Source organism: Larus michahellis, chromosome 3, assembly GCF_964199755.1.
Source record: "Larus michahellis chromosome 3, bLarMic1.1, whole genome shotgun sequence".
NCBI classification, from domain to species: domain Eukaryota; kingdom Metazoa; phylum Chordata; class Aves; order Charadriiformes; family Laridae; genus Larus; species Larus michahellis.
In genome coordinates this window covers 27,141,697-27,285,875 of record NC_133898.1, presented here as the reverse complement: position 1 = coordinate 27,285,875, position 144,179 = coordinate 27,141,697, and the positions used below count along the sequence as shown (strand labels likewise).

The 144,179-nt window shown below is 41.3% G+C and overlaps 2 protein-coding genes across 6 annotated transcripts; both read left to right on the top strand.

Moving 5' to 3' along the window:
• The first annotated feature begins 37,491 nt into the window (after nt 1-37,491).
• RRP15 (ribosomal RNA processing 15 homolog) lies at nt 37,492-74,660 on the top strand. Of its 3 annotated transcripts, none has more exons than XM_074579316.1 (6): nt 37,492-37,670; nt 41,332-41,606; nt 43,508-43,605; nt 44,414-44,615; nt 61,726-61,927; nt 72,371-74,660. In XM_074579316.1, exons 1-5 carry the CDS (start codon nt 37,595-37,597, stop codon nt 61,876-61,878), a joined length of 804 nt encoding a protein of 267 aa, XP_074435417.1. In that variant the 5' UTR covers nt 37,492-37,594; the 3' UTR covers nt 61,879-61,927; nt 72,371-74,660. The 3 variants fall into 3 exon arrangements, with proteins under 3 accessions (XP_074435417.1, XP_074435415.1, XP_074435414.1); XM_074579314.1 differs by lacking the exon at nt 72,371-74,660 and adding an exon at nt 63,724-64,019; XM_074579313.1 differs by lacking the exon at nt 72,371-74,660 and adding an exon at nt 71,955-72,041 and having other exon boundaries at nt 37,592-37,670.
• Nucleotides 74,661-75,066: 406 nt separating this feature from the next.
• On the top strand, nt 75,067-139,548 carry TGFB2 (transforming growth factor beta 2). Of its 3 annotated transcripts, XM_074579311.1 has the most exons (9): nt 75,067-75,231; nt 75,592-75,645; nt 76,030-76,313; nt 117,802-117,965; nt 132,275-132,407; nt 132,522-132,632; nt 134,651-134,825; nt 135,394-135,547; nt 137,450-139,548. In XM_074579311.1, exons 3-9 carry the CDS (start codon nt 76,055-76,057, stop codon nt 137,606-137,608), a joined length of 1,155 nt encoding a protein of 384 aa, XP_074435412.1. In that variant the 5' UTR covers nt 75,067-75,231; nt 75,592-75,645; nt 76,030-76,054; the 3' UTR covers nt 137,609-139,548. The 3 variants fall into 3 exon arrangements, with proteins under 3 accessions (XP_074435412.1, XP_074435411.1, XP_074435413.1); XM_074579310.1 differs by lacking the exons at nt 75,067-75,231; nt 75,592-75,645 and having other exon boundaries at nt 75,806-76,313; XM_074579312.1 differs by lacking the exons at nt 75,067-75,231; nt 75,592-75,645; nt 132,522-132,632 and having other exon boundaries at nt 75,818-76,313.
• The last annotated feature ends 4,631 nt before the right edge of the window (nt 139,549-144,179 follow it).

Below are 144,179 nucleotides of genomic sequence, written 5' to 3'. Positions count from 1 at the left end.
GTAATAAACAGAGCGGATTTAAGATGTGAGCCCCCTCCCCATCACGCTACTGCAGCCCATCTGTGTGCCAATTTGTAACTAAAGACATCAAGAAATGTGTTCTTCATGCTCAGATGCCCTTGGTAGTTGAAAATAGTTCTGAGAGCTCAATATGCAAACTGGGTTCAGAGTCTGAAAGACTTCAGAGTGAAAGATTTGACCTTCCATAGCAAAGGCTGTAGCTTGGCTAAATCCATTACTGAGAGGAGAGATTTTACACACTTCACAATGCAATCTGGATTTTAAATTTTGCCTGGCGAGAAAAAAACCCCACAACTTTCTCCCTACCTTTCAGCAAAGGGTAAATGTCTTCCCACCATCCTAGAATTTACATCAACTGGCAAAGTTTCCATGATAATATATAGCCATATTTGGGGGGTGAGGTGTGGGGAGGTGATTGAAGGTTTTGGCAAAAGAAAATGGAAACTTTGACTTCTCACTCTCTGGTTTCAAATAGTATTAAGTCATGAGAGAACAAAAATTTCCCCCCTCCAAAAGCCGGTTTTGTCTTCTATGAAGATATTTGATGGTGTCACCGTCACTCCCCATCCGCAAGAGCTCTGATCAGATACACACCATCTCAACAAATACAGTCCAGAGCAGTCCCTTCACAGGAATGCTGGGCTGGCTTGGGACAGAGGGCAGCCTGCTAAAATCGCACATGAGAAATATCACTCTTGCACATTGTGATCTGTGTGTTGTAACTGCATGATGGGACATTTTGGCATCTCCTCTGTCTGTCCTCATCCTGCCCATCTGCTCTGTTAATTATTTATTTGTCAAAAATGTAAACAATGGGACAAGATAATACATAATTCTTAGTCTTGTAATGCTGCAAAATCAGTATGGCAATTGGATTTGAGACCTAGGTAAATACCCTAAGAGCAAGGTGACTTAACACAGACTTTCTATGCTGGCACGTATCACTGACAATGGTTTTTCTCATGCTAAATTTCAAGTAACTTTGAATTTTTAAGTGTGTATTAGCAATCATATTTATGTCTGACTATTAAATCTACCTCTTCGATCACCGTCTCAAGGGTATTTCCGAGACTTAACAATTATAGACTACCTATACTAGAGATTTACAGTTGTAGAACTTGGTGCTCTTAGATTTCATTTTGTTGCTTGTTTGCTTGCAACTCACTGAAGACACATCTCAAAACATAATTTTAAGCATGGAGATATGCAGATAGGTGTCCAGTGTGATTTTTCATACACGCTCAGTGTCTGACTCCCATAAAAACAGTAACTTTATAAAGCTAGCTCAGAATCAGAGCCTCCATCACAGACATTTCAACATCTGTATTTCTTTGCATGACTTCAGAATTATTAAATTCTCTGAGCAAAACCCGGCCACATTCAAGATATTGCCGTTAACGCCTATAAACAAAGATTTCACTTTATTCTTATCTACTACTGTCACATTTTAAAAATTAAAAAAAAAAGGGGGGGGGGGAAATCCCAAACAAAAATGCAAGTAACTGAAAAAGCTAATAATAGGCAACAACGGAGAGGTTTTCTTGCAATATGTTTTGCCCAATGTGCTGCTGTGCAGCAGCTTTATGGACCAATGTTCCTAAATACGAGTTGCTTTTTCCCCTATTTGTGCAAGTCTGGCTGTCCTTTCGACTTCCCTAATTGCATGCATTCTTTTAGCAATATGATTGAGTTGATCAATGTATAGCTTTATTATGTTGTTCTTTTTCTTAAAGCAAGTCTTATGAATTGCTGGAGATGAAAACAGATTTATTTTCCAATGAACGTAAGTCTATGTGTCTGGTCTTCAAGAAGGACCGTACTCTCTGATCTTTCATTGTGTTGCTCAGTACAAATAAATACGTTGATTTTTAGTAGAGGGTTTTATATAATAATCAAATTTAACTCATAAGAAAAACATGGATAAATACTATAAAGAATTATAACAATGAATTCCCCTCCAAATTAAAGAAAATGTCTAATCCAGGTGAGTAGAAAAAAGGGTTAAAAAAAATTGCAAGAATTCAAGAAGCTTAGATGACTTTGGAAACACAGATCAAAAACAAAGAGACTGGAAGTATAATTAACTCCATTACTGCTCAGTCAAATGAAAACAGCTGTGACACCCCGTCTTATTTATGACAGCAGCAAATAGCTCTATTCCCTTGCTGGTTATTGCTGTAGGACAGCAGTGGTTCTACAGCAGGTGAAATAGAAACAAGCTGATAATATTTATGTCACTAGATCAGGTTATGGATACAAGATTTATGCAAAAGTTCTATAAAAATATCTAAGTAGCTGTTATATCTTCCTGCAGTAATCCTTTTCCAACAGCAAACTAAATATCTCTTTATTAAATACGATTCTACGGTCTGAGTAGTACTGTGGCACAAAGGCAGCTCCCCCACCGCTAAAGATGAGAATGTGTTCTCACTGCAAACCCAGTTTTGTTCACTCTCTAAAACATAAATAAAAAGCCATTTAGGTCTCAAAACCACTCTCATTTATTTGCAGATTCAGGCTAGACTTTGTCAATGTGGAATGGGATATACAGTAGCTTGATAAAGAACTATTTTCTGTATTTCAAAGAGCCCAGGTTTGCTTTTAGAAGTATGAAAAGCAAGGAAGAAAAATAGTATTCAGGTTAAAGCCCTTATTTTATTAGTAAGTGTCATTAAAACAGATGCTAGCTACTTTGATATAAAAAATGTGAGTGGGCAGAAGATTTCCTAAAGCGTTTTTTTTTATCCTGCAGCTTTAATCACTTTGCTTTGCTTCCTACACCTAATCAGTCTTACTTCTTACTCAGACAAACTGCCCATTAAATGATGACTGAGAAATAAGATTGTCAATAACAGGACAGAAAATAAAGCAAGTAGGATGTTGCACACTTCACTGCTAACCTTTTTGCGCTCTCCCCTGCTCATCAACCTCCCTCCTCTCATTCCCCTCCAGTTTCGATGCTGCCTGTGCTCCCCAGCTCCACAGTGCACTGACACTTGCTCCCCACCGCAGCCCCTACCTGCGCCCCCAGAGATCCAGAACCCTTTTATCTCTCCATACCTCTTCCATTTTGCAGACCCCCCCCTCAGCAGCCACTGCCTTCCAGGGGTTTTGAGTAACCTTGCCATCCCTCCCAGGAGAGGTCACCTCCTCCATCTACCCCACAGATTCCATGCAAGGGACCCGAGTACCACACGAGGCTCCTGATCCCCCTCCTACTGCAACAGCATATGCCTAGGTCCTCCTTCCCACTCCTCACAACATGACTCTTCTTCCTCTCTTGATGGGTGATCAATATAAAGAGTAACATCAGGAACCAGCCTCTGGGGTATGGCTACGCCGGAATACCTCTGTGGTGCTGTGCCACCATCCCTGAATAACACAGGAATAACGGAGTAGCTGAAGTTGGGGCTCAGACAGACAGACACCACGTGTCTATGTATCCCCCATCTGGTTCTTGATTATTTTTTTTAAGTATTTCTCCAAAATCAACAATGTTGATAATATTCCCCGTGATCTCTTGGACCCACCAACTGCATATCTGAACATATACGCCATCAGGATGACCACAAGGGTTTCAGATGCAGGTAGAAACAAATTTGCCCTTTTTTTACCACACAAATAGGTGGATCTAGAAGGTCTAAAACTCCCTCCCCGTTTCACTCTCACTGAAAATAATGAGCAGAGACTACGTATGTATTTAGATATTTAGCTACATACAAGCACGGCACAGACCATGGTGAGCTTTCCCTGTGGTCTCACCATTATACCTTTACGCAGACTTTTTGTACTTGTCCACAACAAACCAAAGGCCTGTGCTGGCCTTTAACATCTTGTTACTGACTAGTTTTGAGGATATTTTTTCGTCCTGACTCTCACAATGATTTATGAGAGAGGACACAGGAGTGAAACTCAGGGTCTGACAAAGCTATGAGCAAAACTCAAGACAACCTCGCATTGTCACACTACCACCAAGTCGCTGCTCTCAGCTCTTCCATGATGCAAATGGTTTGCCTCTATCAGGCAAACAATTTTTCTAAGTTTTGAGTAACACTGGGAATATTTGTAGTTTTTACCTTGCAAATGGATGAATTCCCCCTATATTTGCTTCCTGCACCATAGAAATAAGGATATAGCAACCAAATTTTCGAGGTCTTTTCTTGCTCTTTCCTACCTAGTACAAAGACCCAGATCAAAAAGATAATTTGTACCAGCAATGTAAAGAAAATGGTACTAAAATCGTGAAAAAGTTAAATGTTTCCCTGGACATCACTGACTTCCCAGATGACTTCCCTGCCTCCTCTTGGAAGAAGGGAAAGACTCCTGGCTCTCTCAGTCTCCCCCGCAGCTGCAGCACAGCATCGCCACGGCAGCTGTGAAGGCAACATGCAGTGTACAGCTGTGCTGGCAAGGGCTGGGCTTCCTGCAGAGCCGTCCCTGTGAACACCACTCAGAGAGCTCCAGGACTGAGCTGAGCATCCCTGGCAGCCAGAGCCATCTGGGGCCCTTCTAGCACAGCGTCACTCTGAGGAGACTCAAAAGTAGGGTTTTTCATTTGGGCTTTGTGGAGAGGGTCAGATTCTAAGAATTATTATGGAATTCCATTTTTGCTTCTTCTGGACGAGTTATTTTGTTGATGGAAAACTGCAATCAGCTCTAGGTAGCTGTTCCTTCTGCAAGAGCCCCCCAAGCAAAGAGAAGCATGGAAGACCCAGAGCACAACAAAAGACTGAAGCAGCCAAAAGAAGGGCAGATACAAGGGATGCTGCAAAGGGCATGAGCTGGCAAGACCAAATACCTTCAAATCTTTGGCCAGCAGCTTGACTGTAAGGTACCTGAGGCACCTGCACAGAAAGGGCTGATATCCCTCAGAAACTGGAGAGCCTTGCACTGTGTTGACCAACAGCTGGAGGAGCACGGGACAGCCACGTGTTGGCTCAAAGGGCGCCATGAAACCAGGTTTGGGCTGATGAATAAAGCTCCAAGAGCCGACAATGAGCCCTGGACCACCTTCTCCAGAAAATGTCCTTCTCTTGCCTTCTGCAAAAGGTTGGGGCCAAACCAAAGAATATGGTTGACATGATAATATATGTGTTGTTAGAGCAGACGTCTTCACCACATCATTCTCGCTATTTTGTAGCTTGCCAACACCAGAACTATAAATTTTCCTATATTCTAATAGCAAGATTAGATGATTCTAACAGACACTTGTGAAGAAGCACATGAGGCTACCAAAAATCCACACAGGAATAAGTTACTTTGTAACCATAATGTCAGATCCCCACAGAAAGCAGATTCACTGCTTCTGGCATATCTTCCCAAATTTGGCCTATAACCTAAAGACAGGCAACATTTGAAAATCAGAAACAAGAAATACAGACTGCTCTGGTACAATTCTGTTGATCTTTCAGCAACATAATCAAGAGAAGAATGCAGACTATGAGGCACTTATGTTTTTAGAACTTAAATAGTTTTTCTCTTAAAATAAATATGATGCCATTTAATATAATTTATCCAGTGAGTAGAAATATAATAGTACTCCAAATCAAAACACAGGAGCTAAAAATAAAATTTAAAAACACATTTGAGTAAGATATACTGTACTTAGTTAAAATAACAGCTAAATGTCAGCTTATATTTCTGTATAGGAACATCTTTGACCTGCAAAAGGCCACAAAAAGTATTTGGTCTTTAATACGGGGGAGCCATGTTAACTCCATTTAGTGACAGAAAAGAAAAAAGAACCTTTAATCAACATCTGTAAATTTCATATTAACCTCAAAATAAATAAATTTCTTTATCAGTTTCTAGCCCATATCACTGAGATGGCAATAGTAATTAGAAAACAGATAAACTGTTAAAAACTCCATAATTTAATACATTTAGGCAACCTGAATTCTTAAGTGTGCAATAGAGATATTAAAAACCACCACCCTGATAAGCTTCTGCTTTAAAGATGAGACCTCATATGCCAACTTTCAACAGAGAGTGATTTCTTAAAGTAAAGTCATAAACCCTAAAACTGGGATTTCATGGAGACACTATAATTTATAATACTTCTGTGGTTTTCAATTATTCAGATGCTCATGGCCCAACAAATTGAATAATGAATGGAGTAATGAATTGAACCCTGACAAGACGATAACAGAAAATATTATGAGTAGTCAATACACAGCGGAACTCACTTACAGAAAGATCCCTCAAAGAAATAACTTGTTTGAAGGACACATTTTCTCCTGAAATCCAAAAGACTTGCAGGAAAATGTGTGCAGGAGTTGCCATTAACAAATAACCGCTAAAGGCATAAACTTGCAGAACAGTATATTTCTAGTGACCGAACTGTGAATCATAATCATAAATAGGCCAGTTATATTTTGTGTGGATGTAGGTTATGCATTTCATTATTGCTTTTTTTTCCTCCCTCTAACGCCACAGAGAGAGAAAAAGAATGGCCATATAAATTCTTAAACACTTTAGCTGCAGGCTTAGCCTTGGAGGTGTGATGATATTCCACAGATGCTAAAGCACACAGGTCTTAACAGTATTTAATACATTTGCATCGACACTGCAAGCCAGAAACATAAATAATAAAAATGATAAATATACTATTCAAAAATGGTGATGGGTAATGCACGTTTGTGTCTCCCTGCTAGTATTTAAAGGAGCAGTGCAGGCAGCTAGCAAATGCCATGTTTAAAAAAAAATAAAAATACAGAGGTTAAAAAACCCCCATGGATTAAAACAAAACACTGTTCTGCATTAAAGAGATAGGTAAGTTATCCTACATATTGAAATTTCGATCAGACAATGACCATTGCTTCAAACTAAGGTAAACAACACTGCATTCCAAAAACTGACCCTGAACTTTCTGACAAAATCAAAATAAGCTTTTTATGGATGTTTGGAAAATACTGGACTAACTACAAGAGCAAAAAAAAAAAATAATATCCTGTCTCCTGTTGGAAGTGATCCAAACCCCAAGCCAGTTATTTGTGGCATGTTTTGCGTGAATCCAGGGTTGGTCTTCAGTGCTGGGTCAACACTTTTATTGGGTTCACCCTGAAGACCCATATAGCTGTAAACACTGGAAAAGCTGGAAATAAACTTAACAGCTCAAGATTATTTGTGACTGTACTTTTGCATTATCTGCTTTGGCTGAGCAAAGAAAACTGGATGGTTTCAGAAGCCCCCAAGCTTAGTTACATTGGATTTCCCACAAGCTAGGGCAAAACCCAAGAAGTTGGGACATCTGAGTAACTATTAAAATTCTTGGACATTCTTGAGCACAGCAGACTTCTCACCCTCTCCTTCTGCTGAATAACTCCACTTCGTGGGACTCCTGGGAAAATGTGCTTATTTCAGTGAAATAGTGAAAGAAACTGCCCCTTTCCATAATTCGGAAGAAAAAACTCCAGTAACACAGTAACCAGCAGCCGGCTGGCACAGCCCACATTTCAGTAGCATCTCTAGGTGCTCCGTTCCTATACGGGCACTTCTAATGAGCAATGACAGCTCATCAAAAAGCTGCATCAATTGGGAAAATAGATCTGCACTTTGGAAGTCTCCAGTATTGGCACAACTCCTACCACACGCAGTGCTCAGCTCACCACCCTTTCAGAAGCTCCCATGGTCTCACATTTGTATGAACTCTCCCTGGACCACGTCCGTAAAAATCCATGAGCGGGGTTACAGCAGTGTGCCTAGACCACACATGCACATGCACACCCATCCCTTCTTATAAACTTAAAGGGATTTGGTCAGCTCTCAGCACCTAGAAGACCTTTTCTTATGCCACGGATAAATTCAGATCTCTGCTGTAATACTGTAAATCCATAATTAACTACATGGATGGAAGAAATAAAAACATACAAATATCTAAACTGCATGTATATGATTTTTTCGATTTCCTCTTTATTGATTTCCTCTACAACAGAGAAGAAAACAGGCACTTGTGGAAGTTTGGACTGGCACTAGCAAGTCTGCCTTAACAATGCATTGGCTTTGAAAATGAGATGCTCTAATAGAAAACATTTTTATTTCAGCATTTTCAGTACCCTGCTGGTAGTAAGCGATCTCCAGTCATATCCTAAACATTAAATTGCACCCTTTGTCTTTCCATTTTTCTTCCAAAATTGTTTTTTTAGCAAGTCTGTCACTGTTCTCTTTCCAAGAACAATTTTTTCTAGTATTTAATTCATCAGTTGTGGCAGCTTGCATTGCTTATCAAATCCAATATCCCATTATTGAAATAATGATCTAGCAGTAAAAACACATTGATTTGTGTTTACTGTTAATATTTAACAGCTTAAAGCACATTTTCCTAGCCAGAATAACGATTTGCTGCTCAATTCTGTCATCTTATCTCACACTGAGTAGCTCCAACGAAGTCAATGGGATGGTTTACTTAGTATGGCAAGACTCAGTGTAGCACAGGGATACGATTTTTAACTAAACAGAGAACCTTTTGAAGAATTTTGAATACATTATCAATATCATCCTTAAGCTCAACTGCTATTGAGGGCAATGGGAACTGCCCCAGAGAAAGCCCAGTAACAAGTTTTATACAGGCTGAAACTGTGCTCACCTTCCTGTATTTTTCTTCCCCACAAAATAGCTATGAACTGGGGCACTAAAGGGAAAGACACGCAGGGCTCTTGCAAAGGATACAGGAAAGCTCTTTGCTAAAGGCTGGCCTGGAAATAGTCTATGCCCGACTTGAAGATGAGCCTCCTGAACACGGATTCAGCTGTTCTCAAAGAGATGCTTCACCAAAGCGATCTCAATTTCAGTGTTGTGCCACCAGTATAATTTTGGTACGGTGAAGCCCTGTCCCTGCAAAGTGGAGACTTTAAGGGAGGGAGGATTTAAAGTCTTTTTAAGGAACACAGCATATGGAAAATGTCAGTCAGCTTGTGTTAGAGAAAAATCACTTAAAATATGTATTTCTCAAGCACTGGCACTGCTAAAACTTTTTTCCAATGGTATTTTCTTCAGCTGAGACCTGTGTTTGATATTCTTCAAAATTTTTTTTACTAGACTGCTCTTCTCCCATAGGTTTCTTAACAGGAAAAGCACTGCTGTATATTCATCACTGCTTTATATTGCTCATCCTTTGTCTGGTATCTTTCTGAGAAATGCATTTCCTTCATGAAAAAAATCAGTGATACGTGGATGGTGAAGAGTCCTGGGCAAGGCTGTTGTCTTTACTTGCTTGATCTGTATAGCCTGTACTGTCTGAATCTCCATTAAATTGTTTGGGTTAAAAATGACTCAGAATTTTAATAAAAATGGTCATTTGTTTCTATGCCTTAGTTCACACGTTAGCTATAATAGGCAAGGCACTAAAACACGGCTAATATTTAAATTCTGTTAGGATTAGTGCTCCAATATTCCCCAAACATTTGGGCTCTCCAGATGAAAGACATCATGCCAGTATAAAACTGCTATTTTACAACTGTCTCACTTACCTCTGTACAGTCTGTACAATAAACCTGCATCACACAAACTTATCTCAGCGTCTCTTCGGGCTAGCACAGCTTGCTGCTGATGTTTCAGGGTTTGCCTCCTGCAGCAGCATCTGAGCAGTTCAATGGTTCTTATCTCCCTGCATGCCACAGAGCAACATTTACACAAGCAGTTCATGCTGATACTAATATATGGATTATCAGCATATATTTGCTGCCCAATATGGGGATAACTTCACGTATCAGGCTTCTAAAGCTCAAAATAGAGGCTTTTCTGAAAATTCTACCCTATCCAGCAGCTTCGTCTTCTCTAAGACCTAAAAAAATTAGATGAACCCCACTTCAAATCAGACTGGGTCAGAGCCTCTGCTAAATCCCAGCTATGTGAATTACATGCTGCCCACTTAAAACCGTTGCCTGAGTGCCCATCCCAGCCATTCCAGGCAGACACTGCGCCTCTCTTCACACTCGTCCCCAGGAGGCTGCACCACAGGGCCGGGCATGGCCAGATGGCCCTTGTGTCCCCTAATAGTGCTGGGGAAATTCCTGCTTTGCTCGTTTGATAGGGAAATGCTGCAAAGCACGTAGGGATGCCCATGAAAATAAAAGGCCTGTTAAAGTGTCAGATGTTATTTAGCATCCCCTTCAATGTGTTGATTTTTATATTTCTGTAAGGAGAGGTAAAAACACAGCGGTACTGAGAGCCGAGGGGTTATGTTGCAAGTACCAAAGAAGGATGCACGTCCTTACTCAGAATCAAACACTGAGGCAATGCCTGCAGGGGACTCCGGAGATGTACTGGGGAGGACTCTCTAAGGAGCTCACGAGCTCACTTTCTTTGGTGGAGCTCACCCTTGCTTTGGACAGTTTAATCATCCCTATCAAAAATAATTTTTACTCCAAGGACTCCTAAAGATAATCCAAAGGGTATGGCTCATGTTATTATTCAGTAAAACACACACACATCGATACTCACACTTACACAAAAGAAAAAAAAATACAGTGGCAGCAACAAATCTTTGGTGCAAGGCAAATTGAAACAAGGGATGACAGTTTAAGATGAAGTATTTCAAATGAAAGATTCACTCTTTCTTCTACAGATCCACTCTCAATCCAAGTTTTTTACTTATCTTACGCCTCTCTTCCAAGAACCATCCCCATTTACTGCATGGCAGTTCCAGTAGACTTCAAAACCATAGAATTTGTACGGCAAGCCAAATTCACTTAAGAAAAACTATTGGGATTTTGGGGTCTTTTTGGGTTGGTTTTTGTTTTCTGAGGATAGATACAAAAAGACAGTTTCTGTAAATACTGAGAGTGCCTCTATGTAGATATTTTTAACTGTGTACAGTCCTAATATGATTCAGCACACCAACGAGAGTCCACTTCTTGACCAGACCAGATTTTGTTGTCCTTGCCCTACAACGGTGATGAGACATGCCACTGATTCAAAAGCAGCGTACTCTCCAGGAAGTCCCTAAACTCCATTCAAGCTTAAATGGCAAATACACTTGGTGCTCGTATTTTGCACAATTATTAGTATTATCACATGAGCATCTAACAACACGATGCATGTAATTTATCACAAAGGTAAAACATTTCTGTAGGAACTGCTTTTTTGTGTTATTGACACATCACTGGTAAAACCAGTTGCTTACACACCAGAGTTAAAAAATGAAAACTCCACAAACAAAAATGCAAGTGTCATTTAAAACTGCAAGAATGGTTATAAATATTGTGTTACTGCCTTTCTAATTGTTACAGAAAAATGAAATGCTAACTCATCTTTTATTAAACCATAGCTTCTACGAGAGCTTCTCTTCCATGAGATTGTCTCATGTTTCATTTTACTGACTCTGAAAACACTGCTGGAGTTAAATATAAAATAGGAAACAGTTTGGCTTTTTTAAATCATGCTTCACAGTTAGATTTACTAATGCAGTTAAAACTGTATGACTTCAAAGCCTAATGTATAAAACAGTTTTATCTAATGTGCTAGGAAAGAACGGGTCGATGAATGCTTTTGACTTACAGAATGTACGGACTTGATCTATTAAACAGACAGCTCCACTCACTTAGAGTCTGGTTTTGAATGGATTCCTTTATTTTTGGATACAAAAATCTATAATGCCACTCAGAAAAGTGTTTAATAATGTGTACATACAAATTCAAATGTGTATATATAGTCCTGCTGGACTCAATGGGAGTCAATGTATTTAAACACCTGCACCTATGGAGTGTTTGCTGGATGAGGGCCGTACAAAATATTGACATCTGGATTAAAGCATAAGCATCCATAAAATGCATATCTAAATCAAAACTGTTAGCACAGTTCTAACTGCAATAAGCACTTGGATAACACTATGTACTTGGAAAATCCCATATGGTAACAACATACCTGGCATATAGCAGTAGATCATCCAGGATTAGGTGTCTTACCTATCTACAGATCTGATACTGAAATGAAGTCCTATTTGGAAAGTGAAAACTCAGAGAAGTACAATAGTTCCAACATTAAGAAAGGCAGCTTTATAAAATAATGACACATGGTTCTTAATATAGAATTTCTCATTTGTGGAACTGCTTATGTTGGGCTTTCTGCAGGTGGGACAGATATTACCTACACTATGGCTTGTGGGATCCATCGGAGACTGAGGCATTGCAGTGCTAAACACTATACTGCAAAAACAGTTCCTGCCATGAAGAACGTATTGCATAAATAAGCAAGAGAAAGATGGTAAGAATGGATATAGAGACAAAGACAGATAAGCAGACTTGCCCAAGATCTCAGAGGAGATCAGTGCCACAGATGTGGTTGGAATCTGCCCAACTGGGAGAAGGACATGGAAATCTGACAGACAACAAACAATATTAGTTTTGGAAAGAGGGATCAAATGGAAGGGCAAGTGCTTCCAGCCTCACTGAACACTGTCCCCAAAGTCTGGCTCACGATGTGAAGGTGTGTCCCAGCTCTCCCACCCAACTTCCCCTAGTAACACAGCAAAACCATTCCTATAGTAAACTATACTTCCTAGGGGAAAAAAAGAAAAAGGCAAGGAAGATCAGTCCCAAGCACCCCAGAGATGAATTCATAGACGTCACAGCAGTCTTCCCATTGGAGTATGAATAGCCATGCTCATTTTACAGATGGGTATACATCTGTTCAGGTGCTTTCTGCAGGCCAGATCCTGAGGATACTAAGGCTGCTTAGCACTTTCAAGGATGCAGAACCACAGCTACAATTTATTGGTATAATAGCAGAGCTTGGTCTAGTCCACAGGAGTTCCCACCACATGCTCTAGTTACTATTCCTCTAAACCAAATTTGCACATAAATAAGCAGAGAAAACCGCTTCCTACTGCACACAAAAAAAGCCATCTGCAACTAACTAGGTTGTAAAATTTTAAGATACCACCCAGCCCTTATCAAAAATGTATATGCTTCCATTTTCTTCTTTTTTTTACGCTTTCTCTCTCCCCTAAGCAGAATATTGAGACAGGAGGAATACCTTGTCTAGAGACTTAAAAGTCACTCTCCTATAGTTGACAGCACTCCATCTGGCACAGTAAGCACATACATCGTGCTCTTCACCTGTCATTTCACCTACCTGTGCTGGACAAGGCCTCCTCTTGTCATGGAGACCAAGTCCAATGCTGAAGGACTTCAGTGGGAATGGAGAAGACCATGGTGACTTCTGTGGAATTTTGTCTGAACATTTAATGTCCTTCATCACAGGTCTCCCAGGAGGTCAAGAGAAGTCAACACAGCACAACACACAAATGCACTTGCACATTTGAGATATGTTTAACACGCGCGCGCACAAGTCCCTGGGATTTTTTAATAGTAAAATAAACAAGAAAGGTGGGGGAAAGCAGAGAAAAACTCTCTATCTGATCATTAGTGTAAACCTAGTTCTTGGCACATTACAGAAAATTAGTAGCTTTTAAGAAAGGGCTTTTAATTGCTTAATCTAAGTAATGTGGACAATGGCATACGTGTTTTATTTTAGGGTCTATCTAGCCCACTCAGAAAATGTAATGGACCTAATTTTCATTTAGTATAGGTCTGTGCAGTTCCTAAAACATCTAAATGGCTATTAATTTAATCAGGTAATTTAACTATAGCTCTAGAAAAGGCCACCAGCTAGTTGTCACGCAATGATTATGAGGATGACATTTCTATCCCATGATGCCAGAGGCAGACTTTGATACATCATTTTCTTTTTGAAGGTTAAACTCAGATAACCTGCCTTTGGCATTTAATTAGCTACATATTAAACACTCTTTTAATAATAAAATGATTAAAAATTTTATTGCTTCTCAAATGAGGCCCTTTTAGATAGATTTAATGACTTGGTTAGAGCACTGTAGTTTGTGAACCAAACCTTAGTTAGACCAGTATATAGTATAATGATATGCTTTACAGCTTGCAAAATCTGTATTTTATTCAAATGACTGCCATAATCATTTTGGGTAAAACTTATAATGCATTCTTCTGTATTTTTAAGTCTAACTGTTAAATGTCATTGAAAAGTAACCAAGAACTAACTGATTTCAGAATTTAAAGAAATGATCAAATTCAGGTATAGTTACATTAAGCTGCAGTAGGATTAATGTACTGTATTTTATACAGAAATTGTTTATCCTTTAAAAAAGAATATCATTTTTCACAGTTCAGTGTCTGTAAAGAAAAAAACAAACCACCCATGTTCACCTAGCAATGATAAAAAAGCATGAAGTGTCTGACAGTCTCCACTCTTTATTTGGTATAAGAATGTTCACAATTTAATGAAAACTGACACAAAAAAAGATAATATTTTCCCATTGCAGCATGGTAATAACAGTGCCATGACTGCAAAATAGCTGTAAAGATAATAATTCCATGGGCTGTGCCCACAGAGCGAACAGTACTATAAGGCAAAGCAAGTACATGGCATTTAAGAATATATATATTTTATGTCTGTGTGCATATAGATTTCTCTCTATACTTAAACCAAACAAGCACCTTATCTACAGATTAAGGTAATTATTAAAAGCTCAACTTCTTGCAGCCAGGAGTTTGGCCCACCAAAATCCCATCACCTTCACAGCCAGAACTAGGTCACCTCCTCACAGGCAGTTAGTTACTGACAGAGACACATAATGTAGGAATCAACCTACCATCCAGTCCCCTTAAAAGTGGTCCCTTAGGGAAGAAGTACATTGTCAGGACAGCTGGATAAAGAGGGAAGTTCATTGCCAGGTCTGTCAACCTAGCACTTTTCATGAGCATAAAAATGAAGGAGAAAAAACAAGAGCAAACCAAATGAAGAAATGAAGAGTAATATCTTTTAAACCATACAGCTTTGTTCCCAAGTCTTTGAAGGATTCCTCATCGACTTAGACCCTGCTAGAAAGAAAAGTCTTTCCTCGACATCTACTCAACCCAGTCATGCCAAAGTAAAAGCCAGAGCCTTCTTAAACACTCCATTTTCAGGCAGGTAGGAGAGATTTGCCAAGATCTATTTGATAAAGGAAAAGGGGGAGGCTATCGGGATTATGGTTATGCCCTTTTAATTTTCAAACTGTTTTAGTCCCTGTCCAGACATAAATTAAGACAATCTAGAAGTTACTCTGCTTACAGTCTCAGCCTAGCACACCACAGGGAGTAGAGCTCTACTGTTCTCTGCTCTTCCCATGTCTCCTGTGCCAGGGTAGGCATGCAGCAGTAAAGCGTGCACCAGTGTCCTTCTCACCACTGACACCCACACAATTTTATACCTCACGTTTGAGGCAAGAAACCATACATCTAAAGAGTCAGGGCCAGATGGTTGTGTCAGGGGCTTGAGTGTGCCAACAGGCTAATTGCCCTGCCCAGCCTCTCACGCACAGTATACCTGCCTTTGTGCCATGATGCCATGTTGGCCTGGCTTGTCCTTGGGCTTTGTAACCGCAGGCTTGCCTGGACCCAGGTTGACCCTGGTTGCTGTTGTTGGACCCAGTCTGCTCCTCTTGTTTAGGTACTATGATGCTGAGAAATCCCTGCCTGGACTTCCCTCTTTGTTACCTTTGCCTCCTGTCGCATCTGCCCTTGGGAAGCAGCCTGCTCTTGCTGCTCCCTGACAGGTTGCTTGTAAACACCAAATGATTTTTTTACTGGGTACATCTGTACAACATAACATGTGGAAATAACTAAGCTAGACTGGACTAAAACAAGTTAGGTAATGAAGCAAACACAGCTGTATTGGAATGATGCTTTCCAGGGGCTAACACATGCCTGTGAGAAGCCTTGGCAATGCGGCTCCTGCTAGCTGTTGAGAGTTACTGTAGATGGCTTCATGGAGTATTATGCTGGTGTATGGACATTCCTAACATGCTCTCTTTCAGCTTTTTTAGGCCACGCCTCCTTTCAACTAATTAAGACTTCTTCATGTCTCATTATATGACACACCTAAAAGGGTAAGAGCTGCTTCGTACCTCATTTGATGCTTGCAGCACCTAATCCATGAGATGAGAGAAAACTTTAGAAGTGCTGCCACCCCAAAGGTGGTACCCTATAGCATATTTACATTTTGTAGCCTATACAAAAGGCTTGACAGAGCAGACTACCACAGAAATGTTTCTAGAAGAAACTGTAGGAGATACATCAACAGAAAAAGATGAGATTATCTGTTCTTGGGCAGTTCTTCCAAAGGCAAATGGAGAGCGTGTAAAAGACTACCATTCCAGTATGCCTCCATTTTACTAAAATGCCGTTAAGCCACAGGCAAACAGAACCATGTACCAAGAACTGAAGGTTTTGGAGACATTTCTGCTCATACTGAGAGGACAGGATGCTTGAAGAGACAGTTTATCACTGGGTGATAACACTCATATTGCTGCCTTTGCACTGCCCTTTTGTGAGGGGTGGGGGAAAAATAATCTCTTTAAGTTTGTCTTTAAGCATGTACAGATTTCAACATGAACTCAAGAAGAGAGATGGTAGGAAAGAAGACAGGTCAAGGTTTTCCTAAGTACTAGACCTACAAGCATGCCACTTCCAAGAAAGAAAAAAAAATAAAAATCAGTCTTACTAGATTTCTTTTTCAGTAGCATCCATTTTAAGCATGCCTTCCAACACTGCTGCCCTTTCCATGGTGGCTTTTGTTTTCTGTTTTGTTTTTTCTTTCTTGGAAGTAGAATCTTCCCTTTCAAACCATGTAATTCTGCAAGCTATTGTTACTTGAAAGCATAGGAATAAAACAAGCAGTAAATTTGTCTTAAAATGCAAATACATTCTTCCAGTCATGCGTATGTCTGCTCTGGGAGCATGCCCACCCTCTGCAAAAACTCCTAGGCATACCAGCTTTCATATTCTCATTTTTCTTTGTGAGTAATGACTATCCCTTTTTCTTATGTTACACTTCTGTGCCCAACTATTCAGTTTCTCCTTTTTCACAGGGGAAAAAGCTATGATCTTAATATCACAGGATGATATTGCAGTATGTTATTTTACTATGCATCTATGCTGCAGGTGAATTACTGAATGAAGAAGGTTCAGGCAACACCCTCTCTTTATTCCTGTTTTGAAAGTATGCAGATTTTTTGCTCCTTGAATTCTATGACAGGGCTTCCTCGTGTGGTGCATTACATGGCCGAGGACTAAATCTATACTCAAATACAAATTATTAGCCCTTTCGTGCCTCTTACAGTGCCCATCAGGACTAGCTAATGTGAATATAGGTCCAGAAACCGTGCTCCAGCAATGCCACCAAGCAGATACTTGGGTAAAAGCCTGACTTCAGGAAAGACAACGGGAAAATTCTGAGTGCCTGCAGTGATGCTCATGTTTCACCCAACTTATTCAATATATCAGATATAGTTAACTCCAGCTGGATGCTAAAGGTATTGTACTAAGGGTGCTGTATTAATGGCTAAGCCAACGCAGTCACTTGTTGCAATGAAATAAAGCAATGAAATAAAGAGGCATGTGATCCTACACTCCCCAATCCTTTCTCCGAGGCATGTGATCCTACACTCCCCAATACCTTTTGGAGTCAGCTCATCACACCAATACACAACTAACTTGGCAAGGAGAAAGCTTTCTGGTGGCACAGTCAGCTGAGCTGGCTCACTAAGGTATCTCACAAGCCACAGACCTGGCTTAAGGGGACAAAATTGTGACTGGGACCAGGATGGTCCCTTTCAACAGCAGCGAGCCTTTTGATGTCATCATATTATCCCCTAAATAGGAATCAAAACATAAAAAAAGCTCTCTAGCACTCCTCCAGTAGAAAGATGAAACCCAGTTTTACTTTGCTGAGAAACGGCAGTGATCCAACTTTGTACAAATTAAAGGGTAATCACATAACAAAACTTGTAGTTATCTGGTATCATCACATGCTACAGGAGGTATCAGATAACACTTGCAATATGCTTTGGATCTACACCTTATACTTCAGCCAACATGATTTGGACCTACACTTTATACTTGAGATCCAAGCCATCTGCAAAGAGCAGCAAGTATGAAGCAGAGCTGGAAATAAAGCACACTGCACTCAGAAGCCATAGAAATTCCAGATATTCAAATACGTTATTTCCAGTTAGTTTTAAAAACCACAAACACAAAGCTCTGTACGTTATAAGCTTATCCCATGATAATAACTAGGAAACTGCTTGCAAAATATAGGACACTAATAGCACTGTTACTAGCAACAATCAGATACAGCAATTGAAAAAAAAAAAAAAAAAAAAGGAAGATGAGATGCTCCCATAGAAAATTTTGATGCAAAATTTGTTGGGGTAAATGGAATCTTTCCTTTGACTACAATGGGCTTTCTGTTAGGAGTCAAGTGACTGAATGCAACAGGTAGTTTTGTGCAAATGTGACTGGAAAAAGAAAATAGAGTGACTGGGCTAGAGCTGTTGGCACTGAACTTTTGAACTTTCAACCAGGATTTTGTATATGGTATTTTTTTTAGACTGTTCAAAATATTCCGGAAACATAATAAAAATCTAAGCAGTTCAATCATTTAGCTAGTGCACTGAATGGTAACTGGTGAAAGAAAATGCAGTAATTCTGGGAATTACCTATGAACTTACTGTGCACCTAATCATTGGGAGGGATTCCAAATTTACCCCCAGAAAACATATAAATTAAAAAAAATAATAAAAGATCTTTGAAACCTGATATCCCATGAAGAAAAGATAAATAGAGAAACAGGCATGCATTTTTACACTTCAGTATTCTTTAGATCTGAAGCAAATAATTAGGTTTAGTGGGTTTTAATTTCTAGACTTTTCTACATACGTTTTCACAAGTTGTTATGCAAATTTTTTTTGCTTTTCTTTTAGAGAATGTCTTTACGGCCAGAGCTAGAAAGAAGTTTACTGCTAGTTCCATGCTCAGAAGAGAAATACTGGTTTGGAGTTCACTTTACTTACAGCATGTAATGCTTCTGACAGAATGAAAACTAAACCAAGAAACCATCACATTATTCAGCTTTTTACTTTCATGAACATGGAATGAACATCACAAAAAAAAAGCAAAACAAAAGCCAGCAAACAAATGACAACCCAAAACTTCTTGCTTCTCCCAAAGCAAAAGAGAGCATCCCTTTTGTATGAACCTGAACTTCAGGCCTTGGTGGCATAGGAGCTTCCATGAGTTAGAGGATTACCATAGGAAAAGCAATCCGGGTGTGATATCTTGGCACTACTCCATTTAACCCTAAAATTACTTCAAATTGACTGGAGAGTTCCTACTGAAAACTAATTAGAGCAGTTGCATACTTCCTATCAATGGTCCATAAGGATCCATATTTAACTTCATGTTATTTTTCCTACTATTCTGGGTATCAATTCAGAATTATGTGTGCAGTTTTTTCCTGAACCCAAAGTAGTAATCATGATCAGAGACAACGGAGTAATATACTCTCTTTCAGCATATACCTTGGCCTATGCCAGAAAGCATGTGATCCTCTTGTTTTATTCCCGGCTTAGCATTCAGAAAAGTAAAGAAGTGTTCACCTGGAAGCAAGTGTTTCAAATTATTAGGCATACTTTGATCAGACAATTGCCTCGTACAGAGCGATGAAAGATCAAAGTTGGCTGCCTTTTTGGCAATAATGTCTTAGGAGTGGCAAGGAAGCGATTAGTTTTCCGCTGATAACCACATCCACCAGTCTTAATATCTCTTTACCTTCAATACAGTAACTCTGAAAGGAAAACCTTTCCATACAGATTACACATTCTCAGCAGTAATCTATTGATCTCAGCTGCTATGTTCAGCCACATGTACAAGATATAACACTGCATTTTCATCACTGAAAATGCTTTTGCCTGTAGCAGCCTCTGTTGCAGAAGAAAAGTTTGATATGCTCAGTGAAAGGGAGCGCTTGCTCCACTGAGGAATAAATTAGAGGTTTAGAAATCCAAAAGAGAAATTGCTGCAACTTTGATGTGGTGGTTTTTTTTTTTTATATATATATACAAACTTCCCACAGACATGTATAACTTCCCCTGTGTAGGATGACAGCAAGGATTCTTAGTTTTACAAGACTATAAAATCCAGCTTTGCCTAATGATTGCTACCTGCAAAGCGCAGGATCCTTCCTTTCCTTATGAAAAGTACATGAAATGTTGTTCCCTGCCCACCCAAACCCAAAGCTGTTGTTTCTCTGCACACTTCCTGCTTTGCTGTCTCTCCTCAAGGACAGAATCTTGGGGGTTTCATGTAATTTGTATGAAAATGTAATGCTTCCCGGCTCTTTCATTTACGTTATGCAAAGTCAGTATTCTCCTCTACAGAATTTAAAGCATACCCAGTGAAACTTGACAGGTAAGGGAGGGTAGGTGGAGGAAGGTCTTAGAGGTCTGAGAAAGCAAATATAATTTATAATGCCTAAAACCATAAAATCTCATTAAATATGTAAAGCCAGCAGAGCTACCAGGAAAGGAAACTAGGTAGGGCTGGCCCCAAGCACAGAGGACACACTCCACAGAGACGCCATGGTGACCTTCAGTGGGCAGAGGACTGCACATAGGCGAGCTTTCCCGCTCTACAGTAGGAGTCCTGTGGGATGTCCTCCAGCCAGGTGAGCTGCTGGGACACCGCTCCGTTTCCCCTCCCTCTTTGTCAATAGTGGGCAAATATACAAACGGACACCACACTTCATCCATCACGCCACCTCTTTGCTTGGGAGTGGTTGCTGGGGTGAACGAGAAACCATTATTGTGTTACACAAGGTTTAGTGACCATTCCTGTTCTGTACTGTAAAATATCCATGATTTCTTTGCAGTTTCTCCTAATAATCTAATCATCTGGTGGTTTGAGCATATATGTAGGAAATGAAGCTGGCCTCTGAACCATGATCTGCCACAGCCCAGGAAAGCCCATCATTGGACAGATTTTACTCTTGTCTCTCCTTCTGGTTTGAAAGTCATTCCCAAGTCCTCCCAAACCAATTCTGAGAAAAGCATTATTAAAATGGTAAGCCAGGGAAGTGCTCAATTTCAATAAACAGATTTTTCAGAAAAATGTTGGTTTTGAGCTTTCCCAAGCACATCATGCTCAGTCTGCAGACAGAGCCCATTTCTGTGATTTCAGTAGGTGCAGAGCGTGCTTAAAGACCACAGGCAGCCACACGGACAGGCACAGAACCAGATCCTAGACTTCATGGATTAAATCATACATGCATTGTTCAAACAACACAGAACTGATTCCGAAGATTCCAAAATGCCCAATATTCTGTGAAAGGAGAACTAAATGCATATGGTTTACTACGCTACTAATTGAAATCCATCCTTATGCTTTTAGTTCCTTACTATCCCCGCCTCCCGCAGCTTTCTGTTTGGGTGAAAAAAAATTAATGTTCCATCTTAAGCATGGCATTCAGCCTCCCAGCTTTGTTATTGATATGAAAAATAAGTGTTCAAAAGAAATGCACCTGGCTCTATGCAGTTCTCTAAAATACAAGATGCAGTGAAAGAACTGTCACAAGTCTTACTGCAAGTATGAAAAAAACTCTGGGGTTTTTCCTTTGCATGCTTCACAGCTAATCAATTTACGATGTGACAGTATTCCTAGAAAACCTTCTTTCTCACTGTATCAAGGCCTGTTTTTCAAGCATTTTTGAGTGATAATTCAATAGGATTAAATTACACTCATGTGACAGCTCAACCTCACTAATGAGGTACATTTCAGTAAATTGTTGACAGAACTGTCTGGAAGGCTTCTTTAATTTACCAACATGTAACAACATGGGAAAAGCATTAGTCAACTAGATGAAGATGAATAAGTATTGGGGTCTGGGGGCATTTTACATTAACACATGACAACCTAAAAGTGTTTTTGTCACTTGCGCTATTTAGCCCAAGGCAGTCACTGAATAACTGGTACCTGTTAGCGTGATTGACTTACCAAAGCAACAGAAGGGATTATATTTACGAATGTCTGTATGGAAAACATGCCAGGGAAATGTGTTTCTTTTTTCTTAAAAGATAACAGTTGTTTTGTGGAAACATGTCTTACAGCTACAGCCAGGCTGAAAGAACTTTTAAATCTCTTCAAACAGCCTGCCAGAGTGCTACATCGATTATTTCATTTCAGAAATTCTTTGACTAGATATTTTTTTAAGCTTGTTTAAAACATATAATTCCATACAGCTGTTGCCTAGCAAGAGTACATACAACCTCTTACTAAGCAGAAAATGTAAGAGGAAGAGAGAAGGACTCAGAGGCAGACTCAATGGCTTCCAGTAACACTAAACAACTCTTCATGTACATCAGTTTCTGCATATATACTGCTATTAGCATGCTTAAATAGAAGCCGAGGGATATTTAAGGAACTGATGGTATCATTAAACAGGGAAACTAAAAAGCATGCAAAAGAGAAGACAAAGCAATGCCAGTAACTTTAAACGTGCAGCTTCCTGTAGGTGTAAATCAGTGCAGGCAATTTTAAAGGTGTGATGAAAAGTCTCTTGCCTGATGCACTCAACTGATGTATCTATCTGCTGCATTTTTAGAACTAGAAAAATTAAATACTGGCAAATAGCTTAAGACTTAAGCAAAACAGGTTGCAGCATAACTTATGGGAAGTGGTCCACTGAAGGAAAAGCCTGTCTTTCTATTTAATCAGGTTGCATGTTTAATGGGGGGAAAAGGGTATTTATTCTATCTCAGTATCACCTGGTGCAATGCTCATGGCTCTGTGTGAGTTTACTTCCCTAAGAGTACCTGCTTCAGAAGAATTAAAACATTCCCTGATGGAGGGGAGAAAAAAGACAACTGAACCAGAACACACATTTTCCAATGTAGTGGAAACAAGACAAACATCCTAAAATAAGACTGTGGTTGAGAACTAAGGGGAAGCAGGAGATTTTGTAGGCTTACTAGAGGAGAAAAATTGAAAGTCTAAATTCACTTGGATGGAAATCAGACCCCAAAACCACATAGCTGTCTGATTACATTGAATTTGAACAATGTGAAAAGAAGAGAAACAAAAGAGCTGTAAATTAATCTTGCCATGAGTAAAGCTGAAGAAGTTAAGTGATAGATACCCACTGAGTCTTTTAAAAGATCCATCTTTTCCCATTTGGATTTGTGCTGGTCTGCTGCTATCTGTGGGCTACCAGCACCTTAATTTTTTCTATCTGTACTGGCTAAACTGCCTGAACTCACCACTTCTTTCATCTGTTCCTAATTCAAATGACTTAATCTCACCAGTGTAATCTTATTGTCTGCGATCATAAACTTAAAAATCCTAGTTTTAATACCAGTGAACAGCCCCCACCAGTCTCCTTAGCATTTCAGACTGGTAAATATGACTGATGAACAGAAAAAGAGCTATGGGGGCAACACCTGGGGAGTAATACAACTGCCATAGTCTCGTGCTCAGTGCCTCCCTTTCACTTCCTCCCTGGCACTTACACCTTGTACAACTGCAGATCCATGGAGCAGCACAAACACAATATTAAGGACAACCTGAGCGCAGAGTAACCCACATTCTTGTCCCTTCACACCTATTGCAAATAACTTCCTACAAGAATAAAAACACTGAAGGTCTGGTGCTGGCTGGCACTTTCTTCAAACCTCTGTCCTCTTCCATCATCTCTCCCTTTTCACTGCCCCCTGCAACTCCTCTCTGTATGGCTGCAGCTTTGGTGCTTTGGATGGGCTGTGCTCTCCTTTACAGAGAGTAATGGGACACCAAGAACTTTGACTGCATTTGTAAAACTGTGTTGAAAATGTATAGAGAAATGTCTCAAATGACAAATATCCAGAAGGAGAAACAGGGGAGGGGAAAGGTGATTGTCATCTATAGAAGAGCTCATTTAAAATTGTTTCTGAAGACCCTTGCAACCTGTAATCCCAGCGATGGCTGATTGAAAGCACTGATGCCACAAAAATGGAGTAGAAAAATAGATGCATGCTGTGCCGATAATGTATCTTTTTTAACAGTTTGAGTCTCTGGGGCTAAAAAGGGCTGGTGCGTGACTTTGTCTCTCTTCCTTTTTTCCTCTCAACTCAGATGCAAGTATATTTATTAAGCAGCAGGCTGAAACCTCTTCATCACAAAAGTTAACTTTTTTCCATTTAGTTTTACAATTTACTGGAAAGGATAATTACTTATACAGCTTTCATTACTGCAGCACCAGAGCAGCTCACAGTCGTGGTGCATTCATCCTCACAGAATTATTTGAAGGAGGAGTGACACTCTTATCGACATTTTGCATACAGCAGGACTTGAGCTCAGACGCTGACACATTCAAACTCAGTGACTTGCCCAACAGCACATGAACATCTCTGCCAAAACAAGGCCTTGGACTCCGGTTGCCCAAGTTTGTCTATATGGAAAAATAAGCAAATGAAAGAGCTTTTTTTCCAGACAAACCTGCTTCTGAAAATACATGATTTCCTTCTGAAGTGGTTCTTAGGTTTACTAAATGTCTACAGCTGCCAGATGACAACTTGAATAATCCTCAAGACGGTATGATGAAGCATATTAATAAGTCTATTGATGGCTTTACTTTTTTTCCTGTTCAGCTCTTGGTATTAATAGTTTCTAACTACAGTGTAATCAGCAAGTGAGACTGAAAAGGTTGGCATGCACCAGCTACCCAGGAAAGGGCTAGGAGCCCTAGCATCCAAAATACCAATAAGAGAAATTGGTCTAGCCTGTTGAAAACACAAGGGTTTGTTTTTTTTATTAATCAGTCACAAGCTTCCTAGTATGTCTGATTTATTCTTCTTTGAATCAAGATGTATTTGCAAATTCAAGATAAATATCAAGGGCAGGATTGTATCCTTAGGAATTATTTCAGCTGGTTTCCAGGGGAAACATGCAGGAATTTTGTAAAGTTGTTCCTGCCCATGAATACTTGACCACTTAGAGAAACCAAAACTACTTTTGTAAGGAGAGGTGCTCTTTCAGAGTCCAGAGCTTATAGGTTTCCTCCCTTTTACCTTCTACCAAAAATACTTGGAACAGGTAGAACTTAAGAAACCAGACTGATCTTCTGTTTAATGAAAAGCAGTTTTTTTCGTGTTCATCCCATGCATTGCCAGAAAGACATAACGGAGGGAAAGTTAAGATGCTGACTGCAGCTCATTTACTTCTGGATGACACAATGCAACTTCAGAGCAATCATGAACCCGAGCCACTTCTCTTCCTTAATGAGACAGTATCTAGGAACATCCATGGAGCATGATCTATACCCTGTCTTTCTCACATATCATGACTTTCTCGTGAACAACAAATGATGCTAGGGAAGTGAGTGTAGCCGAATGACCACGAAGGCCTAATCTATTCTGTGATGCGAGTACATCACAGCCATCCAGCAGTAAATTCACCCGTGGGTTATATTTACATTCCTCTGGCACATGAACAGAATGATTACATTCATACTCAGTACTATTATCCTTTCTCTACAGATGAAGAAACTGGTTAGTGCAGAATTTGAAGCAGGACACTGGAATGCCAGAAAATCACAGATTTTGAGTGCTTCTTCCCCAACACCACCACCACACGCACACAGCCTGGGCTTGCTGGTAACGCTCAGCCTCTCCAGCACCCTCAGCAAAGTCCACAGGGCACAGAGTGGAGCTCAGCAGCCTCCCCTTCTCCATCCCTTAAGTGAAGGACAGCAATGCCATCCCATCTTCCTGACAGCATTGTTATGCAATTCCAGAGATGGATCTTGCAGCTATTCTCTCTCTGTGTTGAAACATCCATGCATTATTAATTTACTATATGCCTATCACTATCCCAAGTCTTTTGTTCAGTGAAGAGTCCCCCTAAGTCACTATTCTTTTTTATAAGACCGTAACCCAAGTACTTTACCAGTGGCAATGCCTTTGGGTAGCAATATCTGCAAAAATTGCACTTTCCCAGCCTACCGGCAGTACAGGCTGCTCATAAACGGCAGACAGCTCCATCCTCTCCTGTTTGGTTCCAGCTCCCTGAGTACAAAACCCATTCCTATCATGGCTGACTGAAGGTAACCTCCCCTGTGGAGGTGCTGCGCTGGGGCGGAGGTGCAGCACTTGCACATGAGGCAGCCACCTGCCGGTGGAGCTCTTGACTCATCACCTGTGGAGCCATGACCACAGGTACCATCCACGTGAAGGCATCTCACTGCCAATGCAAGCACCTGAACAAAAGCAACTGGGTGCTTCCTTGGCATCCTCCTTGGGAAATGGCTCAGGTCCTAACTTGTCCTTCAAAACATGTCCTTATTCACGTTTGTGCAGCACCTAAGATGGACAAGAGGCACCATCCCAGAATAAACTGTGATTGTCCTAACAAGTACAGCACATACCCTGAAAAATCTACTTTGCTTGCTTGCAATATATGGCCTTGACTTGCCCCAAGAAAATAGTTGGGTGGGCAGAGCGAGGATATTGTGCTCTATCTTTCAATGCAGGGAGAAAAGGGTACCCTGAGCTGTTATTACTCTGCTCCTCCAGCTCAGAGCACTGACAATTCCATGTCTGCTGCCCTCATCTGCTACAAGATCTGCCAGCCAAAGGATGACACACATGCCTTGTTATGACAAATTGCTTAATTACAAGTTTGGCAATATGTAATACTTTGTATTTGCTATTATCATCAAAGCAGAAGAAAACGAAAAAACATCCATTACCCTGAGAAAAAAAGTCTACTGTTACCATAAATTTCTGATAAAGAAATGAAGTAGGTTCAAGTTTAATCACACCAGCAGTAAATCAAATATCAAATTTAAAACAACGAATTACAAAGAGCCTCCTCACAGTCACTTAGCATTGATAAATTAGTAATGTAATATTAAATTATTCATATCTTTTTTTTTCCTTAGGACTATAATGATATACTGTACACAGCACTGATAATTTACTTAGGCTGAGTCCATTCATTTAATTATGCTGCTAAACTTGGTAGGCCAATTGGTCATCATGAGAGTTTCCAGGCAAGCTAATCACAAATATATAGAACATGTCCCTTATTGTCCCCAGCGGCTAAGTGCTAAAATGCTATTTAGTGCTCAGAAGGTTAATGTCCTGCTTATGTAAATTGTCCAATTTAACATTCAGCAGCAGTATCATAAATTCTGGCTCCAGGATTTCATTAAACGTATGTTCAAACTAGTTGACCTTAAAGGTTAACAAGCACAAGTTAAACAGGACAATTATTTAACTCGCTTCTTATCAAGAGACTGAAGCGCTCTAGCCATTTAATAGTTATGCATACTTCACAATTAGAATTCTTAAAAGGTCTCTGATAAAGCAGCAGGTCATGAATTTTCATAAGGATGTCAGATAATAACTATTTATCTGCACTTGTTTTTCTTTCTTATAAACTTAAACTTTGATCTTAACATTCAATTAGAAATGATTCCACAGAGAAAGGCTAGGTGACTCAAGGAGCTTGTCTTCACATTAATTTGAATCTAAATTAAGCTTTAAAAACATTGCATCCATATTGTCTCCTACAGAAATTAATTCAGAAGTTAGCGACCTATTCTTCATACAAGAAAACACTTCAGCCTTTCAGCATTAGCCGATCGAAAAACGCTGAATGCCAAATGATTACATCAGGCTAACAATTGCATTTTTATGCAAATCATAGGAAAAAAGTCTCCCTATATGTCATGAAATAATTTGTATCATATACAATCAACTTGCCTCTTAATATGTTAACCAAAGACGAAAACAGACTAGCTGAGACCATTTCTTTTTTACACTGCCCTATTTCTCACACAGCCTCTCTTCCTGAGGCTCGTGTGAAATACGAACAACAGTAGCCCCTGAAAGCGGCTGCCACAGCCACAGCCACCGCTACCTACGGCAGCAGTGATGCATTGAGAGCAGCCCCTCTGCTGACATTTCAAATCCCAAACTCACAACTTCTAAATGCAACAGGATCAAGTCGTAGCTTCAGGATACACTAAAACAGTAAACATACACAAGAAATCTCAGGAGCTGCCAGTAACGACATTCCAAGGAAGTCGTAAGAAGCATTGTTTTTTTTTCCAAGCTCAGCTGTATGAGGTGATTTTATTTTCAGATAAAATAGCAACTACAAGCAGTTTTATATTTATAAATCATGCAAATCCCACACTATTTTAGAGGCGGGAAAAAAATGGGAGAGAAATCGAGTTGTTATTTGAGAGAGAAAAAGCCTTTTCCTTTCTGAATATGATGATGCTTTCATCCAGCTCATAATATGAGGATTTTTGCCGTGCAAAATTTTACTCCTGAGGGTGTCTTCTGAAAAATGGGGCCAAAGGAGACTTTGGAGCTAGGGTCTAATTTTTTTCAGTAATACCTGAAAAAAATGCAGATCAGTTGGAATAAGTACCATGAAAATGGGAAGTTGACTGCATGTTTTTCAGTATTTCATTTTAAAAGTTTTCTATCCTAAAAGGGATCAGAGAACTATACATTTTGGCAGTCAGGAAAAAAGTGTTGTAATTTAATTATGGCAGAGCAGCAGAAGATGAATACTCATTCCTCTTCCTAAAGGTTATTGAAAACCTTGAAGAAAGAAAAGAATTTTCTAGCATCCTGAATGTGACAGCATTTTATGACCTCATGAATGGCTCTTTTTCCAAACTTCATCTTTTGAATTCTGGCTTCAAATTCTCCCTGAAAGAGGACATAAATAAAGCTGAATTGCTAATGGACTAAAAACACTTATGATCAGGTTTTCATAACGAACATTATTAATGGCTTCCTTTGCACATGCACTGACATATAGTGCAATACTCATTTCTAAAGTAAGATTTAGAGCCCTATTTGCAATAAAAAGCTAACAGATGCAAATAAAAAATGAGAGATTCCATTACATAGCTACACGCAATGGATTTCTATTAAGGATAAACAGAAACATTTTCTTCTAGAGGCAGAAGGAGCTTCCATAGAGCTTCATTAGAAACTCACACGTTTGTAAGATCCGCATTTGTCTTCTCAGACAGATGTGGGTATATTTCTTTTATTGCTATCAACAGTACTAAAAACCTTGGGTCTGCTTTTTAGTAGTAATGCACACACACGTCCTACTTTAAGTCTTCCTAGAATTGTGAAACTTCCCACCCGAAAAATCAGGTTGAGAGAGTCAAGGATTATCTCCAAACAATGAAAAAACCCGCCAAGAAAAAAAAAAACAACAAACCAGGATGAGTGTATATCCGTCTGTCAGGCTTCTAATCTTTCTCTAGCTCCCCCCCGTCTTTTTCTTCTTAAAGGACAGTAACGAGACATTTAAATCCAGACAGAAATGAAGACAGACAACTTGAGAAATGACTCTCTCTACAAGATAATCATAAACCCTCTACTCTGTCTCTTCACCAGTCTCAGGCTAGCCAAATGTTTTTGAGAGACAAGTTGTTTTTCCTGCTGCCACCATAGTATACCCCAGCAGCCGCGTTCCTGCAGAGCAAATGAAGAACCTGGCAGTACGGGGAGGCTCACTCAAGCGGGAGGCTGAACAGCCCCACCAGCCTGATTTACTCAATAGGACTCACACTCAAAACAAAACCAAGAAAAGTTACGGAACTAACTGCTTTCAAAATAAAGCTTATTTCTCTGACTCTGCATTCTTTCAATAATTTCCTTAGATCCGTTCCAAACATCCAAACTCATTGCAACAAAAGAAAACAACACTAAATCAAGAAATCCAGCTCCTCTGTAGATTCAGATGAAGATCTATAATGTTATTCTTTTCTCAAATACTTCATAAATAACGTGGTGATTAGGCTCAGATGAAACCTTGGGAAATGATCAAAAGACCACACAACCCTAAGTTGAAGATTTTATAGAAGTCAAGTGTTCCCACTATCCCGAGACACATGCACTGTTGGGACTGCGTGGTTGCTTGCAGAGAAGGTGAAGGTAGGAAAGCCTATCCTATAAAAGATGGGCCAGAGAAATGCAAAGTAGACCCAAGCACCATTTGCTCTGAAACATGACAAACAGCTACAAAGGTACAGCCAAGTCCCTTGTTCCAGTCAGTAACTGAATTTACAGGAAAGTTGCTCAGTGAAATCGGGGAGTTCATTTGCAATAATAATTTCTGTTGGGGTTGGAGAAGAAAAAAAAAAAAAAAGTGATTCAAGTTTAGCTAACACTAGCATTCATACAAAAGCTGAAAGAGTAATTTTACCATAACAGTAATTCCGTCATGAAGGTAAATCACTAGAGGCATACAGGCAAGAAAATGAACTTAATTATTGGTAGTTATGGTTTTGCACAGGGAATAAAAATACACTATGAAATTCTGTTTTCCCTGAACATAGAAAGAGATCCGCTACTGATTTCAGGGGAACCAGGAATTTACCCATTTGTCTTTTATTAAAGATTAAAGTCTCCTAAAACACTTCAAAAAATAATCCCAATGTTACTTGTGAAGCTGCCCGATGTAAGAACATGGAGAGAAGAAAACTTGTTGAAGACAGACTGGATAATCAATTTCTCCAGCACCCATCTGTCCTAGTTTCAGCTGAGATAGAGTTAATTAGAGAGATTAGATGATTAGAGAAAATTAACTCTATCCCAGCTGAAATCAGGACACCGTCTTAACAGTATGTGTGTCTTGCTTGATAGAGCTACCTCTTCTTCCCCTTTACTTCTCCATCTCTAAACAGATGTAATACATTTCTCACTGGAGAGTTTAGGTCCCTCTAAATATGTTCCGGGCATGGTAAGACTCTTGATAGATCTCACCTTGCTTAAATGAGTTTTAATGATGGTTGTTACCCAAGTTCTCATTCAGCTGAAGGAGAATTAGCTGGATTCACTGATTTATAGATGATCTCCACTGTGAGGAGGAGGGAGTAGAGGAGGAGGAATTGATTTTTAGAAATAAATTACTTTGCAGCAATACATCTGAATGCAAAGTTTAGTTTCCTATATTTAAAGTGTTCTTGTGACCTTACTACTAGCAAATGTCAGGTTCTTAAAAACCTACTATTACTTGAAAATCTGAGAGTATGATAGAAGACCAGTTGTAAACCAAAAAGGCCAGGTGTAAACCAATTCCCATTACACTTCAGCTGTCAGGACAAAAAAATTAAAACTTGATCATTTTACAGAAGATTTGCTGATATGAGAATCATGGCTTTTCATCAGCGTTCAGGTGCAAATGGCACATCCCAGTTACAGCTCACATGCCCACAATCTCATGTATTCAGGCTTCATCAAGGTAATCACATACATGCTTAGTAAGCACATGTTTCAAGCTCACAAGTACTCACGGAGAGGTTTTGTGTGCTGAGAGTTCGCAGGTATGCAAGAACCTTGCTGAAAAGGGATTTAGAAGCTTTTTGAAGTCAGATTTATTTATTTATTTATTTATTTTACTGGTTGGAGTAGAGTAACTTATGCAATCAGGTGCTACTGAAGGCAGGTGTATCAAAATCTGGTATTAAATGAAGTGTAAAAATAGTTGCTGATCGTGTATAAACAAGTGTGAAAGTAAAGGTCAAGTCCAGCTACAAAACAGAACTTCCGTGTCTTATAGTTAGGTAAAATATATTATGAAACTCTTAAGCTAGTTTAGCATGAAATCTTTCTTGAGCTCTTACACCATCGTATAAGGGTATTATCTCATCCTCAATTATCTCAATACAGTATTTGCTTTGTAGCTACAATACTGTTTTTGGCTAACCCTTCTGTGTCTGTATTTTATAATGACTTTCATGGACGATGTGAAATCGCCGCAGTGAAGCTTCATAATCATTAACAAAGTAGATCCAGGAAGATTTTACAATTTGAGATAATAATTAGGCATAATTTAAAAAGGTATTCAGGTAACAAATAGATAAACCTTTTAAATAAAGATGTATATAAGCTTCCCTGAGACTATTCTGTAGCAATAAATTACTCATCTTTTAGTTAATCAGCAGAGAATTATCTTTCTCTGCAGTTTGTTGCTTTATAACTGGTGAGACATTCACACTGCCAGAATTCACAGGAACTGTCCCTGCACAACCCTCAGTGCACACAAGCTAAGTGACTATTCTGGCACTTTTAGCACAACTGGAGGCTTTTATTCTGATTTGGGTATGAAACATTTGGATCACCTTCTACTACAGACAGGCTCAAGCTAGTCTTCTCTCTGATTTCCAGAGTGGGAGGCAACCTTTGGAGCTTATCTAAGCTTTTCTGCTTTTTCGTATTTACTAGTTTGTTTTTCTTCTCTTGTCTAACCATTACTGACAATTCTTTAAAAATGATCAGAAGTGATGAATATGGCTGACATAAATGAAAAAAGAAACGCCCAAATCCTTAAAGATTTGGATAAAATATTCATTAACTGTTTTGTTCTCCAACCTGCCCTCCTTGACACGTCCTTAAACATTTAAAATCTACTCAGGACATAAAACTACATTTTTGGGGACAAGCTCTTTTTCTCATTTGTTCATTGTAACTCAAGCTAACCCCTGTGATTCAGATACTGATAAAATGGAGAAAATCTGACATGAATTCCTAAAATTCCAGTTACTAGCTTGTGTTTTGAACTCGATTGTGTCAGGTAATATATCACTACCATAATTCATTCCTATGAAATATAGGAATAAGAATGGTTATTGCACATGAATGAATGAATGGAATTAGTGAATAAGAAACAGACAGGAATTTAACATTTAGCTTTCGGGTACATTAGGTCCTTTTATCTCTCTTTTATTTTCTCATATTGGTGTGGCAGAAAATAATAACTACTCCTCAACATGACATATAAACTTACATATCTCTTAAACCAAGAAGCTGTATTTCAAATGGCACCATGGTATTGGTTGAAAGCTAATATATAACAACCAATAACTACACGCTGAATAAATTGTGTCAAATAATATGGATAGTTGCAAACTCAAGCACTTACAGTTAGGAAAACACAGATTTAAGACTACTCAGCATTACTCCACACATATTCAATGTGATAACGTGCCGCATTCAACGGGCAAGATTTCACAGTTTCTTTTTAGAACTGTTTTTCAGTCCATGGCTCCAAGCATCAGAACAAAATCCCTTTTTTACATAAATGAGAGTTGTTCTTCTTGGCTTTTCTATGGTTCTCATTGTTTAGGTAGCAAACAGTTGTACAGGTGTTCATCTCAGTCTAAAAACATGCATTTATGTTCACAAATACAGGCATAAAGGTTTGAAAATGTTGTATTTACCCCCCTGTGACTCCATCCTAAAAACATTAAGATTTACTTCACTGTGTGGTTGAGTGGCTCAGGTGCCAAACGCATTCCCAAGGAAAGAAACAGGAAGTTTCCACTTGACCTTGCCGGGACCTGGACTCAAACTTTCATGAGGCAAAACATTTGCAGAGAAACGGGTAGTATTTTACTATGATTCATTAAATGTCAGTTTATATGAGTTTTATTGAATACGAGATAAGAGCAGTAGTTATTATATGACAGCACAGTATTCTGTGATTTACTCATGAATTGCTCTTCTTTCTTCATCTGCAAATACCCTGCAGTCAAGGGGAAAACATGGCATCAGCTAAACCAAAGAAATGGAAATGAGGATAAACATGTTTAAATCTTGGGGCACTGGAAAGCTTTATCATGCTCATCTTCTATCTGTTGTTATTGATCTCTTTAAGTGCGGGAATCAAGTTGTGAATACGACTACAAAAGTGGCAAAGATTTTGAACTTTATTTCTCTGGCTTGGGATTCAGCCTTCACTGTAACCGAAAGGGCAATTGTTTGGGGGATATGTGTGAGTCAAGGCAATTTGTTCACAAAGCAAAGAGGAGGAGAGCAGCATCAGCCATAGGGGACAGCCGGGAAAGAAAACACAGCCAGATAGATTGGGAACACCGAGCTGTTTAGTTGGGATAATAAGGGCTCAATACTTGGGAAGCTGAAGATAATGCCACAGAAATGTCTGAGAGAGGCAACAACGCTCAGTCCTCATGGATGGCAGTAACAATTTCTAACACTGAGTAAGGGGTTATATTAAAAATTATCATAATTGTATTATTTTTTCATTTCTATTCTATTGAAATTTTAGCATAAAGATCTTGATCTAAAGGCCAGTGGAGGCAGCACATCTCTGCATTCACTTCCACAGGTATTCAATTAAGTCAAAGCTGAACTCCTAATTTTAATGCTCTTGGTGGCCTGTGCCCAGGATATCTGAGAGGCTGCACTCTGGGATGAAGACCACAGCTGGTAACTACAGCCTCAATGAACATTTTAGAGTAAGGGCAATTCTGTCTGCATAAACAAGAGCACCTTTGCATAGAATGAGACAACTCTGTGGAGCACTTTCCCACAAGAACTAAGGATTAATACAAAACTTTTTACTACCTTGTTTAAGCACAAGGTATGTTTCTCTGACCTCATTTTCTTTTACGTAAACCCACTGCACTTTTGGTCATGTGTCTGCATGTTGAAATGCATCATGCAAGCTTCTTTCCTAGAGACAAACTGACAACAGGCTTTGGACAGCCCACCGCCGTGATGTATGAATTCATTGTATGTCTAGAACAGAAGAGGAGAGAAAGGAGCTCCACCGCTCCAGAAAAAACAAAGTCTTCATTTTGTTACTGCTATTTTTGTCATGAGGAATAAAAAATAACCACTTCAATTGAGCTCTATGCCAGTATTGTTGATATTTAAACTTTAAGCAAAACCAAAAAATTAACATATTTAAAATCTTAGATAAAAATGTTAGGATTGCAAATCCCTGTGCCATCCTTTTTACAGCTTTTTTTCAGACATTGGCTCTGCTGCATCCACAGATCAAACTTTCATGCACTGTCTCATTAGCCATGGTTTTACTACAGACCTGCACATGCAGAATGCCAGCTTGTGCCTTTGCTTCTCTTCAGACAACGTTGCTGACATTGATAAACTGGGAGGTAACTGCTGTTTTGTCTGGGTTGGAAAGACTTTGTAGGCTGGCTATCTCTCCAGCATTCCTCAGACCACAATTTCAATTCAGAAGAACATTCAGGCCAGAGTGATGGGAGACAATGACAGTCATTTGAAATGAGGTTTGGCAACACATTTTCTGAGAAATGCTTTGGGATAATGCTTGTGGAGAGAAGTATGCTATTGGAGATGTGACTTGTTAATTCAGTCTGAGGGAAGAAGGTTCAGACCTTCTTTACTGGAACCCATTACAGGACTTAATCTGAAGATTTTTACATACTTCCAAGCCAAATACGCTACCATGTGCAAGACATGTTCAATAAGGTGTGTGTACCAGGAAATGAGGATGGTAATCGCTATACTGGAAGAGCTTTTTGCCTATGCAGTTTAATAACCTGCTCCTAGCAGTGTCCCTTCTGACACAACATGATTCAGAGATGAATCAGGCCAAGCAAATGCTAGGTGTCTTTATCATTGCATAGCAGACTTAACTAAATGATTAGTGATTATTATTGGCAAACACCCTAGGATTTGAGCCCTACAGAGTAAAACATTAGAAATTATGTCTCCTGTAAAGCTTGGGCCTCTTCATGACACATCCTGGGGATGTTTACGGTTTCCTTCTTACTCCGCAGAGGCACAAATTCTTCAGCACAGTGTTTCTCTTTGCTTGTAACAATGAATTACACTGATATTCTTTCCAGGTAGTTCTGCTCTGCAGGACAGTTTATGATAGAAACAGTGAGTCCAATACTGTTTGTACTTAGCTGGCACTTAACCAAGATGTACATACTTAGCCTTTATAATCTTTACTTGTGAAAGTTTCCCTAGCCACGTAGTAATTTCTGTCACTCTATCTGACCTTTCTCCAACTTCTAATTTTTCCACCTGATACTGAGGTAGCAAAAGGAATTTGCTATCTTGGCTGCCACCCGCATCATTCGGAAAAGAACATGGAATAATAGAAGTACAAAGACGCAAGACTGACTGCACAGGGTAGCAACAACAAATGAAATATTTATTTACAAAAATACAGAGTGTAGAAATTAAACAGCATGTTACTCAGGTAATAAATTCTCAAACCTAAGGTAAGAGGGATGTATTTCTTTTTCTACAGATGGTGGATAGTCTGCTCTTCTGAACACCCAGTGCTAAAACCAAATACTACCATTAAGAAGAAGGGATTTCAGTACATCAACTGAACAGGAGTTTGCAAAAATTTCTAGCATACTAAACTATTAATTTGAAAAATTTGTAAAAGAATGTAAACCATAGTTAGTGATCTATTCATGCTAAGCATTAGATCGGTTAGTTTGGGTAGATACAGTAACTGTCATGTGGAGGTTAACATGCCAGCCCACCCCAGAGGAGACTTGTGGTGGAACGTGTCATTTCAGACATGCAGAGGGTCCGTGGCTCACCCACCTATCTGGGGCCTATGTGCCTTTGGGTGTCTGAGGTGGTCTGAGCACATCTACCCCACAGATAACAGCTAGCGCAGGGTAACTTTAAAGATTGAGAGCACCCTCCCGTGAGTATCCTCAGAGGACATCTCTAGTGTAGAAAAAATATATTCAAAATAATATGTGGAAGCATCAGTGTGCAAATGGTATATCTTTAAAGAGGATGTAATATGAGGACAGGCTGAGAGAGCTGGGATTGTTCAGCCTGGAGAAGAGAAGGCTCTGGGGAGACCTTATAGCGGCCTTCCAGTACCTAAATGGGGCCTACAGGAAGGATGGGGAGGGACTCTTTATCAGGGAGCATAGTGAGGGGTCGAGGGGTAACGGTTTTAAACTGAAAGAGGGGAGATTTAGACGAGACATTAGGAAGAACTTCTTTCCTGTGAGGGTGGTGAGGCACTGGAACAGGTTGCCCAGGGATGCTGTGGCTGCCCCATCCCTGGAGGTGTTCAAGGCCAGGCTGGATGGGGCTTTGAGCAGCCTGGTCTGGTGGGAGGTGTCCCTGCCCATGTCAGGGGGGTTGGAACTAGATGATCTTTAAGGTCCCTTCCAACTCTAACCATTCTGATTCTATGAAATGTTTGTTTCGTTTTGGGTTTTTTTTGTTGTTGTTGTTTTTTTTTTTTTAATTTGACTGAAATGCCAACAGAAAATGATTTGGTTTTCTTTCCTCCCCATGTTAAAAACTGTCCTCCTTTTGGGCCTTGACCCACGTTTTCTTTGGGATATCAGCACTGTGAAGGTAAGCCTTCAAATTCTTCTTCCCACTATGCAATCTACAGTAAACACAACATCAATTTATTGTTGCCACATTGACTGTGGCTCCCAAAGGCGGAAGAGAGCAATTGCCAGAGAATAACCAGCCTGCGCTTTGCTGTGTTTGAGCTTTTGCAGGGGTACTCCCCAGGCTTCGGCTGAGGCAGTCTTTCTCCGTGTGCTGAAGTCTGAGGCCATCTGTGGGTGCTGGTGACCCCAAGATGGCGCCCCTGAGGGCCGGCGTAGGGGAAGTCCACAGGGTCTCACTGGGCTTTGCCCACTGCTGCAAGGGGTGCCCGAGACCCACAAATCCTCCGGGCCTGAGGAAGAGCAGAAACCCAGGCAGACCTCTCTGTATTTTTTTTATTATTATTATTTATTTTTTTGTTTCTGTCCCTTGTGCAATGAAAAAACCCGGCACTACCAGACTCGCTCAGCTGCCTCAGCGCCTCGTCAGGCCCGGAAGCCTCCGACACCTCCTCCTCGCCTGCCCGGAACCTTTGGAGCCGGAACGCAGATTCCGGGCGCCGGGGCCGGGCCGGAAGACAATACTGGGAGGATGCAGGGGAAGATGGCGGCTGCCGTGGCGGGCTCACGTGGACGCGGGGATGCCGTGGGCGAGGAGGCGGACAGCGGTAACGGGCTCTGCTTCCCAAGCGGGAGCGGGCGGGAGGGTAGAAAGGCGTTGGGGAGGGATCTGGACAGGCTTGATGGATGGGCTGAGGCCAGTGGTATGAGGTTCAAGAAGGCCGAGTGCCGGCTCCTGCACTGGGGTCACAACAACCCCATGCAGCGATACAGGATTGGGGCGGAGTGGCTGGAGAGCTGCCTGGCAGAAAAGGACCTGGGGGTGTTGGTCGACTGCTGGCTGAATATGAGCCAGCAGTGTGCCCAGGTGGCCAAGAAGGCCAACAGCATCTGGCCTGTGTCAGGAACAGGGTGGTGAGTAGGACTAGGGAAGTGGTCACCCCCTGTACTCAGCACAGGTGAGGCCCCACCTCAAGTACCGTGTCCAGTTATGGGCCCCTCACCACAAAAAAGACATTGAGGTGCTGGAGTGGGTCCGGAGAAGGGCAATGAAACTGGTCTGGAGAATAAGTTTTATGAGGAGTGGCTGAGGGAGCTGGGATTGTTTAGCCTGGAAAAAAAGGAAGCTGAGGGGAGACCTTATCACTGTCTACAACTACCTGAAAGGAGGTTGTGGAGAGGTGGGGGTCAGTCTCTTCTCCCAAATAACAGGACAAGAGGAAGCGGCCTCAAGTTGTGCCAGGGGAGAATTTTTATATTAGGAAATTTTTTTGCACTGAAAAGGTATTAAGCATTGAAACAGGCTGCCCAGGGAAGTGGTTGAGGCACCATCCCTGGAGGTATTTAAAAGACAGGTAGACATAGCACTTAGAGATATGGTTTAGTGATAGTTTTTGTCAGAGTTAGGTTGATGGTTGGACTAGATGATCTGAAAGGTCCCATCCAACCCAGGCGATTCTATGATTCTATGGGGGTGGGAAGGGGTTTGGGTCTTTCTCTGCTCAGACAGGCATTGAAGGCCTCCCCTGCCCGGGGGCAGGGGAGGCCTTCGACACCAGTCCGATCCCCTCCTTCCCCGGCCCCTATCCTTTCCCTGTTAAAACCCCTTCCCAATGTGGTTTCTTTATTCTGGGAGGAATGGAGGTTGTGGCCATTTGGAGCCGTAGATGGCAGTGGTTTCTGTTTGGTCTGAGGGACAAAACTGAACCCAAGGGGAAACCTTATGTGGGAGCTTCTTTCAGAGCTCATTGCTGAATGATTGCTCTTTTTAACTGTATGTGTATACACCTAGATTGCTGAGCAAGTTTAGAAGACTAAATTATGGAGATGTATACGTGTATTTGCCCCGCACACACACTTAGGATTTTTTATATTAAATCTATACCAGGCTTCAAACTTTGCAATTCAGGATAGAGTCCCAGGTCTTACTTCTGATAGAGTTAATATAGTTTAAATTACTTTGAAATTCCTCTGCTTTATCTCATGCTGTTGACAACTGTTGACATGACATTATGATCCTCTGATGTAATAAAGAATAAGTCATGCCTGGTTGTTGAAGCCTTGTTCATCTTTCTGTAATTGTTGAAAGCAGGTATTGTTGGTATTATCTGTCATTCTATTTTCTTGGAAGAAAATATTATGTAGACTAAGACATGCTTTTGCAGTTTTCCTTTTTATAAGTCTGTTCTGTTCTGCTACGGGTGGAATTTCGTCCTAAGCAGTGTGCGGAATTCAGGTTTGGACTTCTGGTAGCTGTTAGCATTTGTATGTATAAAAAGTCACAAGTAGAGGTTGATTCCTTGTTTAGATAGCAACGTTCTAGTAGGGCTTAGGGGTGAAAACTTGACAAATTGTTTTACATGTAGGAATCCGCCAATGCACCTACTTCTTTACATGCAATGGTTCGAATTTTTCTTTTTTATTTGGAAATCAGGATACGAAGATGTACGTATATCATAAAAAGGATGCCTTTAGTAGTTTATGAATATGTTGAACAAATTTGCCACTTCTGAATTTCCAATTTACAGTAAGGACTGTTGAAAAAAGCCCCACAATTTATCCTGTGTGGAGTGTGGCACAACACTGTGTTCACCTTGGTGGCAGTAAAAATCATACTGATATAGATAATGAGCAAGTATTCAATAAATATTTCTCTTCCACTTTTGTGATGTAAACATATAATCTTGTGTCTTTCCATGATGATGACTAAATGCCCTCCAAGCCTCTAAACGTGCCTAGCTATTAGAGGCTTTGTTTTAAATTGGTTAATGCCACTGTTTTACTGCTACATTGGATGTTTTTTGCTGGTTCAAAAAGGCACATGGAGAAGGCAGAATAATGAGTCTGACAACAGAGTGTATGTTTATGTTTGTTAAGTAATTAAATAGGCAATTAGTAGAGAATATCATTAATAGCTGTCTGCATGGTTTTATAGAAAACAGATCTTGTGAAGCAGTCCTGACTTCATTCTCTTAATGATTTGGTTGATGAAGGTAGTTTATGGGATATAGTAATGCTTGCAAAGTAAAGCACTTGGCTCAGTAGTACTTAACACTGTGATTTTAAATACTCTTTTTATGGAGTGAGAGCGGTAGATGGATGAAAACCAGTCAGCTGGTGTCTCAGAGTTGGTGGGGAGTTGTCCCCTTACTGGTATGAGTGTGGACATATTAGAAACCAGCCTCCTTCTGTCCAGAACTTGTTTTGCAGCCTTGAAAGTTAATTAATTTAAAAATTCTGGGTGGCACAAATATGAGTGGAATGGTAGTTAATAGCGGCGGGTCACTTGTAAGCTCTGCTCTTGATTATGTGATAAAGTGGGTCCACTGAAATAACCAAACATATTTTAACACACCCTAAACTTGCAGCTTGTTTCATTCTAGTTAATCATCCACACCGTTAAAGGCTTGATTTTTTTCTATTTGACCATTAGAACAGACTAATGAGGGAAGTGGTAGATTCTTCATGTGTTTTATTTGCTGTCTAATTGGCTGTTCTGTCTTACTGTTGCTTGACTCCAGACTTCAGTATTTTAACTTTAATTCCTTCTTTTCTGTTTTGAAGGGACATAGGGTAAGGAAACTTGAATTTGGGGGTGTTTTATTTGTGTATCAAGAATTTGAGCAGTTAGCTTTACCAGAAAAGCTTAGTGCCTCTGGTTTCTTTTGAGCTACCTGACAACTGTCTTGATTCTTTATTTCACAAAGCAGCCTCCCCTCTGCGTTCATTATGCTTAGTAATCATATTTTTGCTGGCATTATTTTCCGTGAGCAGATTTTGCTGTCATGTAAGAAATGCTCCCCCACCTTCAATTTAATCCATGTAGCTGATTGCATTTAAGCACTAGATGTCACTGTTGCGGTTTGTATAAAAGTGTGTACATATATACATATGTGTGTGTATATATGCCTCTGTAAATTATAATTTTTGAACTGGAAAATACGATTTTTTCTCAAAACTTGCTGCTCCTAAGCATCAAAATATTCATTAATCTAATAATAAATCTTCCAAGGGTGCCTTTTCTCTTTTACCCAACCTCTTAAATCACTTTAAATCATCACTGACATGAGCAAGCACGTGCACAGGATACTTTCTAATAAATTCATTATGGAGGTGTATGCCTGCTTGAGGAATTAATAGTAGCAGCAAGCAGTACATGACCCTGAACTTGAGTAACATTTACATACGGAGAAAATTATGCTAGTGATGGATCCTTATGAGAAACAGAACTCCTGATACTTCTTTTTGTTCCTTTTTTTTTACCCCTAGATTCTGAGTTAAGCTCACAACTTCCAGAAGACAGCTACTCTTCAGGAGGTGAAGCCCTGGATGGTGATGATGAAGATGAAACAGCAGCCCTTGGCAATGGGGTTGAAGAGGCAACAAGCTCCAAAGCTGGTCCAAGTGCAGGCTGGGCAGATGCCATGGCAAAAGTGCTCAACAAAAAGATTCCACAAAATAAGTCCACCATCTTGGCCAAGAATAAAAAACTGGAGAAGGAGAGAGAAAAGGAAAAACAGGAAAGACTGGAGAAGAGGATGAAGGTGAGAAAAAGATGCAGTATTTTATTGTGCAATCGCAGTCAGATGGGGATACATGCAAGATCCCCTCAGTGGGGATTTGGGAGAGTCCTCTGAGACTGCCTCAGTTTTGTAATCTCTCCTCCACAGTTATCTCAAGAGGCTTCAATTTTTTTACTTTCCAGACAGTCACGCTGTAGGGCTTTTTCCCTTACTGCTTTTTCTGGGCCATCAGGCAGGCTGATCTTTGGCAGCAAGACTGTTCCCGTCTGTCCGCTTAAGGTGTGTCTTTGCTGTTGAGAGGGTGAAAGCTGCTGCTTTAAGCTTAGTTTTCTAATTGCTATTGTTAATTTGGGGTATAGTTCACTTTGTTGGCATTACAAGTTGAAATAGTTCTCATCGAAAGTGCGAGCGAGAAAGAGAAGAAAACTGCTTTCATTTAAATTCTGCTGTGACTTCCAAAATCAAAGGCCTCTAGGTTGAGATTGCAGTAATCGTTGATGCAGTTGTGAATCATTATTTGCTCCCCTCAATGATTTTCGTGGTAGGAGTTTTCTATTACAGTGTTCGTGCCCTAAATTGCTTCTGGTTCTGAAGCTGTTATGAAGAAAACAAAACAGTGTTGGCAGTTAAGTCACTTGTTTGTGTATCTTTAGTGTAACTTTAAATTCCAGGCTGTGATTGATTTACCTTCAGGGTAAAAATACATTAATAGTTCTAATGTCTCATCTTACCAGTTCTGTTTCAGTGGGATAGCCAGGTTATCCACCTGACAGTCTGGAACATGCTGTGGTTAGGCCACGGCCTGCCTCTTAACTGAGCAGATGCCATACAGAATCTCTCTGTATTTATGGTTGTCCTAAATACCTGTTCCCATCCAGTAAATATGTGGGAGTACTGCAAAGCAGAGGTGGGCTGCAGGTCCCCCAACTGACTTGTTTACCCTTATAAAAGCTTGAGAACAGTCTGCCTTCTATTAATTTCTTGCTGATGGAAGACAGAATAGGGCAATTCTTTTCATAGAAGGCCAAAACACAGTCATAAATTCACAAATTTGTAGTAGTCTTCCTGGAATTCTAAAGGTAAGGACTCTAAAATTCCATGAAAGACTTTTTGCGTAAAATACACTTAATGCAACATCACCAGGCCTAGAACACTGTTAAATTGGTAAAAGGGAAAAAAATATTTCAGTACCTGAAGCTGGGGCTGGGGAAATACAGTGTTCTCCTGTTGCAGCAGAAAAAAAGCTGGTAGTGTTGCGGCCCCTGGTAATGGGAAAGCAGATTAGTTTGGTTTTCATACAGAGTGCCTCAAAGAAAAAGGACGAAAATAAGTGTTGTGCACAGGAGTTGTTTTCTGGTGAGCATTTGGTGCTCTTCCTGATGTTTGAGTTTTGCCAGTTGTAGTCTTTGCCATGCGTCACTGTTGGTCACAAGGCTGTACTGTGATTAACTCAGCAGGGGAAGTCAAATTCCCAAGGCTCAAAATGCAACACGCCTATCTTGATAGACCCAGGATTTTATTATGTATAAATTTCTCTGTGATCAGCTTATTAAGTCTTGGAGTTGAAAGCTGTCTTTGAATAATTTCCATGTCCATAGCAACCAGTGTGAAAGGATTTGAGTATTTCTAAATTCCTTTTGCTTGTCTTGAGTCAGAGGCATCACTCTGGTGCGACTCTTTTCTAGTTGTTGTTTAGAGAAGGCAAGTGACTTTTTGAGATTTGACTGTGGCCCCTGGTGTGTCCGTACAAGAGACTTGCCTCAGACCTGTTGCCCGGTCCCATACTGGAGCTCCCCTTAGCCTCAAACCAAACCGAGATTCCTTGATTTATCTTTTTTTCCCTTCTTGCTACATACACTATCAGAGCATGCTGCATTCTCAAATGCTCCATGTTGTTTCACATAACAATATTTATAATGCAGCTCGATAAAAAGCGGGAGTGGGAAATGATGTGCCGAGTGAAGCCAGATGTTGTCAAAGACAGAGACAGAGAAAGAAATCTTCAGAGAACTGCCACAAGGTATGAGTTTTTCTGAATGCTTTCCTTAAATGTATGTGTATCGAAAAAAGGAGAAAAAGGGGAAGAAAAGGCCTGTGCAGGTAAGCTGTTTCCAATCAGAATGAACTCTTAAGAAGTGACTAGCAGGAGCCAAGTGATTTATATACAGGTCTGCTTTGTACAGTATCAAGTTCAACAAAAGATTTCAGAAGCTTTATGAAAGAGTGAAAATTTAGATGGGAACATAATGTTTGCTTAACAGAAATGCTGTGTTGGATCCCCTTATTTTGTTAATTTAAATGCTTTAAAAATGCAGACAGTTGTTTCTGCTACTCTGTTTCTTCCTTCTCTGCAGAGAATTCACCAGATCCACATCTGTTAAGTTCAGTTGCCTGTTCTGCCTTGCAGTAGTTTGGTGTTGCAGAACTAGTTGAACACCTTGATATGCTGTCTGTATCTGTCTCCTTACTCATTGCTCTGCCTTGTCCCCCTGCTTCAGCTGCTCTTAACATCTTCCCTGAGGACTTTAGCAGCTGATGTAGGGCGAGTAACGTGCTTCTGGGGATGAGACATGCTCTTGCACTGATCTCAGTGCCATGTTATCATGCTTACTTCTGCAGAGTTATTTGTGGATTTGTGAAGGAAGAGCGACAGCTGTAAGTCTCTTACGTTGCAGTAAATATTACTTCTTAACTGATTTGAGGTTTGAAGTAACTGTTTTGGGGAGCTAGCATCTGCACTGATTAGTTGCTTTGGTAGAGGGTTCGTTTCCTTAAAGGGAACTTGAGTTAAAAACTTTTTTGTTTTGTTGGTTTTTTCCCCATGCCAGAGGTGTTGTACAATTATTTAATGCTGTCAGGACGCACCAAAAGAATGTTGATGAGAAGGTGAAGAAAGGTGGGAGCTCTGAGAGGCAGCGTGCTAAACTGCTGTCATCTGTTTCAAAGAAAGATTTCATCAATGTTTTAAGAAACATGGATGGTGCTAAAGGAAGCAAGAATGCTGCTGGAAAGGCTACAAAAAGTAAACAGGTAGGTTTCGTCTGGGAGAAAAAATGCATACAAGATACCCTCTTAGTATAATTATTGTCCATTAATGTGCTTGCTCTTCAGAACAGCTGTGATCCTAGTGCCTCGGGGTTTTTGAGACTACTTAGGAATGGAGCAGGCAGCTCTTAGCCTGGTTTCCCTGTCTTTTGAGTATCAAAGTATGAAACCCTGGAATCTCTTTTGATATGACACCAAGCCTTGTATACAAATAACTTGGTTTTGCTGTTTTTTTTAAAAAAGGAATACTGAAAATTGGATTTTATGTTGGATTTTGCACCAACCATGGAATAAACTGCTAGATTTTAGTGGCTTGTGACATTTAGAATTTGGCCAATAGTAGTTATCAGCTCTTCAGAATTGTTAAAGGCACAGTGGCTCTTCATCTTACATGTTATGTTAGACTGTACTACTTGTGTGTACCCACAGTTTTGGGCACTTCAGACTCACTTCCTCTGGATGATTATGGTATCTGGAACGGAAAGGCTTTGCCATACAGGTCAATACCACAACAGAAAGAAACTGAGACATATTAAACATTGTATGTAGGCTTTTCTTTCCCTACTTCTCTGTGTGTGTTAGGCTGATGTGGCTTTATTGCTGTTACGATGTTTTGGAAAGAAGTATTTTAACATGTTCCACTTTTTCCAAACGTGCTCAAGAGACGCAGTGCAGTTGGCCTTGTCCAACTGTGTAGTGATTCTTTCAGTTCACCAAGTAGCTCAGGGTTGAAAACAAGTTGCTCAGACATACTCTTTCTCAGATTTCAGAAGCTGCACGTTTTTGAAGCGTATTTGTGTTCAGGTTTGAACTTTGTGCTTGGTAGTGGGTGTAATACATCTGTTGGCCCAGACTCACAGCAGTTAACTAAGTGCTTTTCTGTGCCAGGAAGAAATACTTTAATCAGTTGGGAGACAACAGTTTGTCATATGTTTTTTGTTTGTGTGCACTTGGGGAGCATGCTGAAACACTGCCTGCCATGAAGAGCTCATACAATTTTCATGCAAGTGTAATATTAAAGTATTTTTAAAATTCTTTGGATAATGAGAACAATTTAGCTTGGTGCTGACACTTTATTTCTCCTTAAATAATTCCAGCTTACTTGTTTGGGTGGGGGGGGCTTGCGTGTGTGTGGTTCTTCCCCCCCTACGCCCCTGCTTTTTTTTTTTTTCTTCTCCCCTGGAATAGCAGAACGTCAGAGTGATAGGAGTGCCAACTACTATTGTAGTAGGCATTGAATCAACAGCTGAGCAAAAACTAGGACCTTTTTTTCTTTGTGTCAGATTGTAGCAGGGCAATTTTCTAATTACTAGGTCAGAAAACATGGTTGCAAATGTTTCTATATTTTAAAAAAAAAGTCTTATTCTGGCAGCATCAGTAACAGCCTATTTCCATTAAAGTGATCTGGAGATGCTTTAGATGCCGCCTGGTTAGTGTTGGTTTTGAGTATTGATATAGATGCTGCTTTCATGTTGCTTGTGAACAAAACCTTCAGATTTTGGAGTTTTTCATTAATATAAGGCTATACTTGTAGGTTTGCTTTTTTGTTTGGTGAGAGGGAGTGGCGTTTTTTGTTGTGGTTTTTTTTGAATAGCCATGTCTGCCTGGATAGACCACCCCTGCCCTCCCTCCCTCGTAGCATTTCCTTCAGTGACTTTCCATTCAGGACTCAAGTAAATTTGCCTTATTTTCTCTTGAGAACATATCTTAGCTGTTTAGCAGGCTCCCATCCTCATAGTTGTTGATGCTTGAGGTTGAGCCCAATATCTGATCTTCAGTCTCCTCCTCAGAATTACACAAACATTTAGCCATAATAGTACAACATAGTACTGCTAGCCTCCACGGTCATATCTCTGCTTCTTGGTCTTTGAGGGTTTTTCAGAGGCATGAGGCTTTTGGGTGGTGAATTTGTTGCAGCAGGAGTTTGGTAGATTGTTTGTGCCATCTGAAAGCTTTTGTTTGTTTGTTTCTGTTGTTTTTCTTTTTTTTTGTAGCAGCTTGCTTTGTTTTTAGCAGTTGAGAGCATGGCATGTATTTCATTTTTAAAAAAGAGGAGGGAAATACATTTATTTATCTCAGCAAAAACAATGGAAGAGATGCCAATCCCAAACTTCAGGCACTCTGCCATCAATTAAAATGCAGTCCAGAACAATAAAAACTCTACCCCACCCACGTAAAACAAGCAGTCAGCAGGAAAAATAGCAGAATAAAGTTTTCCCAGTGAAAGCAAACCTTTCTTGACTCAAGCCTTGACCATATTTGTGAGAATGGGCAAATGCTTTTCCTTACTTTACAATGGTTTTGGGATGCAAAATTTGCTGCTGTATTTTTGAAAGTTTGGTGGCTTCTTCAAAATGTCAGGGATTGTTGAAGAAACCCCTTATAAAGCTCTGTTGTGGCTGACTATTTAGTCAGGTATATGTATGCATGAGAAAAAAGTTAAATGCTCTGTAAAGGCCCATTCGTAGCAGTGGGGTTTCACAGTACCACAACGACTTAAAAAAGTTTGTTCTCTATTTCCATCGGCTTCATGCATTGATGGGAAGGACAGGTAACCTGTGTCCTCTGAGAATGTTGTTTATAGTCTTGTATACTTTTAAACATTGTCCTTAATATTACTTGGTGTACGCCCACCCAGTGTAGCTATGAAAGAAAGACTGTAAGCCTGTGAAAATTTTCCTGTACCATGTGAAACTGTAGCCCTTCTTGGGGTTCTGTGTGCCCAGATGGGAGTAATTACTTCTTTGAGCTGGAGCCAAAAGCTTTGCCTTTCATATCATTAGCTGTTTATCAAGGTATTTCTTAATCCTTACTGAGCCATCTGACTTGTGTAATATTTTTCCCTGTTTTTTTCCAAAGTACTGTACATGATGCTTGCCTCCGGGTAATATCATCTGATTTCTCTACCCTCACCACCTTATCTGAAAGCCTTGCAATGTGGGAGAAAAATGTAATAATTTTCCTTTTTTAAAAAAAATCCCGCTTGCTTGTTGTTTGGGTGGGGTTTTTTATGTTTTGGGTTGGTTTTCTTGGGAAGCATTTATTGGGAGATACGACAGCTTTTGGTCTTGTTCAACGCAATCCTTACAGACCAGATTTTCCTTTCAGTATGTGTTGGTTGTATCTTGCAGCTTCCCACCTGTAAGATACCATAAGAAACATGATTAAACTACAGGTTTAAAAAAAGGTACATATCAGATATGCTGTCTTTCCAGCCCTGGAGGCTGAAGTGATATTCACATCTATAGAAGAAATACAGAAGTAGATAGTGGCAGTACCTCTAGGTCCTTAAGAATTTTCTGTGTGCTCTTAGCATTATGGGTTAGGGAAGTACCTTTGCTTCCAGGGTTGAGTGGAGTTTCTGATCTCTTAGAGTTGCACAGACATGTTGGTTGATGTAGTGAATTACATGGGGTCTTGAAATCTTAATTGTAAGAAAACAAAGAAATTCAGAGTTAACATTTCCAGAGCAGCCTCAGCTCACCTCCATTGCTGCATGCCAGTTACAACAGGGTTGTTCAGTACCAGAAGCTCTCATCTTGACTTTTTGCTTGTCATTTGTGCTACTCCTTTTAAAACATTACTGGGTGCTAAAACATTTTCTAGTGACACATAAATAACTGACATGAAAGTTACAAATGTTCTTTGTGATGAGCATAACCTGCACTCATCAACCTTTAATTTTGAATTAGGCCTTTGTAGCATGGTTTTCTGAATCGCCTGTGTTTGCTTCAACTTGTAAGTTTTCTTACACCAGATCTGTTGCAGAGAATTTCAGTGGTTGGAAGTGAGAGCAGGATTTCCTGGTCTACTTCAGTAACCTTGATCCAAATTCTGCAAGGGAATTTTTCTGTAAACTCTGCTGACTACATGACTTGGAGGTACAATTTACTTCCTGTGTTGTGATCGCATCTAGAAAAAATTGATGTATTGGTCTCAAAATAGTACCTATTCTAAAATAATTTATTGATGGGAAGGAAGATGAGCAGAGAAGAATACAAGTGCTATTTCAGCTATATAACAGCTATTGCTCATGTGGGACTTGAAATAAAATGCTTTTCCAGAAAAGTTCCTTCTGCCTGAAGTGTACTTTATAAATGCTTTTAGTGTTTAGTAAGTACTTTGTAAACACAGTAATTAGAGTCAGGTTTACTATATATTTTTCTTTTGTTCATAAGATTTTTAATATACAAAAATATTTTAATTTTAAGTAGCGGGGCAGAAGGAGTACTACACTTCCAGCTTTGACTGCTGTTCTTGCTGAGACACAAGGAGTGGCATGGGGGGGGCTTTCATTTTTCAAGCTAGATGGGGATATAGATGTGCTTTCCAGCTTAAAAATTAGTTCTTTTTAAAATCTGTGAGAGTGAGTGCCTTCTTTTTCTTGTGGCTGCATAAGTACTGGCCATTGGCATGTCGTTCTGCTTTTTTCCACAGTTTCCACAGTGTAGAAATGGGGAGGGGGGGGGCGGGGAAAAGAAAGATTATTTTCATCCATATCCCAGTCCGGAAGGACAGTAGTCTGAACAGTTGCTTCAACCAGCTGTAGGAAATAGTTTGGTTCTGAAGTACGGATGAAGGCATAGACAACTTCTAGAAATTTGGTAAGGTGTATCAGCACCTCTTTTAATCTTAAAAGGAAACTTTTTTTTTTGGTGATAATGGCATTGCAGAGTAGCAGAAGTTTATTACTACAGTTGTTGTGTGCTGGTTTTACAGAACTAATTGAAGGAGTAACCAGGCGTGCGTGTATTCCAGCAGATTTGAGGGGGCAGCCAAGTATTAATTTAGTTCAGCTGCAGCTAGAGTAGATGTGTTCTCCCAATTTCAGTAAACGTCTTCCCATCACATGCACAGAAACTTTTAATTTGGATTCCTTTCTAAATCATGCATTTGTATCTCTTTTTCCTAAATGTGTGTACACTTTCTTGAAGGTCACCTTGTATATGTTTGGAGCTCATGCTTTTAATGTAGTGTTTTGGTTTTGTACCAAAAGGTTGCTGACTACCTAATTGTATACTCTGATTTTTATCCTTAGGGATGAATGCAGTGCAGCCTGCCACCAGTTTGCTATATCCCGAATTCCTTACGTTCTTTAAGGTGAAGGGTTGTTGTGCAGTATTATAAGTTGTTTGATGGCAACATTTTTGCTTTAGATCTGTTTGCAGGAAGACTTACTCATTTTGGGTTGCCAGCAGGGTTGGGTTTTAAAGATACATGAGCTCAGTTCCCTATCTGTTGTCATAGCTGGTAACACATATCTGCTTTAACGTGGGAATGTAGGTCTCTGTCAATATTTACACATGTATTTGTTTATTTCCTTTCTGCTCTCATTTCAGGTACTTGATCAGAAGTCTGGTAGGGAAAAAGATGTGATTTTGCATTCTGTTTCCATCAAGCTCGCTCTTTGTCCTCTTCATGTTTTATGTTCCTGACAGGTTCTTTCCCCCTGCACCTGCAGACCAAGCATGTAGCCTGGCTTCCTGATGGCTAATGTGAGAGCAGCCCTGACAGCTGCTTGCACAGAAAGACTAGTTCCCTGTCATCATGAGTCACATACGGTCCAGTTTGATGCTGTCTTCTAAGGTGCAGATAGTATGTGATCAGTGAGGTCAGATATTTTATGAGAATTTGGATACTAAATACCTATCATAAATACTTAGAGCTACATGTTCCACCTAATTATTTTAATCACTTGGAAAACGAGGTAAAAGGATAGCAAGCAGTGTGGAGTGGAAATGAGTGTTAATAGGGAGGCAACTGGCAGTTCATTCACCTTGAGGGCATTGCTGCTCCATCACATTCAGGGTTTATTACAAACCATATCCTTCACAGCCTTACCATTAGTCACCCATCACTCCAAAATGTTATTTGTTTGTTCTTGCTTCTGCAATAAGTGGACGAGGAGACTCAATTGTTTGGGTCAGAGCTTCTTTTGAAACCAGTTATGCCTCTGGACAACATTGCTACCTGCATATGTCTCCTCTCCGGGAATATGGGACATAGTTCAGAGTAAAGCCTTTTAAACGTTATTGCTCCTATAAAAATGCTCTACTGACTGCAGTGGAATGTACTACTTCTTGTGTTCAATGAAATGTAATGCATTGCCACAGCACAGTTGGAGGACATGCTTTACACAACACTCATCAAGGGAGAAGTAGCACACCGGATAAGATGATGGAAGTCCAGTTGTCAGACAAGGACAACAGGCTTCAGAGAAATACAAGTTTTGCAAGTCAGAAAATACCATTTATTGTTGTCTCTGGCTGCAGAGATGAGGTGTGACTCTTTTCTCTTTATTCTTGACATCTCATCTGGAAAATTCTTCAAGCTGAGATGGTCATCCCAGATCCCCTTACAGGTGAGAAAAAAGCGGGGGTGTAATTCAGATGACTGGTCTTAGACATCCATTTCAGGGTGAGGTGACCACTGGTGGTGTCAACTGGACTTATTAACAAGGAGAGCCCAGGGTAACTGGATCAGAGGCTGGTGTGTGTCATGTAGACATCTCTGTTTAAGTCAGTTGAACTCAGCTTGAAATCAACCGGAGATCAAAAAAGCCTTTGAGGCGGAAATTCATCACTCTCAAATCCTAAATCTTAAAGATATACTCCAGAGAACACGAGGTTTTAAACACTTTCTTTTTTCTGCATGAAACTTCACAAACTCACACCAATGCTCATCTCACACTTTGCAGACCAGCAGGACATCTGGGAGTTACTACAGCCAGGCTTGTGCCCCAGAGACCTGCCAGCATTGTCTTGTTTGGCAAGATGTGGAAGGAAAAGTACACCTCAAAGAGCTCCAGGGCGAAACTCCTGTTGGGAATCCAACAACACTGGCAGAAAAGAGCTTTTGGTGTCTACCTATGCCTTCTCAGGAAGGTGATGTAGCATTGCTGCCAGCTGCTTTTTTTATCATTATTCATATTTATAATTTATTCATATCTCTGACTCCACTGGGGCAGGGGCTCTGTAGAAATTCAGTTCATCCTACCAGACTGTAGATGCATTCCTCCAGTGCATCTCATGTGCCAGTGTTTATAGGTGCCTCCTTACTTTCAAGAAGCCTGTATCGGTTCCTAGAACTCCCTGGAAGGAGGTTGTAGCAAGGGGAGGGTCGGTCTCTTCTCCCAAGTTACAGGTGATAGGACAAGAGGAAACAGCCTCAAGTTGCGCCAGGGGAGGCTTAGGATGGATATTAGGAAAAATTTCTTCACAGAAAGGGTATCAAACGTTGGAACAGGCTGCCCAGGGAAGAGGTGGAGTCGCCAACCCTTGAGGATGTTTAAAAGATGGGTAGGCATGGTGCTGAGGGACATGGTGGACTTGGCAGTGTTAGCTTAATGGTTGGATTCAATGATCCTAAAGGTCCCTTCCAACCTAGAAGATTCTATGATTCTATGTTTAAAACTTGGGCAGATCGGGCCAAGTGTTCATGGAGATAGCAAGTGACACGTTCCTAGCTCCAAAATACACTCTTAACTGATTTTTAAGTCCAAAAAGAGCAAACGATGTGAGGTTTTAATGGATGCCTGTAGGAAATGTCTCTTTCCTGCTTAGAGCTATAGACAAAATATTTTAAGTTCATCTTTCTGTGAAAATGGGTGAAATAATTTAAGTTGAAACATCTCAAAAGCCTGCAGCATGAAGAGGTTGAAGTTTGACAAATTGTGTAAGTGAATATAAACAGGGACTTGTGATTGAAATGTCAGGCAATATTGAGACAGCTCCATCTGTCATATTTGAGACTAACTTGCCTTTGTATTTGATTATTAGGGCACAGGATACAATGATGGTGTTCTGTTTTCCCAGAAGATGTTGCAAGGATTTTTTTCAGTAAAACTATGTCTAAAACAACCACATTTGAAAAACTTGTGGTGTGCGTCGTCTTTTGATCTTCCTGGAAGTATACAAAGCACAAAAAGTCAAATCGTATTAGACTTCTAGATGGTAAATTGAGTTGGAAGCCTTATAACAGCAGCTCTCCACTTTTGGCTTTGTACATAACTCTTATAGGCAAGGCAGTGTGCTTAGAGAAAAATATATCTAAACATTTCATAAAGTTTTATTAAAAAAAGTGTTCTCCAGAAGTAAGAAAGATTGGGTAGAGCTTGTCTATCTGAATCAGTTTGTTTCCCCCATCGAAGCATTTTCTACTGTTAATTACCTGGAAAAGTGATTCCCTTACTTTGAGGTTTTGTTAAGGTATAAAATGTTCTGATTCCCAGAGTGTTGAACTAGCAGATGTGTATTACAAATGACCTCTGTGGGCACCTCCTCATCTGTTTATCTTGGTAGACTTCAGGAGTGGTGGGTCAAACTGCGTCTGGCTTCCAGTGGTTAGAGGGATCCTGAATTCAGTTTGGTTTGGTTTTTTGGTTTTTTTTCTCTATGGGAAAATCTGGCCAGTTTTTAATTAGTGTTTCTGAAATTTACTGAAACCTTAGAATATATACTTTTTTTTTTTAAACCTCTTTATTAAAAATGATATTAAAGCTGTCATCTTGGAGAGATACGACCTCTTTTTGGTTTGTTGCTGAACCCTGGACAGTGTTCTGCATGTCATCTGTGTCATTTCTCCTCCACCTGCAGGCATTGGGAAAACTCATACAAAAACGTAGAAGGAGACAGAAGGGTCAGAAATGCAGAGAAAGGGTAGCCAGATGGCTAAGATAAGGGATTGGGATCACAGGCAGTTTACATATTCCCTCTTCAGGTTTAAACAGCTTTTAGAAAGCAGCCTGGGAGTGTTGAGGGGTATGGTCTGTTCCTTAATGAGTTTGCCACTCACCCACTATGGTGTGAGGGAAATCACAGGCATATAAAATCAGAGACTTGGATTTGCAGACGTTTAGGATATATTGCAAAAGCCATTTAAGTAAAAGCAGGGGCAATGAAGGTAGGGAGGTTTAGCCATACAAGCTGCTTCGTAGTCATAAAAAATTCAGTATTTCATATTTAGTAATAAAAACACACAAAAGCTAGTTCTTCGTGGATTTTTTTTTTCCTCCCCCTCCTGCTGCATAGTTTTTTGGATCTCTATACTTGTTTTGGGACTCAGATGTGAGTGGAAATTCTGAGTCAGGAAGAGGAGGCTTTTTATTAACCCCACTTCTTCCTCTTCAGCTACTCTGTGAGATGATTTCTTAAGCGTCGGAAGTGAAGAACTTGGTCATTACTGTCGCCTTTGTTGTTTGAGACAACCTTTTGGGACTCACTTTGTTATGCCTCTTGCTGAATCATAATGAAAAACAGTGGATGATTTCAGCACCATTTGTAGGAAATTATCTGAGTCGCATTCAGATTATTCAGAAATCAGCAAGCTGCTAATTTATTCTAAAAAAGGATCAAAAAATACTCCAAACAGCTGTGGGCCTGCATGTTTCCTTACTGTACCATCAGGCAAGCTTTTATAAAAACCTTCAGAAAACTTTAGGTACCCAGCTGAGATAGTGCATGTGTGTCTTGCATAAATGGGTGACATCTGAGAAGAATCTGTTGTGACTCAAAGATGTTTGTCTAAAGTAGACTGTTGAAAGACATGAGTACTTGACTTCTGAGGGACAGCACATTGAAGGTCTTAGTCTTGACCGGATGCTCTTTACTGGGCACTCTTGCTGTAGCTGCATATTTTCCAGGTACAGCTTGATGGTTTGGGAACTGTGCAACATGCAATGAGTATGTTGTGGGCTGCATAATGTTTAGGTTCATCTTTAAATGGTGTAATGTCTTCATTACTGCAGGCAATACACATTAAGAAATGTAGGATCAGCTGATGGAGAGAGGTCTTTTCTTATCACGTGCAGGAAGTTGTGTGGCATTTCTTTCAGGGTTGAAATGCTAAGTCTCTAGGAAAGTTCGTTCTTCCCTTATTTTGAATCCCATCCAAACAGAAGAATTCTCGGTTCATTATTTTCTTTTTAGGAATAACGATGGAAGCTGGTAAGTAGTCATCCATATAAATTTGCTCTTGGTAATTAACAAATATGCTTTTTGGTACAAAATGAACAATATTTTGCAGACGGGTTACCTGAGGTACATGACTAGCTAGCATGAAAAGCTCTTCTTTCTGATGGACAGCGTTGTCTTTTCCAAGTCAGAATTCAACTACTTTGAATACCGTAACTTGCGATACAATTTTTGTCTAATACGCAATGAAAGTATAACACGTTGCTTTAAATACAACAGTGTTGATCATATGTTGTTTTCAACCACAGTACTCTTTGGGTCTTTATGTCAAGAATTAATTGGTCTTGGTGCTGTGCAGCCTTTGCTCTAAGGTTCCTATCGTTCAAGTAGACGAAACATGAAAGCTGTGTGGAGACTTACTGATGAAGAAAGGGTAGGAGTAACAGGTGAATACTGAGATAGTAGTGGCCAGTATGGTAAGCAGTAATTTCACTGTCAGTGGTATAACTGCTGATAAACAGGCATTGCAGATGTGACGGTAAAATCATATAGATGAGGATGATGAAGCAGTTTTGTTTTTATAGGAGGCAAAAAGAAACGTGACTGAAAATGAGCGGTGATGGCATACTGAAAGAGTATACTGTCTGGAAACTTTCTGTCCTCATATGTTGCATGATAATCTAATAAAAGCAGTGTGTTATTTCTCTCTTGCCAGGTATCTTCTCTGTAATAATTTGCAGTATTTGAGTTAATTTTTATTTAATGCCTACTTAAAAATGCTTACTTGTGAATGTTTTTTTCTTTTTTATGTCAGTGTAGTGTTTTGGCCTGATGGTTGTAAAGACAGTGATGTAATTACTTGATATTCACGATGTTGTCATTTTGCCTTGTATTTTACATAACATGAGTTACAAATTACAGAATATATTCCACAAGGGGAATTGTTAGCATGGGTAAAGGTAGCAGGTTGTACCTGTGTTGTAACTTAACTATAAGATTGTTTCATTAGCGAGGCTTATTTTCAGGTGAGTTTTTATTTGATGAGTTTTTCTGTGAGGACCTCCTGGGAGTAGCATGCCCATGCTGTTCGTCATCTCATTAAAACATGTGAAGGAAATCTCGATGCCAGTTGGCCAGACATTGCCTGTGGTAAAATTCCTTGTGTAGCAGAAGGATTTCCGAGACGGCTGCTATTAGAGCTGGAGCACAGCACAGACTGAGGAGTTCCAGAGCATCAGGTATGCAGAAGGGCCCTGTGTTATGCTTGAATTCTTTTGTTTTTTTTCTGTCAGAAATACTGATTTATGAGATTTCTGATGAACTAAGGCTGAGAAAATCTGTTCTCTCAGAAGTTCTTTCTGTGATTCTTTGCAACTGCGCATTTAATAACAATGCTAATGATTTTTCTTCTTTGCTTAGGTCAAGATGAATGCTTGTATTTAGAAATTGTGTAATTCAGTTCTGACCCCTCTAAGGTTGGGGCATGTTTAAGCCTCTGCATGCCAACCCAAAGCATTCCTCCTCATTCACACATCCCCTGTTGTAGTAAACCCTATGGGAGGATGTGAGGATGGGGAGATTCCTCATGCAGGTCATTAAGCTCTGGGTGGTCTTCTGGCTGTGCTCAAAAGGAAAATCAGTATTTGTTGTGCTTGTAGTAATAATTCCAATGTATGTCTTGCAGAGAAGTTTGAGCAGGAGCAGCAGGTTTCAAAACACACTATAAACCATGTAATTCTTAGATTTATTTACTAGAAATGCCAGTGTAGATTCTGATGTGCACAAGAGACCTTGTGGTCTGAGTAAATCTTCTGTGCTACTGCTGATATCCGCAGTATAGCGTCACTTCAGATATACCAAGGCAATTTAGTTCAGTTGCTCTAATTTCTCATTCAGAGACAATGCAAATGGGTATTGAATGACTCTCACCCTAAGGAATAAATGATTGTGCTGAATTATGCTGCAGCAGAATAGACTTCTGTTCTGCATCTCACATCTTCTGCAAGCTTGAAAATGCTTCCCAAAGTGAGTTGCTGTTGAGACATCAGCTCAGAAGGTCAAGATAGTGGCAGTACAGGATATATTCCCAGTTTCCAGGTATCTGTGTTTTTCTGTCTGTTTGGGATCAGGTGTACATAGGAACCTTTCTTACAGTCAAGATCTCATTGTTATTCAAATTTGATAAAGTCGCAAGCAGCACTGATGATTAAACCAAGTATCATTTTTCTGTTAAAAAGTCATTAGATTTTCTGCTTATATTGCTGCTTTAGATACTTCAGCTGTAGTTTTCTTTATTTCTTCCAAGCTCAGAGTAAACCTGATTTCTTAGCCTGTCAGTTTGGATATTCCTGAAGACGAATTTAGGAGAAAAGACTGTGCTGGTGTTCTTTGTTTTCCATTTCTTCCCCACTTCTACCAAGTGATTTTTTTTTTATTTTTTTTTTAATTGAGATGTAACACACCTCTGTCTATGCCTGTGGTGGTTTTTTTTGAGTTAGTGTTAAACTGACTTGCTTGGGGATGAGAAGCAGAATGGCAGCAGTCATTCGGAGCCAGATGCAGGCTGTCAGGGAAGCTAACTGTCAGATGTATCCAAGAATGCATTTTGGCAGTTAGGCTTTTTAATTTCTTTGTCGTGACAAAAGCTGTCCTGTATTTCAAGGTCTTAGATGTTTGTATTGAGCAAAACAGAGAAACCTGGGGAGGCAGTTCAAGCTAATTAGATATGTTAGAATTGTTTTCTCAGGGCTTAAAGTTGTTGCTTGAGAGATATTTATGTTAGAAATTCCTTCCCTGACAGGTACAAATAAACACTTATTGTATGTGATGGTAAAGAGAGATGCCCCTGCAAGCTCTGGCATTTCATCTTGTACAGCCCAGTGTGCTGATTGTAATTCCTAGGTCTGAAAAAATGTTCCTTTGTTAATACCCTGCAGTTACCGTCTTCTGGACGTAGGCTGTAGGGGAATCTCTGTGGTGATGTAGGTATGTTTGCTGTCTTGCAGATGCAGAAACTGGGGTATATTCAAGCGACATGAGCTGGTGGAAAGCGGAGTGAAATGCTGTCTTTAATCTGTGCACTCTGATTTCAAGACATGTCTTTTAATGCTGTTATTTACCAGTCAGCATGGGACTTCGGTCTGCTTATGCATAGGGTTCTGAAAAGCTCTGGCAAATGTTCCTGTTCTGGTTTTAGGATGTTGCTGTGCCAGTAAAGCAACAGATGAAAATGACAATGTCCTGTGACTCAGACAGACTGAACTTAATTCCCTTAAGCTTTCAAAGGAAGCAGGCTTTGAGTTAAGGCACTTGTTTGCAGACTGAAGCAGCTGTGCGTGGTTACAAGTATCCTGCTGCTGCTTCTGACAACTTTGGAAGGGGTAGGGAGGATAGATCTCCTACCTGAGTGGCAGTGCAGTCTGCCACAACTCCAGTACTGAGTTGGGCAGGTCTCAGTTGAAGATACTTACTGTAATGTCATTTACCAAGAGTGAATTATGTAGCTCAAAATTTTTGCAGGGGTAAAGAAATGAACCAAAACAGGGATATTTCTAACTTGGTGTTGATGACATAGCTGCTGCTGATGCCATGAGGCTTTCATAGACCAATTCCTCCAAAAGCATCCCGGAGGCAATTCCGGGACGGATCCTGCAAGGGATGGCTGTTTGATCCAGGTGACAGACCTGAGCTTTGTTGTTTGGTGGGTGGTTGGTTAGCTTTATTAGGACTTGGCTAAGAAGTTCATCTTCTTCTGGTGCAGATTTTAGTCAATATGTCTTGAAACCAGAATTAGTTTGGGAAGTTTGTCCCCTTGAGCTAATGCTGTGATAGCTTAGGTGGCACACCAAGCAGGCAAGATGGTGTATGTTTTATTTATATGATCTCTTTTTCTACTGGACTATTGGTCTGTCTCAGCACATAAGTGTCTGCACTAGAGTAACGACACTGCACGTCTTGGTCTGTCTTGTTTCAGACAAGTGCATCACCAGTTAGTCCTGAGATATTTTAGTAACTGTGGCCTCTCAGGCCTTTTGAAATAGATTGCCACACCTTCAGGCAAAGAACAGACCCATTCAAATGTACGTAAAAAATGAGAGGGGAAAAAAAGCAACACCAGAATTTTTCACTCCTTGCCTTACCGAAGAATCCACTTTATGTAGCATTACACGCTAATGTTTATATAGCTTGCTTTGTTTTCATTTGGGGATGTTCAAAGGGGACTTCAGTGTTGTAGTGAAATGTGGGAGATGTGGATGAACAGCTGACTGGAAGTTCAAAAGCAGTTGTATAGAATGAAAGCTGGCTTATTTTCCATGTGCCAAGAATCAGTTTTGGTTTATTTAGATGAAACCAGATTATGGCATTGAAAACCCAAGTGTATTAACATTCTTACATAAAGCGAGTTGGGAAGTGATGTTACAGTTGAACTAATTGTTAATTGTACAAATAGTCTTGCTGCATATTTTCTTAAGGCTCCAGGAATGTTTTGTGATACCATAGTATCACAAGTAGGGGACTTTTTATTCTGAGGGAAAAATAGGGCAATAAATGAGTTAGGAATGAAGATAGTGAACATGGGGCTTTCTTCACTTGGGAGCATGCTTAAAATTGATTAAATACTTGCTTTCAAGGATTTAATCTTCCTCTTTGAGGCGCGGGCATGCTACCTCTGTCTTTCTCCTTAGGGCTTGTTGTAAAATTCTATTCAGACCTTTGTGGTGCCTTACATAGTAGGTAATGCTATGGAGGATCAGCATCCCTCTTTTGTTGAGGTCCTGGTTTTGTCCTGTTGTTCACTTGACGTAGCCAGAAAGAAGGCTTAATGGTTGTTGAATGGTAGCTTGTGGTGAATTTGAGCATTGGGCTTTTCAAACCCTGAGCCTTTCATTGCTGACAATAACCTACTGCTTCTGTGCTGTTTAAAAAACAAAACAAAAATTCCTGTTCTGCACATCTTGGGCCGGGGTGGGGTGTGGGGGGGTGGGGAATGGTATCTTTCATAATTTTATGGAAAAAAAAAAATTGGATTGTTTTGTAAAGAGGATGGGATTTTTCCATTTAGGTATTACAGATTTTACTCTGTGGCATGTTCAAACGGTGATCTATGAAAGATCTGGGATTAAAAAAGAAAAAGCTTGGTGACTCTTGCAATGTTTTTGACTTTTCTCTACTCTGCAAAGGCAAACTTGTAAAACAACTGAAATACAGTTAAAAAGGGGTTGGGGATAGGGGTAAGCTACCCTTTCCTTACGTCCCAGAACAGAGTACTTGTGTTTGCACTAGTACAGATTATTCCCATGTGAACATTTTAAGGTCTGCCTAGGGACCCACCTTATCTGTAATTCTTTAATTCCAGGTAATTGATTACCCTGTCTGAGATAGTCAGGCTTTACAGGGTACAGCATTTGAAGTGAATTGCTGCAAGAGTAGAAAGTGGTTAGGAGGCACTACCCTGGGGAAAGGGGGATTGTTGGGATGGGAAAATTACCCTTAAGAGTAGGCATTAGTGAGAGCAGCTGTGAAGACAAAACACCCCAAAAAACCCCACAGTGCAAACAGCTTGAGGAACAGCTGTACCGTTTCTCTTTTTTTGAACTGGGCCCTGGGAGGTTCTTTTTGGGAAGGAAAGTGTTAAGACTTGTTACCCTATTTTTGTGAGAATACTCTCTCAAAAAGAACTGCAGGAGAAGTCACATTGAGCATTTCTGCCTTGATTACCTATTAAAAATACGTATCTCGTTTGACAGACTTTTTGCTCTCAAGCAACTTCTGTTGGTGTGGTATGATGTGTTAGATGTGTCATGTTGGACAGGGATGGACCTGCCTTCTCTATTACTCATTTCCTGTGCTTTTAAATTCTGTATGCTGCTCTCTCCCAAAGATTGCACAGACATCAGCTTAAATATACTGTTGTTTTATGCATCGCATATTCCTAGATGCATGACAAAGAAGAGGCATGAACCTACAGCAATCATACATTTACTGTGGGTTTTGCATCTAGTAGGCAAATCTGCATCTGCAGAGGATGTTATAATGATGACCCCCACCCACTGTACAGCATCAGGAGCTGGTAGTTACTTAAATTAGGGTCGGCCAGCTGAGGTCTGTCCTTTTGAGCAAGGGAGTGGGAAGAGCATACCGGAGATGCCAGTCTTTGTTTCAAAGACCCTGCAAAAGTAAAATTACTGTTTTCTGTACCCTTGATTCCAATTTGATAGGACAATTTTTTGTTTTCCTGCTGAACGCTGAGCCACGTTGTGCCTCAGAAGTATTTTGCTACTAAGGCTTAAACCACTGAAATCCTTCTTCAGTACATTGAGCAGTTTTTATTATTTTCCTTCAGTAATAACGCAGGAATAGCTTCAAGCTGTTCTTCAAAAGTGCTGCCACAGGATGGGGCTGTTGCACTGCCCAAATGCGATCTGTCCCTTAGAAGAACTGCAACCAAGCAGTGTTTTCAGTGCTAACCTAAAACTACGCTCCTGTCACTTCTCTATTATTCACCAGTCCATGTAGCGTGGCCTCAGTTTATCCACTTTCACGAGGTAGGAAATTTGGAGTAAGGTGGTGTTGGTTTGCTGAGCATAGATCAACTTTGTTTCTTTTAGAGGCAGCTTTGCACCATATGACAAGCCCAGGTAGTGAGGTAATAATCCACATAAAGGGGATTTGGTTCACGTATCACAGAATATGTTAAATATTAAATCGGGGGGGGCGGGTGGGGGTAAGCCTTTATTAAATCCATATTTGTGTTTTAGAAATGTGCCAAGAAGTGTTCTAATGAAGCAGCACCTGGGGGTTAATAAATGATATCATGAATCCATTCTGATTGCCAAGAAAGATTTTAATAAAGGAAGCCATGCCCAGGGTTGACTGTTTCATCCATGAGGAATAATTGTTTTCTTTCCATATTTCTTTTATTGGTTGGTTAAAACAAGTTTGCTTATTAGCAGCAAGTCATTTACGATTGTCTTGTATATTTTTGTGTACCATTTGCATAAAGAGCTAGGTAGGTCTTGGTAGACCTTGGTAGGTCTTGGTAGACCCTTGGTAGGTCTGCCACTGCGAATTGTAAGAGTGTGAGAGGTGTTATTCTGATTGCGTGAAGAGCTTCCATCTTTTACTGCCTTTCACATTCATCTCATCTTCCTCTGTCCCCTCTTCTCCTCCCCTCAAACATTCAGGGTGAAGTGAAGTCTGAAGAGGGGCCGGAATGGAATATACTGCGTGATGACTTCATGATGGGAGCATCTATGAAAGACTGGGACAAGGAAAGCGATGGAGAGGGCAATATTGAACAAGGAGGTGGTCTGAAACAAGAAGATGACAGTGACTGAATGAAACTGAAAACCATTCAAGATAACGTGTTATCTTAACTTTATTTAGGTAAAACATCAGCATTCTGTGAATGTACAACACTTGGAGGATATCTCTTTTTTTTAAAAAAAAAAAGACTTGCACAAATTTGGGGTGTTTTCTCCTCCATGTCAAACTTTTATTTAATACAGCTTCATTTGCTATACTGAAATCTTGAAATATTTTCCAAAACATGTATAATTTTCAACATATTTCCAAAACATTTTGTACAGTCAAAATAGTGGCACCTGCCCAATGAAAGAAAGATTTTGCCAAGGTCATTAAAAGTTTATACATTAGTCATGGCAATTGATGTATTAGTGTGCCTGCATTTCCAAATCATTGTTGCACTTTCAAAAGTTGTTAGCAATTCGCAATAGAAATGGCTTACAATAAACACAAAAATTCTGTCACCTTGTAAAGTTATCAGACTCCTATAGAGTCTTTACTACTTTGGCCGGAAAAGGTTTTGTAGATAGTAAAGAAAAGCAACCATTAATGTGATAGTTCTGGTCTTGGAGAATTAGTTTGATTGGAGACAACTCTGGAAACGTAATTGTAAACAGAGAGACTTGACCCTACTGATTGGCTTTTATATTTTTTATATATATATATATATGTATGTATGTTTTTCCATTGCAAGTCTGAAGTTGTATAAGCTCAGAGACTGGTAAGAGAGGAAAGGACAACCGTTGCTATTGTTTTTGTTGGAGAAGGGAGGGCTTTTCCAGCAGTACCGCATAAAATTGTATTCAGTGTTGGTTCATTTGTAGTTCTGGTGTTCTGGCATCTTTCAGTAAGGAGCCGAACCTCCAAGATACCTCCTGTGGGTTTAGTCAGCTATGAGGCTAATTCCTCAGGGCAGTAAAGGGTCAAACAAAAGCCCTTCCTCTTAGGTGCATACTGTAACAGTACCAGATTTTGGAAGATGTCTGTCAGTGTAACACTGTTGGATTTGTTTAAGCTACAGCGGTTTCTCCTAATTAATTGTTTGGTTGCAAAGGTGCAGAAGCATATGCATGCAGAAGGAAGTGCATTGGGATTAAGGTGTTCTAAATGAGAGGCTGGGGTTGAATTCTGCTGCCTTCACTGTTCCAGACTGGCTGTCTGATTCTGCGTCGTTTGTTTAACTTCACTATCACATGTCCCCATTTGCTATGTGAAGAAAATGCCTTGGGGCCTATTAATTGCTACTTAAAATACATAGTCGTGTTCTGTCTGTTTTTACAGATGTCTTACGTACAAACCTTTCTTTGTACCTGCTTATATGCAAGATATGATTAGGAGCGACTTTCAAATTTTCAGGCTTCAGCATTGAAATGTGTAGTAGGACAGTGAATTTAGATTTTCTTAATGAAGGCACTGAGGAGAGGAAGGGGTCTGAACTTTGTGGATACTGCAGGATAAAAAATAAACATACAAAATGGCAGAGAAACCCATCCTAACAATTGGCAATGGTTGTGTTATCTCTAGCCTATTCATCTGGTATATATTGTAGCATAATTCTTTGAGGAGAACTCAAAGCTAACAGCAGAAATGTTTAGATTTTCAAGCTGTTTTGAGTGTTAAACATATTAGATATCTGAGGAGACATTAGTTTGTGGCCTGATATTTATTATCACAAATGAAGGCACACGCCCAAAATATCAAGTGGCAAAACCACAGAAGTTTGACATATGGTTATCCCAGCTTCTGAAGGCTAGACATCTGTATAGCTGTTCAGCAAGAGCTGGCATCTCATTAGTGCAATACAAAAATATACTACAAAAATTTTGAATCTATGAAGCAGCATAATAGTCTAATCTGACATTGCTTTCTTTCTACAGCATGCAGGTACTTTGTGTGTAAAAATTACATCAGGACCCTTAAATGCACAGTCGTTCTCTTCTTTGGTATCACCAGTCTCTGCCTGAGATGAAACTTTTGGAAAATAATCTAGTTTTTCTTAGGAACTACGACATCTTCGGGTGATTATTAAAAATTTAAAAATATTTTCAGAATACTTCTGGAATACTTGTGGGTTTGTGAGTTTTATTTGTGCATTTTTGAAGTAATGTTTTGATTAAATCACGGAAGTGTCACTTGTATATTTAAGAAAAATGTGGAATATATCGATATTGCTAAAAATGTCTTGAGCTTCCGTTTCATTTAAAGCGCATAGCACTACTTTTTGCCTAAAAGTGGAGAGCATTTCTTGCCTCTTAAGAAGCATGATACTCAGATTTTTATGTACATTGGATAGTTTTTTAATTTTGATAGTGTACCTTGCCTTTTGTTGTGCCATATGCAGAGGAACTCCTAGAATAACTTAAATTGATAACCACCTCCAAAAGAGAAATATGCTGAGGACTCAAGACAGGTGGGAGTGGTATATTTTAATTTTGGACATTTCAGCGGCTGATTTATTTCACAAGTGTTGTTTTAACTGACTAGCAATTCAAAAGAAGGGCTAAACCCTGTTTGGCCCAGACACCTTCCAGTCTCCTCTTTCAGCTGTGGGATCAGTTGCCCTTACCCGCCACCCTTCCCGCTTTTTCAGTAACGTTCTTTCTTTTCAATAGCTACCAAGAACAACCTTTAGCGGCTTTTCCCAGCCGTCAGAGTACTTGCTCTGTTTTGCCTACTCCCATGAATATCTCTGCTTAAGCAAAGCTGTGCTGCTGCCCTTCATTCCAGAGAGCATGAATCATCTCAACTTTGTATATTTCTGTACCTATCTATATAAAGCCAATAAAGATGGGGTGGTTCCAGTTTTGTTAGGCTTCAAGCCAACTCCAGACTATGTAGAGTTTAATATTCTATGGATTGCAAAGCAACAGAGTTTTGTTTAATAAGAGAAGGCATAGGGTCAGCTCTTCCCCATGTCTCTTATCCTCTGGTCTAATTTCTCTTCACATTAACTGGGCTAACTTTTTTCAGCAAGGAAAGCATGAGTTGGCCTATGGAAAAAGAAAGACCATCTACTCCCTGCTTTTCTTCTGCCTGCTGTTAGGGAAACACTTCAGGAGTGGTCGTGCGATATCCTTGTTGTGCCTAATGCTACTGCACCTCAGTGTCTTTCTTCCCTGGTAAAACATGGGGGGAAGATCTCCCACTTCTGCAGCTGTGAGGCAGGTTCTTCTGGGTTCTCAAGTAGAGCAGAACAAAAGAGCTGGAAGCCGCTGCTTGGGGCCCCTGCCACTGCCTAGTGGAGATAGGGCTTTTCTTTGTGTGTTTCATTTTAAAGAGAGAAATTAATTGTTTGGAGGCCATAAAAGTGTTTTGACTATGATGCTTCCAGAAAAAGGTGGTCTGTAAAGCCGCATCTGTTCAGAGCTGGCTCAGTAGCTGTCTCCAGGGAGGAAGGCAGAAGTCATCTGGCACGCAACACTGCACAACTTAAAATGACAAACTCCTCATTCTTATGAAATGAGTCCTGGCATAGTTAATATCCACACAGAGCAATCGTCAATGTTGTTCACTTCCAGCCCCTGCAAATTGCTCCATGATTTCTTCAAGACTTGCTGAGGTAAGGAGTAAGAGGGCCAGGAGAAGGCTTGAAGTAGTGAAGACTCTTAGTTAGGATCTTGTTAAATAGATAGGATCCTCGTGCTAAATAAGACATTAAATTTAGACTCTAGGACCTCAGTGGCAGACACTAGAGACCAGAGAAGTTCTTGTTTAACAGATGGTGGAAGACTCAATTTCATTTACTGTTTTTTCTAAAGCAGTGGCTTTTAACCTCTTGTCAGTATGTAAACCTCAAAGGTCTACCTCTGCAGATCTAGCAGATAAGGGCCTTTCCTTAATTGTTCCTTCTCAGACTGACAGGGAGGGATGGCTGATATTTCTTAGACAAAGCATTTTGTTTTCAAATGCATCTTTTTAATTGCTTTTCTGTCTTAGGGGACATGTTGAAATAAAACTACAGTCAAAGTGAATAGCTTCAACACCAGAGATGCTTGTGTTTGTGTAATGGCCTCATCCTTTGAAATGGTCTCCTCTTGTTTAAATCTACGTGTTACATCTGTTGGATATCAAATTGTAAAATGAATTAAGACACTTGCGTCAAGCCTTCAGATATGACCTCATGAGCACAAATGGCTTCCAAGAGGCACTCTGGAAGGTGATTTTAGGAATGCTCGTTAAAAGCATTATTTCTTCACAGTGCCTTCGTCCTTTCAACAGACCAGCGTCTCATGCCGTGAGTGAACTTCTGAGCATTATTTTGCAACATTTTCTTAGTGTTTCTTAATTCTATTTTCAGTATATGTGGTGTTAATTGTGAACTGCTAACCAGGATCAGATTTGCACTGTAAGTTTGATACCACTAGGATTTCTTACAGACATAAGTGTTCTCAGAAGTAGCTAAATAATTAATAGAAGTAGTTCACTTAAAAGATTTACTGGTTACTCTTCTTCCCAGAAACTTAATGTGTAGTTTAGAAATGGTTAAATATCCAGCCTGCTGATGTTACATCCTAATCAGGTCTTTAAGTAATGTCTGTTATAGGCATGTATGATCACAAGTAGAAGGTAACAGGGTTGTGCACCATAGTTTTAAAATCTGTTTGAATATTGAAGTACTTAAAGATTCCACTAGCCATTCGTGAGCCCTTTATAAAAGGCACTATGATTGTAATCTTGGAGATTATGACTGAGGGCCCTTGGCTATTCAGTCCCATTGTTGCTTTTAATTTAACCCCAGTGAAGAAGGACATGCCCATTCTTGTTCAGATTGGAAATACATACAAGTGTTGCTTCATCCAAGCAAAATGATAGTGGAGTGGAAAGCTTTCTTGATTGTGGATGTTTGGTTTTGGTTATTATCTCAAATATTTACTGCACTGACTTTCAGGTTGTGTATGGTTTATCTAAAGAGGATTTTTGTTTTTCAAGTGATCCATAAATTGCAAAATTTGTGGGCAGTTATGTATTGGAAGAGTAGGAAGTTACGGGTAGAAATACATTAGACCTAAGTATAAATATACTTCCAGTTAGAACATTGATCAAACAAATCCAGCTTGGGGGGATGATACAGTGACATCATTCCTGCAGGTCGTGTTAGCAAAGGGAACAGTCAGGCCTTGCAAGATCTGATGTTGAACAAGTGCAATGAGCAGGTCGGATCAGGGTTGCCAGTGCCACTGCTGTTCTCTCTATCTGCTATGTTAGTTACTTTATTGCCTTTTTTTTAACTGCTGGAGCATTCTTTTATTTTAAGTTCTGGTGTCATTGCCTAGAATTAAAGCAGAAGTGAAATACATTTTCTGTAAAGAAGATAGTTCAAGTAAGAAGGGAAACAAATTATCTATATGTCTTTCTATAATGTCAGTATTACGCTTACAAGAGAAAGACCGTTGTGTTTGGTTCTCATTCACTTCACTTACTGTTGAAGCATATTGCTGGACCCATCTGCCTTGTGATGAATTAATGTCTTTTAATTTCTTAAGAGACTGGAGTGATGGGTTTGTGGACTCAGGTCCTTTATGTGAGATGGTGCTGGGTCTGACATCTGCATTGTCAGCTGCTGTGTAGGCTTTTCTAAGCTCTGACTTGGCTGCTAATGAGGTGCACGTTCAAATGACACGTTTGTGAGAGCAAATACGCTCTCACGTATTTGTGAAAGCAAATATGACACTTATATTTGTGAGAGGCATTTCAGCTGTCAGTCTGTATCCATGATGGAGAAGTTTAGAAGTTAATGTCTGGAGGACAGATGGAGCTTTGATATGTTTAATGAAGACAGTTCTCCCATTCTTGGTATCTGTTGTTCTTAAATCTTGTTTGCATGATACCTTTCTCTTATTTTTCTAGAAAATACAGGACTTTTAAATTTCTGGAAAAAATACCACAATTCTTTTGATCTTCCTTATGCTTTTAAAGATCTTTGTCCTTAACCCACAGCCTACCTTAGATGATAGGGGAGGTGCTCTCAGGTGGTTCTCCTTCTGGAGAAGACTTCACTGAGCACGCTCCCAGTGCAAACCACCCAGCTGGGGGGGTTGTGTGTGCTGTTAGAGTTTCAAAAAGGGGTGTTGCACAATTACTTCGCATGGTGTATGGCTGGATGGAGAACTGCGTTCAGCTCTGTGGTGGGCCTGGTGGATGTGCAGGTGGAGCTGCTCCTCGGCTTCCCGGGGGCAGCCTGGACCCAAGCCGGTGCCTCTGGGTGGCACGAATCGGGAAAGCGCAGAGCCTGTCTAGGTACAGGGCTTGGAAGGCCTGCTGCTGGGAAAGCTGAGCCGTTGTGTAAATGGGGTACCCCGCTGGCTCTGCAGGGCCCAGCTAAAAACCAGGAGAGCAGGTGCATTTAACTGCAATCCCATCTAAAAGACCATTAATTCAGGAGAAGTAGATACTGAACATCTTTGCTACTCCATATAGGTGGCCTGTTCTAGACCCTGCTCTGAAATAATTTAAATCTGGCTCAAAATTATCACCATTACAGAAATGGGTCTTCTTGTTCTATTTCTAGATAAGAGTCACCAAGCTGAAACGCTCCGGCTTGGAAGGATGCCATTTGATCAGCTATTCAAGAATACTGTTTTCATTGATTTCAGTAGCCAGGCATAAAAAAACAGGTTTAAAAATATGTAAGGCTGAGAGGCAACACGAAGACCTTCTCCGGAGCTAGTCTGGTGAGCGCAGCACAAAAGCTTGGTATCGCCTGAGTTTTTGGTTTTGTTTTGTTTTTCCTGAGGTGATGTAAAACAATGCATGGCTTTCTGTAAACGCATTAGGATCATCTTGAACATGTGTTGCTTAAAAGCCATTAGGAAAAGCCATTTCTGAAGCTGCATTAGCTTATTAGAGCTTTTATTCTGTGCAGACTGCACGGGCAGCTTGCGAAGAAGACAGGACTCCAGATCCGGGGCTGTTTGGTTTTTGTAGCTGCGGAATATGACTCTAAGATATGGCATTACTGGCTGACCCATTTTTGAAGGTGCTGCCCATTAATCTTGTTCTATACGTATTATTCTTAAAACTTCAGCAGTGCAATCTGGGTGCATATTCTGACTTGAGTTACATAACTTCAGTTTGTTGCATAAACTCCTGTAGATGCTCTGTCAGGAATACAGTATTTATAGATATCATTTGCGTGTTACTTAGTGAGGTATAACCCAAATCATCACTGAGCGGTTTGGAAATAGAAGGCAACAGCGGTAATACCGAGAAAGAGATGCAGGTCAGGAGTTGAAACATTGAGATTAAAGGGATGACTTTTACTTTTCCGTCTTTACTTTGTCATGCTTGCTGTAAGTAGATGTCAAGAACCTCTGGTACATAAACCACGGCTCTTATATTTCTCCCCCCCCCCCCTTTTTTTTTTTTTATTATTTTTAGTTAGTGAATCTGATCATTTTCCTCTGCTGATATTTAAGTCTTACTGACTTTAGTGGAAACAGGATTTCCTGTGGTGATTAAAACCACAGGTGCTAGGATTAAGGAAGGCCTTTTTTTTTCGTGGTACATAGACTAAAACTGGAATGATACAGAGAAGATTAGTGTGGCATCCTCAGGGCTGACAGGCAGATTTGGAAGAGCACATGAGGGGATCAAACTCTGGGAGGTATGACCATGGGGGAACTTCTCTGGCATTCACTAAATTTTTATCGAGGCTTCACTCTTAACTGATTTAAAGATGGGAATCGGCTGTTGGAAGCAGAAACCTCTTTGGTTGCAGCACTGATGTACGCAGCCTTTATAGAAAATGTATATTTTTAGGATAGTCAGTTAGACCGCTGGTCATTGCATTGCTTCCCTAGACCCCCTCATGTCCAGCTGTGCTCTTTGGAGAGAGAGGGCAACTTTACTACAGGGAAGCTATTTTCTGGATTGTCAAATCCAAGCCGTGTTAGCTGTGGATAAAACCCCAGTACTGAAATACAGACTAACGGTCACTTTCCTTTCTGTTCCCTTTTTCCTCCTATCCATAAGACTTTTTTTTGGGAGGGGGAGTTATTCTAAGGGACAGCTATATCTCAGCACCTCCTGAACATTCCCCTTTCCTTCAAATTTAGTCATCCTGGCTTGAGGTGTCTTGGGATCAGGATCCTGTCTAAAGGGTTTGGGTTTTTTGTTTTGTTTTGGGTTGGGTTTTTTTTTTTTTGTAATTACATTCTAGATGTCTTTTATTAAGGCAGAGTTTTAAACACAGAGGCTCCACACTGCTGTGTGGGCATCACAGCTTGCTGTCATGTCTGTCTCACTTCCATTACTGTCTCACTCGGTGGAGGTGGTGCCATTCCATAAGATCACAGAGGTGACACCTGAACGGCACTTTGCACCGGGTTCTGTTGACTACTCTCTTGTAATTGTTTCCACTGAAGTTATTGAACCTATTTGTAGGAACGAGAACTTTTATCTTCATATATATATATTTTTATATATATATATATCTGTGTGTATATGAAATATATAAAAGTGTGTGTGTATCTATAAATATGTATCTAAAATTCATATAAAAATAAAAGTTCTCATTCCTACTATATATAATATGTATTCTGTATTCCTTCCTATATATAAAATATATATTAAAAAAAGTTCTCGTTCCTACAAATAGGTTCTCTCTATATATATATCAGAAACATACCTTTGATTTGCAAGTTGACAAGTAGTTACATATGTATATGTATATATGGATAGCAGTCTTGCGTGTCAAACAGCATGTTCTATAAAGTAGCCTTTATCTTCTGGAACATGAGCGTTGCAGGAGTGGGCTGTGGCGGTGTGAAACGCAATCCTAGGGGCAGTGGGGCTGCTTGTATTAGTAAGGTCAGCAGGATTTGCTCTCAATTTCATTCAGGCATTACTGCACACACTAATGAAATGTGCAGCACAGAAGTATGGACTTCTACTTCACTAAGGATAATAAACAGTGAAATCTAAGGTTTTATTATGGTATATATTACAATTTTCCATTATTTGTCATCTCCTCTTTGCCTCACCTTTATTAGGTGCCACCTTGGCTCTACGAGTTGAGCCTTTGTACGTGTATTTTTATAAAAAGGAGAATTCAAACGTTTTTTCCCTAGCACCCTGCATCAGAATATCTGAGATTCTACACGACCACAGTTACGGCTGCAGATTTCTGTGCGTGCCACAAAGAATTAATTGTGCAATCATCCTGCGCTCGTCATCAGTGTGAGAGTTTACAAAAGTCACCTCTTAACTTTTAAAAGTTATTCCTCTTCCAACAATGTTCTTTAGTTTATGAAATGTGGCCAGCCACCTTACTTAATGGCCTGGTCGTCAGCAGTTTTAGAAAGATTATTGCCTTTGTATTTCGCACAGCACATTTGCGTATAACCAAAACAATCTAAAAAGAAACCACAAATTGTAAAATCCTGACCACGTAATTTTTAAGTTAATAGGAAACATGAAACCTTTACGCTCAGCTAAGTAACTTTCCAGGTGTCCCTGTTTTTCTAATAAACAGTTACTGTTTATTAAAAAAAAATCGATATATAAAAAGACAGTATTGTATTGAATTAAAAGCTCCTAAACAGATAAGTTCTGTTCTTTCCCTGCGTGCACGCTAAGGGCCCATTCCTGCTTTTTGACTTACAAAGCTTCCACTGACAGCAGCCCCGCAGGGTAAGTCCGTTTCGTAAAGGCACAGGGAGCAGATAAGCGTAAACCGAGTTAAACTTCAGTGTCTGATGATCCCAGCAGCTTTTGAAACTAACAGGTAATCATTAAATAAAACTATTTTGGAATGAATAATAATAAAAAAAGCTTTTTAGGCTAAAATACAAAGCCATAATTGGGATGATTTTGACAGATATTATCAGTCCTGAAAATTAAAGGTAGAATGTGGGAGCTGGATTACCTGTGCAGAAGAGCGTGTGTTTATTGAATTGTGATGATATTACTCTTTATCCAGCTTTGTAGAGTTCTCACAGTTTGGCTCTGTCATTGCTCACTTTAGCAGGTAGAAATGGCAGCTGGTTAGAGTCTGGTTTGCAGGACTTTTATGGCAAAAAAAAAAAATAAAAAATTAAATGTGCAAGGGAGAGATTTTAGAAATAAGATCAGGTTTATCATGATGTATATTGTGATGTATGTGTTCCAGATATTTTCAGTTTACAACATGGAAAGTCAGTGTTTATGAACGTCGATGTCTATTCGAATGACTTGGCTAGCAGGTAGGTGTCCTTTCCTAGGGCGAACCAGAGCAGCTCAGGCGTGTGTGATGGGCCTTCTGCAGCTGCTAGGGATTTGGCTCAAGTGGCCGGGGCTTTTGGAATGGAGAAGCTGAAGCCCATCTCTGCTGCTGTGCCCAGGAAGTTCTGCCTAGCAAAAACATCACCACGGTGGTACCAGGAAGTTTTAATGGATCAATCTTCGTTGCAGTGGGGAGGCAAAACGGAGACCTGCACCCAGGTTAGCCTGACACCCTGTGTCACACTAAGAGGGTCAGAAGAGAAGCAACGGGTCATCTTGAATGGGAACAAAACCAAGGTTTATTTTCATTCTCTTTTTTCCTAGCTGGTCTGAAAGACTCTGAGGAAACATTGCCAAATCAGAAGGAATCTCAGCAACTTTCAAAATCTAGTCGGACTGGTTTGCTGTCAGCCTGGCTGGATCTCTGGCGGCTTACGAGGAGGTCTTCTCTGTGGCTTGGACCTCCAGTACCTCTGGCTGCGTGGGCAGCCTGGCCGGCCAGGCACCAAGCACGTGGAGTTTGGTAGCCTCCAGCAGGGCATCTCGAAGGCTCCAGGCTTTGTCAAAGACACTGCAAAGTTTGGGGCCTTTTTTATCTTCAAATTGGAATGAAAATGAATGTTCAAGAATTAAACCACTTTTTGATCTGGCAGGGCTGTATCTGTGGAGATCTCCTGAGAGGTGGTGGGAAGTCTCCTACGGAAGAAGAGTGTCAAGCACTGTCCCCCTGGCTGCCCTGAAGCCCCCAAGGCGAGTGGCGGGCAGTGCATTTACAGCAGTGAACTGTTACAAGGCCAGAGATGCTGTGTAAGGAATTTCTCCATGGTTTCAGCTGCAGCTTTTTGAGGAAATAATTTAATAACCCTTCTCTTTAGAAGTATTTGTGGTTGAGGTACCTCGTGTAACAGAGCTGATTCCTCAGCTGGTGAGCAGCGGCAGCGGCAGAGCTGTGAGATGTAGCAGCTCGGGGAACTGTCCCCTCGGTTTTGTACAGGTGCGGTGCAGAAGTGAAACCAGCTGAGTCTACATGTTGAGCTTGCTTGTTTATTTGAGTAATTTTGGAAACACTGCCATTCCTGACACTGCAGCTGTGTTTTTGAGGTCAGCAGGAGCAGGACATTGACATGTTACAGCAGTAAAAGCGTGATGTTGTGGCAGAGACGTTTAATCTGGCCTTGCAGGAATTCATAGACTTAAGTGGAAAGCACCACGAACTCTCGCATCAAGTGGATGCACTCTCGGATGTGTCTGCAGTGCTGTACATACCCACACGCTTTTAAAGAATGAAGAGTAAGTTCACTTTCAGAGGCTGCGTGTGTACGCATACCTGTAAATAATGTATTTCCTCAGCTCCTTCATCTCTTGGAGAATCTCATCTCTGCTGGTACCCCCAGCAGCACCACGTTAGCTGGCCACGTTGGTGCAAGATTCCCCTACAGCAGAGCCCTGCCAATGCAAACAGTGCGCAGCAGCTCCAGCGCACCGCCACAGCTGCTCGGAGGAAGCACTTCTCCTCACAGACGCTCTGGGGAAGGAAAAACTCACTTTACATGTTGGGGCTGCCATTCTCGAGCTTCGGAAAACAGTCGAATGTTTTGTAGAAAGAAGATGGTTCCTGAGATGTGATCAGACGGGGAAAGTCTTTGATGGTGGTTGCCTGGTTTATGTCTTGCATGATTCTCATTGTGCTTTCAGATAGATCCCAGTCATCCCATCTCACTTCTGCTATGTGTGTTTGCCTGTCATACCACGGGCAATGGCCCAGCTGTGCTTCTGAATGCCTGTGGCCCTTCCAGTACCTCTTCTACGTGTTTCTTCATCTCTGGACACAAAGCAGAGGTTCTTCAGAAACAGCCTTGTCCCACCTAAGAGGTTGTGATTGGAAACTCCTGACAAATAAAACCTGTGACAACCTAATTCAGAAGGGAATATAGGGCTCAAATGGGTAAGGGCAAAGAAAAAGGCTACTTCATCACTGTTTTATAAAGTTAATGTTGATGTAGGGGGGTGATAAATGGACTGTGAAAGAAAAGCTTTACTGCATAAAGTCGAGGGATGCCTAGTAGACTGTAATTTCCCCCCGGCGGAGGAGGGCAGCTGTCCTCCTGAGGTCACGGAGCGGGAGGCATTCCCCATGTACACACACGGAGCACTCATGGATGGATGGAGCCTGTGATGTTTGTTTGTCGTGGCCAAAAGAGGCAGCGGAAAAATTGAACCACAGGCGCAGCCTGAGCATTCGGGGCTTGAGCGTTTCTGTCAAGTGCAGATGAGGATGTATTTGCACACTTCCGACAGGAAAGGAGACCTCGGAGAAGGAGCAAAGCCTCCTCGGCTCTCAGCCCCTCCCTGCTCGGCGGGGAGTGCCGGTTACCGAGCAGCCCGTCGGTGGGGACGGACGCACGGACGAGAATCGCCCAAACCGCACTTGGAAGGGAAACCCGGGAGGAGGGCGAGGGGCAGCGCAGGGACCGAACCCCTCCCTGCCCTCCGCGCCGAAAGCCTTGAACAGAAACACAGCCGAGGGGGGGGGCGGAATTCTTCCTCTAAAGCAGGGGTGGTATTGGGCCCAATTACTTTAATAACGGGTGCAAGCAACATTAAAGCCTTACTTAAAAAAAAAATGAATAAACAAAAAGGAAAAAACCCCACAACCCTAGCAGGAGTTGTTTTTCCTTGTCGGCCCTTCTTCTCCTCTCCCCCCTCCCCAGCGGCGAGGACGGCAGCCAGGCAGCGGCGAGTCCCCTCTCCGGCTGCGCGGGGCGGAATAAATAGGCGGGCGGCGGCGCGGCCGGCGGAGCCCTCCGCGGCCCCTCCACGTCACTCCGCGGCGAGGCGAGCACGTGGGGCGGGGAGACCTTATAAATCTCCCTCTCCCCGCGCGGCCGTGATGTTATCTGCTGGCACTCGTCCCCTCCGCGCAGGGACAGCCGCGGGGCCGGGGGGGCGCCGGGCGGAGCGCTAGATCCGCCGGCAGCTGCGCCGTCGGGGTCAGCCCCGAGCCCCATCCCCAAAGCCCTGGGCGGCAGGGGGGGGAGAGGAGCGGCCGCTCCGCGGGAAGGCTTGTCGGGGCGGCGGCAGCGGCGCTGCCTGACTGCGGCGTAGGGTTGGCGTTTGGGAAAGGAGGAGGAAGAGGAGGGAGCTGGAAAGAAAAAAAACCCACAAGCTCTGCGGCCCGGGCGGGGGTGGGTCGGTGCATGCAGCGCGGGGCGCCGGCAGCAGCCTGCGGGACGCGGCCGGAGGGAGGATCGATCGCCGCCGCCGGGCCGCGGGGGCCGGGGCCGGGCGCAGCCCCGCGCACACGTGCGCGCCTCTGCCGGCGCCGCCGCGGGGGCTGAGCGGGGCGGTGCCGCCGCCGCCCGCCGGGAGCCGCCGGCCGCCGCGGGCGCACGGCGGGGCTCAGCGCCGCGCCGGCACCCTCTGCCCCGCCGGCTGCGGCAGCGCCCTGTAATACCCATCACTGCTGCTTCTCCCCCCTCCTTTTTCCTTTTTTCTTTTTTTTTTTTCAGTTTTTTTTTGGTTTTTTTTTTTTTGTTGTTTTCCAGCCTGCTCCGCCAGCGCGCTGAGAACAGTCTCCCTTCCATTTACTTGATTTGCAGGTTTGTTGGTCTGTTTAGGGGGGTTTCCTCTCCTTTTTTTGCTGTCCGGCTTACTCCACCCCCGAGTTTTACCTAGTTGTAGCAGCTTGCTTCCATTTATATATATATATTTTTTTTTTTTATTGGTATTTTTTTCACTGACGCTTCCCGTGTGGTTTTCGATTGCAAGCCGTCCTTGCAGTCCGATTTTTAACTGCATTTTGTCTGCAGGTCTTCTCTTTGTTTGTACACATCCCCTTTTTATTTTTATTTTTTTTTTCCGTTGTTGTTGTTCGTTGTTAAAGTCACTCTTTTTTTGGGGGGGCGCTGTATTTAAACACTTAAAATGCACTGCTATCTCCTGAGCGTGTTTCTCACCGTGGATCTGGCCACCGTGGCTTTCAGCCTGTCTACCTGCAGCACCCTCGACATGGATCAGTTTATGCGGAAGAGGATCGAGGCGATCCGGGGGCAGATCTTGAGCAAACTGAAGCTCACCAGCCCCCCGGACGAGTACCCCGAGCCCGAGGAGGTGCCCCCGGAGGTCATCTCCATCTACAACAGCACCAGGGACCTGCTACAAGAGAAAGCCAACCACAGAGCTGCCACTTGTGAAAGGGAGAGGAGCGACGAGGAGTATTATGCTAAAGAAGTTTACAAAATAGACATGCAGCCTTTTTACCCTGAAAGTAAGTCCTCTGTGTTTGTGCATGTGTGTAATTTTGCCCCTGAGGCTTGGCCATGCCCGGCACCTTCAAATACCAGCCCCGTGCATCATCATTTACTCGGTTTGCTCGTATCCTCAGCATCTATTTGGTGGTGGCTTCCAGGGTTTCGTTTAGGTGGTGGGGTACGTATGTGCCTGGGTGGGTGGGTTGGGGGGTCAGCTGTCCCCCCAGCCTGGCAAGGTTTCCGATCCCCTCTGAAGTCACCCAGAGTCTCTAAAGGTGCCTCTGCTTTCCGCCACCATGTACCTGAGCAAATCTCCCGCCCCCACCCCGGATCCCGCTCCCTCCCCAGCCCTGGGTTTAGCTCCCCCACAGCCCCGTCTGCAGCCTCCAAAAAGAGCCAATATCTTTCCACTGCTGTTGTTTCCCTTGGAGTGTCTGGATCGGGCAGGTTTCCATCTCTCCATAACTGAAAAGAAAAGGAGGTCTAAAAAAAAAAAAAAAAAAAGGAGTCACCAGCTCCTCTTCTGTCTCTGCCCCTCCAGAATGTGTTCCCTCAGACTGCTGGTGTTCAGAGAGGACAGGGACATAGATGTCCTCCTTCCTTTTCCCGCTCCAGCAAACCTCATGTTTTGGTTCATGGGCGCTTTCATTTCAGGTACAGGAAAAGTTTTCCCTTCTGGGTAGCCTCGGTTCTTGGAACCTGTCTCAGCCCATCTGCCTTTTGCTGTTTTTAATGACCTTCTGGTGATCCACACCACGTTTTGCACAAAAAGCAAAAAAGGGGTACAAATGCTCTGTGCTGACCAAATCCACTTAGAATGATTAATAATCGTAACGACGTGCCTTTTTGGTTTGGTAGTGAAGTTTAAGTGTATAGAAGAAGGAAAAAAAAAAAAAAGCACCGCACTGCCTTAAAAGAATCTAGATCATCATCATACCAAGGAAAGTGAAATACCAGAAGCAGAAAATAACTTCACCGTTCACATATCCAAAATCTAGTCCCTTCTCTTTTCATTTAGCTCAGCTTTTGTCTCTCTTCCCTCCCCCGCCACTTGATGCCCTATATACTTGCTGTCTGTTTTTTAAAAACACATACCTCTTGCTTAAATAGATAATGCAGCCATCTTGGTAACTTTATCCTAGAGTTTCTAATTGCATTTTCCCCTTATTTATTTTTAGTTTAGCAAGTTGTAGCTTTGGGGCTTGCTCTGTCTTGCATGTGATAGTCCTAGGATGCCAGCCAAGGTATCTGAACCCCACAGTCGGTGCAGCTTGCCTCCCTTTCTTCCTTTATTCTTAAATGACAGCATCAGGTATAGGACATCCTGGCGGTAAGAGCCATTTTTTTTATTGTAATTATGGCACCATCCATAATAGCCATGATAAATACGCTCCACCCTTGTTACCCTCGGGTAAGAAATACTTTTTTTTTAAAAAAAAAAAAAAAAAAGTAATTTGGAGCCAAGTGGGTATTAGCAGAGAGGTTCAGTATAATTCATAGCCCTAGCAAGAACACAGAAATCATGCCTGTTTTCCACGTTGGTATGCTGTAGTATTTTGCTGGTGGTTTTGATGGAAGTCAGCGCTTTGTTTTGAGACCTATGAGATGATGCCCTGAGCAGACGAATGAGCACCTATGGGCAAAGGTTAAGAAGACTGATAGCGGTGCCTTGGCTTGTGGAGTTGACCCGCTAGCAGCGAGTCTCTGAGAACTGTAAAATGCATTCATCCTGAGCACATCTGTCCTTTTTTCCTCGCGTGAGCAAACTACAAAGAACCGATAGTCCAAAATGCAGCTGCCTGCTTTCCAGAAAATTAAAATACCTGTGGTGTGTGACTTGGATGGTGTTGACAAAAGAGTATCTATTTTTAAAGTGTTGTCAGAGGCCAGGTTTGTACCGAAGTATCGATAGAGGTTTTGGAAGAGCAAAGGAGATTGCAGGTATCTACCAACAGAGTGCATCAGACGTTTGGGATCAGAGGGCCAGTTAGCAGCAAATCCAGTACTACTGTGCGAGGGCTGTCGCTAACATCAGAGTAAGTAGGTTAACTATTTTTCCACTGCTCTCTAGTTATGCTGGATGGAGCGAACCTTTCCAAAAAAGACAGAAAGGCAGAAATCGCTCCACCATATTTTAAAGGAAGAAATGGAAAGCGCAGCTCTGGCGGCCACAGGCGCTCTCTCCTAGACGTCTCGGAGTGATTTTTTTTAACTCTACGGTTTCTGCTGCGTCGGAGGGAGGCAGGAGGGAGAAGGGGATCAGTGTGAATGCACTGGAGGTCAAAAGCTGCTGGAAGGAAGGCATGGGAAAGATCAGTGGTTCAGTTTTTACCACAAGTTGTTAGCGTTCAGTAACTGACTACAACCCAAGTATTACAAATATGCTCTAATTATACTCGTAGTCAGCAATATATCACTACAGATTGCTGATAGGTCTTTGTGGGGCATTTTGTAAAGTTCAGACTAAATATTTTTAGCGATGAGGAGATTTAAAAGGAAAACTATAAGAGATATTGTATATACCCTAAGGCATATTTTGTCTTAAATATTATCCTTGGCCAACTGTACTGTATAAATACAGTAAATATGAATAGAACTGGCAAGATGCCAATCTCCTGGGATGAATTTTAGTCAAGAAGGTATTTATGGGATATAAATAATACTGTGTCAACATTTAAGAAGGGATCTGATTAGTTTTGAATTTATTCGTATTAATCTTTTCACATGCTGTTAGTTTAAGGCTCAAAGTAAAGTTATGCTAAGGTTTACTGATAGTTTGCACTGAGGAAGTAAGGGGGCATCTGGCTTGACAGTCCACTTGAGGTTAAAGGCACATCAAGTCAGAATATATGTGGAAATTCAGTGAGTCGGGGACTGCCGGACCCAAAATCAACAGATGTGAAAAGTCGTGGCAGAAAAAAATACTACAAAGAGGTTTGGAAAAACCAAAAAGGCTTTTGTCTGTCAAGCACGCCTGCCTGCGTTGCGCTCGTGACAGCATGGATTAGATACTGAAAGTCTGAAGCTCTCCCAAGTCCGGCTGGCAGTCAGAAACGGAGTTGTTTTACAGAGCGGTTTACAGGGGGAGGTGGGATATGGAAGCTGAGCACGACATCAGAGAGGGTTCTTGCGAATTCTGTGCCTAGGCGATGTTACCTGAGTAGATGCTTAATACTCATTTCTAAAGCTGGATGACATTACAAGTTTATTACTTATCGGTTCTTCCTTGTATATCTAGGGCCTGATGCTTAAGCTAATTATTTATTTGAGGCTGGGTGATAATTGCCATTGCACTGATAATAAACAGAAATTTCATGCCAACACAGTTAAGGATTGTGAATTGTAATACTAGCGCATTAACTGGGATACTCAAGAAAAAACGGCAATGTGTACGCGGGGGCTGGCGCCCGGTTCCGTCATCTTCATTCACGGCAATTTTTATCACATTCAATGAGCTGGTCCGTACTGATGGCTTAAGGCTAACACAGGTAAATTTTTAAGTTTTCTGCATTCTTGGAGATAGGTCTGCAAGCACTCAGTAGCCTAAGAAATCACAGTCCTTGTGGGTTTGGGCCTGGTTATGCATGGGTTTTAAACTACTTTAGTATGAAGGAGCCTCCGTGGGTTCCTCCCTGCACTGGGTGGTAGGATTAGTCTTCTCAGCAGCTCTGTACCATGAATATTGCTTTACATAGGCCATCATTCTGCTGAATATTCGCCTCATGAAAGACAATATTATAAACTGCCTGGGCACAACAACGTGCTTCTACTTTATCAACAAGGACTCGATTTACCATCGAGTATGTGGGCTCCTTGTCTTCAGGGTACCAGAATTACTCCTGGTCCGCGTCTGCCGGCACTGACTGCATCGTTACCACAATGTTAACAGCTACGGCTGCGCAGCTCGCGTCTGTTTGCATTAAGCAGAACACAGAAGTTAATCTTTCAGGATTTCCTATGTTGTTAATGGTATGGAAATGGTCTCAGAAGGAATACCTTATTTTAAAACCTCCTAGCTATGCTTGGCCCTGTGGCTGTGCTCTGCAGCATCTCTTGTAGGAGTCATTTGCCAGTCTTCCTCTTGGGTTTGCAGAGAGACCAGAAGGCATCCTTGAGGAGAGACGTGGGAGGAACAGTTCCTTGCTGCTTGTTCATGAATGGCACTTACTGCAATCTTCCTAGGTGGTGATGAAAAAACCCAGGAAATTGCAAATGGCTTTAAAAAGGGCCAAGGTAATTTTCTGGATGGTAGTCTCCTACGTACCAAGAGGGGTGATAAAATAATGTGCTCTGGTGCACTAACCAAGGGCAGCTGAAGTCAAAGAGAGCTCTCTTCTTCCACTCCCGCTCATGTGGAGCAGATGGCAGGGTGCACCACGTGCGTTTCCTGCCTGCTTTCTGAATCACCAGCGACTTGCTGTAAACAGGGTGCCAAGCTGGGAGAGGGGGAGGTCCACAAGCTAGTCTGGCATGGTATGTTGTTCCTGCCGTTCTTCCAGAGGATGAAGCCTACAGAAAAGCAAAGCACCCATGACCCCACTCTTTAATGCTGCAAGGTCAGAAGACCTGCAAGACAGAACTGTAGGGCTATATTCCTGAGTCCTTTCTGTAACCCTCCTTGAGTTTATCTCTGGTGTCTGTTTTAAAGAGGCACTTTCACTCTAGTTTGAGTGAAAAGGTTAGATGTGCATCACTGCCTCTGCCGCTCCCCAACCCCAGCCCGTTGGCAATGGAAATATTTTGCAGTCCCAGAGACCTATTTGGAAATGTGCCCTTGTCTTCTGCTCATGGCCGGAGCTGTGCAGGGAGTGCCCGGAGCTTATGCCACTCTTGCTGGCTCCACTTAATTGCAGGACTGTGTGTGAGTAAGTGATTGTGTGAAGAAAGCAGAGCATCATCTTCATTAGCTGCTGGTTTTAGCCTTGCTCATTGTTGGTGCACTGGGTGAGAACAGTAGCGGTCATCAGGATGGCTGTGTTACTTTGAAGTTACCGCTTCCAGTGTTTTGCTGTCAGTTTGAGATTCCAGAGCTGAGCAAAAAGATGAATGAGAACTCCTGGCTGTCATCCTTGGTGAGCTTCTTCAGCACAGTTCTGAAACATGCATGAAGCTTCACACACATGAATGGACTCATTAACGTTAAGGCTCTGTGTATGCCTAATTAGCTTCTTGAATTGGGGCCCGGTTTATGGCACATTTGCAGGGATGAACAAAGCCAGACAGTTCAAATCCCTCTCGCTGCGTTGAAATCTGTCATTTGGGCATTGGAGCCCAGTGAGAGAGAGATGCTTTACAGGATTTTTTAGAGAGGAAAGAAGAGGCGCTTCAGTACTCCTGTGATCCTGAAGAAGGCTGACCCTCTTGGGCAGCTGGCTTCTTTTGCCTTTGCAGTGTCTGTGCTCCACTGTTCCTGTGTTACAGATAAAGAGAGGAACCCCAGGGTATGGTAACAAAACGAGTCATGAGTGAAGACACACAAATGTTTCCATTCCTGTTGGGAAACCACATGCTGCACATTTTCAAGCAGGCACCTTTTGGCTTGAGGATGATTCACTCCCCAGGTATTATTTAAAGTAATACTTTGTTACAGATGTTTTCTGCTGATTTGTTTAGACTAAAAAGTTTGTTTTGGTTGTTTGTTGAGGGAAAGTTTGCATCCTGCTTTCAACCACAGGCTCTTGCTTGTTTCCCTTTCGATCTGGGATATGGGCTAGTAGGTGCCTAGCTCCAGCGTCACTGTCGGTTGGCTTCCTGTAGTGGTCTATCTGAAGCTGCTGCGTTTCTTCTTTAAAACAGCTCCTCTACACTTGTCCTCGCTGTCGTTGCTGCTGTTAAGTGATTGCAGCTGGGCACCCAGCTGTACAAGACATAGAGCTGCAAGGTGCAGAGGAGAAGCTCAAAGATTTGTCTCTGGCAAGAGGATGAGGAGTTGAAAAAACCACAAACCTAGTGTGAAGGGTTATGTTTTATCTCCTTCCAGTGTGACCAGTTGTTTTTGAATTTATAAATGACTCATGAGCCTGTTTAGGACTGTGGTTCTCTTAGCTCAAATGATGCAGGATCAGCCCTGGAGAAATGAAGTGCTAGACCTGGCTTCATTAGACCTGTCTGGTGAGCAGGTTTATACTTGGTTTTGGTGCTCTGCAAGTTGGTCCAGAGTAGAGAAGTTGCCTTTTTGGGTAGGATAGCGTTCTCTAAACCAGCCAGGTTTTCCGAAGGGAACCGCACGGCAGTTTGTGCGTGTTGCTTGGGAAGCTCCTGGCTCCTTGTGAAGGAGGTCAAGTGGGATGGTTTAGGCAGCAGCACAGAGAGAATGTTGCTCTTTGGGTTCTCTGACAACCCACACTTGGTTTCCAGGAGCTGCTAGACCTCAGAGGCATTCCAGCAGCAGACTGAAGCAGGCTGAGAGTATGGAGAGGATCTTTGGAACATCTCTCCCTCGTTCAGGTTTTAATTTGGACAATGAGCGAGGTTCCTTTTAATTTCATGTGTGATGCTCATTGACATATTCAGGATCTTCATTGTAGAGATGAGCTTTTTCCCACTGAAACCTCCTTAGGGCAGGAGCCTCTTTTTGTTATTATATAAGATCTAGCATAGTGTGATGCTGACTTCAGTTTATTATAAGTAATGGTGTAAAGTATAAATCATAAATTGACCTCGTAGCTGACCCTGCTTTGAGCTGGAGGTTGGACTAGATGTCCCTTCCAACATGGATTAACCTGTGAGCCTCGTAATACTACATTTTAATACAAGAAAAACAATGCATTTTGTTTCAACTTCCATAGGGTGGTCTTGATTCAAGTATCACCCAGTTTCTAAAGATATGTTGTTTTCTGTCAGTCTTGGATTTGTCCCTCTGTTGTAGCTTTCTTGCACTAAAATGTTCCTGTTCCTCTCTCCCTCTGCACCCGTTTTTCTTTTACTTTTCTTGTGTGAATATTGCTTTTCAAATAAGCATTGTAGGTTGCATGAAAATAGACTACTGTATTACACTTCAGCAAAAGCTGTGGCATCGTTTTAGGTGAACTGAGTGGGGGAAAAGGGAAATGTTGTGATACTGACTTTTCACTTTGCTTGTTTGGCTCCTTCCCACCGTATCTGACCCACACTGCACTGACAAATGCCGCATTTGTCTTGACAGGCGAGTTCACAAATAACCGTTTATTCATGACTTGGAGCTGCTGTAAGACTCCTTCTGGGTTGCTTAATCTGACAGTTGTGCATTTGAGCAGAGACTTTGAAGAAAAGGCTTTGCAGGATGACTGTAAGTTCAGTCTGACTTTCTGAAAACTAAGAGGGAGGTCTTGCGTGAAAGGGGATACTGTACTTAAGTATATGTGTGCGTGTGTGCATGCGTGCACACACACGCGTGCATATATTTAAGAGCATTAAAACATCTGTTGTTGCCAAAGCCCAGATTGGAATGTTCTGGGAAAGATAATTTAATTTTTAGCTTCTGGATTCATTTCAGTGATGGTAATTTCAACACTTCCTGGGGAGAGTCTATCAGTGGTTATGTGCATCAAATGCAGCGGTAAATCTGTCATTCTTTCCATTTCAGTTTTTCAGGCTTACAACTTCGTTATTTTTCCCTGTTTGGCTGGTGTTAGTATCCAGTGTTTTCCCTGGCTTCATCTCTTTTAAACCCCTGCCTTGAATTTTAAAAGGCCAGCTAAGCCTGTTGAAGTTCCTTCTTTTACTTTTTTTTGTTTACATATAGCATTTGCAATTCAGCAGCTAGCTCAGCTGAAGTAGTGACGGTAACTTATCTTTACCATAGTGATGACTGAAAGATAGGAATCAGAACATGTTGGTTTTCATTCCTTGGGGTGGGAAAAAAAAACCCAGCCCACAAAAAAACCCCAACCCTGTGGGTGGACTTTGTACCCAGGAGGCTGAAAAACTAATAGATCTTAGCAGCACTGACTCTTTTGAAGTGGTCAGAGAGTACCTAGCAATCTCATACTTGATGAAGGCTTCTGCTCAATAATACTTATTAATCCTGAGCCCACAGATGTGTTTACAGATGATCTCCCATATCCTAGATTGAACAGAGAGTAGTTCTTGCTTATTTGAGTGAGTGTTGTCCAACGTGTATAAAATGACTTTCTGGGGGGCTTTGGGCAACAATCATAAAGATATTTTCTAGAACTGCCAAGATGCAAGCTAGGAAGAAGAACACCTGCAGAACTTTCCATCTTCCAAGTGACGTGTAAAAATGATGCAGCAAATTTACCCTCTTCAGATGAAGCAGTGGGTTGAAATAATGGCAGATGTGTCTGGCAGGCACAGTGTGGTCGGGGTCTAGCATTTACCAGAGCCTGTGGCAGGCTGCTGCTCCTTGTCCCACCTCTGCTTGGTCCCAGCAAAGCGGAGAGGCATCCCTGCTCTCCCATGAACGTTGATGATGGAGGAGCAGCTCTGCCCTTTGCATCGCAGTTCCTGGCCTCCGTGCTTTGAGGGTTTGATGCAGGAATCAATCCAGTTGACCAGATAATACTGAAACAGAGCACTTACGAATACCTAGTAAGTATAATTTATGGATAGGGGTCAGGTCCACTGACATGCGATACTGGCAGTTCATTTCTTTATCCAAATGCCTACAGGGGGCATAGGGGATGTTTGCCCTTGGGGAGGGATAAGTGTTACATTGTATTCTCCAACATGATAGGATGTTTTAAACTGCCTGGAGATGTGTTGGATCCACCATCCTTGTGTTCTGTTTCTCGCCCAATCTCTGAGAGATCCATCCCAGTTTTCTTGGCTGCTGTTGTTGGCTCTGGGCCTCCTTGGCAGAGCAAGGGCTGTATATGTCTTGTGCCAATCACTGCTCTATACTCAAATTTTTCCTGATGCACGCTTTGGAAGTGAAGTAGCCACATTTCAACATTGAGGTACGCTGAAAGATGTCTGTGTGTTTCATTTGTTGTGCTTGTTGCGTGTTTACCTAGCATATAATGGCAGGCTATTCCAGCAGACATACATACATCTTTAGGTTTGTGAGTGAGGAACAAGTTCCAGCTTTCTTAAAAATAAATCTGCTGTTCTGATCTGGTGGTGTGATACGAACTAAGAGGCTCCCTGCCAGGATATACAATTTGGAAAGCAAGGGAGCTAAGCAAGCAGCTTTGTCCCAGTTAGGATGGACTCGGAACAGATTGTTGGAAGTCTGAGCTTTCTCTCCTTCTTTGAATCTGGATTCCCCCATCCCATCTTGCATTTCTCCCTGATGCTAGGAGCCATGCACTTGGAAATTTCACGTTCCCCTTGCTAATCAGGGAAGAAAAGAGCCCCAAAAGGATCTAGAAAAAGAGATCTTTATAAAGGTGGCCAGAGACTGAGTTACAACAATATCATGTATCTGAAGGAACTTACCTCCTTCCAAGTTGGAGTCCTATTATTTACCCACTTTATTGGGAGACTTAATTTTCTCTGGATGGAAATGTATTTGTTGAGGTAGAGTCTGGAAAGGAATCTGCCTCATGCACACTTGCCACAAGGCCAGCTATACATGTGATACAGTCAAACCTTTCCATTTTTCTGCCTTTTGAGAGTATGTTCCCCAGATTAATGGCCCTGATCCAAAGTCTGCTGAAAACACTGGAAGCCTTTCCATTGACTGCAAAAGTCTTTGGATCAGGTATTAAGTGCTGTTCCTTTGTTTCAGGGAATGGCCACATCTTCAAGATATATTGGGATGTATTACTGTAATGTGGTGCTTTCCCTTTTATTGAGTTGCCACTGGAGATGTTCTTCTGTGTAAGGCTTTGCAAAAGAAAAAAAAATTGCTTTTAAAAATAAACACCTTAGTAGCTTATTGATAGAAGCATTTGATGGCAGATGTCATCTGGGAACAGCATATGGCAGCAATATGGCAAGAATTGCAGAATGCAGAGAAGGAGGCATGAGTTCATGTCCTGTACTACTTAGGTAATCCACACCTCCCCCTGTCTAAAATAAATGACCATCTGACTGCAAAGGTCTTGGCAAATAAACATGATATAATATATCTCTATCATCCTCCCTACAGCGAGTTTTTGTCTAGAAGCTCATCACTCCACATCCAGAGGCTTCTTATAAACACACGCAAAATCAGACCTCAGCGCCCAGAGCAGGGAAGAATCTAAAGGCTGTGAATAAGAATGTGGCAAATCCCTGTGCAGTGGACTGTGAAAAAAGGTCAGGGCTAAGCCAATAAGGTGTTTTTATGTTATCAATAAAATCTTAAAAGTGAGTTCTGAATAGAGCTGGAGCCTGGCGAACAACTTCTGAAAGTCAATTTGCTGCATGATATATGCTGAGTTTACAAGCTGGAAAGCCAAGTAGTTTGGGAACAGGAGCTGTGCTTATAGCATGAAGGTGCATGTGGTTTTACATAAAGCCTCTCTGACTTGATATGTCTCAAAGTGGCTCACGAAGTAATGACTTAACTTTTGAGGTATGTTTTTTTGCATGGATGAAAAGTTGGAGCAGTTTAATTTGAGTCAGTAAAGCCACTCCAGATTTTTCCTTGTGGTGTTGAAACTGGAGTCTGTGCAGTGATTGTTTAGGCAAGCAGAGCAGTCATTGTGGCTGGGGTTCTAAGCGTCAACTAAAGGAGTGGTTACTTTGTAGCCTTTGAGAATCACGGCATTTTATTCAAATGAAGGCTGATTTAGGTAAATCTTCTTTGCTGATTATAAATGTCCTGAATGCTGTTTTGAATCATGTTTGTACTACTACTACTATGTACTTTACAAAGCCTGGGAGGACTCAACATCCACCACAGGTAGTTGGGGTTTTGTTTATTTTTTTTTTTTTTTTTTTAAAAAGAGCTTGGGTTATATTTTATCTATGTGGTACTTCTTGTGTCCTGTTGGGATGAGATTTAATCCCAAGCCATTTGATGCAGGGTATGAAATCAGAGGGCTTGGTTCTTGTTTAATCTAAGGCAATACTACAGCGTCACAAAGTATAAAGTGCCTTAACGCAATGACAGCCAGAGCTGCAAGCGGGTTTCGGATTGAACATGAATGTTGCCTTACAGCTGAAGGAGATACTCATCTCAACAGGGATGAGGCGTTCTTCTCAGGGTATAGTGTTCCAGGTCTGTTCACACTCATAGCTAATGAATAATTGATATACTGTATTTTAAAAGGGTGAGACTGATGTTGCTCTAGGAGGCTCTGTTTTATGGTAGGATGGATGCTTGCAGATTAAAAAAGCTGGAGGCCATCATGATGGACTTCTGGTCTCCCTACCTGCATTTTCCAAGCTATTGAGTTTTGCTGAATTAATTCCTTTTTGAAAGGGAGTTGACGCCATGCTTGGTAAATTACCCAGCAATTAATTACCTGCACTAGAAACAAGTATCTTTGTGTTTTAAGTTGTTTGCCTTCAAGTTCGAGCATTTGAATCTGGTTTAAACCTTCACTTGCTGTTTTGAAGACCCGTTATCAAATTTATGGGCATTGTGTAGGCACCTGCAGGAGAAGGAAGTTTTGCAGACAGGGACTGATCTGGCTGACAGCAAGCTGGCGTGGCTTCTGGAAGACCCTGCAATGAGGCAGCTAGGAGCTCAGCATGGGCTGCTTTGCCCGACTTTGAGCATGTTTCAGACCCATAGACTGTGATTGAGCCACAGCTCTTCAATACGCTGTGCTCCTTGAGATATTGGCTAGCGTTTCCAGTTATTCTCAGTTTCCCACTGAAACTCCTCTGCTTTATTCATATACTCCTGAGATTGTCGACAACAGCATTGGACACAGTATTTCAACAGTGACTGTGCCGTTATGAAGTACATGCATGTTGCAGGCTCTGCTCTAATTCAATATTACACAGTTTATGCAGCTAGTTTTGGCAGTAGCTTTGCCAGGAGCTCTACAAGGAAAAGTAAAAATTCATACTTGGGTAGTTATCTACCAGAGTCCCCCCTTGCCCTAGTCCTTTTCAGAGGTGCTGACTCTCAGGATGGAGTCCTCTCTCTCTAAGTATGGCCTAGTTTCTCTGTCCTAGAGTTGTATTTTCATATTGATTCTACTGACATTTACATCTTGATAATTCAAGATTCAAGTCACTGTATTTGTGATGCATCTTTTTCGTTATTTGTCACATCCATATCATTATTTCATCTACAGTTGGTGAATAATGGTTTAGTTTCTTTCCAGGTGATGGATAAAAATATTAGATAGTAGAGCACAGTAAAATGAGCCTTATGGGACCTTGTTAGAAGCTTGTCTCTCAATAATGCTTTCCTATCTACCATTGTATTTTGAGTCTCATAAAAACGCAAGGCTTTGATTCATTTACTGCCTGGCCATGTTAGTGTCCTGTTGTTCCTCTTTCCTAATGAAATCATTATGTAGCACCAGCCTAAATGTCTTGCAGCTACCCAAGTATATTATATTAAAGCAGTTGTTTTACCAACAGGACTACTGACTTCACTCACTAAGATCCTGGATCAGTGGGATCTGTTTTTCTAGAGCTGATGGTGGTTTTACTCCCTTAGCTCCTCTGAGCTGATTCTTATTCCTGCACTTTGCATATTTTTTCTGGGATCAATATAAGGCTGATTGTGTATGTGAGATAGCATGGATTGCCCTGTTTAGGCATTATATATTAGCAAATATGTTCTGCTTTAAACCCGTAAGATGTTTTCCGGTGTTTAAGATCTATTGAAAGCCAGTTTTAATAATTTAGATAGTTCCTTGGACAGCTCTTTAAAAAGTCTTCATGCAAGTTATGTGGGCTTCCTTTTTTTACAATGTCTGATTATTGTAACTATTGTTTTAAGACCTTCTGAGTTGCTGCTGGAATAAAAAAAATAGATCATCTTTTCATCCTATGATTGCCTGGATTTTTTTATCTACAGAAGTATATTTCATATTTCTGTATTATTATTTCAACAGTTGTTATCTTGTAATGGATGAATACCACTGTTAAGCTTCCTTAGTACTTAAGTAAATCTCATCTTTAAGTTTCTTGGCCATGAAGCTGGTACCCCTGTTTGATTTTTCTCATGTCTTATCTACAGTTCTTATTTTCTGGCATATAGTAGTTCTCAGCAGCTATTACTTTTGTTTTTGTTTGTAATATATAGTTGCATTTTTTAATTTTATCTCCTTATGGTTGTATTTGGTTTCTATTACAGGCAGTTTTCTGAGCTGAGTGGTCTTATTTGTTGATTGTGGAACTGTGTCATTTTTACCTGTCCAGCAAACTAAGCACACATCCATTATCCTTTCGGGTTTTCTCTGTAAACACTTCTGTCCGATTGATTCAGCTCATTGTTGTATTCGTCTTTGTATGGCTGTCTCCTGCATAATACTAAACCTGAATGTGTGAATGTGTTCAGTTCTTTGGGACTTCCTGATTTTGTGCAGAACCTGAGGTGGTCACTTCTACCTCAGCTGAGAATCTTCACATCTGGGTCACCAAAGCACCTCAGTTCTGTCTTCAAAGTAAACTGGTACCCGCATCTGGGTCCTTGAAGGTGCTTAATTGTTCAAGTGCTGGGGGCTTAAAATAAGGGGTCTTCAGAAACCACCTGGTCAGAGAGTTACCATATCTCAGCAGGACCAGATACAAAGGCGTGGCCTGACAGAGTTGGTTGCCCTTGTGCTGGCGGGAGCAGTGCCACCCACAGCTCCTAACTGCAGAGGAGGAAGTAGGTGGTGATGGGTTATCTAGTGTCGTACAGTTGGCAACTCTTCCCTCAGAGAGGCAAGGGGCCAGGCACTCCGACTGTGACACTAGTTCTGTTGCCAGAAACCATAATTTTGGAAGGCAAATCAATTTTTTGGGTTTCTTTTCCATATTCAATAGCACAAGACATGGGAGACCTCCAAGTCACTGGCTGGGTGACTCCATGTTGCAAAGTAGTTAGTGGAGTTCTTCCTACCCAACCCAGAGATCTGAGCCTGTAACCTATAAAGAACTTTCACTTGTGTTAAAAGTAGTGTAGAGGGCATGATGGCTCATAACTCATCTTAGTACCTGGGACTTAGTAAAAGGACCTCGGAATTAGGAATATCTGTACTTAAATTGTAAGAGCTGTTACTCTTATTGAGTCTATCCTCTTAACACTAAACTGGAGCTAACTTTAGCAAGTATCTTCAGGGAACAATCTCTTTTTGACAAGTTACTGTATAAAGATGACTACGTAATAATGACCAGTTATTCAACATTAATCTTCTCTCTGATAGCCGTGATTTAATAGCATGATTTGGGGCTAGTTTTATGTGAAGCTCTGCAGATGAGCTCCTCCAGGCTTTGTTGTACTGTACTATTTATTCAGCAACTCTTAATCCTTCCATGTCCATATCTGTAGTAGTCTCTGGGCTCAGTGAGTAGCCACGTTTCCCATGCAGTTCATGAGGTGTTTCAGGGATCTTGAGAAGCGAGCTGTCTGGGAGCTTCCTAGGCCAGTTGGGGTGAAAAGTGGAGGAAGGAGTTGAAAGCTGAGCACGTCCACATGGGCAGGCAAATGTGCATCTCCTGCATGCAGGAGCTAGGGGCACTAAATTCTGCTGGCTGGAGGGTTTTCCCTAAGAGAGGTTTACAATCTCTGTGCTTTTCTCTTCCTCATTTACACTGGACCAGGATGTAAATCATTTTAATTGTTATTACTGTTACAAAGAAGGAAAGACTGCGTGATTTTAATGTGATCTAAAAACTTTCACTTCCCCCTTCATCTATTACCCACTGTCTTTATCTTAATCATTTAAAGATGTTGCCTGTGCTTTGAGTCTATGAATCTTGACTTCTCTACAGTGCAAAAAAATGTACAGTTTTCTTTTGCTTTTCCTTCTCTGTTACACTTTTACTTCTTGTATAATTCCGTTCTGTTCTTTTTTATTATTTTTTTTTTCTCCCCAGAGTGAAAGGGTTGGACAATCCAACCTGCTTTTCTTGAAAATGACTTGCTTTCGTTTCCTCCTCCAGCCAGGGAATAGTTTGGAAACGCTGTTCTCTGGACCCTTGGCCGGGCAGGAGAAGGCAGCCAGCTGCGCCGCTTGCCAGGGGAACAGGAGCGCTTCCTGGCAGAGGTGGGGCAAGAGGAACAGAGCCTGTGCCGTGGGGCTCGCTTTCATCTCTTCCACTCTCTGCAAGGCAGTTCTGAAATTTCCTGGCTGCTTTTAAATCTTTCATTTAGAATAACTGAGCAGTGAGGCCCACTTTTTTTTTTTTTTTTTTTAAAAAAAAAGGAGGAGAGAGCAACTTGCTTTTATAAATAGCAATAGATGAAAAATACTAATCTGTGCTGGGCAATCCAGCACAAGTTTGTGTGATTTTGAATACCCAATAAGGGAGGATGGGTGCTCCCACATGCCTGGCCACAATCACTATCACCTTGTATGAGTCCCCTTTTTGTATAATCATCCTCATATGATTCCTCTGTTAAGAATATGATCTAGTTCTATGGTCGATCCTGTTCCATTATATTTAGCATATTTAGGGATGGATATGTGCTGTGATGTTTTGATTCCCATATATTATTTTCTTTTCTTTTCCACAGTTCTGGGTACATTTGGATTTGTGGGTTTGGTTGTGGAGCTCTGAGCATTGCAGAGTGCCTGAGGCCTGTTGCTGAGGTGAAGTGTTGGGCAGGAGGAGTGCTTCAGCATTGCATTCTGGCTTTGGGGACCTGCAAACAAGTTGCTGTCAGCAAACATTGCAAATGCTTTACTTTGTGGAGTAGTCTTTGAAATGAAATTTTGCAGGTTTCCTGGTAAAACATAATTAAACTTAATTGCTTGGTCTCCATTGTTGGGGCCTTTATCAGAAATACATAAGTGAAAAGACTTCTCTTTAAGCCTCTGAGAAGTTTGGAAGCATCCATCCTCTTCCATGGTTTCATCAGAGACATGTTTCTGAAGAGGTCCCAGTGTGAAAATGACTCCTGTGGAGGTTTTCTGTGATTTGCTTCCAAGTCTGACGTGCCTAAATTTGTCACTGTTCTCTTGTCTTCTTCCTAAGGCATTTCAGAGATATCTGGAGATGCCATGGATTCTCATGCCACCTTTGTAAGTGATATATTTCTCTCTATCTGTACGGGTTCAGCTTTTACCATGAACCTTGAGTGAAGTCAGAAAATGATGAGGGGTTCCTGGCTTGACCTAAAGTCACAACTGACAGAACCACTGGTGACAAAAGGTAACTCATCTGAGGAGCTGATTGCAGTGTTTGCATCAACAATGATGGGAAACCTCAAAGCAGTATGAAGCCTCAGTGTCACGATGAAACTTCTCTCATCCTCCCATGCAGTTTTCCAAGGTGGAAAAAAAAAATTTGTTTGACATAAGGAAGAGGTTTTGTTTTATCTGCTTTTATGGAAGTCTGGGTATGGTGAGATGAGCTTTACAAACTTCTAGTTTGGATTGTTGCAATTCATCCTCCTCACGTTGGAGGCAAAAATTGCCGGTGGCTGACCTGGCTGAAAGCGGCCAATACCACCAAGAGCAAGTACATCATGTGTACTGCACAAATGGCATTTGCTCCTTCAGAGCCTTTCTGGTAAGATCTCATGTTTCTGACTGGAAGTTGGAAAGCTTGGGTTCCTTCTGCCTTAGAGACTTTGTTAACCTCAAGTAAATTATGAGGCAGTGGTAGCATTTTTGCATACTGAAAGCTAAGCAGGTAGGCATGAGTACTCTTAGTTCAAGGGCATTGACAGCATTTCTGTGTTTTTTATAATTTTTTCATCTCTTCTGACAAGGAACTTTAAACTTTTATTGATGTCACCAAAGAAAAAAAATCTTTGTGAAAGCAGTCTTGTTCTTCTATGCTGGAAAAATTGAAAAAAAGAGAAAGAAATTCACTCTGGATATTCCTTACCCCTACTTCGTCTTATTGAGAGGTGCTAAGCAAAACATCCATGGGTAGGAACAGTCTAGCTGGGGAGGCTGTAACTGCCCGTGTTTAGTGAGTCAGGGCTCTCCACAACTCGTGTAACAGAGATCCTTTTCTTTGCTCCCATTCTGGTCCTGCTAGTGCATCAGCCAACTTTCACCCCGTATTGCAGCTGCTGACAGAGAGGTTTTCTGATGTGTGGAGCCAAGGGCCAACCACAATTTGTCCATGTATTTACAGGGATCATTTCACTCCAGTAGAAGCGTGGCCAAGTATTTCTTGATAGAAACATGCTGCATCCATCTAACACTATCCAATTGAGGCAAAGTGAAAAATGCCGCAATATTTGTATTACAGTAGTTGCTCAAGCCCCAGTGAGAGATCAGGACCCTGTTGCGTGAGGCGCTAGTGAGCTCGTGGTACTTTTCCCAGTCCTACAGACCTTTCCATCTGAGCTGACAAGTCAGATAATGGTGCTCCATGGTATAATCAGTTACAGTGCAAAAGGCATGTGTGCTCAAAACCAAAGACTTTCATGTGATCTTAAATATTTCTTCATATAATAGCGTTCATCATCTCGTGGCTGTGCTAGTCCAGCATGCTTATCTAGGAAGTGATCATACATGAGAAATGGAGAAACTTCATGTGTCATTCAGTGCTACTGGTGGTTTGTTTTGGTTTGGTTTGTGTTTTTTTTTTTTTTTTTTTTTTTTTTTTTTTTTTTTCAGGGCCAGACATTAATCTTGGCCTTAGAGCCCCAGTAAATTATTTCTCATCAGCAGCATGGTGAGTCTGAAAAGAGAAATTAGAGTCAAGAGGGTATTTTCCCAGAAGATTACAACAGTTATAATGGAGGTCAAACTTTTGGCTTCAGCTATTGGACTGTTTCACTTTAAACTTGAAATGCACATTAGTGAAAGCAGCAATCTCAAAGTTTAGCATGAAATAATGCCAAAGACTGAGGGGGGGGGGGGGGGAAAGCATGTTCTAGTAATTTTACTAAAACTTTGCCGTCACTCTTCACACTGAATGTAACTTTTCAAGCAATATAACAAGCAATCCCAAGATAATGAATCACCAGTGGAGGAAAGCACTGTACAACATAGCATCCTAGTTTGGGGAATTCAAGTCCAGGGGATGGTGTATCAATTATAATTATTTACTGTGTTTTAAGCATGAATTTGATATTAATACCACAGAGAATTTACTTATTATACTTGCACTAGTATACATTTCAAAAATCCTGGTATAAATTCCTTTAACGCAAGGCTTATCTCATTAACTTAAGTAGCCGTTAACAGTTTATTAGCTAGTTGCAGGACAGTTGCAGTAGGTTTCCAAGTGCATTACCCAGGAAACAGAATGCTTCGAAGAAACATTGTTAATTTTTTAAGTTAATCTGTCTGTATGTGTGTAATTAATAGCATGTGAAAATCATTCCCACGGGAAGGGTTTTGGAAGCCTGTCGCTCACCCTGGCTGCAGCGGGAGCTTTCTGTGCGTGGCGGCTTCAGCTCTGGGCTCCCAGCTGTTATTACCTTGCTGCATACTGGGCATGGCTCTGGCTGGCTGGAGGGCAGGTCTGTTGACATTAGTAGAGTTCATGTATTGATCTGTACCCTCTGGGACCTGACCTAATGACATACATTCCGGAATTACTTTGTATAAATATATCTGAGAGGTATAGGTATCAGTAGGTGTATTCATAAAGCTTGTTCAGGAATGTGAGCTGTTTGCCAACAGCCAGTTATCACAGGAGAAACAGGGAGCTGGAAGGACTTCAAGCAGCTGCTCCATTGGTCCTGCATTAGAAGAGGGTGTAGACTGTAGCTATGATATTCCAGATATGTATTTGTGTAACCTTCTCCTAAAGGTTTCCTGTCACCGCCACCACCTGTGCAACCTATTCTAGTGCATCATCGTTAACCTTGAGGTCTAAAGGTTTTCGTGATGTCTTAGCACAAACCTTCCTTGCTGCAGCTCAGAACTACTCATGATTTATCTGTCACGGACATGGAAAATGGATCATTCCCCCACTTTTTGTGGCAGCGGTTTACATACCTAAAGGCTGTTTTTATGTAACACCTTCAGTAGTGTCTTTTGGCTGAGCACCCCAGATTTACTTGTTAGTCCATGTTTTATAACACTGTAGTAATCTTATTCCTCTGCAGCACCTAGTTGGGTAGTTCCTTCTGTTTTCACTAGGAACCACTGATAACTGCTTTCTCAGAGCAGTCTTCCAGTCTTGCAGCCTACCTACTGTGTTTTTTTTCTCTAGACCACATCTCCCTCATTTGCTAATGGGCGTGTCAGTGTCCAGACTTACTGAAGTCAAGATAAATGTCGTCTGTGGTTTCTCCTCTATTTGCAAAGCTTGTTATCCAGTCCTGAAGGCACTTCAGATTGTTTGGACACTAATTGCTTCTGACAAGTCCATGTGAGCCGTTACTCAACTCGTTTTCTTCCACGTGCTAACAAATAGTTTGTTTGAATATTTTTCCACTCTTGTTCTGTCTTAAATTCATCACTAATTCTTATTCTCCTCACCTCCCTTTTTTTTTTTTTTAATAGGTAGCATGGGTTGCTCTATTCCAATCTTCCGGTACTACATACTTGACACTATATTTAAAACTATATTTTCTTATAAGTAAGTGTAATTGTTACTAGAAGCAATAAGGAAAAGTAAACTAGATAAGGCATAATGTATTAATTTGTGGCAGGTATTTTCAAAAGTTTAGGTAAGTGTAGAAAAATATGCAGGTATCCCCAGTCCTTTGCATCCAAGGCTGTGGGTTAAATCTGCATTGCTTATCTAAGAAAGGTAGAAGAATGGAGAGAGAGACTGAATGTATCTGTACTTGTGTCTCTGCCTCTAATCATGGTCTGTGTCTGGGGTGTTTTACATTGTGCTGTGGCCTTTGTTCACCAACCGGTCAATTAATTTGTTTGTAGCTTGCTACATACTTGGAGAAGTGAGATGGACCTTGGGGATCCCTTCTGTTGAAATATATTGCAAACAGAGAACTGAGTTGCTGTCTGTGTGTGAAAGTCACTTGTCAGATTTAAACAGTGTCACAATCATACCTTTTTTTGTTTTAAAAATCAATCCAGGGGGTGATGAGTAGCATTCTGTAGGATCTTTTACTTGGGGGTCCCCACAGACGCCTACAGGAGGCTATGAGCTCGGCTCTGACCCTCCCCATCTTCCATTATTATTGTTCCTTTTTTCAGATGCAATTAGGATTTGATGCCCTTTCAAAAACTGGAAGTTATGAAAAGGGTGGAGCAATAACTTCTAAGTGTTTTCTCTCAGGCATCTATTTTGAAATAATCAAATGAGTTACGAAGTAACTTTTTCGAACTCTTTTCAAGAAATCCAAACAAACTTTCAGACTGAGTGTACAACATTGGCTAGGTTTGCTATTCCAGAGCATACAATTGATATTTATGAGAAACATAATATTCTGGGTTCTTTGTGCTTTCTTTTTTTGGATAGGTACAACTCGAGTTTCATGCCAGCACAGTACCTGGCCCAAGTCTCTAGGACAGTGATGCTTCGTCTCCTCTGATTATTAGTGATTTCCGAGCATCATTTTTTCCAGTGGCCTATATTTGATCCCATGGATTATGTTACTTTGCACATGAGCTCATCTTTTTTACTTTTCCTCTCTTTTCCCTTTTGCTTCAAGTCTCTGTGGCTCCCTTGTTGTAGCCAGGTGTCCTTCCCTCCACCCTTGGGGTAGCTGGCGAGGGAGAAGGGGGTATTATGTGTTTGCAGTGCTTTAGGCAAGCAGTGGCACAGTTTAACCGGAGATGTCATTTATTGTAAGTAGGTGCTGTTCACCTAATTGTTAGAATAGCACTTTGGTAACTCATTTGCAAAATGAACTATATTTTCACGAACTGGATCCTTAGCTGCCAAAACTTCAAGTAGTTGTGTCCACTGCAGGGGGAACTGCCCTGATTTATTCCAGCTGAGCTCAGAGTAGAGTCTGCTTCTGATGCACTTGCGTTGTGGTTTTTTTAATTCCTTTTTGAAGTCAACTGCAAAGTTTTAATTTTTATAAGTGGGAAATCTGGAGAGTAGATGTGCCATATTCAATTTCCCCAAAACTTGTTGGTGTTTCTATGTGAGCAGAAGCTGACTACTCCTTCCTTCTACACTGTATAGTTAAGAGCTCAGCTCTATATGTAGTGGAGTAGAAGATGAGGTTACAAAGGATCTTCTTGTCAAGTGGTCTGTTTCCCCACCATTGCTGACATGCCCTTTTTCATTTAGTCTACTTCTAAAGGCCAGTGTAAAAGGTTTTGGAAGTTGCCATTTGGATTACTTTTAGAGGCCACCTGGGTTATTGGTTTAAAATAGACACTTAACTGCCAGCTACAGTTACATGAAATACAGAACTATGTCAAACCAAATAGAAAACTACACTGAATATCACAGTCTAAAACGTTGGGTTTTTTTATTTTTTGTTTGGAGGGTGGGTGGAGTGGTAGTGATTTGTGGTTTTTTTTCTTCACTTTACTCTTTCTGGTCTACTTAATTGTCGTCTCAATTTTTATCGTCCTCGGGCCAGTAGTGCCTAAAAAACTAATGCAGCAGTTCCATAACTTCTCTTAGTGAGCAAGGTCGACTGCAAGGTAATGATATTACTGCCCTAAAATTTGCTGTCACTTTTTGATGATTACATGCTTCAGATGTTTCTGAATGGTTGAGCTTTGACCTATTCCATTACTTTTCACATAGGTATTCAGTCTTTGTTTTTCATCAGACTCTGGAGCCGCTAGATCTCCTTCTTAGCTCTGACTTCTCTCCATTTTGACACTAACCTAATGGAAAGAGATGTCCAGCACTGAAAGGAAGATTATTTTTTTTGTGTGTGATCCCAGCATGGTAAAAGACTAATTTTCAGTTTTCCTTGCAGTCTTGCTGCAGTGTTGCAGTGAGAACTCATTTATCTGCCATACACTATCAACCCTTGTTGTCTTACCACGTCCTTGCAGTTGAACCAGGTTTTTTTAATTATTATTTTTGCAGTCATTTTAATATTTGTGTTTACTTCTTATTATGGTTTTACACCTTCTAGGTTCCAGTAATGCTTTTGTGTATGTAAAATAACCTATTGTTGTGTAAATTTGAAAATGACAAATATTTGTTCTTTGTTACTTGGCATGACTATAAGGTGGTTAGCTGGTGTCCCATACTTCTCATTTCCACGTGTGATCCTGTACTGCTCTAGTATCTGTGTATGAAATAGGCAAAGCAAGAAAAAAAGCATCAGCTCCTCATTACGGATGTAATTCATGTGTGCATTTTGAAGATGCCTTCATTGTGAATTCTGAAGTTCCATCTCTGAAATGTGGAGCTTTTCCTTTTGATAGTAGGTCAGCCTTGGGTTGGGTAGAGCTAGAATAGTCCTGAAGCATATGGTGTTTTGTGTAAATATGTACAGCATTTAACTGTCACGTGTTATTTTGTATTGGTGTTTAGAAGGACTCTGCCTCCAGATTATGCAACCAGTACTTAAAACACCCAACTCAACAGCACATTCTCTGGACAATTCCCAGTTCCACTGCCTGCTTTCCAGTGTGATGTTCCCTCTGAATATGGTTCTTAAGAAGCTTAAGTATCCTGTGTATTTTTTTGCCAGTGTCATATGACTAAACCAGTTAAGACTATTTCTGGAACCCTATTTCTGTAGGCACAGGTTAGCTGAATACCTGCAAAGCCCCACCAGTAGGAAGTACGACAAATAATGCATGTAGACCAGAAAATGTAAAACTTGCTGTGAGGAGCCACCATAGTTTTCATGCTCCTTTGAACTAGTGTGTTTTCAAATCATTCTTTAGGTTATTCCAAGAAGCCGCTTGTGCATTCCTAGTCTGTTTTGATTTTAAGAAATGCAGACATTGACTCTGTAATTGCTATCCATATTCATTATTGCAGTCATGGTGTTGTACGATGCAATTTGTGGAGCTCTTTCACTGAATGTGATCTCTGTCTGGAGTCTGCGTTAGTTTTGGATCCTTCTGAATCATAAATGGTTAGAACATCTTTTTCTAATATTTAGTTGGATATCATCTTGTTAGTCTGAAATATATATTCTTTTATGATTTTAGTCTCTGTGTGCATATATGTGTGTTTGTGTTTGCATGCCTCTTTCTCTAGCGAATTTTGTCTCAAACGTATATGCATGCCCAAAAAAGCAGAAAGTAAGTTGCTTGCAAATACAAAGCAAGGATTGAAATTAATTGACCAAGAATAGCAGGTAAAAAGTCATCTGTTGTTAAGCTTGGGTGTAGTTCCATTGTCTTGGCAATACTGTGATCCAGTTCATGGTGTGTGCCTGTACCCCTGTCACTCAGGTACCTCTGGTGCAGAGCTGTCCTGCACCGTGGTTTTGTTATCGTGATGTCTCCTTCAGCGTGGAACAAAATCCACCAATAAAAAGGAATCAGAAACTCAGTCTTGGTGTTGTATATCTAAAAGCCAGTCCTCTGCAGATGAATCTGAGTCAAGTGGCCACACTTGGAGTGGTTGATATTCGTAATGTCTTGGGGAAAGACATTTATCTTGTGCTTTGTAAAATACAACTGGATCCATCTAGCTGTTTTATTTGGACACAGGAAAACTAGTCTAGTCCTGTAAACCTGAGCACTCAGCTATGAATAGCACAGACAAGAACTGAGTGCCCACTATGTTATGAACTTGTGCTGTTTCCTCATGTGTTAACTTGTCACAAGGAAGGGCCACACTTTAAATTAACAGCTATGTCTGTACTGCCCTGTGTTACGTTGTGTATTGCGAAAAGAGAGTATGTACCTGCAGTAGCACCTGTCACAGTGAACCGTACCATTCGCTGTTTCTTCTCCTTATTCTCCAACTCTCCTCTTCTGTTCCAGACACTAGAAAGTTAAAATATAAAAAAGTGCATATATTGTAACAAAAAACTTAATCCTTTTTCAATCTGTATATGATTTTACTCCAGACAAGGCATCTTTCCAGGTTTACATTAACCAATATTTGAAATGGGATGGTTTCAAAACTCAGAAAGCTGTCTAGGACATTTTACTACATTAGCCTGAAATGTTTCAGAAAAGTGATCTTCTTTTCTCTCTTCTCTCTCTCTTCTCTCTCTCTTCTCTCTCTCTTCTCTCTCTCTTCTCTCTCTCTTCTCTCTCTCTTCTCTCTCTCTTCTCTCTCTCTTCTCTCTCTCTTCTCTCTCTCTTCTCTCTCTCTTCTCTCTCTCTTCTCTCTCTCTTCTCTCTCTTTTCTCTTTTCAATATTGGAAATAGCAAAGTTTTGTAATAGTAATAACAAATATTAGAACTTGAAATATTGATCTGAGATCTATCTATTGTCTTGACCGTCTGTCTTTTTGCCCTTCCCTGCTGGTGGTTGTGGCAGACTATGGCAAGATACTGTCCTCTGCACACATGGCAATCTCCCTTTACCTGCCAGTAGGGTCTCGTTACCTGTGAACAGTTTGGGTGGCTAGGCTTAATGGTAAAAAGATCTTCAGCTGATGGTTTAATTTATGGGGTTTTTTTAGTGTTCTGTTTAGCCTCCTTGCAGCTGTTCTACAGGCCTGTCATTATGGAGTAGTCCTCTTTCCTTAGCTTCAGCAGAGAAATGCACTCCTCACACATGAGGAAGAGAGTGGGCTTCCGTGCTTCTGAGGATTAGGTTAGCAAAGCATACCTTTCTGCCATGTGAGTACCATGTAGCCTATATGTAGATTAGTAAAGTTATATTTGAGGTAAACTTTCTATCACTGAGTAAAATGACTTTTGTTATTAACAGCACCTCTCAGAGGAAATATTGGACACCTCTACTTTCTGTGTATTGTGTAGATGTCTTAGTTGGGTCTTCTTCACTCCTTTCACAGACATTACTAATTCAACAATGCTACAGCTTCACTCAGGTGAACCGTTTAGGCGGAGAGTTCTGTAATTTGCAATAAGAGGAAGATCCATTTACATTTAGTTACAGTGCCACTGAGAAAGTTCTGAGACCACTGACTGCTCTGAAAGGAGGAGAAAGATGAGTTTATTTCTCACCTGCGTTTTGATTTTTACACCCTGTATTATCCTTTTTCCCCAACCTGATCTATAAATGCTTCTTGAACAAGTCAGTGCATCTCACTTAAAGAAGTCTTTACAGTGTAGCCAGCTATACCATTCAGAGCTAAATACCTGTTGGTATGTAGGCGTGGCCAGCCATTGCATTCACATGGGAGAGAAGTTTTTAAGCCGGGAATCCTGTCTCTTCCTAACTCATTGTGCTGGACATGAAGCATCTAATCCATGCAGTTAAGTTATTAGGAGCAAACGTTAAATTCAGAGGAGCTCTTCCAGCCTTAGGGGGTCTTACAGTTCCGAACATAGCACTTGGAAGTTAGCATTTGTCAAGACTGAGCCTGTATGGACACAGCTCTAGGTTACCAGGTGAGAAATGCTTGGAGTTTTCTGTCCTAAGCCATGCTGTGTAGTGCCATTCAATAATGCTTGATTATAAAGAGAATATGAACTTAATTGTTGCTTTATGACTCTGTTCTTATTCTTCAATATCAGCAGTATTTTTTGCGTGTAAGGAAAAGGCCAGGTAAATGCATCCTCTTCTGCCTTCGTAGCTGTGGAAGATAGCTTTGAGCAGATGCCTTCAGTCTGGCTTCCCTAATTCATTCAATGGTAGGGCTAATTATGTATAAGCAGAGCTGTGGTCAAATGTGTGCCAGACCCTCCATCCAGGAAAGGTCTTCAGCTGGCTCTCAGTGCTCTTCTGTAAACCTTGTTCTAAAATGGCAGAGGTTTGCATGTGTTGGTCCTTGAGTTGTGCAGATGATAATGTCACAGGGAACGCTCCTACAGGAGGACAAAGCATGACAAACCAGTCTTTATCTTCTTTCTCTTGTCTTTCATTTATGAAGGATGATGACAAAAATATAAACATGTATACCAGATTGAAAGGTTTATTCAAGACACTGTACTTTTCAGGGACTCTGAAAAGGCAAGTAGCGCTTGTCTCTTCCCTTAAGAAGGCATTTCTCTTGACTATGGTTTTGATTGGTCAATGTTGTTTATACAGTCCTGGGATTTAGTATCTTCATTTGAATTGAATAAAACCAGTCGAACACTGTTTGGCACTAGGCAACAAAGTACATACGTTGAGATGCCAAGAAGAGACTCCGCTGAGCTCTCGATGTTTCACATTCCAGACCTGTTACCTTGTAAGTGTAATATTTACCAGATTTCAGTCCAGCTGGAGAGGAAGAGCAGGCCTCTGAAGGAGACGAGAGTTAGGGAGATTTTAAGCTCGAGGAAGAAAAGCTTGAATGAGCTGGTACAGGATGCTAAATTCTTCCTGGGTAATTGACTTACATGAAGGCAAGTAAAGAACAGTTGCTCATGGGCAGTTTATTCAGGCTAAAATCAATGTGCATGGCAGTAAAAGAAAAACAGAAAAAAGAAGGGGGGGGGAAATGAAAGGTCTACTCTAGCCATGGATGAAAAACCCCAAGCTTTTGTGTTTGCAAACATGAATGGATTCTTACAAGGGCACAAGAGCAGTTTTAACACTTTTGCTCCTGTGCACACTTCAGTTTTGTAGCCAGATGGCTTTGTTTACTCAGAGGACTTCTCCTTTGGAGGAGATCGTGATCCATGGTTCAATCTGTGCGTGAAATCTTGTTTACAAACAGAGCTGGTAAATGGGCAAAGCTGAACAACTGGAACTCATAAACATTTTTAATCTGTGCAAATCAGAAAATCCAAAGCCTGAGAAGAAGTGAGGAAGTTTTGCAAAATCACACTGATATTGCATGTTTCAGTCCCATGTGAGTGCTGCTGGAGAAGGATTTCAGATTCTTGTCTACCAAACCAAAATATCAGGAAGAAACTGGATCCAGTTCAGTTGGATTTTATTGGATTATGCCTTCATGCTATTGTAGCTGAAAAAAATGCTATGATTCCAAATACGACGTGTAACAATTGTGCGAATTCCTTAATCCTGTTTTCCGTTCATTTATGTAGTAATTAAAACCATAGACCTGGAAACTATTTTCACGGGCAACTTTCATTTGCAGAGGCCTATTTAATTTCATATATTTTATGACTGTATATTCAATTTTACTCTCTTCTCCTTCCAGAAGAGAGTAAAACTTGATTGTGTTATCATCATTGGTAACCTTCTGTGCGTTGTTTCTGTTTCTTACAAGTTGTACATTATTCCACTGTACAGAACATAGCAGTGTAATTGTGCATAGAGGTGGGTTTTGTTTAATTTTATTCTCCTTAGAGGGCACCACAAAATCTCTGATGAAAAAATAATCATAAGCTTAAAAAGGAAGGAAGGTTTTAAGGGACTAATTGAAGAGGGGAAATGGCTGAGTGGTTTAAAGGAATGAAATGATGGGAGAGCTCCAAGTGAGATGAGGCAGCAAAAGTAAAAGATCTACCACCAGCTGTGATGAATGATAGACATGCACTTAAAAACTGTGGTCGTGGGGCTGTATAAGTATGCAGATAGAGGGACGAAAGGGATAGTTCACGGTTTGTTCAGGAGACAGCGGTTCAAAGGTGCATCGCCTTACGTCCGGTAGCCTGCAGCCATAGGTAACAGGCAGTACTTTGTGCTCCAGACCTAGGGCAGTAGGACACTACCCCTTCTACGTCCATCTTAACAGGGAAAGCAACTTATGACATGGTTTATAGTATACTCTTACTCAATGCAGTCATCCATGACAGAGCAAAGAACGCTGCCCCACGGCGTTCTGTGGGATGCGCTATTTAATTTGATCTCTGTGCAAGGGGACTATGTTAAAACTGTACTGTCTTCCCATTTTAAAAAGAAATTTTTCTGGGGAGACTGGATGGCTCGCTCTAGCCTGGAATTTAATCCAGGCTGGGGAGGCCTGGTGAGCGTTAGTAGCAGGTGGCTGTCCATTGGACAGCTTGAGATGAATGGGGTGAGTTCAGCCTAGCAGGTAAATCTCTGCAAGCTCACAGAAAGTTGACGCTCATTTTCATCTCTCTCACCAGGAGTTTGAAGTGGAAGCCCACTAACAACATAGGCATGAAAGCTATCATCCATTATTGCTCCTGTGCACAGAGGAGCCCTCTCCAAAACACAGATTGGGTAGGTTGGGAAAGAAGTAACAAAAAATCACATTGCAAGTGTGAGGTGCCTGAAGGATTTGATCCTGTGAGCTCTCCTCAGTCTGAGGAGCTTCATGAGGACTGGATTCACCCCAGTCTCCCTCACTGCTAGGGGCTCTGAGGCAGGAAAGCTTTAAAGCACATGGCTGTGTAAGAAAGGTCATAGGATGACTTCAGCAGGACTGTGTTTAAAGTGAAGCCAATGTCTATGCTCTTTCTCTGAAGCAGTATGGTAGGCTTCTTGCCCTGTTATTCTACTAAATATTCATACTGACTTTACAACTTATCTGGCGTACATTCACTTTCAGTTCGTTGAACCACCCTGCAGATGAATAAGAGGAGAAATAAAACGTTTGACTTGAAAACAAGATAAATGATGTTTGGATTATTCTGTACTAAGGTAGAGACACACATAAACACAGCAGTGTGAACAGCTTAAACTGAATTGTGAAATAGCCTGAGAATGTCTTTTTGCTGCCATTTCCTTGATTTCAACACCACTGAGTTTGTCATGTATGACGGCTTTGTGGTTGTTGTGACACTGTTGGAGAAAATTGGATTTGGGGAAAGTTTTCTTAGTTCTTTAAATAATTCAAAATGTTTTCCAGTTGTGTTTTTTTCTTTCCAGTGCAGCTTTGTTCTGCTGTGGTACGTTTTTTGTAAAGTAGATTTTTGCGTAGTGTTGCATCGCTGTGGCAGTGTATAATCCTCAGGATATATCCAAGGGATTTCCAGCCATCCTCTTGGATTTCATAGCAATACTTGCAATTAGAAGCACTTCTACGCAGAAAATTAAAATGCGGATGCGTATTCATGGGCTTAAAACACAGCTCAAGTCATCCAGCACTAACAGCACAAGTCGGAGCCTGTGATGAGCGTGTTTGCTGTCAGACAGAGTGCAAGCTGTACCAAACTGACATGTAGTGAACAGCCTAATTTTACAGACAGAGACATATGATGGGTAACTGCAGTTTACTTTAAGTCAGAAGAGTTCATTTAAGTCAGTTTCCTTGGAGAGGTTAGCTTTATAAACATACTAGCCTGATTTCTAGCATTAAAAGTGTATGCCTGTCTTCTGTCCAAGGATTAGGCTTAATCACAATCATCCTCACTGCCCTGGTCCTCAGGTCTGAGGGGTCCTGACCCGGGTTGTCCCTGCAGTACCACTGTCCTGTGGCTCTCGTGAGTGGCCCAACCCTGCGGGCTGGCTGCCTTCTCTGCCTTTGGTGTTGCTGGGGGGGTGTTGCTTTCTTCGCCCGACTTGTGCAGCACCCATGGGTGCAGGCACAATCCACCCATGGGCAGTGGGTCCCGCTGAGGCTGCAGGATGCCTCTGTCCCACCTGCTGCCTCGGTGCCTGCGGAAACCCTGGAGCTGGGAAGAGAGAGAGATACGGAGTGTGCGCAGCTGCATGCACACGTGCCAAGCGCCTCTCGTATGCTGACAGGGAGAATGGATTTATAACAGAAGAAATTTTTTTGGGGGGAGTCTGATGGATTCAATAAAAGTACGTCTGCACAATCTATATTTTTTGAATATAGCTCATTAGTAAATTGGCACTGAGATAACACCATGAAGCCAGTTTTAATCCTTCTGGCTGGCCTGTCAGTTCAAGTGAAATTCATGAGAAAGGTGCCAGGAAGAGGAAGAATTTTAAAAAACTAGTAAACTTTCACAGCCTTTCTCAAACATGGGCACATCCATTTAACCCTACAGCTAATCTGCTGTTGAGAAGAGAAGGTAAAATGTTTCCTTAGATAAATATTATTCAGTCTTACTTGGGTTTTTGGGGTATGATGACTGCTTAGGGGTTTTGAGGCACTGCAGTCAGCATCTGGATGTCTCTGTGTACAGCAATACGATATACAAACAACGCAGCTGGACTTGTGATCATGTCTGCCTCTTCAGCCCATCGATGGAGAGGTCTCTTGTTGCAAATTGCTTCTGAAGATATCACTTCAATAGCATGCAACCAGAAGAAGGCTGGGAAATGAAAAAGGTCTTTGTGACAGGGAAAACTGTCGGTCAGTCCTGTGAACGGGGGAAGGTTAATCTGATCTGTTTTAAGTCTCTGAGGTCATTGCAGCCATAAAAAGTCAGCTGAACCGTGCCAGCAAGTCAAGTCTTATTTTGCCATTGAGAAAGGTTTGTGGTCCCTGGTGAGTTTTTTCTTTTTGCCCTCTTTTTTTTTTTTCTTTTAATAGGAGATAGGCCATTGTACTTTCAATTCTTACTTATGATTCCTAGCTGAAAGAGGAGCAGCCCTTCATGGAGAGAGATGAAAGACACTAGGATATTTTTCTTACATTCCAGTGTAAGCAGAATAGCAAAGTACATACCTGAGAAGCTTCCAAACATAACACACATCTATTTACATATTTTATTTCAGTGGTGATACATGATAACCTGGGATTTCATTCAAAGGATCCTGATGGGGATTTGAAAGGAGTTCTTCCCTGAATGTTCACAAAATAACTGCTGAAAGCTGAAGGACCTTTTGTTGGCAAACTAAATTCACAGAGAACAGGAGGCAGAGAGGCTGGAGACAGTTTTCTTGTGCTGAAAATCCTTTCTATGCTTACAAGTGCGGGGATAAATTCCTGGACCATTCACAGCAATGTGAATATTTCGTCTGTGACTTCAATGGGACGAAAACTTCACTCAGGTTTCAGAGAGGCTTTGGTATCTCTGTCACTTGTTCTAACACCTGTTGACGGACACAGCAGCTTTCCTGTTAGCTTGTCATGCATCTTTCCAGCAGAAAAGGATCTGTCAGCTCCTGTGGGGAATGCCTGGTCATGGACTCGCTACAATGGCATCCGACCCAGGAGCGATGATGTTTTTCACTCTCACTATTAAAACTGTAGTGTTGCATAAGCGGCAGTGGGATTATAGAGGCGGTATGTTTGAGAGAGCGAGCTGTTGTGCGGGTTTTTTACCCCATGTGTTTTAACCTGCCACAACATTAGGATTTCTTTGTTGAGAAACAAAGATAGCAGTATGGTTTGTGTTTACGTTCCCTCTTGGCTCCTTTGCATGACAGCTGATGTGTGAATAGGACTTTGAGAAGAGGAGAACTGAGGTCAGACCTTTCAGACTTTAAAATGTGTGGAGATTTGTATATGCTGAAAGTGGTCTGGAATGGAAAAATGACCGTTTGCTGCTCTCCAGAATACTCCTGAGTAATTAGGTTACCCCAATTAAGCATTGCTCAACGGCTCAACATTTAGACCTGAAAACAGCTCTCATGTGATGCATCAGTGTTGTTCATGTTACCCAACCCCTGCTTTTCAGCATGGATGAGGGAAAAAAGCCAACAGCCTGGAAAGCTTTAAAGGCAAGTAGAGAGGAGGGTCTGGTGAGTTCATGTGAGGGAATTTTTCTTCAGCAGATTCATTTTCAAGCAATAGTAAAGGCAGGGGCAGAAAGTTTCCAATGAGCACCGTGCACCTGAGGGGAACTCACAGGTGTTGCCATGCCAGGTGCTAGTGTACCCTGTTTCCAGCTACTCTAGCTTTTGCAAATAGGTAAATAGCCTTTCTTGCTGGGAGAGAAAGATCAGGCGTGGAGCTGTGCTATGTGGGCTGCTTTGTCCCGAGAGGGGCCATCCCCGGGGGGGGACTCCACGTTCCTTTCTAAGGACTATTTGGCAGTGGTCACACCAAGTCTGCCTGGGTCAGAGTTTTGTTTTTGTTTTCCTGGAAGGACCGGACAGTTTCCCCCTTTCATTTTAGCCAGAGGTTTCAGCAATTTCAATTGGCTTTTGATCCTTTTCCAGCTTCAGAGGTTTGGATCCAGGCAGTTGATTCGAGGCTTAGTGCTCAGTCTGACTCTTCTATAAGTTTTGTTTTATAGCAGAAGCGGTCTTCTGGGCACTCCTCACTTTCTTCAAAATTGCAGAAGAAAAGTGTACTTTCTTAGAGGAATTCAATCTTATTCAACAGAACACACTTTCAGGATAGGAGAGTTTGTACAGGACCAGGACTGGGGCTTGCAATTGCCTCAGGACTGCCCTGTGGCTGTAAAGTAGTAATGACACAAGTTTTTGCAATCTCTGTGATGATTTACCTTAGCATGCATTTGAAGACGTAAACTCATGCGTGCAGTCTGTAGTCCTTACTTTCAGGCATCTTCCTATAAGTTCTACAGGTGTTTCCTCTTGTTTCAGACAGCCTTTACAGGCAACTGATTTCCTCCCAAATAAATTGTGTAGCTTCTCTGGAAGGACTATGTATGTTTTCCTTAAGTATTTTTCTCCCATTCATGAAACACTTTCAGGTTTTCTAATCTTCTTTGCAAATGAGCAGTGGTGGGAGACAGAGAAGGTGCAGAGAAAAGGTTAGACTAGCATTGCGCAGGCCTGTCCCTGAAGAGGGTTATTCTACGAGCGTTGTGTTTTGATCACACATGCTGGTTAGTTCTTGCTGCCTCTGCTCTCACAGTACATTGCTTTTGTGGGGTATTTGTTCTTTAATGGTCCGGTCAAGAAAACATAGCTGATCACTCTGACACCCAGCACAAACCAATGGACCAGTACTGTATGGACCAGTTAGATAAAGGCTGGAGGTGATACATGATATCAAAAGAAAGGGAGGGAGAAGAAAGATGCGCAGGGGATTTTTCTGACTTTTATGCTTTTTTGGTAGGTAATTTTTTTTTTTTTGTGTAGCCCAGTGGCTTGGCCTCTCATCCTGCAGATATATTTTTGAATTTTTTTAATCATTAATATTTTCTACGTATGTGGCTACACTCCAGCTCACAGAGGCTGACAGGGAATTTTTGCTTTAGGTTTTTGGGCAAGGTGAGCTAAGAAGGAGGCAAGATTTAAGGTGAAGATGTTCTGTAAGTGTCAGCACCCATGGCTGGGGCTAGGTGGCGAAGAGACATCCAGCTCCATTTCAGTGCCAAAACCCAAAACTGGTTTTCAAAGGATCATAAGAACAGTTATGCCCTTTGAAAATCAGGCCAGAAACATCCAGTTGGAAGACTTAATTCTAGGGACATTCGGAAAAATTAAAAAAAAACAACAAAAAAGATTCAAAATACTGGGTGCTAAACACTTGAAAATCTGGTCTAAGCCTGGCTTAAAGCACAGAAGAGGTTAATCCCTTTCCGCATGCTGCACATTAGCATTCATAGCATGGTCTGGGAAGGGAAGCTGGGACTTTCTGCAGTGTTAACTCTCCAGCCCCTTGCAGCAGGAGTGTGTGCAGCAGCAATGCCTCTCTGCCATTCACAGGAGAATGATTGCATGGACTTGTCTGAGGCTTCTGGTCATCTTCTCAGATAAAGCAGAATGCTCTTGCAGTTTTTCTCTTTGGTATTAATTTTGACTCTCCTTTGTCTTTTGGGTGATGGAATGGCTGCAAACCTTTTTCGGGAAGAGTTCATTTGGGGGATCTGTGATAGCACGCACTTCTTGGCTGTTGTTGTTGCACCTCATAGAAGGTGAACAAACACATGGGATGTTGGTCCAGCAGCTTTTCTTCATATGGTACCCATAGGAAAGGGAGGAGAGAAGAAGACATAGCTGATTGTTCCAAATAGATATTTTGTCGTCTTTCTTTCTAACTGCTATAGGTAGTATGGATTTTTTCAGGCTAGACGGTGTTCTGGACTGAGCCTACAAAAGCTAATAGCCTCATGAGAATAACTGTGAAGGGGTGGCAGAAAGTCCAAGGGAAGAAAGGATTTAAATGAGGACTTTCTGGCTGCAAAGATTTACTTAAATCGGACAGTTCAGTGATATAGGAAAATTACAGCCCTTCTCTTACAATGGTCTCCAGACCAAATTAAGCACCATCCAAAGTCAGTTTCAGCTGCAGTATGTAAATACAGTTGAGGTTGAACTTGCAACATGATTTGGCCCAGCCCAGGGAGAACAACTACCAAAAAGAAAAAAAAAAAGTTTTAAAATGGGTTGTATTGTTACAGCCTTAAAACAGCAATGGTAGCTTTTCTTGGCAGGGTTTGATGCCCACTGTAGGACTCATATCCAGCTCTGATGTGCTAGTAGAGATGAAGTGACACAAAGTAGCGAGTATGTAATAAGATGCCCTTCTCTTTGCATCGTTAAAATGACCCACAAAGCCAAGACTTAACCTGCTTTGTACCAAAATCCTGTGCAGCGGCTTTGCTACACCACCACCGATTTGAGTTTTATTTTACTACTTGTCTTTGTGAGAACTTAACCTAAACTTTAACTTAGCTCTGTGATTCTCCAGTGGCTAATTATGCTGTCTCAGTGTCCTTACTATGCTACTTGTATTTTGACCCAAAATGGTTTGGATGTTTTTCACCATTACAGAAATCAAGGGCACAAAAGGCAATTACATAAGAGTGTCAAAGTCCATCAAACTCCAGAGCAATGGGAGTACCCTGAAGGAATTAATTATTTGGGTAACTGGCAACCGGATTACCAGATCACTGTGCTATTGAGGTCATAGCTTTGGCTGGTCATCTTTTGATTCAGGCTTGGTGAAGCAATGAGGAAGGAGCAGCAGAACCAGACGACCTTTGTCAGTTTTTAAGTAAGGAACACATAATTTCGTAAACATATCTTCAGAAAATTCCATTTTTGCCTCATTGTACCTGCTTCTTCAATCTGGAGAACGTCCTGTTTTGGTTTTTTTTTTTATTTTTCATATGTTGTCGTAGACCTTTGTTTTATAAGAGGAATAGCAAGTGGTTCAACAGTGGAAAATATGTCACAAAATCTGGTAATTAGGTAATTATTTTTTTCTAAATCCGTGCCCACTTGGACCTTCACTGGTGTATATTTTTTGGACATGTAGACCTTAACAGAGACTGCGTAGGCAGAAGAAAACCCACATGCATTTGTGCTATGTGAGCACTACCAAGTGTCTTGCTTTGAGCACTCTAGAGTCTGCTAGTGACATTTATTGAGTCTTCATAGCCAGTTTATGGCATAATAATTACATGCATAAATTCCATCTGTGTATCAGGAGCTCAGTGTGTTGTCATTACAAAGAAAGAAAAAGTTAACTAATACAAGAAGTTGTTACTGAAATAAGAAAACTCAGGATTGGCTTCTGTTAGTGTAACTGGTGAAAGAAAGTCATGTTTAAAGATCTGCAGCAGGAGTCTCTGTAGGAGTGAGGTTTTGTTTCTTTGGGTTTTCTCCAAGGGGAATCACCTCAGGAATCTCAAATCCACTGTCTTAGTGAAGCTGCATTGAGGCTCTCCCACTGTGACTGCAGGGACAAGTCCAGGGGTCAGAATTGGTGATAAAAGAAGGAAGTGTTTTCATATTTTAGTCTTCAGTTGTTCTGATGCTCAAAAGGGTCATCCAGGAGTTGGATCCCCAACCTGTTCTTTTTCTGATGAAGAAAGCTCTGTCTTCCATTATGTATGCCTGTTTCCTTGTTAAGTGTCAGCATATCCACATGCTGTAAATACCAAGACCGAAGTTATCAGTGAATGTGGAATTTTGAACCGTCCGCGCACCTTAGGCATGGATAAATTATGTATCTAGGGATCATTCAGTGAAAGATTCCTAGCTGCTAGTTTCTGGCATGGGTTCTTCACCAAAAACAGGTGCAATAACAGACGTCAAGTCTTACACTGCACTGTAGGTGCATGCGTACCCTGTTTTGCGAGAAAAAGCTGCTCCAGAGCCATTGGGCCTCAGCTGAAAGCCTTATCTGCTGTGCTCTCGGCAGGTTTTTTCTGACTTTCAGTGCAGTGCCCCTCCTCAACAGCAAATGGTTGATGACAGATAAAGGTAAGGGCTCACTGGCAGCTTAGGTAAAAACTGGAATATTGGAGTAAGCCTCTTACAATGCTTTTGTACCATCTGACTTTGAAGCCTTCCTGCAAGAGGCCGGAAGAAACATTTGAGCAGAGAGTGGCACAAGCGTGTCTGTCCAAAAGCACTGATTAGCTAATGGATGTGCTCATAACTTAATGTCACAGAAGGACAGAGTTTCAGAGCTAATGGAAAGCTGATGTACAACTGATTTACCTCTGAGGGGCAATCCCAGTTCCCACATATAACCTGTAGGCCTCCATATTTTGGTTCACTGTATTTATATAATGTCTTTCATCGCAGAGAGGCAGTTTCCATCAGGATTCTGCAGTCATGTCAGGGTCAGGAGGGGTGAGCAGAGTAATTATCCGTGGGCTTTAGGAGCCCAGATGCATTAAACAAGTTTCTAAGTTCTTGGAGAGACATTCCCTGGAAAAGAGGAAAGGATTTTTGACCTGAGTGTGCCTGACAGGAAGGACAGGATCCTGCTGGAAAGATGTGCTGGTAGAGCTGACGAGCTGCCCACCCTACCAGCAGCCTTATGCATGCTGCTTCACTTACCACGTCTGGATGTCCTTAAAAGCAGCCTGACCCGGCTCGTGGCAGGGACCCATATGTTGAGCAGAGAGTAAAATTCACACAGGGGGAGGAATGACGTCACACTATGATGTTCGTTACAAAAAAAAATGTGGGATTTGCTATCAGTGAGCTGAAATCTAAACAGCCTAAATGGTCCTAATAGTTAGAAGGGTTAGGGAAGCATGCCAGAGCGTAGAAAGCATAACAACTGCATTTAATAACAATCAAGCTACTCTTATAAATATTTGCATGTGCTGGTTCAAAGCCTACTACACGGTCATTCATGTACTGCAGTTAGAAAGATGAGGAGGGGAAAAGAAAAAAAGAAGAGGGTGAGAAGAAAAGGGCACTCCATGTTTTGTAGCTGCTGTAATAAAGAATGGGCAAAGCACCAAAAAGAAAAGAAAAAGGAAAAGAAACCCTCCAAAGTTTAATAAACACAAAAGGGAATAAAAATAAATCTTTGGAGCATTTATTACAAGCCCTTGATGGAAGGATTAGATTGAAGCTCTCAGCCTTTCCAGTGTGGGTGTATGTGTGAAGACAGCTTGTCTGTCCTGTTCCAATGAGGAAAGAAAAGTTGTTTACATTTCCTAATTTGGGCTGTGCACATGATTGATTTTTTTGTTTCAATAGCAGAAATGAAAATTCAGAGGGGAAAAAAAAGCCTTGTTTGGATACAACTGAATTTAGGTCTTTCTCCTCTCCAGAATGAAAGCCCAGCTTTCAGAAGAGCCGCGTCAAACAGAGTGTTTTGTTTCTCCTGAAATGTCAGTACATGCAGTACTTGTGAGGAAAGCTGTGGAAATGCAGGGCTTAGTTCATCAAGCTCAACTGTGGAAGGCAAAAGTGTCATCCTTTTATGCAGGAGATTCCCGATTGGGGGAATATCTCCAGGAAACTCCGTCCATTGCCACTTTTGGTTTAAGAGACTCCATCTCGCTGTCCTCCCAGGAGCAATGCTTGAGGGTCTACGTGCTGTTATGGACGGTCAGTCAGAAGATGTGTTCAGTCTCTCCTGGAGAGAGACTGGACATTGCTCAACCTGGAGCAATGCTGCAGACTGTTCAGTATTTTGGGATAGGTCTCCTGCACCTCTCCTGTTGGTACTTTTCTTCTCTGTCAGAGCAGGGCTGCTTTCTGTCCTAGTTACTGTCACTGGCATTGGAGAATGCTGGACACGGAACAAAGTCAGTAAGAAGCATGGAAACCAATACGTTTTAACCTGGCAGTTTGGACTGTCCTGTGTAAAGCAGCTAATTAAGTTTCAGCTCATTCAAGAAAAAAACAAAACCCAACCCAAAAAGAATGAAAAAGCTAAACTTGTGATGCTCGTTGTCTAGCAGGCTAAAGGGAAGAGGAGGGATGCTGCCTTCACCTTCTCCAACTGTGCTCTATAACTCTTAACTCTCTATAACTCTATAACTCTTGTCTCAACTGTACTGTGATGATTGTGATTATTACAGCTGGAAGTTTTCAGGTTTTTAAGGGTTGAATTAATGAATAATGTAAAGATAAAAATGGAATCTTTCACTGCATTTACTATTCCCTCTCTCCAAAACAAAAGAAATATGTGTTTTCCTAGCTACAGGAAACATATTGATTTAATTCTACTTGTTAATAATAATGGTTCAAAGAATACTTAAGGAGTCTAGTCTGCATCAGGATAATTGTGTTTACAAACTAACTTGGTCAGAGTCATTCTGGTGTCTACTGGAGTCATTGGGCCAAAACCAGAGGGGAGTGCAGAGGTATCCAACTGAGTCTGAATTGATACAACTGTCAGGTTAAGGTGGAGTCACAAAGAGAGATAAATTGCAGCATCTGAGACCACTTAAAGGCTAATCCAAAACCTTGTAGACTCCATAGGGTTCTTTCTGTGCCCTCAAAGAGAGTTGTGAGTCTCAATTCTCAGTCTTAAAGTTGATTAATTTTCACGTAAACCCCAATTCTGCAGTCAGCCATTCTTTTCAGAGGAAGGGTTCCAGCTAGTAAAAAACACTATTTTTTTTGGCTGTCCATGAATAATGCCTTTTCCTAAATTGACTTCCTGTGGATACTGTCATGAATGATAAAATAAAGAAATCAAATTTCTTGTTCAAGTTTTTGCAATGTATAAAACTATCTTATATGAGAAATGAAACTTCTGTAAGACAAGAATTAATTCTTATTCATGGTGGGTGTCCCAGGCCTGCCTTCCACTGGAAGGTAAATGCTCATTCACTGTGTATCTGAATGCACATATGCAAATACAAAAACATGCACCCTTAAAGAGTATTCCTTCTCTGTCTATCTTATTTATGTGTGAAAGAAAGAAAAAATGTAAATGCAGAGATGGTTCAGGAGAATCCATTCAGATACATATTCGCAGATTTGTAATATACAGTATCTAAAATACAGAAACTGAAAAGAAAGACTAAAAATATAGCACAAGAAAGTTCGAGAAGTAAGTTAGAAGCTAAATATAAATCAAACTGAAAGTTAAATAGGAATTCTCAATCTGAAATAAAGTCAAGATGGCCTGGGTTTGTTTGTGCCAGGGCAAGTGGCTGGCTGCTAGTTTGGCTTGTCCACAGGGAATGAAATGGTAGGTTGAAGCCTCAAATAAATGACAGGGCAATAAAGGACAATTTACAACTCATCCTGGAAGCATCAATCTTATATATACATATTATTATGCCAGATTATATTCCTAGTAGGATTAGGTTTGGCTGAAGAACAAGTAGTAGTCTCAGAGTTTCCTATAGCAGAAAAATGAATTGAAGAGATTATTTCTCTCTTAAATGAGGATATAATCTCTGAAGCAAGTAGCTTTTATAAGAATTTGCAAAATGTGTGGAAATGAAGATCGTCGTTGCATAAAGCTAAACTTTTTTCAGAAGACCTTCATTTAGTATTTTGAGAGAGACCAATACTAACATGTTGCTCATGGGAGAGAGGAGTGGTTCTGGTGTGGGGGTAGTCTGCATCTGTTTTTCTTTGAGATCTTACTATAAGATTATAGCAGTTTTCTGTCAGTAAGCCTGGTAGGCAGCGATACTGGTCATGATGCTTTGGGGTTTATTTTGGAGCACTGCAGATGTAAAAATCAGAGAACCATTTTTTTTTGTTCCTTTAATTAAATGAGATCATTAGGAGGCCTGGGGCTTCCTGTTCGTATTGGTACCTCTTACCCATTTGACCATACTGAGGGTCTGCTTTGGGAAGTACTCTTTTTTAAGTATTTCATCATCTCTCACTTGTAATGAATCTACAGTTGAGGCCAAGATTATTTCTCTGTCGTCAAAGATTTTCTCAGAGCTAGGATTATTTGTAGGGGTTTTTACCTCTGATCATTTAAAAAAGAGATTTGGGCCCAATTCTGTAGAGGAAGCGTGTTTGTAAATTTTGTGAAGACAAAATAAATTTGCTCTATTCTTCACGTGACTGATGTACTCATGTGCTTGGTATTTATTCTGTAGTGAGTTTGAATTTAGAATTATTCAAAGAGCTACAACAAATCGATTATTAAATGTGTAACTGCAAGTGGTGTTGCCTCGTGTAGTCAGGAGCTGCTGCATTGTTCTGGTAGTAGCAGCCAGTCCAGAAACACTAAATATTTGGAAGAAGGTCTTTAAGTTACTAATATGTCTTATTGGTATGAGTAAATATTATTAAGGATTTATTCCAACTACCTTTAATCGTTAGTAGTTAGAAGTAAAGGTAAACGTACTGCACTTGGCTTCTCCCATCTCTTTACATAGAAATGCTAACTTGCGTGTATTGTATCTGTGAAGAATTAGGTATCTTCCAGAAGGCGGCACTTTATTTGATTGATAGATGCCTGGATTAGTGGCCTGGGTAGCGAGGGAGGCAGCGGAGCAGGAGGCCTCGCTGGGATTTGGGACAAGGCCTGGGCCTTTCATGGGCGCTGAACTGCTCAGCTCCCTGACGTCGAGGCTGTCGTCTCCTGCCACTGCACGGCAAATCCTCAGCTCCCTGACTGGTGGGAAAGCTTCGTGTTTTCTAATTATTATCTGAAGTCTTCCTGCTGGTGTGGTCTCAGGGAGGCCTGAGAGTGTTGCTTCCTCAGCTGAGAATCACCCCCCCATCCCCCCAGATCCAATTTTCCTCCTTTATTTTCTTCATCCACTTCACCTTTCCCTCAGTTTGAACGGAGGTTTTCACTGGGGCCTTTGAGTCATTTCGACTCCTCTGTGAGTCGGGCTGCGGAGCGCCTTGCCAGGCAGCAGGGCGAGGAGGGAGTCTTGCGCACAGGGGATGGTGGTTGGGGCGCCAGGTTCCTCCTCCTGCTGCTGGCCAGGATGGTGGCGGGGAAGGGCCTCAGGTGATTGCTGGACCCTTCAGGGTAACCTGGGTTGCGCAGAAGCGCTTTGCTGCTTAGCCTCCGTCAGGATTTACAGCTGGGAAAGAGGCAGAGACTGTTTGGAAACCTAAACGTGATACGTTTAACGCTACTATTGATGACTTGAGTCCATTTTTCTGACTGTTTTTTCTGCTTTGCCCACGATATATAGTGAGGGGTGATTATGTTTATGGCTTTCACTGCTTCCAAGTGGTTAAAATTGATGTAATTCTGTTTCTAAGGTCTACTATTTGCTTGTCTTTTCCCTCCTTTTCTTCCTCGTCTTCGCTTCCTGCCCTTGTCACTATAATCAGAATGAATATTGTGTTCCAATAAGATCCTTTAATATGAAACAAAATCTGAAGCTGGCTAATTTATTCTCCTTATTCTGGGGGGAAAGGGGCGTCAGAGGGCATACAGATCAGATGAATTGCTGTTACTTGTCATTTTAGTGGATCCCTGTGAACTCTATGCAAATCTGAAGGCGTTTGCCAGATACCAACTGCTATGATTTTTTCCCAGTTTATAAGAATCCGTTATTTTCCACCAGTATGTTGAAAGAGGGGAGATTTAAATGCATGACCCAAAATAGAGTTTGAAATAGTTGTTAATCTGTATTAATATGGTATTCCTATAATCAAACACATGGGGTGCATTGTTTTTTGGGTTGTTTTATTAAATTGTTAATAATATTAAATTGGCATTGGGAACTGAATCATGCTACAGATATTTCCCTTACTGAGGCTGTCTTGTGTTACACTGTTTGAAGGAACAATGTATTTTATCATTAAAAAAAGTAACAAAATCACACTGCCTTCTTGCAGATGCCATCCCACCGAGCTATTACAGCCTTTACTTCCGAATAGTCAGATTTGACGTCTCAGCGATGGAGAAGAATGCCTCCAACTTGGTGAAGGCTGAGTTCAGGGTCTTCCGTTTGCAGAACTCAAAGGCACGGGTCTCAGAGCAGCGGATAGAGCTGTACCAGGTATGGCGGCACCTCACATGCGTCAGCTCCCCATCTTTCTGCAGCAAACCCGCCTTGTACCCATCTAGCAGGTGAAACAAACCACAAGGAGAAGGCGTTGAGTCCCATCTTTCCAAAGTAGCCTCTTATTTCCCATGCCTTTCCTAGAAAGGACTATTCAAAATTATATGAAGCTGAAATGTGCAAACTTTTTCTAGCAATTGTGACTCAGGACTCCAAAGTTTCAGCATATAAAAATAAGTGACAGAACATGACATCAAACAAGTCATCTTCAGGATCTCTGTCTTCCAACACCTGGCCGTACTGTAGTTTACATAGAAGCCAAATTCCTCACTCTGGCCTGTGTTCAGGAGAAGCCTGGTAACCGTTCCTCACAGAAATAGTGTTGTTAATAATTGAGTTTCAAAGCTTAGCAGTTGCAGACCTGGCTTCTGTATAGTAGCCCAGGGGCTGAGGCAAGGGACTGGGCAATTCAGGGATTGAGGAGTGAGGGAAAAAACGACCCCATGACTCTCTCACTCCTGAGTGCTGGTATGATTGATGTCATTTATTCTTTAAAGACTTTAAAGCCATTAAAGTTAATTACATTGAGTCTGTGCATTTGTGCAAATACTGTCTAGAGTATATTTAATCTAAAGCATAGTTCACTTTGCCGAGAAACACAGCAACCAAAAGGGGCTCAGCTCCCAGCAGTTTTATACTGGGTAAAACTCATGCTTGTTCCAGCAACCCAGGACTTACTCTGCTGAAAACCCTGCCAGATAGGATACCACCTTGTGAAAGTGCCTGGAGCCCCTCTTTGGGTCTGTTCTTGCTGCCCTATTCACTATGCCTGAGCACTGCCCTGTGTTTGCAGCACTGTAGAGTCCAGTTCAGATCCAGTGGGTGCAAATGTGTTATTCTTCTACCTCACTTTAAACATTCACCTTTTCCTGCCTGGTCTGGTCAAGTGCAAGCCTAACTTGGAGCAGAGAAGGGGGGAATTTGGGTTCACGTACTTACTGAAGTGACAGTGTAAGCCAACCTGACAGCAGGAAAAGACACACTGACCTGTTTAGACATTGTTTATAAGTAGGAGAAGCGTGATTCCTAGTTGAATGTGGTTCAGGTCCACAGGTGGTTACTGGGTGCTTGTCTTCATGACTGCAACCTGGCTGCCTTCCTTCCCAAGGACAGGCTGGCAGAAAAGTTGAGTAAATAATGTATCATTTGTTAAAAGCAAAAGCGAGGAATCTTCAACGGCAGTTGCTGGTGTCATCTATAAGTAACAGCTGTCACAGAGAATTACACTACGAGTCCGTGTGATGCTGCCACACCAGCCTGGTGAAACGATTTTATGTTCTGGCTTGACCTCACTCTTCAGACATCCTACAAGGAGTTGATGGCATCTCTCGGCTTTCTGTTGTTCTACTTTTGAGAGCTGTTAGCCACCTGAAAGGAGTACAGCTGTGGTTGCCTGAGCTCACTTAATTGCCTTTCCGTGTTTGAGGAACGTGGGATACAAAGGGTTCAGCGGAGGTAGGGAAGAAAGAGCCTTTGCTTGGCTGGGATTTAGCCTTGTGATGAGAAACAGCTGTAGCTTATTTGAGAGAGCCTGACTCCAGCAAGCCTGTGCCCATGGAAATGACTGACACCTGCATTCAGGGCAGGTACTTGGGTCGTTTAGATAAATATATAGCTGGTGAGTAAGGCAATTTCTTTTTTAGGCTGGGTGGGGCATACTGAGTGAAGTGTTAGGTGAGTAATGAGTGCAGGTTATTGTAGGATTAGGTCTTTTCTCCACCAAGTAACAGGCAAGCCAAAGGCAGACAGCTCTGAGCGTGCATTTGTGCCAGGCATGTTACTTTGCTCTCCTGCCTGTAGAGAGGCAAGCTGTCTCTGGAGCGTTTCCCTTGCAGAGCACCTATTAAAATGATAACAGCTGCTTGTTAGTTCCTCTCTTTGGTTTACTTCTTACAAGGTCCTGTAGCCGCCTTCTGCTGGTTGTTTTTTCTTCCCTTTGGTCGTATTTATATCTTGCAATCTTGTGTGCAGCTCTCCCCAGAACCTTGTATGGAGGTATTATCTTAGCTCTGTGATGGCCAGTCTGAACTGCATGGTTTCCTTGCCAGCAGCTCTACTGCAGGGGCGTCAGGGTCCCTAAATACTGCTGCATCTAGTCTCCATCACAGAGTGTGAGGTTAGCATGCAGTGTTTAACAAGAAAAGCAAAAGCAGGGAGAAGAGGAGGGACCCATGATCCTTATGGATCCTTTCCAACTTGAGATATTCTGTGATGTATTGTAGCACACTGCTATAGAAAGCATCCTAAAACTCAATGTATGAATTTTAGAGGTTAGAAAGAAGAAAATTTAAGGAGCTGAAGGTGAGGAAGGATGGATAGGAGGCATTGGTGCTACAGTGATGGTAGAGGAGCTTCAGGGATGCGCAGTGATAGATTGATAGTGCAGATACGAGTGTCTAGCAGTGAAGGAAGGTACAAACGTGGGACGTAAAAGGGGAGAATGAGGAAGATGCTCATTTCTGTGGAAGTGGAAGAGGCAAATACATGCTGTAAGGGCTGAAGACTTACTCTTTGCTTCCAGCATGAAAAGCCACGCATGGAGAGCGAGCCTCACAGAGGAGATTGCTGATGGAGTTGGCATATGCAGCCACTGCTCCTCCTCCGTGCATAAGCACTGCTTCCTGTCTTGTGAGATATGTGCTGGGCTTGCCAGGGCTGTTGTGCCCAGAAGGAACAATGTGGTTTTTCATCTTGCATAAGCAACATTTAATTATTAGGGTGGGTTTTTTTTCCTCCTACCAAGTTTCGGGTTGCCTAGTGTTTTGCTTTGTTGAGGAGATCTTCTTGATGAGGGTTTTTGAAATTCCTCACATACCTGCAGTTTCAGGGAATGGTTGTTCCTGTGTCCCCTTGTCTTTCTCAGTTAAGCAGGAAGAGAGGGCAGAAGTCTTCTGGAGAGAGTCAGAGCTCTCTCGTTGTGGTTCACTGAGAAAGTGGCCACAACACATGCAAGTCTCCTAACTGCTCTTCAAGAGCTCTCTCATTTAGTCCAGTGGCAGTTTAGTAGTAGTATATATACCACTGGTGCAGAAGGGTCAATATTACTCTGAAGGACTATTTTAGGAACAGGAAGAGACAGATATGCAGAGTAAATGGAAAAAAATAAGCAAGCAGAATATAAATATTTTGTTTCTCCTCCTGATTCACTCTTTGTGTGGTCCTCTGACCTTGCAGATCTACCTCTTAAAATGAAAAAGTGCAAGACTGCACCTTTTCGGCTAAGCTTTCCTCAGGCTATACTTGGCTTCCTTTTCCAACCCACATCAGAGAAGGACTTTGTGTTTTCCTGCAGCCCTTGTTTGCACTGACTACGGGAAGGCAGTCTGGGGCTGCTTGGCGTGGACAGACAGGGCCGTGGCCCCTCGCTCCTGGTGCAGCAGCAGCCAGGACCCTTTTCCCACCTCAGAGGCAGGGTTGGAACAGAGAGCACTCCATCGTATTTATGCTGGGAGCAAGTGGTTGTGGATCTGTTTACTAGTTCTGTTGCCCCCTGGGTTTCTCTGGGCAGTAGGTCCTGGAGGTGAATTCTCGTACAGGTGCACTGGATGCGACCATGAAGCCAGTGGGCAAGTGGTAATCCCTGAGAGCAGAAACAGTTTCTTTAATGTCTGTTTTCACCCAGAGTACTTCTCTTTGTATTTAAGAATTAGTCAGCTACATCTGTGTGTTCCTGCACAGATGGGAAGCACAGTGCACATATTAAGTAGTCTTAGGATGGAAAATAATAAAACTCATAGAAGTAGGAATTAAGGTGGTTTTTTTTATAAAGCTTGTATAAAAGCTTCTGTCGCTTCTTGGCTCTGGTTAAGTGAAGCCACAGATAATGAAATTCTTTAAAGGCACTATCTTTTCTGTTGTTTCTTCTGCCCGAAAGTGAGTGTTAATCTGCTGGTGGTGCTGCTGATCATCAGCACATTGGAGAGTGGGAAGCCGGAGGGAGGGAGGGAAGGAAGGAAGGAAGGACAGACTGTGATCTCAATCACATCGAGCACTCTCCTGCACTTCTCCTCCTGTCCTTCCACTGCGCTGCATTCGCTCAATGCACTTCTCAGTGTGCACCGAGACTTCAGAAAATATTAAGAGGATAAAGTTCTTTTGGGGGAGGGAGGAGTAATAATATTAAATAAACAAGTTTTAGCATCCTCCAGTGGCCCTTGCTATGTTTTTAAAGATTTATGCCAAATGCAGGCTTTATTGGAATTTGATCAGATAAAGCTCAGTTGTTATGGGAATGTCTTTGTTCATCAGTTTTCTTGCCTGCTTTGAAGACTTCATCACATCTTTCTTTTATTAAGGTGCTTCTGTATTTATGAATAAAGACCCTGCACCCTTCAAAAAAAAGCTTGTCTTTTATGAATAAGCATTCCAAAAAATAAATAGGCACCACCGCAAAGCTGGACGAGTGGAAACCTTCACAGGGTGAAAAGCCAGTGTTCAGAGAGCATTGTGGTATTCTTTTTAAGGTATTTTTATTATGTACAGACGGTCAAACGATAACAAGTAATAATTACTTCCTATGGAAGCAGTGCCACGTTTTGTTAACACATCATAAAGCATCATGAAAAAAGCAGCTGAAGCACTGGTTTTTATTGTCGTCGTTATCCGAGGCTGCTGTGGGTGGGGGTACCTGAGAGGCTGCAGATGTCAGGGGACGTACCATGGGATGTATCAGAGTGCAGGGTTGGAGCAAACGAATGGCGCCAGGTTAAAACCCAGGAGGGACATCGGATTGCAATGAAGAATTTGAAGTAAGCAGGAGCAGACCCTCAGTCTTTCCATGTCGGGAGGGTCCAGTCCATGCCGAAAGCTCCTGTGGAGCTTTGCTTGGAGTCTACGAAGAACTATCTGCCCTCCAGACAGTGGTAGCCCCCGTTTCTTTAAGGGCCTCTCTCCCTGCTTGGGGGTATGAGGAGGAAGATGCTGTGGAACATATTACCCCATTATGAGTCAGATTTAAATTTAAACCACAGTCGGTTGTTCAAATACTTTAAATTCAGACAGCGTTTTGTCTTGTTTTTCAGTTAGGGAATACGTTTAGAGCAAGCTACTATAGATTTGGGCCAAATCTCTGTGGTGCAAATCTGAGGCAATTTACACTGACTGCAGCAGAGCTCCTCAAGACTGATCTCCATATAATCAGGAGCAGAGGGGCCTTCCTCTCTTTTCTTGCCAAAAAGTGCAGTCTCTAATGCCACGGAAGAAAATACCAGGAAGCAGGATTTGTGGCTGTGAGCTGGCGCAGGATGTCTGTATTACAGATATCACCTGGGGCATTTGATTTTAATTGACTGCCATCGCTCTGACCCACATCTAAAGTAGTATATTTGGATCTCAAAACTTATGTATTGCTGTCCTGAAACCATACTCTTGCAATCTGAAAGGTTACAAGGTTATGTTAAATGGCAAATGTACAGTGCTCTTTGAAGTGCCGAACTCGGTATAAAGCGTGGGCCTAATAACTTTATACTCTTACCAGCTTCCTCCTCCTTTTCCAGCCCCCTCAGGACCAGAGGAAGTTAATTTGCAATATATATCAGTCGAATTGCTTTCTCCTTGTTCCAGAATCCTTTTTTTTTTTTTTTTTTTTTTTTTTTTTTTTGAAAGACTGTATCCTGTACAAAAAAGAGTCAGTACCCTGGAGACTGTGTATAGAGTACCTTTGGCAAATTATCTGTGAGCCTGGATAAGGGGACATATTTATCGCAGTGTCATATTCACTGCGATTTGAGAACTTATCTCAGATGCATCTCCCTCTTGCCAGGAACAGAGCAGTTATTGAAGACAACTTGAAGAAATTTATAATACCCCAGTAGCTACTGGCACAAGCCAGCGTGTACTCCCAGCTCGACACTGCCGTGTGTAGAAATGTGGGGCACTGAGCTTATTGGTAGATTTATTGCTGTTTGCAGTGCATGTACATTCATTATAGGGAGCGTAGCAATGAGGGACATGGGTCAGAAACGAGCCACTAGGTTTGGATTGCTGCTCTTTGGGCTGCAGTCTGGTGGGGTAGCCGAGCCCATGTTACACTGAGACAGGAGCAAGTTTTAACCAAGCACTGCAGTGTGGTGGTTACTGGGCTGAGGAACATCAGGTTGGTTTGCAGTAGGGAGCCCATTGGAGGGGGGAAGGTAATATTGCTATTCTGGGGAGGTGTAGGAAACAATGAGAAGCTTTGTTGGAGAGAAGCCTATATGAAGAAGAATAGATGATGGAAGAAAATGGAGGAGGATGGGAGTGGTTTGAGTGGAAGCGTGTAGGTGGGAAGAGAAAACCACAAGGAGAATTGTGACTTATGGAGAACAGTGCAGACAAGAGGAAGGGAAGAAAGAGGAATGACATGCAGAAGACTACAGCATCTTAGAAGAAGCAGTAAGTCCAAATATTCATATAGCAAAGAAAGTCGCATGCCAAAATGTTGCAGCAAAATGCACGTGTACATGAATGTCAGGGACAGGACCAAGGAAGAGGAAGGGCTTGTGAGACTTGTACTTAACGGGGAGATGAACACAGGAGTACCCTGCAGGATCTAGGGGATTTGGCTAGAAGACAGAAGAACCCACTCAGTTTTTGTTGACTTTGGCTCCTCTTTGTTGATATTTTAATAAAACATAATGTGCCTCTGGCAAGTTAAAGCTAAATTCTAGATAAGTTTACAGGATTTTTTTTTTGTTTTGCTTCATTTTGTATAAAATCTTTCTTTGGAGCTATCTTAAAATCTCCTAAACAGCAGGAAATTGCACTCAATATTTCAGAATCTTCCAGCAGAAGTACCCCAGACCCTCCGTTCTTGTTTATTGCTTATACAATGCAGAGTCTTCCTGCCTGCTTAAGCATAAATCAGACCGAACAGCCTCAGGGCTGTATCCCCAACTTACACTGCACATGTATCTTCAGTGGCAGGAGGAGGGCCCTGCTTGGGGAACAAATGGAGAGGAAATCCCTTCTCAGAAGCCATTCTCTTCCTGGAGCCCATTCCCCTCACCACAGCGCGATGCAGTGACTCAGTCACAGTGATTCCATGACATACATGACTTCCCCTCCCTTTTTGACCTGCTTTAGCCACTCATCTCTTTACTCCCCTCACACTTCTTTTACCTTTAAGCAAGTAGCAGCCAACGCTGTAAGAGAATCCTACTGCAGCTGTAGCCCATCCAGATATAAAAGGGGTTGGGTTATGTGTGCAATATGTTCTTTTTATTTGCAAGTTTGCATGAAGAACGTGTCTGGCAAGTTCTGAGCAGATGGATCAGAGAGCTGTGGGTTTTTTTAAAACTTTGGCAAGTACTCCATACCTTTGTATTTTGGCAGGAACTCTGCATCTCGTATACTAGTCTCTTAAGATTCTGCCCTCGGTTTGAGCCTGATTCGGAGACCTTTGCAAGCAATGGAAAGACTTCCACTGATAAAGCAGGGAGGCTGTAAAGTCCTTTTAACTCCGTAGCACTGAAGGCAGAGTCTGAATTATTCTTTTGCAGAAGTGGTTACAAGAAGAGCTTGAAAATTTGCACTGAGAATTTTGGAAAAAATACACAGTCAGTCTTTTGCACTAGTGGTGATAAGAAGAAGCTGAGATTTTGATAGTCAGTAGATTCCCAATTATCTGGCAAAAGGTAATATATGTAGGCTTTTCACTTTACAACATATGTTTCCACGTATAATGAGTAAGTAACTGGAGAGATTTGCAACAGATTTAAGGTTTTGCTTGTCCCTGTGTCCAAGATAAGATCAAAGACCTTGAACTCAACCAGGCAGTGAGAAAGGAATGAGAATTAGCATGGTCATTTTTTAACTTTAAGCTTCAGAAAGGGCTGGATGGAAGTCCCAGAGAGCTGTCTGAGGAGACCTTTGAAATCTGGAACCAGGCAGCAAGTGAATGTTTCAGTAGGGTGAATAGTACGTAAGAATTTGGAAACCACAGGCGGCTGCATATGCAGACCTTGGGAATCTGGTTATTCCACTGCAGAGGGTTAGGCTGGAGTTCCCTGCGTGTTTCTTCTAGTTCAGAAGAGGTTATCCTAAACGGCTGTTTTCAGCCAGTTGTGCATAGCTGAACTTATCTCTGCTCTGATGTTAACCAGCATTAGCACATCATTTACCACTGGATCTCATTGTTTGGGCTTATTTACTTTGAGCTTACAAGTACATGTCAGGTTATTTCCATTATTTTAAAATGCCCTTGAAGTTCCAATGGAAACCGTGGATAATGACTGATAAGTAAGAGAAAGATTAGTGAGCCTGCCAAGATGTTGTAATACACAGGAACATTACAGTAGTCTGAAATGACAGAGAAGAGAAGGGAAGAAAGGAAGTTATCAGGGAGCCAACAGCATCTGGAGGGAGGAGATCAGACAGTCCAGAATGAATGGAGAGGAAAAACAGATTAATAGCAGGTTTTTACAAGATAATGCCATATTTGCTGCTATTCAGTGATTGCAGAACCCATGCTGGCTGACAGCAGTGACCATCCCAAGTTCCAGGGCCATGCAGCAGACAGGATAGATATTTTTAAGTGGCCACATGATCTTATTAATATATTTTGAAAGTTCATCAACTTGTTTTAAGAAACTGTAAGTTGCCAAAAATATTTCCTAACAGTTGGTTACTGTAATTCTCAAACCCAGCTATAAAATGCCCTTGCTGTTCCTAAAGCTTGGCCTTTGATGTGTGCCTAGGATTTTCTTGGCTGCCGGAGATGTATGTCATCGATGCATCACCCTGTGTATCATCACTACTGAACCACATTCAGTTTTTTGTTTGTTTGTTTGCTTTCTGGGAAGGTGATGAATTTATTAGCCAAAACTATTTGACTGTAAATTACATGTAATTTTAATTTTCCTATTCTTCTGCGTCTAATTGTGGTAACTATAGGAGACTAGAAGTAATTATTGGCCAGACCGTCAAATCTGAAATAAACTAAGAAAGTTGCTGTTCTGGAGCTCTAGTTATTTGAAAGAACCAGTGTGTCTTTTCTGTCAAATTTTTTCCTTTTATGTGTGTAATGAGTCATGAAGACGGGCTGTTCTGGCGTCTGCTCTCAGTGGTTATTGTCTAGAATACATACACTGGTGTGTTCATTCAGTTATGCCCTGCTTTAGCTGCCTCATATATATATGAGAAGGGGAGCAGGCAAAGGAAAATTTGAGCAAAATAATTACATTTCTATTAACAGAGTCCTGGGTTTTGGAGGTTTTTTTGGTTTTGTTTTTGAACCAGTAGAATTACACTGATGCTGAATGTTCCTGCTCTGCTCATATCGGCCTCTGGTATGCCCCATTTTTTAAAGAGCCATGTTTCTGCTAATTTTGCAAACTTTCTTTGTTTGTTATCATGAATTATATAGTGTTCACAGTGTATTTTACAGTTTATAAAATACAGACTAGGACAATCCTTGTCCTTATTTTTATACTCACAACTGTGTGATGGATACTTGAGAGTATAGACGTGTGCATATAAATAAACAGTTTCATCCTCCAGTATTGTAATGACGATTTCAGCTACTTGATACTTAAATTTTAAATAAATATATATCAGTTAATGCTCTCCAGTTGATCTGCAAAATTAGTATAGCAGATGACAGAAGTAATTTAGAGATCGGTATTTCCTGGAAACTCGCTTGTCATTCTTCTGAAACCAGCATGTGACAAAACCAAAGCTTTTCACCACTGAATGTCCTGGTCATGATGATTTGGGATATGCTTCCAAAATAGCATCATGGTCCAGACTCCTCTAATGGACGCGGAGGAGCACAGACAAATCCCTGCCAGCATAGCAGAGGGTCTTCCCTTGAAGACTGAGCAGGACGCCTTTGCAGAATGAAGAGTAGATTTCAACAGGGTTTGTAAAGTACCAGAAATCTGGCAGGGGTGGCATGTGAGTGCTGTCATCACCAAGATCCCGGAGTGGGCTTCCTAAACATGTGTAGCTGTACAAGCGAGAGCAATGATTTGTTTGCATCTGTCTGGCTGTTTCATGAGCCCTTTCCTGCGATTAACTGTATTATTTGTATATTCACGTTTGTTTTGCCTTGATCTGCTGGCGGTAGCTGCATGTATGTGGTATCTGGAGATCCTTCATGGGTATTTGTTAGATAATTTTTTCCCCAGGTGTTTTTAAGAAGGGTCAGAATAGAAGAAAAAAATTGATGAGGGGAAGGTTAGCAGTTCCTGTAGAAAAAGATAGCTAGAAGGCAGGGCTTAAGTGTACAAGATACTTTATCTAGAAGACATTAACAAGCGTTTTGGCTAACTATGTGATTTCCTGTGAAAGGGAGGAATCCCATGCAAAATGGGGGTAGAGAAGACCAAATTGTTCTTAGAGTTTAGAGCATTGTTACTGAATGAAAATTACTCTGCGAACTGGGCTAGAAGTCTGCTGGATAACCTTTTGGTAACACTTCTACCTATTCATCTCATCCCCACATAATGTGATCATATGCATATGTTCCCGGCATAATCTGTTGTTAGAAGAGGCAGCATTGCATTATCACTCTGTTGAAAGCGAGATCAAATAAACAGATACACATGGAAGAACATCCCCGTGTTCAGAAGCTGCAGAGATTTTGCACAACCTGAATTTTGAGTTTGTTGATTTTGAGCTTTCACTCAGGCGTGTGTGAAAGTGTGCATGCTTGCACCTGCACGCGTGCAGTTGTGCACTGTCAGCTACTTGTGCATGCAGATGTTTAAATTTGTTGCTTGTAGTGAGGGAGGTGAGGTTGTGTGTGTGTGTGTAAACTCTGTCTCCTGTTCATGCAAGTGATTGAATCTGTCAGCTCTACATGCAGGTGGTGATGCGCAATACTCCCCCCACCCCAAAAGCCCTAGCCATCCACGTCATGTCCCATAGACATACCGAACTCTTTCTGCCTTTTTAAGATGGAGTGTTTGGACAAGGTGCCAGAAGGAAATGAGAAAGGATTAAAGGGAAAGTTTAACTCAGTCTTCCTTCTGTCTTGTGTTTTTTTTTTTCCCTTGTCCTCTCTTAATATTTTTAGTTCTCTGAAAACTCTTTTGCACAAACGCCTACTTTTTAGGCCTTCATTTAGCTCCTGCAGATGCAAGTTGTGCATCAACATTTCTGGTAACAGTGTTTGATGTGGTTGCGATGCGTTAAGCATAAAGGTAAGGCAGTGTTTATAGGCAAGGAAAGGCAATGTTTATAGGTAAAGGTAATATCTAAGACTAATCAGTATAGTTGAAAGAAGTAGACAGGCTTTCAAGCACAAAAGCTGCAAGGCACAGAAAAGGCTTTTCTTCTTTTTTGCAATAAAACTAGTTAGTTGATCTAGTAGAAAGAAAGCATTGGAAATAGGCTTCGGGGTATATTGGAAGAAAAAGGTGCATTGATGATGGGGAAGGTAAGACCAGAAATGTAGTGCAAAGTACAATGAAGCAAGCCCAAGGGGGAAAATGGCAGAGAAAACCTAAAATGCTTATCTCATGTAGTAATTTCTGGAAGACTCATTTGAAGAACGTATTGTAGCTGTAAAAATTTCTGATAGGTTCCTACAAAGAGGCCACTTTGTTTGCCACCATGTAGAGTGCCATTGCTTCAGTGTGCATGGAAACATAGAATGCACTATAGGAAAAGAAGTGAAGAGTCGTTCATCAGGTTATTTTGTGGGAGGAAATAGACTCTGAGGATCCAGCCTAGAATTTTACCATCAATTAGAAAATATGGAAATGATGAAGCTAGAAGATCGTTCTTGCTTACAAGCCATCAGGTTATTAAGGTCATACATTACCCTAACACTGTAAAGACACTTAGTCAGCCCAGGAGAAGGAGGAAGGAGCTTGAAGCAGTCATGGTAATTTCACTAAGCATGGCACTCATCACACTTAAAAGCCTTTTGCTTAAGAACCGCTAGTGCCTCTTTAACCCACGATGTCAATTGTGGAAATTATGCCATACTTAGTTTGTGAGTTTTTAGCTCATTCTTCATAATTTTCTTCCTGGACACGCAGCATAAACATGGAGAGGAGCCTTACTTTCAGATACAGACACCATAGAATCTATGAATACAGACACCATAAAATCTAACTCTTCTAATCTACAGCGTCCACCCTGTCCCAGTTTTGAAACCTGCAGACACTTTTCTCGTCATTCAGTTCATTGTTGAGGATGGATATTCTTTGTGATGATGTCTTGTCCTTTTACAAATGCCTTTCATGACAGGTACACACTGCCAGTCCTCGACTTTGTCTTTTGGTAGCAATGGGATTGGGATAAAGACATTTTATTTTGGATACCAAGGCACAGCTGACTCTTCTGAACATATCTAAGACCAATTATAGTTAACATCATGAGATTGCTTTTGGCACATTACTTGCTTTTAGATCCTTACACCACTGCCAAAACTGAGGTATGCAGTTTCTGGAGTCTTTGGAAAGATATGACTGTGCAGAAAGGAAGAGAAATGAGCCAAGTTCTTGTGTCCCATTTGCCTCACACACACACCCCGCCCCAACACATCTTTGCAGAATGACAGCTGCATTACATCCTCAGAAACACTTGAGTTGACCTGATAAAGACCAAAGGGAAGGCAAAGTTATATTTGTACTTCTCTGGGACTTTCCCAGCATTGATTACTGATTCTCTCATCCCTCTGGCACTTCTGCACAATGGTAGTCCCCTTGCTGCTGCCAGACTCTCTGTAAACAGTTGTTCAAACACTTTGTTTGAAGGTTGCCTCATAAAAAGGAATCCCAATGTTCAGTGTTTCAGTGCCCTCAGTTTCTACTGGAAAACTCAGCATCGCCTGCTAGGGGCACTTAGTAATTTGCTGGACTTGGACCAATGTCTTCTGATGTCTTTTTGCTAAATGTGTTGATCAGAAAGAAGGCAAAGAGCTTGTCATGCTGCTGTTCTCATAAGACAAATGTTATTGTGGGAGCTGCACTGTTGGCCTTTGAGAGGTCCAGCACTCCCTTGAAATAAATAGAGAGACTACATGTTGGACAGAATCTGGCCTTTTCAAGCCTGCTCTTCTATTTAATTTTGAAAAGCCTAATTTTATCATGATGACATAATTTCACACCTATTCTGAAATATTTTTCTTTACACGTGTTATACAGTTTCACCATTGTTTTATTCCAGCAGCGTTTGCGAGATGTCAGGTTTGTCTGGGCTGAGAAAATAGGAGGAAACAATGAGACGTTGTCACTTAGTTACTTGGAGATGGACTTGGATGGTTAAAGAGAGGAGAAACACCAAACAATATATGAAGTCGCACAGCTGGCATGCCAAAAGTTACAGAATAACGTTATCGTGTGGTATCTTGATTGGAGTTGACTTAGTGTTGCATGGCATTCCAGCTTCCTCCATCGCAAAACTATCAACATAGTAATAACCAGGAAACCAGAAACCTGTTAGCGGCCAAAAGCTCGGTTGTTTTTGTCCTAGAGTTAGGGTAAATAATAGCAGGCTTGTATGTGGGCAAGCACTTGCTGAATTGTTTAGATAGGAGGAAGACTGTGGGCACTTAAAATTCTAGGCACGCAGTGCTGTGTCTTGAAAGGGAGGGGATGGGGTTTTTTGTACAGGTATTTTTTTTATTGCATGCTCAGTAGCAAGCTTTGCTGAAACTTTTGACTGGCACCAAAGTTTGGATGGAATCAGCATCGCCTGTGGCACAAATCCATGGGTGGCCATGATTCACACCAGGCTGTCTCTGTATGCCCCCAGGTTACCTGTATGGACAATAACTTTTTATCTGTTTAATGTATGAGTAGTACCTGAAGTCAGAGGGAAGGCTGGAAGCATGAATAAGGCAATACCATACAGATTAGTTTAGGGTAAGCAATATAATATCTTCAGTGTACAGACTACATTGTACAGGCTTTATTTTAGCATCTGATATTATGTTTTGACCAGTGTGAGTGTTACTAAAGAAGGTAAAATAGCCTCTTTTGATGTTCCAGTTACTATAATCTCTTGACCACTTGTGTTGCAGGACAAGTTTTCAGGGCAGTCTTTCCGTGTGATTTATTTCAGGAAGGAATATGTGCTAGCATGGTTTGCTTGGGAGTATAAGCTGATTTCATTAGGGTGTTTTATGTCACCTTTCTCTCCCCGCACACCCTAAGGTAATTCTTTCCGAAACCATGCCTGAACGTACACTTGCTGCATAGAGTTTTGAGCTTTAATAGGGTTTTTTTTCTGCTGTTTTATAATGTTGGTGCTCTATTTAATAAAAACCAGGTAAATATTAACCTGTAGGCAATCATACTTGTTGTTTCTTGCAGGTTCTAAAATCTAAAGAATTGTCATCACCAGGACAGCGCTACATCGACAGCAAAGTAGTTAAAACAAGAGCTGAAGGAGAATGGTTGTCTTTTGATGTCACTGAGGCTGTACATGAGTGGCTCCATCACAGAGGTGACAAGAAGTGCTCTTTGCCTTCACTCCTGCCCCAACTGCTCCTCCATTAACTCATCAGTGTTTCAGGGTCATTCCATGTGTAAAAACCAACTCCACTTTTATGTTTTGCAGACAGGAACCTTGGCTTTAAGATAAGCTTGCATTGTCCATGCTGCACCTTTGTGCCTTCCAATAATTATATCATCCCAAATAAAAGTGAGGAGCTTGAAGCAAGATTTGCAGGTAATGAAAGAAAAAAACTTTTTAAAGTGTCGTGGTACTTACTAATTGAGGAGGGAAACAAAGAGACATTACTGCCTCTCTAAATGGCATTCAGCTGATTGAAAATTTGCTCATTTTGAGAATCTCGATTCTCAGCTGGTTGGAAATGGTATTGAAGGCACAAGGGTAAAACTATATCAGCTGAAGTATTCTGAAACCAGATGGCATGAATAAGCCGTCTCATTCCATGCATGCAGCTTCAATGTCCTTAAGTGGCTGTATTACGGTTTGCAGCATGCGCACTGGATATACAGACAATTTTGGATGTAGGGAAGACTTTTCTACAGTAGACCATCCACTGTTGCATAGTCAGGAGAAAACTTGCTGAATATTTTTGAAATAAAACCTTTTTTTTTTTTTGTCTGGTCGTATCAATAGTATTCTAAATTACTCTGAGCAATGGCATCAGTCACTTTGGGAAGAGCTGAACAACAGGTGCCAGACTTGTATTAATGTTCTACAGCGCATTGTGGGTTGAAGAAACAGCAATGGTGTGCCTGTCTATGTGCTCTTACTTCTAGCAGTGGAAGTCTGATTCTCAGGTGAAGTCAACAGAACTACATTAGTTAATGTTGATTATCTCTATATATCTACATTGGCACGTAGAATTTATTGTAACATATTTGTATATTAGTTACATAAACTATTTTTTATGCTGTCAGCTTGGTAAAACCTTAAAGATTGGATTAAGCAGACATTAAAAAATGAACAACAGTGTGTAGTTAGGGTTATGGATATTTGTGCTTATTATGGACAGCAGACAAGGTGATATAGAGTAAATATATTAAGGTCACGTAAGCTCCCTTGTGTTTTTAAGCCATTCAAGTTTCAGTTTTAAAAAGGGAAATGTTATTTAATTGACTGTGCTATAGTTATCATCCACCAGTACATATAAAACTACAGCTGTGTTAGAACCAACCCAAATTCTGTTTATGCAGTTTTCATTTATTAAAGTATATCATGATTTGGTTCATTTGTTTTCCAAGGATTTGGCTATATTCCTTGTTCAGTATTAAGTTTTTCTAACCATTGTTTCACTGTGTTGGAATTTTTTCTCTAAGTAAATACATGTACTGTACATATGATTAAAACCATTGTGTGTATTTAAAAAATTGTTGGTATCATATGTGGTCGCTGTAATTGCAAATGTTAGAAAAAGAAAAGTGTATCTTTTTCTCTTTAGATAGTATTATCTGGTTCAGGAGGAAGATTTTCAAAAGGATCTTAGCAACAGGCATAACGTGAGCTGTTTGGAGTCCTAGGAGTCTTTTGCCTGTGCTATTGCCATCATAAGAAGCTAGTAAGGCAGTTAGTGTTCCAAGAGAAAATACAAAATATGAGGTTGTTGATTGCCAGTTCGAGAAGAAATATTTTGATCGATGTCCTTGCCATGCCCATACAAAAGAAGGGGATAGAATAACTGACTTTCTGGGGAAAAAATAGCAGATTTAAATAAACTGGCAATGGTAGACGGAGAATTTACAAGCATTATAAAGAGGTAAATGTGATTGATAGTGAAAATTAATGGGATGGAAGTAAGCAGTGGGAAATGCAGGCGAAGTATCCAGAACAGTTTTAATGGTGTTACAAGGTTTTAAAAAGTACATAGCTGTTAAAAGATGTGAATACTGCCCTAAGTGAAATGACAAAAGCATCACTGCTTGAGGCATTTGAAACTAAGCAATGCAGATGCAGTGACTGAAGTAATCTTTTCTTTTACTCATTTCAACATTTCTGGTAAATGTAGTGAAATTCCATTAAATGGTTGTGAATGTGGGAGGGATGATAAAATAGATAACACGAAAACTGTGAATATCTTAGGGATCTTGGGTTGAAATTTGCCCCCCACTTCCCCAGTAAACATGCTCAGCTGACACCATCGTTGCCCAGTTTCTGAGAGAATTTTTTAAAGAGATGGTTTATTTAATTTGTGAAGAAAAAGCAACACAATGTTTATCACCAAAATGTATTTTTTGAAGGTATTGATGACTACACATATTCCAGTGGTGATGTGAAAGCTTTAAAGTCCAATAGGAAAAAATACAGTGGGAAGACCCCACATCTTCTGCTAATGTTATTACCCTCCTACAGACTTGAGTCGCAACAGCCCAGTCGGCGGAAGAAGCGTGCTCTAGATGCTGCCTATTGTTTTAGGTAACTATGCATCCATATTCAGTATACTTACATAGTCGTACCAGCCTGTGAGGTGTAATGCAGTTGCTTATCATGTTTCTTTACGGTTGGCATTTATACAGGGCACAGACCCACGGGGTCTGTGTGCAGCAGGTTTCTGCCCAGCAGTCTGCCATCCTGCAGAGACAGTGGCAGATGAAGAAGGTTGGGGCCTTAGAAAGCAGAAGCTGAGTTCCATCTGGGATGATTCCCAGACCCATCAGTCCCATAATTCCATAATTACAGCCAAATTATCACCTCCACTGTGCTCACCTACTCAGAGAGACCACTCGGTAGGACCTGGAGAAAAATACTTACTAATCCTCCAGGGAAACCATTAGCTTTGTCTGTATAAGCTGGTCCTGCCATGCCTAAGCATCTGACTTCAGTTACAGTATAAGCTGCTATTGACGTGATTTGGTTGTGAATTTTTGGGACTCAGACTTGCCTGCCTGTAAAGCGTCATTCGGGGAGCAAGCAACTGGATTATTTTTACTGCCTGTGTTGTCTTTGTCATGACTGATGTGTTTGTCTGTATTTTATTATCCAGGAATGTGCAGGATAATTGCTGTCTGCGTCCACTTTACATTGACTTCAAGAGGGATCTTGGCTGGAAATGGATTCATGAACCTAAAGGATATCATGCTAATTTCTGTGCAGGAGCCTGTCCGTATTTATGGAGCTCAGATACTCAGCACAGTAGAGTAAGTAATGATTTTGCTAATTATCAGCTTCTGTTTTATAATTACAGGTTGAAATACGTTTCTAGGACTAACATCAGCACCAATGCCCAAAGCTTGTATTTATTATCTCAGTAAATAAGGATGATGAAATGTGGCCCTATAGAGGGACTCACACATGGCCTCAAGCTAGTGTTGAAGCAGGAGGAATGTATTGGCCCAGAGATTATTTTTTTTAATGTGTTCATCGATATAACATAGGGATGGATTAAATGCTCTTTGTGAGTATGAGCTTGGTGTAGCTTTGGAGGCTGCCTAGGAAGGGACCGCTCATTATAGAGCATGAGTGGAAGATGGCACAGTAAGTTTGGTCAGCAAAGGCACTGAGGGAAGCACTTTCAGCGTAACAAAATGGATGAGTCGTACCACCTGATTATCACCTACTTTTATAACCTGCCATTTTTAATTTTTCTTTGTTACTGATACGCTGCCTTGTTGAATTTCATGAAAATGTACTGATAGATGTGCTTCTTTTACTTCAAAAGATGTATCCGTTCTTGTACTTTGAAAATTTATACGTGAAGGAGGAACCTTATGTCTGGGATGCCAAAGAACTGATAGTCATCTGAGATGGGACTTTTTGTTTTAGGGATGAAATGTGCTACTTTAGCCAACTGCCTTAGGATGAGTAGTATTCTGCTGTGAAGTGCTTATTTCTCTCAGCTGTCAATAAAGATGTCTAGACAGTAAATGCAAGAGGCAGACATTTGCATTACAGTTATCATAAAGTAAGAATTTTACCCTCAGGTCCATTCTAAGAATGATGGCTCCCCTTTTTCAAGCTTCCCTTAAAATATCAGATCAGCGTCAGCCAGCAGGAAGAACTCTTTGTGTCCAAGGGGTAGCTTGCTTTCCCTTTGGTCTGTAAAGCCACAATAGCATGTTCTTCCTGAACTGACAGACCCAGGTATAGATATCCTTTGTAGCTGTCACTGGCTGTGGCATTGCATTATTAGCAGTGTCAGCAGGTATAAATAAGGTAAGTATGTTTCCTTGCTGGTGTGGAGTAGTAGTGTACACAGTTTGGAGCAGCACTTGTTTTTAAAGGAAAGAGGAAGAATAACTGTCATGGTCACAAATATGTGGTTTGGATAGTTGCCCAAGGAGTCAGAAGTTGCTTAATAAAGTAGTTAGTGTTGCTGTCCTGAACAGATCTTCTGTCTCTCTAAGCTGTAAATGTTGTGTTGAAGTTCTAGGAAAAGGTCACTTGGTGTTTGGCTAACACATTAATGGCATCCTCAGAAATACCTATGCATCATCAGCGGGTAACCCTACATACTTCCCTTGCAGAGAACCATGCATATGAATCCAACGTGACATAAAGCACCAGCGCTGCTAACTTCTCCACAGCTGATTCTCAACAGGAGTAACTGCAGCTCTTGTCCTGGTGCTTGCAGGGTGGCATTAATGGATGTAGTAAAACGTAGCCAGAGAGGAAGAGCAGAGGAAAAGCTTATGCTCTGAAGGGCTCTCTTCTCCCTTTGGTGTACTTGTAAAGCCAAAATCCTGTAATAGCAAATGTCAATCTGAAGACACGGATAAAAACCTTTAAGTTTCTTCTTTCCATATCAATACAGCATGCATGTTGATTCAGAGGGCTACGCTTTCAAGGTGCGCTCCAGGCCTGTACCTGTTTTGGGGTTTAAGACTTCATAGCTAATACCTCAGGAAACTCAGGCAGATTGTGACACCAGATTGAACTGGAGAAGCATAAAAAATAGTAGAATCCAGGAATCTTCATACTGCTTTCAGTGGGTTTTCTCTCAGGCACTGTGGGAGGAAGCGGTGCAGAAAGGAATTTGCTCTGCAGTGGCAAGAAGGCAGAGGTAGCTGTCCTAATCTGTCTTTTTTCCTTTCTCCTTCTAGGTACTCAGCTTGTATAACACCATAAATCCAGAAGCTTCTGCCTCTCCGTGCTGCGTGTCCCAGGATTTGGAACCCCTCACCATCCTCTACTACATTGGTAAAACACCCAAAATTGAACAGCTGTCCAACATGATCGTAAAGTCTTGCAAGTGCAGCTAAAGGATACCCCTGAAACAGCATGACGTGTGTGTATTAAAAAAAAAAAAAAAAAAACCACAAGGAAAAAAAGAAAGAGCGAGAAGGAAAGAAAGAAAAATGAAACCCCAGGTTCATCAGTGTTAAAAGAAAAAAAAGAAGAAAAAAAAGCGGTACTAGTCTGAACTGTTTGAAAGTTTGTTTTGTTTTGTTTTTTAAACTGGCATCTGAAGCAAAACATTGAAGGCCTTTATCCTACATTTCACCTACACATAGTGTGAGATAGACAAGAAGCAAAGTTAAAGAAAAAAAAAACCTTTTAAAAAATAAACACTGGAAGAAATTTGTTAGTGTTACTATGTGAAAGGAAAAAAACAGGAAAATCCCATGAAGTGGAGTTGCTGTATCTGTCCCGTGCCTTACTTGATCTCTCTGTATTGTTACGCAATAGGCATCCTACCCATTCCTCTTAGTTGTAGAGTTAACAGTGCATTATTTATTTGTGTGTAAAAACTATCAAATGAACATTTCCATATCGCCATCGGAAAAAAGAAAACCAGCAAATGTGGACAAAGTGGAGACCAAATAAGCTGCCAGAAATATGTATAAAGCCTAAAGGAACACAAGCTCAAAAGAATCAGAAAAGTAATGTTTAGTTTAGTTCAATTAAAATAGAAATCAGTTATTACATTATTGAGAAACTCTGCCTTTAAAATACCTTATTTTTCATGCCAGCTGCCTAGAGAGGCTTCTTGTAAGGTCTCAAACCCTTGTTTTAAATACTGAATAATTTACTAATAAAGGACACTCTGTTTCAGTCTCAAAGACAAGTCTATAAGATTTTTTTTTTTACTGTAAATGATTTAAAATGTCAGTTTAGTAAACCAGTGAAATATTTAACATGTACTGGTCTAATCTTCAGACCTTAATACATTGCTGTATAGCTATGCTATGGGATTTTTTTGTTCTTTTGGTATATGTAACCATACCTAGAGTATTACCATAGGTGGGTAGTAAAAGCCAGCTTAATTGGAAACATATCTGTAGATCTCTATTTGTAAACTATTAAAAAATTAAGTACTTTATGTGTAATGTGTAAATTTTCACCATATTTTTGTACTCTGTAATAGTGTCAGCTCTCATGAGTTTGAATTTGAATTTGGGGCTCTTTTTGATCACTCAGAATCATGTGTTTCCCTCTAGCTGGCCAGTATGAGTAGAGTCCCTATATTTTGACTTGCACTACAAATACATGTTTGATAATAATTGCTATACATGTGCTTTGTATATTTTTCATCATTATGACATAAGCTACCTGACTCCATTTGTTTTTCTGTTCTATAAAAAGGATGGATTAGAGCGATCTCTCCCCGCCTCCTCCCCTTCCTCCTTGGCTGTCCCTGTTTGTAACACTTGAATCGCAATGCGGTTCGGATTACTAGACCTTTTTATTTCCTTTTGGATATAGACATTCAAACAGATGGGCAGGGAGCGAGGCGTTGCAAGAAGAGGTGTCCCAGCCTGGCTGAGGCAAGGCAAACCCTTGCAGAGAATGACATTCACCACTGTGCAGAAGGCTGGTAGGAAGCGTCTGCCACGACAATGCCCCGAGTGGGGCGTGAGCGGGATGCCTTTGTGGCCAGAGGCTGTGCGGCAGCATCGGCAGCATCGCATGCAAGCTGGGACTTGCCCTCGCAGTTAGTCCATGGGACCGAGCCTGCTCCTGCTGCAGGTAACAGAGGTTTGCCTTTATCTTCTGCAGCAGCACGGCAGGCCCCTTCAGGCTATTGATGTGTGTGTAAAGATTAGCAGGATCACACCCTTGATTTTTGTGAGTTTGCCAGTTTGTTTTTTTTCAATTGGGTTCACATTAAAGCTCCTTGTAAAAAAAGAAAAGGAAAAAGGAACATGGAGTTCCTAGGATTTTGTTGTTATTACACATGTTTAAATATTGTAGAGGGAGTAAAAAAAAAAAAAAAAAACCCACATCATACTCTTTAGAAAAATCCCCAACTTAAATTAGCAAAAAAAAACATGAAAGCAGTGCATTCAGTTCATTTCACATGATGAATGGTTTTGCAAGGCAAAGCTGGAAAACTGCATTAGAAACATACTACTTGGATGAGAAGGACGTTTTCTGTCATTGAACCGAGCGGTGTCGGGAGGACACTCCTGAGCTTGATGTTGTCAGCTCCAGTTTTAAGAAGTGCAATTTCTTTGGCTTCAGCAGAACACTGGTGCAAAGCTGAAGTACCTCAGCGGCTTGCACACACAGCTCCTCGGGACTTCGGTAGAGCCTGTGCTTATTGCTTAGATGGAAACGTAGCCCCACAGATGATCTAATCCCACCCGTTGACTCAGCGCAGAGGAGGAGGTACGTTAGACTTCTGATTTATTTAGTGAGTTGAGATGAACAAGTGAAAAATCTGTCCTGCTAACACTTGCTTGAGCCAGACTTACTCCAGTGAGAAGATGCACTGAACTCAGTGAAACTCCTTAGGGTAGTAAATACTCTGGATTTTGTTGTATACGGCAGCAAAGTTAGTTTTATCAGGTCCAGTATGAGAACTGTATTTTTGTTGGACAGGAAAGGAGACAAGGATGAACACATTTTAAAAACCTTAAAAACATTTTTGCAATTCTCTGCCATGGGAATGCAGCTCAAAACCAGTTTTGAAGCTTTGAAAAAGTGGAATAGGAGATAGCATAGTTGTCCAACTATACTCACTATGCGCTGGACGCAGCTGAAAATTTCGGTTTGGGTTTGGACTTTTTCTCTAAATTTAAGTATAAAACCTTATTTCTGCAAGTCATTACCCCAAGATTGAATACTTTTTTTTTTTTTACGTTTTTTTTTCCTCAAAATGCACTGATAGTATTTGAAATACTCTACTATAAAGCTCCTACGTATTTTTTTTTTCCAATAGGCATGTATTTCCCTTTAGTTACCAAGGATGTTGGGCCTGATTCTACAGTGTGCAGAACTCATGGGTGAAATTCCCCTCTACAAAGTGGGGTAATGTGAGTCCTAAGCACTGCTCAGGTCTGATGTAAATCCCCCTCGAATGATGTTTAGATGGGTCTGCGACAGCTCAAGGACTTTGTGTCAGAGGCCTTATCACAACGAGGTAATTGCCACTGTTGGAGCAAAGTCCCTGAGAACTGGTGGGAAATATACAACATGTTGAAAGATCAGACCCAAGGGGCTGACTGGGGCTGAGGGGAAATCTTAGCACTTAGCTGGGTGGGGTAGGACAGCATTTTTTATGTGTTTAGCATCAATACTATTGTATGGTTGGCATGGTTTAAAGGAGGAAAAAAAAAGGAACTTAGAGGACAGCTGTGTTGTACTTCGGTGATTGATTACTCTGTATTTTAACACATTGTATGTCTTTTTTTGTGGTGCTCTAGTGGTAAATAAATTATTTCAATTATATGCTGGTGTTGCTTTCGTATGGCAGCGTTCTTCTGGCCTAGGCGATTCCTCAGCTCTGGCTCAGCTTAATCTCTGCAAAGCCTGATTAGGTGTCTGATTTTAGCGTGTGTCACCTTGATGTGGTCCAGCAGAGGCTGAGGTGAAGAACAGACATCCAGGGTGAGCATGAATCACGTCTATTCTGAGGATTGCTTTCCCCTCAGCCACTGCAGTAGATGTCTTGGTCTATAGGCAAGAAGTGGCTTCTGGTGGACTGCTGTGAGCAGCAGCACTGTCCCGTGTATGTATAAGACAGGTGCTGCCCCGGGCAGGGGTGGTATTACCCCATGGCCTCGCTGTGTCTGATCCCTCACCAGAACCATTACTGCAGGCACCAGTTTTGGGGGCTTTCCTCTCTGGTAGAGGATCTCAAAGTAGATTCTTCCTTATTTCTGTAGTGCTGAGGGAGGTTAGAGGGTGATCTGTTTCATGATGCCCATACACTGAATGGTCCCACCCCATTGCGTCCTTAAGTAGAGGCCAGTGAAACTGCTGATTTTTATGTTGTACAAAATAGTCTACAAATGGGATGAGATGGGGTATTGGAGGAGAGGCAACAGACACACATTGGAACATGGCAAATTCTGGCTTTGTGAAAGAAAATATTTTTACAGTGGAGGCCAAACCCTGGAACGGGTTGCCCAGAGAAGGCATGACATCTCCATCCCTGGAGATGCTGAAAACCAGCTGGGCAAGTCTGCAGGCAGCCTGCTCCCAGTGCACCTGCTGTGAGCAGGAGGTTGGGCTGGAGACCCTGCAGAGCCCTGCCCACCCCCATGAAGCTACAAACAGTCGTGGTCCAACCCAACCACTACTTCAGTCACTGGCTAAAAGAGTGCGAGAAACTCTGATGCTCAATTGCCTCAGCTATTTCAGTTTGCCAGCAGCAGCCACGTAGCCACATGGAAGTGGGGTTTTTTTGACGGAAAATAGAATTCCCTAGTTTGTTTTAAGTCTCTCTCCGTGCATTCTGCTATATGCAATTGCATTATGTAAGCAAATAAGAATTAAGGAGCCTGGTATTGCAGCTTTTCTTTATCAGACCTTCTGCAGCTCTAGGCACTTAAATAAATAAAACTGGTGGGAGGAAGGGCTGCAGGATTGAATCATTTTTGAAGTTGATAAGACCATATATGAAAATCCTTCCAGACCAGGGACTGATGATGAGAAGGGGTGAACATCTGCTCTTCCTGGTGCCTTCTCTGGGATCTAAGGGGTGCATAGCGTTTCTTGGCATGAATGAAAGAATATGTTTATGCCAGATTGTTTGGTGTGGTTGTGATAAATTGTAACAAATGAACCCTGTGGTCTGTGAATATGTGTTTAAGAATGCAACTTCAGATGAGCATTAAAAACAATTTTAGGAGCCATTTCACCACAGTTACGCTCCAGCCGTACAGCAATCTGCCTTAATTGTTTTCAGTGAGTTTATACCAGCATAAAACTATGGTCCTGCAAAAACTGCCCATACTAATTTTCATTCTGACTATTTTCAGTTAGCCAGCTATGTGCTTTGACGTGAGTGTCAGCTGCCAGCCCCATTCTTATCCAAGGTAGCCCTCACACAGTGAGGTACGAACACTTTGCAATTCTGTCTGCTGCATTTCTGGAATCAATGAAGAACAGGAAGGTTTGAGGAGTAATGTTGATTGGACATTTTTGATGGGAAAGTGGCTGTAGTGGCTATAACTAAAGAGGAACAAAGTGGAGGGAACATGGTGTGCTAAAAGAGATTTTATAGTGTGGGGCTGAAATGATGGAAGCTCTTCCACGATAATGAGATTTATGCAGAATATTTTGATGCTGGGCTTGTCTTTTCCTTTCACTAACACAGCCTCTCCAGACTGTATCAGCAAAGCCCTTGCTGCTCTGCTTCAATGAAATTGTGGTTAATAAATGTAGAATATTTAATATAGGAAAAAACCCAAACCATGTAAATGTCTTGAAAACCATTTTTTAGGCCAAAATCTGCCTCTTAGATCAGACAGAACAGATTCTATGAGGAGCCATGAGTTCTGGAAGAAAATAAACCGAGAGGTTATGTAATTATATGTGGTTATAAAGTAGATGTGAAGTAATGTAGTTGGCTTGTCAGTGGGTATGGGTGTAACAGTAATTTCTTCATCTGTATAAAAATAAAATTAAATGGAACAGAAAGCTGATGAGAACTTCCAATCAAATTTGATATGCTCATTTAATGAAGTAACCTGCTGGAATCTAATACAGAACTCCTGGGGTATAAACCTTTCTTAAAACACATGGTGGTCCAAGAAACAAATTCTTCCTTTGAATGGGGTGTTTTAGTGCCAAACCAAGATGATGGCAGGAATGGAGGAAGGGTCAGTGGTCACTGATCTCTGAGTCTCGGCACTGTTTGTACGTACTGTAGGCAGGTCCCAGTGAAAAGATCTGCAGAACTGATACCAAAAACGTTTGCCACAAGAAAGGGAACAAGGAAGATACAAACATCAAATGGGACCCAAGTCTCTTTTTTTTCAGTAGAGCGTGCTTCTAGGCTCAGAAAGCAGTTTTTACATACAATTTCATCCAAATAATTAGAGATGGATCAAACCAAAGTGTTAACATGTGAGTCCACATTTAACCAAAGTCGAGAATCTGGTGTTTGCGGTTCTGATGTTGTGTTCAAACCTGAACCACTTTTACAAAATTCAGTTGGGTCCAATGCCTGCACCTGGTTTGTAACCAAACTTTAATCACCAAATTCACTGCTGGGGTGTGTAAGGCTTTTAGCTTAAGATGTCAGAAGGCCTTGCACTTGAATAGCTCTCAGCATGCCAGATGCAAATCTCACAGAACAGTCGTGTTGGGTTTTTTTCTCAAGCACAAAGATGTATGAATCTAATTGCTATTCACAGTAATGGCAATCAGAGACAGTCAAAGTGTCCCTACACATCAAGGTGGTTCCTAGAGAACTGGTAGTGGGACAGCACACCTTAGGTCACCTTGTTCTTCAGTGATTAAAACACCAGCATTATGGGATTATGTGATCGGTTTTTTGCCGTCTGATGGAACTCATGTGAAATTAATTGATGGCTTCATTCCAATTCCTAGTGTAAACTAGTTGGAATTCTCCAAGGACATGCAGACTAATTTCATCCA

Coding starts and splice junctions, on each gene's coding strand:
- RRP15 (XM_074579316.1), top strand. CDS start 37,595: ATGCAGGGGAAGATGGCGGCTGCCGTGGCGGGCTCACGTGGACGCGGG. Junction 41,607..43,507: donor GACTGGAGAAGAGGATGAAG/GTGAGAAAAAGA, acceptor TTTATAATGCAG/CTCGATAAAAAGCGGGAGTG. Junction 43,606..44,413: donor CTTCAGAGAACTGCCACAAG/GTATGAGTTTTT, acceptor TCCCCATGCCAG/AGGTGTTGTACAATTATTTA.
- TGFB2 (XM_074579310.1), top strand. CDS start 75,971: ATGCACTGCTATCTCCTGAGCGTGTTTCTCACCGTGGATCTGGCCACC. Junction 132,633..134,650: donor GCTTGAAGCAAGATTTGCAG/GTAATGAAAGAA, acceptor TATTTTTTGAAG/GTATTGATGACTACACATAT. Junction 134,826..135,393: donor GATGCTGCCTATTGTTTTAG/GTAACTATGCAT, acceptor TTTATTATCCAG/GAATGTGCAGGATAATTGCT.